The sequence below is a fragment of the Salvelinus namaycush genome, chromosome 30 (genome assembly GCF_016432855.1).
Source record: "Salvelinus namaycush isolate Seneca chromosome 30, SaNama_1.0, whole genome shotgun sequence".
NCBI lineage: Eukaryota > Metazoa > Chordata > Actinopteri > Salmoniformes > Salmonidae > Salvelinus > Salvelinus namaycush.
This window is the reverse complement of record NC_052336.1, coordinates 27,195,618-27,309,287: the sequence shown is the minus strand read 5'-3', so window position 1 is coordinate 27,309,287 and position 113,670 is coordinate 27,195,618. Positions and strand designations below refer to the sequence as shown.

The 113,670-nt window shown below is 42.4% G+C and overlaps 1 protein-coding gene across 5 annotated transcripts; it reads left to right on the top strand.

Annotated features, from left to right (window-relative positions):
• The first annotated feature begins 14,239 nt into the window (after positions 1-14,239).
• LOC120024941 (activating molecule in BECN1-regulated autophagy protein 1-like) lies at positions 14,240-112,935 on the top strand. Of its 5 annotated transcripts, none has more exons than XM_038969316.1 (19): positions 14,240-14,449; positions 15,260-15,457; positions 15,574-15,632; positions 15,732-15,915; positions 26,695-26,867; positions 27,039-27,105; positions 27,202-28,673; positions 33,815-33,901; positions 45,468-45,650; positions 50,765-50,845; positions 51,910-52,013; positions 68,781-68,891; positions 78,708-78,896; positions 81,186-81,340; positions 88,250-88,389; positions 97,118-97,228; positions 97,563-97,738; positions 103,927-104,076; positions 106,183-112,935. In XM_038969316.1, the coding sequence occupies exons 2-19, from the start codon at positions 15,326-15,328 to the stop codon at positions 106,809-106,811; spliced, it is 4,203 nt and encodes a 1,400-aa protein (XP_038825244.1). In that variant the 5' UTR covers positions 14,240-14,449; positions 15,260-15,325; the 3' UTR covers positions 106,812-112,935. The 5 variants fall into 5 exon arrangements, with proteins under 5 accessions (XP_038825244.1, XP_038825245.1, XP_038825243.1 ...); XM_038969317.1 differs by having other exon boundaries at positions 27,199-28,673; positions 103,972-104,076; XM_038969315.1 differs by having other exon boundaries at positions 27,199-28,673.
• Positions 112,936-113,670: the final 735 nt, after the last annotated feature.

Here is a 113,670-nt window from a genome sequence, read left to right as displayed (position 1 = left end):
AAACTACCAGGTGTGAAACAGGGAAGAGACTCAGGGGGTATGCTAATTTGGTATAGAGCAGACCAAACCCACTCCATTAAATTAGTTAAAACAGGAACATTTTACATCTGGCTAGAAATTAATAAGGAAATAATCTCAACAGAGAAAAATGCCCTCGTGTGCTACCTATATCCCCCCAGTAGAATCCCCATCCTTTAACGATGACAGCTTCTCCATCCTAGAGGGGGAGATCAACATTTTTCAGGCCCCAGGACCTGTACTAGTCTGTGGCGACCTGAATGCCAGAACTGGACAAGAACCTGACACCCTCAGCACACAGGGGGGACAAACACCTACCTGTAGGTGACAGCATTCCTTCCCCCATATGCCCCCCTAGACACAACTATGACAACATAACCAACAAAAACGGGTCACAACTCCTGCAGCTCTGTCGGACGCTGGGTATGTACATAGTCAATGGTAGGCTTCGAGGGGACTCCTATGGTAGGTACACCTATAGCTCATCTCTTAGCAGTAGTACTGTCAACTACTTTATCACTGACCTCAACCCAGAGTCTCTTAGAGCATTCACAGTCAGTCCACTGAAACCCCTATCAGATCACAGCAAAATCACACTCTACTTGAACAGAGCTTTGCTCAATCAAGAGGCATCAAAGCCAAAGGAACTGAATAATATTAAGAAATGCTATAGATGGAAGGAAGGTAGTGTGGAAATCTACCAAAAAACAATTAGGCAGCAACAAATTCAATCCCTTCTAGACATTTTCCTGGACAAAATGTAATAGTGAAAGTGTAAACTTGGCAGTAGAAAACCTAAACAGTATATTTGACCTTTCAGCTTCCCTATCAAATCTAAAAATGCAAGCAGACAGCCTAAGAAAATTAACAACAATGACAAATGGTTTGATGAAGAATGCAAAAATCTAAGAAAGAAACTGAGAAACTTATCCAACCAAAAACATAGAGACCCAGAAAACCTGAGCCTACGCCGTCACTACGGTGAATCACTAAAACAATACAGAAATACACTATGGAAAAAGAAGGAACAGCACGTCAGAAATCAGCTCAATGAAACTGAAGAATCCATAGAATCTAACCACCTCCGGGAAAATTTAAAACTCTAAACAAACAACAACATGAAGAGTTATCTATCCAAAGCGGAGATGTATTGATAAACCACTTCTCCAATCTTTTTTGCTCTATAACAAAGAACAAAGAACAAACAGCAAAAACATATACATGATCAAATACAAATTTTAGAATCCACTATTAAAGACTTCCAGAACCCACTGGATTCTCCAATTACATTGAGTGAACTACAGGACAAAATACAAACTCTCCAACCCAAAAACGCCTGTGGGGTTGATGTTATCCTCAATTAAATGGTAAAATATACAGACCACAAATTCCAATTGGCTAAACTTAAACTCCACAAAATCATCCTCAGCTCTGGCATATTCCCCAATATTTGGAGCCAAGGACTGGTTACCCCAATCCACAAAGCGGAGACAAATTTGACCCCAATAACTACCGTGGGATATGCGTCTCCAGAAACCTTGGGGAAATCCTCTGCATTATCATTAACAGCAGACTCGTACATTTCCTCAGCGAAAACAATGCACTGAGCAAATGTGAAATGGGCTTTTTACCAATTACCATACGACCGACCTCTTATTCACCCTGCACACCATAATTGACAAACAAACAAACCAAAACAAAGGCAAAGTCTTCTCATGCTTTGTTGATTTAAAAAAAGCTTTCGACTCAATTTGGCACGAGGGCCTACTATACAAATTGATGGAAAGTGGTGTTGGGGGAAAAATATACGAAAGAAAAGCCATGTACACAAACAACAAGTGTGCGGTTAAAATTTGCAAAAAACAGACACATTTCTTTCCACAGGGCCGGGGGGTGAGACAGGGATGCAGTTTAAGCCCCACCCTCTCCAACATATATATCAACGAATTGGCGAGGACGCTAGAATGGTCTGCAGCACCAGGCCTCACCCTACTAGAATCTGAAGTCGAATGTCTACTGTTTGCTGATGATCTGGTGCTTTTCTCCCCAACCAAGGAGGGCCTACAGCAGCACCTAGATCTTCTGCACAGATTCTGCCAGACCTGGGCCCTGACAGTAAATCTCAGTAAGACAAAAGTAATGGTATTCCAAAAAAGGTCCAGTTGCCAGGACCACAAATACGAATTCAATCTAGACACCGTTGCCATAGAGCACACAAAAACTATACATACCTCGGCCTAAACATCAGTGCCACAGGTAACTTCCACAAAGATGTGAACGAGAGACAAGGCAAGAAGGGCCTTCTATGCCATCAAAAGGAACGTAAAATTTGACATACCAATTAGGATCTGGCAAAAAATACTTGAATCAGTTATAGAACCCATTGCGATCTGGGGTCCGCTCACCAACCAAGAATTCACAAAATGGGACAAACACCAAATTGAAATTCTGCATGCAAAATTCAGCAAAAATATCCTCTGTGTACACCGTAAAACACCAAATAATGCATGCAGAGCAGAATTAGGCTGATACCCGCTAATTATCAAAATCTAGAAAAGAGCTGTTAAATTCTACAACCACCTAAAAGGAAGCGATTCCCAAAACATCCATGACAAAGCCATCTCCTACAGAGAAATGAACCTGGAGAAGAGCCCCCTAAGCAAGCTGGTCCTGGGGCTCTGTTCACAAACACAAACAGACCCCACAGAGCCCCAGGACAGCAATACAATTAGACCCCAAAAATATAATTACTTGACACATTGGAAAGAATTTACAAAAAAACAGCAAACTAGAATGCTATTTGGCCCTTAACAGAGACTACACAATGGCAGAATACCTGACCACTGTGACTGACCCAAAATTAAGGAAATCTTTGACCCCGAAGGCAGACCGAAGGCAGACCTGGCTCTCAAGAGAAGACATGCTATGTGCACACGGCCCACAAAATGAGGTGGAAACTGAGCTGCAATTCCTAACCTCCTGCCAAATGTATAACCATATTAGAGACACATATTTCCCTGAGATTACACAGACCCACAAAGAATTTGAAAACAAATACACTTTTGATGAACTCCCATATCTATTGGGTGAAATACAACAGTGTTCCATCACAGCAGGAAGATTTGGGACCTGTTGCCACAAAAAAGGGCAACCAGTGAAGAACAAACACCATTGTAAATACAATCTAAATTTATGTTTTTTTATTTTCCCTTTTGCACTTAAACAATTTTCACATCATTACAACACTGTATGTAGACATAATATGACAATTGAAAGGTCTTTATTCGTAATTTTTTTATTGTTTATTTCACTTTTGTTTATTATCTAGTTCACTTGCTTTGGCAATGTAAACATATGTTTCCCATGCCAATAAAGCCTGTTAAATTGAAAGTTGAAATTGAAAGACAGAGAGAGAGAGTGAGACAGTGAGAGAGAGAGAAAGAAAGAGAGAGAGAGAGCACGCTAGAGGGAGAAATACATTGATAGAGATATTTATCTGTTTAATTACTTTACCTTTCATACTTCAACTACTTGCACATTGTTACAACACTGTGCACAGCCAATTATACAATACCTGAAATATCTATAGTCTTTTAACACTTTTGTGAGCGTAATGTTTACTGTGATTTTTTATTGTTTTTTTCCCTTGTTTAATTGTGTTTTGTTTCTTGTTTATTTCATTTGCTTTGGCAATGTAAACATTGTTTCCCATGCCAATAAAGCCCTTTGAATTAAATTGAATTGAAAGAGAGCCCCAGCACTCCGACTGACTCTGACAGTTGAACTTGACTATATGTTAAGATGGCGCCGAAGAGGATGGCTGACGTTTTACATGCCCGTAACCAATTGTGCTATTTAGTAAAAAAAATGTGCGTTGGTTGTAACTTATTTTGTAACTTATTTAGTACATAATGTTTCTGCTACCGTCTCTTATGGCCGAAAATAACTTCTGGACATCGGAACTGGGATTACTCACCACGGACTGGAAGAAGCATTTACCTTTAACGAGTCTGACGAGAAAGATATACCGCTCTCCCGGGAACAGGCCCAGATCCCCATCATTTGCGTGAAGAAAAGACGGAGGAAAAGAGGATGCAAAGCGGGCTGCCTTTTGAGAATCCGTAGGCGAGCGAGTAAACTCCCACTACCATCAATTCTACTTGCTAACATGCAATCATTGGAAAAATAAAATTGATGACCTACGATTACGATTATCCTACCATCGGGACATTAAGAACTGTAATATCTTATGTTTCACCGATAATATAGAGCTGGAGGGTTTTTCAATGCACCGGCAGGACAGAGAAGCTACGTCTGGTAAGACGAGGGGTGCGGGTGTGTGTCTTTTTGTCAATAACAGCTGGTGAGCGATGTCTAATATTAAAGAAGTCTCGAGGTATTGCTCGCCTGAGGTAGAATACCTTATGATAAGCTGTAAACCACACTATCTACCAAGAGAGTTCTCATCTATATTATTCGTAGCCGTCTATTTACCACCGTAGACCGATGCTGGCACTAAGACCGCACTCAACCAACTCTATAAGGCCATAAGCAAACAAGAAAATGTTCACCCAGAAGCGGCGCTCCTAGTGGCCAGGGACTTTAATGTGGGCAAACTTAAATCAGTTTTGCCAGCAAATTTTTACCAGCATGTCACATGTGCAACCAGAGGGGGAAAAAAATCTCGACCACCTTTACTCCACACGCAGAGACGCATAAAAAGCTCTACCCTGCCCTCCATTTGGCAAATCTGACCATAATTCTATCCTCCTGATTCCTGCTTACAAGCAAAAACTAAAGCAGGAAGTACCAGTGACCCGCTCAATATGGAAGTGATCAGATGACGTGGATAATATGCTACAGGACTGTTTTGCTAGCACAGACTGGAATATGTTCCGGGATTCATCCAATGGCATTGAGGAGTATACCACTTCAGTCATCGGCTTCATCAATAAGCGCATCGACGACGTCTCCCCACAGTGACCGTACATACATATCCCAACCAGAAGCCATGGATTACAGGAAACATCCGCATCGAGCTAAAGGCTAGAGCTGCCGCTTTCAAGGAGCGGGACACTAATCCAGACGCCTATAAGAAATCTCGTTATGCCCTCAGACAAACCATCAAACAAGCAAAGCGTCAATGGCTCACATCAACAGCATCCTTCCAGATACCCTAGACCCACTCCAATTTGCATACCGCCCCAACAGAGCAACAGATGACACAATCTCAATCGCACTCCACACTGCCCTTTCCCATCTGGACAAAAGGAACACCTATGTGAGAATGCTGTTCATTGACTACAGCTCAGCATTCAACACTATAGTGCCCACAAAGCTCATCACTAAGCTAAGTACCCTGGGTCTAAACACCTCCCTCTGCAACTGGATCCTGGACTTCCTGACGGGCTGCCCCCCCACATGTCTGCCACTCTGATCCTCAATACTGGGGCCCCTCAGAGGTGTGTACTTAGTCCCCTCCTGTACTCCCTTTTCACCCACGACTGCGTGGCCAAACAAGACTCCAACACCATCATTAAGTTTGCTGACGACACAACAGTGGTAGGCCTGATCACCGACAACGATGAGACAGCCTATAGGGAGGTGGTCAGAGAACTGGCAGTGTGGTGCCAGGACAACAACCTCTCCCCCAATGTGAGCAAGACAAAGGAGCTGATCATGGACTACAGGAAAAAGTGGTCCGAACAGGCCCCCATTAACATCTAGGGCTGTAGTGGAGCGGGTCGAGAGTTTCAAGTTCCTTGGTGTCCACATCACCAACGATCTATCATGGTCCAAACACACGAAGACAGTCGTGAAGAGGGCACAACAAAACCTTTTCCCCCTCAGGAGACTGAAAAGATTTGGCATGGGTCCCCAGATCCTCATAAAGTTCTACAGCTGCACCATCGAGAGCATCCTGACCGGTTGCATCACTGCCTGGTATGGCAACTGCTCGGCATCTGACCGTAAGGCACTACATAGCGTAGTGCGTACGGCCCAGTACATCACTGGGGCCAAGCTTCCTGCAATCCAGGACCTATATAATAGGCAGTGTCAGAGGAAAGCCCATAAAATTGTCAGAGACTCCAGTCACCCAAGTCATAGACTGTTTTCTCTGCTCTGCTACCGCACGGCATGCGGTACCGGAGCGCAAAGTCTAGGACAAAAAGGCTCCTTAACAGCTTCAACCCCCAACCCCCATAAGACTTCTGAACAATTAATCAAATGGCCACCGGACTATTACATTGACCCTGGGGCGCCGTATGGTGTGTGTGTGGGGGGGATACATTTTTTTCAATTTTAAATGATTAATCTATCATCATTAATAGAATATTTTATTTACAATGTACTAATAAAACTAACGGTTTCTTTTTCTTTTCTTGTTTTTGGCAAAAAGTAAACATCCAGAGAACCTCAGTTGGCATAATTGCAGGGGGTCCGTGGGAATATTCTGCAGAATTCGGTGCTGTTTAATTTTTTCAGTGGTGCACGCAGTTAATTTAAGTCAACAAAATGTTAGTAACTAAAATGTTCGTTATGATGTTATTACAAATGGTATTATATTTTAGGATATATTATCATATGTGTCATGTACACTCTAGAGCCAGGACCCTCTTCCAGTGATAGTTTTGTTAGGGAGGAGTATGGAAGGGGAGGAAGAGGTGAAAGGCAGTGCCGGCAGTACCAACGCAGATGATGAGGATGGAGCAAATGAGAGAAGGTGCACAGAAAGATACAGACAAAGTGAGGATGTTGAAAAACAATCTGATCAGTGACTTTGCTAGCAAGAAGGCTCGGCGCTGGGCTCTTGGTGAGTAAGGCTGAGCAAGGGCCAGTGATAACTGTTAAATGGCATGGCTATGGATATTGGATCAGTACACACATGATGCCTACAGGCTGAGAACAAGACTGAGAAGAGACTGAGAACAAGATATATCTCAAAGTAATGGTTGGATTGCCATAAAATTTGTTGTGCACAATCAAGACCCCAAGTGTAAGAAACCTGTTGATTTGATGACCACTTGACCTTTCCTCTAGCGCCACCATCAGGCCTTTTCATTTTCATTTTGTTTTCCATTTCCACTTTTACAGCTGCTTATTTTCTAGTTGGTATGTATACTTAGTTCCAAAAATCTGCTGCTGATTGTATTATTTTGATTGTTATATCGTTCTATACATTTTAAATTTATTTTTTAATTTCACCTTTATTTAATGAGAACAAGTTCTCATTTACAACTGCGACCTGGCCAAAATAAAGCAAAGCAGTGCGACACAAACAACGACACAGAGTTACACATGGAAAAAACAAACATACAGTCAATAATACAATAGAGAAAGTCTATATACAGTGTGTGCAAATGAGGCAGGATAAGGGGGGTGAGGCAATAAATAGGCCATAGTGGCGTAATTATTACAGTATGGCAAATTAAACACTGGGGTGATAGATGTGCAGAAGATGAGTGTGCAAGTAGCGGTACTGGGGTGCAAAGGAGCAAAATAAATAAAATAAATAACAATATGGTGATGAGGTAGTTGGATGGGCTATATACAGATTGGCTATGTACAGGTGCAGTGATCTGTGAGCTGCTCTGACAACTGGTGCTTAAAGTTAGTGAGGGAGATATGAGTCTCCAGCTTCAGTGATTTTTGCAGTTCGTTCCAGTCATTGGCAGCAGAGAACTGGAAGGAAAGGCGGCCGAAGGAGGAATTGGCTTTGGGGGTGACCAGTGAAATATACCTACTGGAGCACGTGCTGCGGGTGGGTGCTGCTATAGTGACCAGTGAGCTGAGATTAGGCAGGGCATTACCTAGCAACGACTTATAGATGAAATGGAGCCAGTGGGTTTGGCGACGAATATGAAGCGAGTGCCAGCCAACGAGAGCATACAGGTCGCAGTGGTGGGTAGTATATGGGGCTTTGGTGACAAAACGGATGGCACTGTGATAGACTGCATCCAATTTGCTGAGTAGAGTGTTGGAGGCTATTTTGTAAATGACATCGCCGAAGTCAAGGATAGGTAGGATAGTCAGTTTTACAAGGGTATGTTTAGCAGCATGAGTGAAGGATGCTTTGTTGCGAAATAGGAAGCCGATTCTAGATTTAATTTTGGATTGGAGATGCTTAATGTGATTCTGGAAGGAGAGTTTACAGGCTAACAAGACACCTATGTATTTGTAGTTGACCACATATTCTAAGTCAGAACCGTCCACAGTAGTGATGCTAGTCGGGTGGGCGGGTGTGGGCGGCGATCTGTTGAAGAACATGCATTTAGTTTTGCTTGCATTTAAGAGCAGTTGGAGGCCACGGAAGGAGAGTTGTATGGCATTGAAGCTCGTCTGGAGGTTAGTTAACACAGTGTCCAAAGAAGGGCCAGAAGTATACAGAATGGTGTCGTCTGCGTAGAGGTGGATCAGAGAATCACCAGCAGCAGAAGCGACATCATTGACGTATACAGAGAAAAGAGTCGGCCGAGGATTGAACCCTGTGGCACCCCCATAGAGACTGCCAGAGTTCCGGACAACAGGCCCTCCAATTTGACACACTGAACTCTGTCAGAGAAGTATTGGTGAACCAGTCGAGGCAGTCATTTGAGAAACCAAGGCTGTTGAGTCTGTGATTAGAATGTGGTGATTGACAGAGTCGAAAGCCTTGGCCAGGTCGATGAATACAGCTGCACAGTATTGTCTCTTATCGATGGCGGTTATGATGTCGTTTCGGACCTTGAGCGTGGCTGAGGTGCACCCATGACCAGCTCGGAAACCAGATTGCATAGCGGAGAAGGTACGGTGGGATTCGAAATGGTCGGTGATCTGTTTGTTAACTTGGCTTTCGAAGACCTTAGAAAGGCAGGGTAGGATAGATATAGGTCTGTAGCAGTTTGGGTCTAGAGTGTCTCCCCCTTTGAAGAGGGGGATGACCGTGGCAGCTTTCCAATCTTTGGGGATCTCAGAAGATACGAAAGAGAGGTTGAACAAGCTAGTAATAGGGGTTGCAACAATTTCGGCGGATAATTTTAGGAAGAGAGGGTCCAGATTGTCTAGCCCTGCTGATTTGTAAGGGTCCAGATTTTGCAGCTCTTTCAGAACATTGGCTATCTGAATTTGGGTGAAGGAGAAATGGGGGAGGCTTGGGCAAGTTGCAGTGAGGGGTGCAGGGCTGTTGACCGGGGTAGGGGTAGCCAGGTGGAAAGCGTAGCCAGCCGTAAAAAAATGCTTATTGAAATTCTAAATGATCGCGGATTTATCGGTGGTGACACTGTTTCCTAGCCTCAGTGCAGTGGGCAGCTGGGAGGAGGTGCTTTTATTCTCCATGGACTTTACAGTGTCCCAGAACTTTTTGGAGTTAGTGCTACAGGATGCAAATTTCTGTTTGAAAAAGCTAGCCTTTGCTTTCCTAATTGCCTGTGTATATTGGTTCCTAACTTCCCTGAAAAGTTGCATATCACAGGGGCTATTCGATGCTAATGCAGTACGCCACCGGATGTTTTTGTGCTGGTCAAGGGCAGTCAGGTCTGGAGTGAACCAAGGGCTATATCTGTTCCTGGTTCTACATTTTTTGAATGGGGCATGCGTATTTAAGATGGTGAGGAAAGCACTTTTAAAGAATAACCAGGCATCCTCTACTGACGGAATGAGGTCAATATCATTCCAGGATACCCGGGCCAGGTCGATTAGAAAGGCCTGCTCGTTGAAGTGTTTCAGGGAGCGTTTGACAGTGATGAGGGGTGGTCGCTTGACCGCAGAACCATTACGGACGCAGGCAATGAGGCAGTGATCGCTGAGATCCTGGTTGAAGACAGCAGAGGTGTATTTGGAGGGCAGGTTGGTTAGGATGATATCTATGAGGGTGCCGGTGTTTACGGATTTGGGGTTGTACCTGGTGGGTTCATAGATAATTTGTGTGAGATTGAGAGCATCAAGCTTAGATTGTAGGATGGCCGGGGTGTTAAAAGCATGTCCCAGTTTAGGTCACCTAACAGCACAAGCTCTGAAGATAGATGGGGGGGCAATCAATTCGCATATGGTGTCCAGAGCACAGCTGGGGGCAGAAGGTGGTCTATAGCAAGCGGCAATGGTAAGAGACTTGTTTCTGAAGAGGTGGATTTTTAAAAGTGGAAGCCCGAATTGTTTGGGCACAGACCTGGATAGTAAGACAGAACTCTGCAGGCTATCCCTGCAGTAGATTGCAACTCCGCCCCCTTTGGCAGTTCTATCTTGTCGGAAAATTTTATAGTTAGGGATGGACATTTCAGGGATATGTTCAGAACAGAGAGTAAAAGGAGCAGATTTCTGGGCACGGTAGAATAGATTCAAGGCATAATGTACAGACAAAGGTATGGTAGGATGTGAATACAGTGGGGGTAAACCTGTGCATAGAGCGACGATGAAATAAATATTGTCTCTAGAAATATAATTTAAACCAGGTGATGTCACCGCATGTGTGGGAGGTGGAACTAAAGTGTTAAGGCTTATTGAGCAGGGCTAGAGGCTCTACAGTGAAATAAGGCAATAATTACTAACCAAAACAGCAATGGACAAGGTATATTGACGTTAGGGAGAGGCATGCCAAGTGATCATAGGAGTCCACTGAGTGGCTTCAGGCAGCTAGCTGGCCGGGGCTAGCTAGCTAGCTAGCAGAAGGGCCTTTGAGGGAGGTTGCGACGGAAGAAAGTCTGTTGTGGCACCCTCGTGATGTGACGTCGGAAGATGGATCAGCAGGGGTCCGTGTGGTAAATCAGGCCAATTGGCAAAATAGGTATAGTGGCCGAAGAATTTGTCCAATGGGCCTCTTAACCTAACAGTCCGATGTGCTCTAGACAGCTAGAGGGCCGCAGCTAGCAGGCTAGCAGATGGGCCTGGCAAGGCTAGCTCCAGGCTAATTGGTTCTTGCTTCGGGACAGAGACGTTAGCCAGGAGTGGCCACTCGGATAGCAGCTAGCTAGCTGCGATGATCCAGGTGAGGATTTTTTTTTTTTAAAGAAAGGTTCAGAGCTTGCGGTAGGAATCTGGAGATATGGGGAAAATAAGTCAGATTTGCTCTGGTTTGAGTCGCGCTGTGCAAACTGGCGAGAGTTGTCCGGGGTAAAGGTAGCTGATGGTCGCTAGCAGTGGCTAGCTGACTACTAGCTAGTAGCTAGTTAGCTGGCTAGCTTCTGTTGGGGGGTTCCGGTTCAGAGGCCGGATCAGCAGGGCTCCGTGTGGTAAACCAGGCCAATTGGCAAAATAGGTATAGTGGCCAAAGAATTTGTCAGATGGGCCTCTTAAGCTAACAGTCCGATGTGCTCTAGACAGCTAGCGGGCCGCGGCTAGCAGGCTAACGGGTGGGCATTCAGGGGGCGTCGCGACGGAGGAGTCAGTTGAAAACCCCCCTCGGGTGGAATTACATTGGTAGTCCAGTCGTGATGGGTCAGCGGGGGTCCAGGTATTGTAGCCCAAGGAGGGGCTGATGGGCCTCTTCGGCTTGCCGGGAGATGGGCCTAACAATGGCTAACTGACTACTAGCTAGTAGCCAGTTGTATGGCTAGCTTTTGATGGGGGTTCCGGTTCTTAAGTATAAAAAAATAGCAGATCCGTACTGAAAGAGATTTGCGTCAGTTCAAATCTGGCATCAGGACAAAATGTGATTCAGAGTCACCGAATATACTTTAAGTATTTTAATTAAACTCATGCGATAAATGGTAAATGCAATTTTCGTATATACGGGTTCGCTGTATCACCGCGCAAGGTAAAACAGAGAACTGTGGAATGTGCTCAAACAACAGTTTTTATACTATGACAGCTTTAGTTCCAACTCGTCCGTTGGCCTATCATAGTAGAGGCTGAGCGCGGTTTAAACTTTGCTCAGCCTATGCTGGCACTCAGACTTGTCCAAGTCCCTTGGTGCTCTCCTCTGTCCGCATCTGGTTGTTGGGTAGATTAGATCCGTCTTGTGTCTCCCCTTTGATTCTACACTCAAACAGTTCCTAATATGGTATTGTCCAGTGCCCTACCCTCCCTGGTTGGCTTAGAGATATGCATCCCTCCCCTCTCCAGATTGACCACAGCTTTTATAGCCTGTCACTCTATGAGGATCAGTCTTTACACACATACACATCTGTATTGTTTGTGTGTGTGTGTAACAAAACAATATTCATCTTCAAACAATATGGTAGCGGGCTATAGTGCATAAACATAAATCCTAACAGTACCACATTGGGTGAGGCGGGTTGCAGGAGAGTATATTGAGTCTGTAGATGGAAAGTGATATTAAAATATATTCGAAAAAAACAAGGAAAAACGAGGGAAAACTATATTTACACGGGACAAGACAAAACACACGTCCGACTGCTACGCCATCTTGTTAGTGTATTTTAATTGAAGAGGTTAATGTATATTTAAGTTATATTTATTTTAAGTTATTCATTAATGTTAAGAGAATTTTCCATTCAAGAATTTTACCATTAAAATTACATTTAGACTGTAAAAGATGGCCTTTAGCACATTTCTTATAGAGGGTATCAGTCTTGCATCAAATAGTGAATTCCACTGTACGCAGAATGTTGCATGCATGTCTGCACAGTGTTATATTTTCACAGCTCACTGTCAGTAAATATCGTACAGTAAATATTGGACTACAAGAGAGTTGCAAGCCTGCAAAGGTAGAGTTATTTAAAGCTTTGAATGGGTCGATTGGGTTCTGGAGGTGTGTGGTTACAGCAATTGCGCAGGGTTGGTGTGGCCTGTTGTGGTGGGGCCCAAAATCCCTGGCGGCGCCCCTGCATTGACCCACCCCCCTCCATTTGTTTTGTACACTGCTGCTACTTGCTGTTTATTATCTATGCATAGTCACTTCATGTACAAATGACCTCTAACCTGTACCCCAGCATACTGACTCGGTACCGGTACCCCCTGTATATAGCCTCATTATTGTTATGTTATTGTGTTACTTTTTATTATTTTTTACTTTAGTTTATTTGGTAAATATTTTCTTTACTCTTCTTGAACTGCACTGCTGGTTAAGGGCTTGTAAGTAAGCATTTCACAGTAAGGTCTACACTTGTTGTATTCGGGGGCATGTGACAAATAAAGTTTGATTTGAGATGAGTAAGACTTTCAGGCCTACCAGAGTTACTCCTATAATCTTACAATACATTGCTTATCTTTATACAAAATATTATGATCGAAAATGAACTAATTAGCCTCCTGTACATCTGTATAGCAGACACAGTAGCCATCTGACATTAAAACAATGCATGTCAGTGTTGTAGGATGCCACCGGCATATTTCTATCTGTCTGGGGTTAGGCCTAAGCTTCTCTTCCTTTATATAGGCAATATTTATTTTTATTAAAATGTTAATATTATTCAGTAGACACCTAAGCCTTAGGCCTATGCATGCAATGCCCTGATACGTGTAGTGCTCAAATCTCGTGACAGCTGAATGGTGAGGCAGACAATAATTGTTTTAGGAAAGTAGCCTTAAACACTTTAACAAATAGGCAATAAAGTTTTGCATATGCTACACATCGAAACACAAGGAATAGTGTTTTGTCATTTGTTATAGGCTGTTTTTAAAGACACGTAATTGTGGCTCATTTGGCCAATTCAAATCTTCCCTTTCATGTTGTCAGGTGCTTAAATTTCCTAAAGAAAACTCTGAAATGGCATAGTGTTTTATGAAATTTTACAATATTCGAATTAAAATCGCCAATTGGATGGAAACCTAGCAAGTGCGCCAGTCCAGCGTCACTTTGATAATGCCTGCATATAATGGTTCACCAGCAGACCCGAACATCTAAAGAATAAGCTACCAGCCAAACAAGCTTGTAAGAATTGTACGTAAACTCCTGGAGGTTGAACATTTTTTCGTCTCTATCTATATAATTGTATATGTATTTATGTTAAAAATAGGGACCAGAATGGAAATAAGTCCGACTTTATTGTGCAATCCAGGTCACTTTTACAAATCTTTGTGTACTGTTTGGATTGAGGACCAAGATCCTATGGCCCAGACCCAGTTTGGAAAACGCTACGTTGTATAATAATGAACTTATATGTTTACATGTTTTCTGTAAAACATTTAGAAATGGCGATGAATGTAGATGAACAATACATTGCTTACTTTAAAGCAAAAGTAACCCTTTGTAAGCTAGCTATTTATTGCACTGAAAAAAGATCCCTGTTTGACGCCCACCCAGGTTCCTGTGTTCAACTAGTAATGCCTGATGTGCTGTGGAAGATCTGGCCAGTTGGCTAATGTTTCGGAGAACATGGGCTAATAGCTAGCCTAGCTACACTGCTAGTTTGCTAACCACAGTCGGTCAACACAATATAAAAACATCGGAGAAAATAAAACATAAATATACGAGACAGTTTCAGGCGCTAGTAAAAGTCTAATATATGTAACTAGTTAAGTCGTCAATAACATCCAACCGTAGCAGTGGGAAAAGGTAGGGACGTGGTCGAGTATATCGCTAACGTTAGCTAGTTTGGCCAAATGCCTTGTTTGGGTTGGTTGTCAACGCTTGAGTTGGACAAAAGCTGGCTTGTTAGCTTACTCGTTTATTGGGTGATGGGTAGCTACAGATTGTAACGGTTGTCAACGCTAGGTATTACTTGAGTTGGACAAACGCTGGCATTTTAGCTGGTTAGTTTATTGGGAGACGGATAGCTACGGATTGTAACACAATATAATGTGATTTAACCAAATATTACTGGTAGTTACAGGCCTGGCTGTACAAAACGTCGTCAGAGAGTTTTTAACTAACAACTTTAACCTGTTATTGGCGTTACTATCTTGGTCCTCCACCATTATAATGAACCACATTTGTTGGGTTAAATCACATTATCTGGTTTTACAATCTGGAGCTAGGAGACGGGTAGTTAACTCGATTTTTAAGTTTCATGACAGCCTGTTTTCGTTGTTTCTCTGTGTTTCCGTTTTTCTGCCAGAACCCACACCACCAGTTGTTTGGTCATTAACGTTATGTTGTAATTCTGTAAAACGAACAGATTTTAATTATTCATGCCACCAATGGCAGCATTGTCATCAGCTCCTCATGGCTGTTAACAAACGACAACTGCATTGATTAGGTAACTAATAATTAAAAACAATGTTTAGCTAGTTAGCTACAAACATGGTTCTGTCATCAATAGTTGGATTTCATCATGCTATGGTAAGGTAAAGGTGTAGACTACAAGCTAGACTCCCCTTTAGACTACAAGCTCTCCACACACACTTTCATATGGCCTTTGCTTAGACCCTTTGGTGACTGAGACCAACAAACACCAGTGTGAAGGAGAGGGAGGAAGGCCTGATCTTTGAGATGACTGTCTACCCAAAGAATTCCGTGCGGATCTTATTTGCCCGGGAGCGTGGGACCCGCGGCCTTGGCTCCCAGCGCCTCCTGCAGCAGCTTGTTGAGGAGAAGACCCGGAGGATGAAATGGCAGAGTCAGGTAAGGAGCATCCTTGGTGAGGAATGGATGGCAATCATGGAAATCGTGCAATGTATCAAGTTTAACTGAGATGAGTGGTGACTTTTTATGTGCTCTTTTTGTTTTATTTTCCACAGAAAGTGGAGTTGCCGGACAGCCCTCGTTCTACCTTCCTGTTGGCTTTTAGCCCGGACAGGTCAGAATGACATCCTATAAAAAATGTGTTTAGAGGAGATAGAAAGACACCAAGACTGGAAGATTGTATGGTAACTGTTAATGTTTTCCTTTCATATAGGACCTTAATGGCCTCCACTCATGTCAACCACAACATTTATATCACAGTGATTAAGACAGGGAAGTGTGTTCACTCTCTGGTTGGCCATCGCCGCACTCCTTGGTGTCTGACCTTTCACCCTACCATCCCTGGTTTGGTGGCTTCGGGATGTCTGGATGGAGAGGTTCGCATCTGGGACCTGCATGTGAGTGGCTGTCATCTTCTCATGCAAAGGAACCCCAGGGACTACATGTGCTAACATAGACTTAATTAGATGATGACTCCGTCCTCTCCTCCGTGACCTGGAAACCGAAGTGGTTGAGGACGGTGTCAGTTAATTAGTAGGTGAACGGAGGACTTATGCTCACTTCCTTGATGCACATGAGTATTCCATTCAGTGGCTAGCGCTGAAGTGTTTTAAAATCCGCCACACCCCCTTTGAATCAGCTGTTTTCTCGAAGGAGAAAAGCATGCACACATTTAATAAGAATGCAGCACTTATTTCATCTATAAAATCTTGCACAACTAGCTATATATGTTTTTTTTATCACTTTACACATTTATTTTGGGATTCCACCCTGTAAATGTAATTTGCCTTATGGAGCGGAGTCTCATTTCATACAAGCTAATTTGTTTCCTCGCCTCTGCTCCTCGATTACCTTTGACATTTTTCAAAAGCAGGACAGAGGAGAGTTGAGCAAAACCAATTGAGATTCTCCCTTTTTATCTGTCCCATTATGGCATCTGTAAGAGCACAGGCAGCGCCGTTGAGGCCATCTCCATTTTGAAGTAGTCAATTATCTTATTTTTTTGTGTTTGAAAAATGCATACAGCTTATATTGGTGTTTTACCGCCACCTGCAGTGCAGGAGTCCTGAACCAAATCTTGTCAATAATTTATTGTGGCCACAAGATGGTAGTGATACAGCTTAAAGCCATTTACAAACCAGGTAACCCAATTTGAAGAAGAAGCCAATGCTCTGATCATTGGCTGATCCCTCTCAACCATATGAATCCCCACCCGGTTGACTACTTTTAAATGGTGAAAGCCCTTTATAGCGTACCACAGTATGAGTCAAAATACCCATAAAACCTAAGGTCAAACAGGGAAATGGTTCCAATAGTTTTTTCACCATTTCATTTTTCCTATAGGGGATTTTAGAAACACTTACAATAAGGGATGTGTTTCGTGTAGGCTTACCCTGGTGTGACATTTTGATAACCGTGTAAATCTCTCTAGGACAAAGTGACTTATCAATATATTCCCCTGTATTTATCCCCCAAAATGTAATGCTAATTAGCTGCTAATGTGGCTATTATACAGAACCACAAATGCCATGATGATCTGATCTAGACTGCTGAATCGAGGCAAAGGTAAGAATCTCTGGAGTAGCTATCTAATGTTAGCAAAATGTTAAATCTAGACTTGGTTTCCTCTATCGTAATCGCTCCTCGTTCACCCCAGCTGCCAAACTAACCCTGATTCAGATGACCATCCTACCCATGCTAGATTACGGAGACATAATTTATAGATTGGCAGGTAAGGGTGCTCTCGAGCGGCTTGATGTTCTTTACCATTCGGCCATCAGATTTGCCACCAATGCTCCTTGTAGGACACGTCACTGCACTCTATACTCATCTGTAAACTGGTCATCTCTGTATACCCGTCGCAAGACCCACTGATTGATGCTAGGGATGCACCGATATGACATTTTTGGCCATACCGATATCCAATATGTTCCTTGCCCAAAAGAACGACACCAATATTTTACATTTTAGCTGCCTTTTAAACATTCTAGTACATTAAATAGTTACACACACACACATATGGACACAGCGGTCTAAGGCACTACATTTCAGTGCAAGAGGTGTCACTACAGTCCCTGGTTCGAATCCAGGCTGTATCACATCCGGCCGTGATTGGAAGTCCCATAGGGCAGCGCACAATTGGCCCAGCGTCGTCCAGGTTGGGCCAGGGTAGGCTGTCATTGTAAATAAGAATTTGTTCTTAACTGACTTGCATGGTTAAATAAAGGTTACACACACACCACACCACACCACACCGACCAAAAAGTTATTTTGTTGTCATTTACGTATGTCCCCATTACCAGCAAAGCATAATCAAAACCTATTTCTTTCACTTACTTGCTGTGCAGTTTCGTTTTTAATTTGTTCAGCAGTTTCATTCTCAACAAGGATTTCATCATACATGTCAAGCAGTGAAGTTTCAGCTCTGTCTGTCCGTGGCGCCTCTTACTCTGTGTGCACTGTCACTGTGTCCGTTTCCATCTTGTCCAGCTGTGTATGTAAAATTTCACGTAAACCCTGTTTCTTGTCTGCATCGAAGTAGTGGTCCTTGTACCTAGCATCGGGCATGGTAGCGACACAGTAAAGAGGCTCAGAGAGAATTCCACAGAATCGCTTGTTCACAGTCTCGAGTACTTTTGCAAGTTTTAACCCCACGCTCTAATCGGTAGTTTTGTTGAGCAGGCATTTCAATGCCATGACAGAGGGTATTATGTCAGCTGCAGACACAGTTGATTAGCTTATTTCTCGAGTCAGTTGTTCCAATGAGGGAGTGTGTTCATGTTTCCAAGTTTCAAACATGTTCTCAAATGCCCATGAAATGGCAGCAGCACATTCTTGAGCATGCAATACGGCTTTCCTCAGCACAGTAGGTCAATGAGGATTTCGTACTATCAGACTCAGCATGCTCATGGGGCTGACACCGCTGGTCCAAATGTCAGTCTTGACGCCTATAGCAAGTAGCATAATGAATTCCATTATCTTGGCATTAATGGATTTCGCCTTTGAGTTGTGTCTCTCTAGTTGATGCTTATTTATAAAACCCTCTTAGGCCTCACTCCCCCCTGAGATATCTACTGCAGCCCTCATCCTCCACATACAACACCCATTCTGCCAGTCACATTCTGTTAAAGGTCCCCAAAGCACACACATCCCTGGGTTGCTCCTCTTTTCAGTTCATTGCAGCTAGCGACTGGAACGAGCTGCAACAAACATTCAAACTGGACAGTTTTATCTCAATCTCTTCATTCAAAGACTCAATCATGGACACTCTTACTGACAGTTGGGGCTGCTTTGCGTGATGTATTGTTGTTTCTACCTTCTTGCCCTTTGTGCTGTTGTCTGTGCCAAATAATGTTTGTACCATGTTTTGTGCTGCTACCATATTGTTGTTGTGTTGCTACCATGCTGTGTTGCTGCCTTGCTATGTTGTTGTCTTAGGTCTCTCTTTATGTAGTGTTCTCTTGTCGTGATTTGTGTGTTATCCTATATTTATAAAAATAAATCCCAGCCCCCGTCCCCGCAGGAGACCTTTTGGTAGGCCGTCATTGTAAATAATAATTTGTTCTTAACTGACTTGCCTAGATAAATAAAGGTTAAATAAAACTTGTAGTAATGAATAAATTGGCAACATTTCTTTAAATTGACAATTCTGAGAACTGTATTGTGCAAGTTTTAAGTTGTCATAATACCTGTTAGCAAAGGTGTCAGCTAGAGATAATGTGCAGGAGCTTGCAGGGATTTGTTGTTTTGCACGATGTCTACAGTGCCTTGCAAAAGTATTCATCCCCCTTGGCAGTTTTCCTATATGGTTGCATTACAACCTGTAATTGAAATAGATTTTTATTTGGATTTCATGTAATGGACATTCACAAAATGGTCCAAATTGGTGAAGCGAAGAAGAAAAATTACTTGTTTCAAAAAATTCCATAAAATATAAAACGGAAAAGTGGTGCGTGCATATATATTCACCCCCTTTGCTATGAAGCCCCTAAATAAGATCTGGTGCAACCAATTACCTTCAGAAGTCACATAATTAGTTAGATTGCACACAGGTGGACTTTATTTAAGTGTCACATTATTTCAGTGTAAACACCTGTTCTGAAAGGCCCCAGAGTCTGCAACACCACTAAGCAAGGGACACCACCAAGCAAGCGGCACCATGAAGACCAAGGAGCTCTCCAAACAGGTCAGGGACAAAGTTGTGGAGAAGTACAGATCAGGGTTGGGTTATAAAAAAATATCAGAAACTTTGAACATCCCACGGAGCACCATTAAATCCATTATTAAAAAATTTAAAGAATATGGCACCACAACAAACCTGCCAAGAGAGGGCTGCCCACCAAAACTCACGGACCAGGCAAGGAGGGCATTAATCAGAGAGGCAACAAAGAGACCAAAGATAACCCTGAAGGAGCTGCGAAGCTCCACAGTGGAGATTGGAGTATCTGTCCATAAGACCACTTTAAGCCGTACACTCCACAGAGCTGGGCTTTATGGAATAGTGGGCAGAAAAAAGCCATTGCTTAAAGAAAAAAATAAGCAAACACGTTTGGTGTTCGCCAAAAGGCATGTGGGAGACTCCACAAACATATAGAAGGTACTTTGGTTAGATGAGACTAAAATGTAGCTTTTTGTCCATCGAGGAAAACGCTATGTCTGGTGCAAACCCATCACCCCGAGAACACCATCCCCACAGTGAAGCATGGTGGTGGCAGCATCATGCTGTAGGGATGTTTTTCATCGGCAGGGACTGGGAAACTAGTCAGAATTGAAAGAATGATAGGTTGCGCTAAATACAGGGAAATTCTTGAGAGAAACCTGTTTCAGTCTTCCAGAGATTTGAGCCTGAGACAGAGGTTCACCTTCCAGCAGGACAATACTGCTAAAGCAACACTCAAGTGGTTTAAGGGGAAACATTTACATGTATTGGACTGGCTCAGACCTCAATCCAATTGAGAATCTGTGGTATGACTTAAAGATTGCTGTACACCAGCGGAACCCATCCAACTTGAAGGAGCTGGAGCAGTTTTGCCTTGAAGAATGGGCAAAAATCCCAGTGGCTAGATGTGCCAAGCTTATAGAGACATACCCAAGAGACGTGCAGCTGTAATTGCTGCAAAAGGTGGCTCTACAAAGTATTGACTTGGGGGGGTGAATAGTTATGCATGCTCAAGTTTTCAGTTTTTTTGTCTTGTTTGTTTCAGAAGAAAAAATATTTTGCATCTTCAAAGTGGCGGGCATGTTGTGTAAATCAAATGATACAACCCCCCCCAAAAATAAATCCATTTTAGTTCCAGGTTGTAAAAATAGGAAAAATGCCAAGGGGGTGAATACTTTCGCAAGCCACTGTACTTTGATACAAATGAGCATTTTCGAATCTGAGCGTAAATGGAGCAGAATATATTGGTAAATATTACCTTAACCATGTAAATCTTTCTCGGACATCAAAACATCACACTAGTGTAAACCTACTCGAAACTTAGCCCTTTTAAGTGTTTCTAAAATCCCCTATGAGAAAAATGAATGGTGGAAAAACTATACGAACCATTTCCCTGTATGACCAACACTGTCCCAAAACCCCCGCCTGGTGCATCTTGATGTACACTCAATCTCCAGAATTCAGCCCGTGCCCTTGGTTATCTCTGCTTTCACCTGAGGATATACATAATGCAACACATTTCCTGACAACATAAACTCTCCTCTTATGGCAAGATCACTAATTTGTGACATTTGAATAACAGCCTCCCCTGTACTCCCATCGGTCTCCCAGTTACCAATCCATGTGGCACGAGTCCTCATTAACTGATATCCCAACAATGCTAACCCCTGCTTCTACTAACATGGCCCATGCCTATAACCTTCAATTAATCTGTCAAGTGTTCGCCGGCTGTTAGAAATTGGGAAAAAGATTAATGAGTTGGGACGAATATCCAACCTAACAAATCTCTGAGTCACAGGTTTCTTGAACGTTTACCATAGTGTCTGAAATGCCACCACTATCTCTTCTACTCTCACCATGATCTGGGTATGTGTAATGTTCAATTAAATCCCCATATTGTGTACAGTTAGCTCATAGGAGAGGGAGGACAGCTATCTCCTGTAACAATATACAGTCTCTGGGAATGATACACTATCATGATCAAATGTTCATTTTGTTTGATAAAGTTCATATTTATGTCCAAATACCTCCTTTTTGTTTGCGCGTTTAGTCCAGTAATCCAAAATGCAGAAGGCGCGGGCACTAAGTCCAGACGAAAAGTCAAAAAACGTTCCATTACAGTTCGTAGAAACATGTCAAACGATGTATATAATCAATCTTTAGGATGTTTTTATCATAAATCTTAAATAATATTCCAACCGGGCAATTCCTTTGTCTTTAGAAATGAAAAGGAACGGAGCTCGCGCTCCGTGCTGAACTAAAGGCTTTCAACCAGACCACTGGTTCAAACTGCTCTTATGAGCTCCCCCTTCACAGTAGAAGCCTGAAACAACGAGACTGTTGACATCTAGTGGAAGCCTTAGGAAGTGCAATCTTACCCCATAGACACAGTATATTGGATAGGCAATCACTTGAAAAACTACAAACCTCAGATTTCCCACTTCCTGGTTGGATTTTTCTCAGGTTTACCGCCTGCCATATGAGTTCTGTTATACTCACAGACATCATTCAAACAGTTTTAGAAACGTCAGAGTGTTTTCTATCCAAATCTACTAATAATATGCATATCCTAGCCTCTGGGCCTGAGTAGCAGGCAGTTTACTCTGGGCACGCTTTTCACCCGGACGTGAAAATACTGCCCCCTACACCAGTGAGGTTAACCAGTTTGCAAATTTTTTTCCCATATTCGAGCCAAATTGGTAGAATGCTGGTGCGATTCTTTCAGCGTCTCCATGGCTTTATTAAAATCCTCTAGCTCCACATTACAGGGAGAATCGGGTCCGTTTGTCGCCATATCAATAATTATTATTCCCTAACCTCTCCTGACGGTGTTCAGTGTGTTTTGGATTTCTTCACTCCTGTCTATAATACACACCTTCTATTAACTATTTTCCAAGGTAGCGCTACACACTTCCCCGGATAATAATGAATTGGTCACGGCACTTAATACCTTGTATTAGAACGATACTATAGCGTCTGCGAATGTATTACTGGAGAATACGGATGACTTAATGGCTTTTTCCCGTATTGCCTCCAATATCCCTATTATTTATAACAGACATCACCAAAATTATTCACACTTGTCTTCCTATTTCCACATAATCTGCCATGGTTCACCACCCCAACAGGGCATAAAACTAACCTCTTTTTCACACACACACACTCACACCCGGCGCTCTCACGGCCACTGCGACTGGGCTTCCACCCTCTCATTACAGGTTTAGCAGGGAACCAACCCCACCAAGAATTTACCCCCTAGGACTTACCCTTTGCAGGTTCCAGCCTGCGCGGGCTTACCTTCCGGGACTCACCCTATTCTTATAGTAGTCAAATGAACAATCCCAACCAGAATTTATCCCCTAGGACTTACCCTTCAGGTACTAGCCTGCTGGAGTTTACCTTCTGGGACTTACCCTATACTGTATAGTACTAGCAGGAACCAACCTACTAGGAATTTACATTTACTTTATAGTACTAGCAGGAACCAACCTACTAGGGATTTACCATTTACTTTATAGTACTAGCAGGAACCAACCTACTAGGAATTTACCATTTACTTTATAGTATTAGCAGGAACCAACCTACTAGGAATTTACCATTTACTTTATAGTACTAGCAGGAACCAACCTACTAGGAATTTACATTTACTTTATAGTACTAGCAGGAACCAACCTACTAGGAGTTTACCATTTACTTTATAGTACTAGCAGGAACCAACCTACTAGGAATTTACCATTTAATTTATAGTACTAGCAGGAACCAACCTACTAGGAATTTACATTTACTTTATAGTACTAGCAGGAACCAACCTACTAGGAATTTACATTTACTTTATAGTACTAGCAGGAACCAACCTACTAGGAATTTACATTTACTTTATAGTACTAGCAGGAACCAACCTACTAGGAATTTACATTTACTTTATAGTACTAGCAGGAACCAACCTACTAGGAATTTACATTTACTTTATAGTACTAGCAGGAACCAACCTACTAGGAATTTACATTTACTTTATAGTACTAGCAGGAACCAACCTACTAGGAGTTTACCATTTACTTTATAGTACTAGCAGGAACCAACCTACTAGGAATTTACCATTTAATTTATAGTACTAGCAGGAACCAACCTACTAGGAATTTACATTTACTTTATAGTACTAGCAGGAACCAACCTACTAGGAATTTACATTTACTTTATAGTACTAGCAGGAACCAACCTACTAGGAATTTACATTTACTTTATAGTACTAGCAGGAACCAACCTACTAGGAATTTACATTTACTTTATAGTACTAGCAGGAACCAACCTACTAGGAATTTACATTTACTTTATAGTACTAGCAGGAACCAACCTACTAGGAATTTACATTTACTTTATAGTACTAGCAGGAACCAACCTACTAGGAATTTACATTTACTTTATAGTACTAGCAGGAACCAACCTACTAGGGATTTACCATTTACTTTATAGTACTAGCAGGAACCAACCTACTAGGGATTTACCATAACCCTACAGGTACCAGCCTGTACGAGTTGACCTTCCGGGACTTACCATCTACCATAAAGCTACGACCAGTCGTTACACAATGGGCCTACCGAATTAAACTCAGGCTCTCCCGGTCCATATCCTATAATGTTCAGGCTACGATTCTCATCTCCCCGAGATGTCAAAATGAGTGGAAACAGGTATAGGAAGTTGCCTACCTTGTTTGTTGACAGCTCTGCTCTACTGATCTGGGCTCTTTGGTTTGGCTACAAATCGTGGTGAACTTTGCTTGCAGCGCCATCTGTTAGGTTCAAATTTTTCAGAGTAAATAACTCACGGACACTAGAGAAGTTGAACCAAGTTTAATTCTTCCCAAAGGGTCGACACAGCTGTATTGAGACAAAGACATGTTTCCACCACTACCAGTATATACAGTCGTGGCCAAAAGTTTTGAGAATTACACCGATATTAATTTTCACAAAGTCTGCTGCCTCAGTTTGTATGATGGCAATTTGCATATACTCCAGAATGTTATGAACAGTGATCAGATGAATTGCAATTAATTACAAAGTCCCTCTTTTCCATGTAAATGAACTGAATCCCCCAAAAAACATTTCCACTGCATTTCAGCCCTACCGCAAGGACCAGCTGACATCATGTCAGTGATTCTCTCGTTAACACAGGTGTGAGTGTTGACGAGGACAAGGCTGGAGATCACTCTGTCATGCTGATTGAGTTAGAATAACAGACTGGAAGCTTCAAAAGGAGGGTGGTGTTTGGAATCATTGTTCTTCCTCTGTCAAACATGGTTACCTGCAAGGAAACACGTGCTGTCATCATTGCTTTGCACAAAAAGGGCTTCACAGGCAAGGATATTACTGCCAGTAAGATTGCACCTAAATCAACCATTTATCGGATCATCAAGAACTTCAAGGAGAGCGGTTCAATTGTTGTGAAGAAGGCTTCAGGGCGCCCAAGAAAGTCCAGCAAGCGCCAGGACCATCTCCTAAAGTTGATTCAGCTGCGGGATCGAGGCACCACCAGTACAGAGCTTGCTCAGGAATGGCAGCAGGCAGGTGTGAATGCATCTGCACGCACAGTGAGGCGAAGACTTTTGGAGGATGACCTGGTGTCAAGAAGGGCAGCAAAGAAGCCAATTCTCTCGAGGAAAAACATCAGGGACAGGCTGATATTCTGCAAAAGGTACAGGGATTGGACTGCTGAGGACTGGTGTAAAGTCATTTTCTCTGATGAATCCCCTTTCCGATTGTTTGGGGCATCCGGAGAAAAGCTTGTCCGGAGAAAACAAGGTGAGTGCTACCATCAGTCCTGTGTCATGCCAACAGTAAAGCATCCTGAGACCATTCATGTGTGGGGTTGCTTCTCAGCCAAGGGAGTGGGCTCACTCACAATTTTGCCTAAGAACACAGCCATGAATAAAGAATGGTACCAACACATCCTCCGAGAGCAACTTCTCCCAACCATCCAGGAACAGTTTAGTGACGAACAATGGCTTTTCCAGCATTATGGAGCACCTTGCCATAAGGCAAAAGTGATAACTAAGTGGCTCGGGGAACAAAACATTGATATTTTGGGTCCATGGCCAGGAAACTCCCCAGACCTTAATCCCATTGAGAACTTGTGGTCAATCCTCAAGAGGCGGGTGGACAAACAAAACCCCACAAATTCTGACAAACTCCAAGCATTGATTATGCAAGAATGGGCTGCCATCAGTCAGGATGAGGCCCAGAAGTTAATTGACAGCATGCCAGGGCGTATTGCAGAGGTCTTGAAAAAGAAGGGTCAACACTGCAAATATTGACTCTTTGCATCAACTTCATGTAATTGTCAATAAAAGCCTTTGACACTTATGAAATGCTTGTAATTATACTTCAGTTTTCCATAGTAACATCAGACAAAAATATCTAAAGACACTGAAGCAGCAAACTTTGTGGAAATTAATATTTGTGTCATTCTCAAAACTTTTGGCCACGACTGTATACTCCACTTTAGGCACGCCTCCTCTCCAATCCTGACCTGTTATGGTTTGATAGGAAGAGGATAATAGGATAATAAACCATAATTTCTCCCTTCAGGGGATCTGACCTGACCTCAACCCCTCCTTCGACTAATCCACAGATGTCCATCCGCTTCCCCTATAAAAATCCTGTGACCTCCTCCCATGCACCCAACACATTCCAAAGCCATCTGTCTTTCTACAGAGAACCATTAACCTCTGACATAAAAACCAGTCTCTTCCACTCCTTTATAAACTATGCTTATGAGTATAACAATGTTCAAAGTTTACCCCGAATCCAACATATTCAACTAGAGATCTCTAACTATCTTTGTGTGGGGCGCTGGTGTAGGTGACCATGTCCTCTCTTGCATCATCACAAGTTTGACTTTTTACCAATCGATTTCCTTGAACTCTCTTAAAAGTAGTTGGATGATATGACATTCTGGGTTTTTGTGCATAATATTGACACTAATCTTCTTCTTTTGAACATTGTGTGGCCCATCTGATGCCCAGGGTGGCAGTGAGAGCTGGTTCACTGAGAGCAATGTGGCCATTGCCTCCCTGGCCTTTCACCCTACTGCCCAGCTCCTTCTCATAGCAACAAACAATGAGGTTCACTTCTGGGACTGGAGTAGGAGGGAGCCATTTGCCCTGGTCAAGACTGCCAGCGAGACCGAGAGAGTCAGGTCTGACGAAAAGCTCCACCTTCCTCATCTCCCTGTCATTTCCACTGTGTTTGATTAGTTGACATGTTGAAACTTTGCTGAAATTTCTGAATTTGAAAACCGAGTCAGATATTCTCAAACTGTATTTAAAGCAAAATGGAGATGATGACACATGTGAATGCTCTGTTGCAGACTGGTGAGGTTTGACCCACTGGGTCATTACCTGTTGACCGCTATAGTGAATCCCTCTAACCAACAGGTGAGACTCTGTCTAATACTTTACGTTATATACTTTACATTAGGTCAGTTACGTCATATCAAGAACATTGTGTTCCCGTTGTGTGCTTTTCAGCAGAGTGATGATGACTCTGAGGTCCCCATGGATAGCATGGAGATGCCCCACTTTCGCCATCGATCCTTCCTTCAGTCCCAACCGGTCCGGCGTACCCCCATTCTCCACAACTTCCTGCACATCCTGTCATCGAGGAACTCAGGCTCACAGTCTGAGGAGCAGCAGCATCCTGCACCCGCTGTCAATAGTGCTGCTGACTATCCTAGTCTTCCCTCAGGACGTTATTCCGCCCTGCGGAATCGCTCCCGACCCCCCTACCAGGGTTGTGTGCAACACCTTGGTATGGTTTGCTTCTGCAGTCGGTGCTCTGCCACCCAAGCCCCTTCACCATCTGGAGAGGACCCCTCTGACCCTGAGAGCCTGGAGACCCAATCCTATGCCTCCACCTTCTCCTCTGCTCGCACTGAGCCCCGGCAGCCCTCTGAGCCTCGCTCCTCACACCGTCCCTCTGCCTTCAGCAGTGTGTACGGCGGTGCTAGAGGACACTCTTTGCGCACTCCATCTTCAGGCCACCAGCAGCCAGGCCGGGAGGGTTCTGGGCGACTGGCGGGGGCAGACTGGATGGGTAGCATGCTCAACATGCGGCCTGAGCGTAGTGGGGGTGTTGGGGTATCTCCACCCAGGACTAGTGCATCGTCTGTCAGCCTGCTGTCTGTGCTGAGGCAGCAAGAGTGCTCCTATCAGTCGCCTGTCTACACCTCTGCCACAGAGGGAGGAAGCTTTCCCCCAGCTGTTATGAGCCCCCACACCAGTGGAAACAGCTCTGTAGATGGACCCAGCACTAGTAGTGGACACCACTCTCTTGGGGAGGGAGGGAGCAACAGCCCCACCTCTATCCGTAACGTGCTGCAGTGCAACTTGAATCGCTACTTCATGGAGTATGATCGCATGCAGGAAATGGAGCAGTCAGGTGGCGCTGGTAGAGAGAGCAGCCAAGAGCAACAGACACGGGAGATGCTCAATAATAACATAGACTCTGAGTGGCCTGTCACACCTCATTATCATCCCCCCCACAGCAGTGATGGTAGTTCTGGTCCCTTCCGCAGCCATATGAATCGCTGCAGGGTCTGTCACAACCTGTTCACGTTTAACCAAGGTACGCAGCGCTGGGAGCGCACCGGCCAGACCCCATCACAAGAGGAGGGGAGCACCTCATTGCAGCCCCCAAGCCCCAACCCTGCCTTTCACAACATGAGGCAGACTGTGCTACAGGATCCCCAGTCCTCTGACAGGAGACAGTTAGCACAGCCACAGCCCAGTGCTGATGAACCTGGAGGGGACACAGCCTTCCCTCACCGGGGAACCCCCAGCCCGCAGAGAGAACAGGCAGTGGGGTCGGTGTATAATCAGGAGACAGTCCAGTGGGAGAGGGTTTACAGACAGTCTGCCAGTCCAAGTCCAGCGGTGAATGTACCACAAGAGGCCTTAAACCAAGAAATGCCTGACGAAAGCCCTGATGACGATTACCTGAGAAGGTGAGAGAATCGGGTGTTAGGGTCTTGTTTATCTATATTTTGTGCAATTTGTTAAATGAAAAACATAATCGATGCATAGCTTTTTCCAATATACTGGAAGTAGCATGATGGCTGAACTCTGACTTTGAGGCAGTTATAGATGGAGGTGAGATGCAACATTCGACACGTCTTATAAGCTGCCAAGTCCGCCCTACCACAACACCTACACATAACCCCAAGTCACCCCATGCTTGTGACATTAGTGCAATCATACAGGCAAACTTTGCATATCTTGCTTTTTGTGCTTCATTCGAAGTTGATAAAAGGCATTTTCCAAACTTGTGCAGTCATTAGGGCTATGTTTTGGTAAGGATCTCTGACAAAGGGGCGGCAGGCAGCCTAGTGGTTAGAGCGTTGGGCCAGTAACCGGAAGGTTGCTGGATCGAATCCCCGAGCTGACAAGGTAAAAATCTGTCGTTCTGCCCCTGAGCAAGGCAGTTAACCCACTGTTCCCTGGGCGCAGAAGACGTGGATGTCGATTAAGGCAATCTCTGATTCAGAGGGGTTGGGTTAAATGCGGAAGACACATTTCAGTTGAATACATTCAGTTGGACAACGGACTAAGTATCCCCCCTTTCCTATCCCAATTAAAGTATACATTTCATTCGGTTTTGAGACGATGTTCTGCCTCCATGGCTTCCCCTTCTTGCTCATTAGCTGCTTGGCAGATGTGTCTTCTGGAGGGTTTTGTAATGCCTTCCTTGGCAGTTTGCTTTGCCTCGACTGTAGTGGGCCTTACTTGGCCTGACTGTCTGTCAACTGCCCCACTGGCTATAGTCAGTGGAATGATTTGACCTTCCTGACCTTGTCTTCACGACCAATCCAGTCGAAAGAAAATACATGCGGGTATTGATGTATGAAAAAAGCCATTTTTCTGTCCAGTGTCTGTGTTCTTTTGCCCGTCGTTCTTTTTATTGGTCAGTCTGAGATATGGCTTTTTCTTTGCAACTCTGCCTAGAAGGCCAGTATCTCGGAGTCACCTCTTCACTGTTGACGTTGAGACTGGTGTTTTGCGGGTACTATTTAATGAAGCTGCCAGTTGAGGACTTATGTATGTTTCTCAAACTAGACACTCTAATGTACTTGTCCTCTTGCTCAGTTGTGCACCGGGGCCTCCCACTCCTCTTTTTACTCTGGTTAGAGCAAGTGTGCGCTGTTCTGTGAAGGGAGTAGTACACAGCGTTGTACGAGATCTTCAGTTTCTTAGCAATTTCTCACATGGAATAGCCTTCATTTCTCAGAACAAGAATAGACTGACGAGTTTCAGATGAAAGTTCTTTGTTTCTGGCCATTTTGAGCCTGTAATCGAACCCACAAATGCTGATGCTCCAGATACTCAACTAGTCTAAAGAAGGACAGTTTTATTGCTTATTTAATCAAAACAACGGTTTTCAGCTGTGCTAACATAATTGCAAGGGTTTTCTAAAGATCAATTAGCCTTTTAAAATGATAAACTTGGATTAGCTAACACAACATGCCATTGGAGCACAGGAGTGATGGTTGCTGAAAATGTGCCTCTGTACGCCTATGTAGATATTCCATTACAAATCAGCCGTTTCCAGCTACAATTGTCATTTACAACATTAACAATGTCTACACTGTATTTCTGATCAATTTGATGTTATTTTAATGGACAAAAAATAATTTTCTTTCAAAAACAAGGACATTTCTAAGTGACCCCAAACCTTTGAACGGTAGTGTATATATAATTATGTTTGTGGATGAATTTACTTCTGTTGGATGGCTTTTATGAATAGCATTCAAAAAGCCTACAAAAGAGCTTTCTATTGGCTGATTCTAATACTTTCCAAGTGGGGAATTCAGACCTCATCTTTCTACATGTTTCCAAGTCAGAAATTTCAGAGTTGTATTGAATGCAGAATTACCCCCAATCTCATTAATGCTGAGTTCCAAGCAGAGATGCATCGGGTCCCATTTTTAGAGTCTTTGGTATGACTCGGCCAGGGATCGGATTCCCAACCTTCCAATCAAAGGGCGGAGACAAGCTAATTTGTGATGGACCTGTGGAAGATGGGCTGTCTCCATGTTGCTCCTCAGTGTTCCACTTGGTGGCAGTATGGTACTGACTAGATATTTAGAGATGATTGCCAGGACAGCTCTGCCTCTCCTGTGGCAACTACCATTGACAACTTACTAGTTTCTAGAATAGGCATACTTAGACATAAGCTAGCCTATTAGGATTAGTTAGGGAATTAGCATAGGTATTAGCTGTGAATTTTATTCCCACAAAGTAGGAGGATATGATGTGCTCAGCACAACATGTCTTATTGAGCAGTGGCAGCTCAGTATAAAAGTATGGCATCTATTTTACATAGGCTTAGAAGGTAATTTGCCTGACGACTCAAACTGAATTCTTCCGCTGCCCTATCGTTCGCCACATAGTTCAGTCTGAGACTGCCATCAATGAAGTCGTTTGTGCTGACGTCAAAATGATGTGTGTGTTGTACAAAACAAAGTCATCAGCGATTTGATAATCTAAAACCAATCCGTGTATCAAAGACAATGACACATTTTCAAAATGCCACTTTACCCACGTGTGTTCTGGCTCTGGCCCAACCCATCAGTTTCTGGTACCAATCAGATGGTCGAGAATGGATTTTCATTCTACAAATCATCGGGAAGGTACTCAGATCCAGACAGATCCAGGCATAGCATTTGGCTGGAGCAAAGAGTTTGCTTAGTCAGGCAAGAAAGTAATGCCTATTCTCGTGAAAACTGAAATGGAAAAAGTTAAATAACCTAATATTTGCATAACATTTTCCTACAGTCATTGAAAACACACACGGTCATAGTTTTTTCCCCCTCTCTCATTTTCCGTCTTGCATCAATCCCAATCCATCCCCTGTGCCCTGGAAGGCTGCAATTAGCCTCTGTTTCAAGGGCAGGGTTGTGAACTTTAACAATGTGAAGTTACCCTTCCTGCCCAACCTCTCATTATCTAGCCTAATGCTGGGGCTTGTTGCATGGAGAGCTCTCCAGTAGCCTGAGGGTGTTGCTCTACTTTGTCTGACACGAGGCCAAAGCATTGGGTCTAATCTGTAGGCTGTCAAGAAGTGTCTGGAAAGCAAATGTGGTTCTCTGTTTTGTTCACATCTCTTTTAGATTCCAGTCTATCTCATAGACTCACAGCTGCAGGTCACCCTAAATGGAATATGTTCAAGGTTTTATGTGACTATAATAATGATGTTAGAGCTTCAGGCTACTTTGTGTTGTCTAGCCAAGCTGGGCACAATGGCTCAATGGTTCAATGGGTTCTTTCTTTTGTGTGTCCACATTCTGAAGTTACCTCATTTGGGAAAAGCATTGATGTAGCAGATTTAAAAGTGATTTAACAAAATGAATAGGCCTAGGCTTATATTGGGCTGTATTATTTCTTGCAGTAATTGCTTTTTCAAGGAGAGGTGTTGGCTACTGTATTCTAAGACATTTTCTGACTTGTTTTGAGCCCAAATGACTAGAGCAGTTGAGGTATACATTTAAAAAAAGTTCTAATCTAACAATGACATATTTAGGGATTTTTTTGCTTACCTTAAAGCCTCTGAAGTATAAAGGCCATAGTTTTATTAGTTGTCTCACCATCCTCTATAGAAATGGCATTCAAGTCCTGGATCAGTGAAAGACTGGACCAATTTAATTGGTTGTTACACAGGGCTGTGACATTTCACATCACTATAATTTTTTACTTGATGTGCTGTCGATAATGAGCAAATGAACGTCCCTTAGGACTTTAATGATACTTTTTAATTGACCAAAATGATGGTTAAAAAGACTCTGCTCCAAGACGAAGATGTAGATAAATGTGAATCTCAAGGAAGGGAATGCTTTGAGTTATTCCGGTAATTTGGCCATTGTAGTCCTCACAGTAATGAGCACGTTGTTTTGTGACTTTGGGGTAAGGATTAAAGCAGGAGGATGGGAACTGCATGTTCAGTCTCATTAACATGTCAGCCACATTGTGTATTATTCTAAATGGTTTCAATGTTGACAACGTTGGGCTAGCGGGCTGGCCAGTCACTTGAAATAGTCTGCACTGCATATGTGCTGTTTTAAAACAAGTTTTGAATCCAACAATTAAAAATGTATCATTCTAAATCTGAATAAATTATTGCCGCACTTCCATATTTGGATTAATAGACTGTCTATTTTGGAGTTGCTTTTTGTCTTATGGGTCCCAAAAATGTCAAATTCAAGATTTGAAATTGTCACGTGGTGTCTCTCCTTTGCCACACACACGTCCCTGAGCTTCTCTATATTCACCTTTTAACACCATGCTAACTTCAAAATGTTAGTTTTGTCAGGAATCTGACTCTATTTCAAGCGTTTCAGATGAATGGCCTGAAAAACCCTAACCTAAAGCCAATCTTTCTCTGAAACATCCAGTTTCATCCAGAAATAAGAGCTAGACCGCTGAATGCAAGTCGTGAATTGAAATGTAGCCATTTTTCATGGTCTTTGCATCGTCTGGCAACATTCCTAGTGTGGGAATACTGGGTCTTGATAAAGGTTCAGAGCGTCGTCACATGTTTTATTGACATTATCAAGTATAATAGATTGGACTGTAGTGCATTGACTCCCATCCTAAATCTAACCTCCAAATCACCTGTCCCTGGACACAGGTGGTTATTTTTTAAATTTAATTTCGTGTTTTTTATTTTATTTAACCAGGCAAGTCAGTTAAGAACAAATTATTATTTACAATGACGACCTAGGAACAGGTTAACTATTATCAAGAATTAAAAAGAGCTAGGAGACATTCGTATCCATTGGTTGTCACCCAAAAGGAAGCACCTGATATGTAGGGTCTCTATGGTGTGCTTGTGTTAATTGTGGAGGTATCCATTCTCTTAATTATACCTCTGAAAAGTAGCGAGATAGGAGAGAAACATTGTTTGGTTGCATCAGTCACAGAAATGGCTCCTTTTTTTCACTGGAAAGCGGTTTAGACTAGTTGATGATAATGAATATGGAAATGATTTGGGCTGATCATTAAACAACAACATGTACAATAGCTTTGTTGGTGGTGTTTTCCTTAATGGAAATGCACACCTAACCATCCCTTTTGCTCTGTTTCTCTTTCATAGGAGACTTTTGGAGTCATCTCATATGTCGCAGTCTCGGTATGACATATCTGGCTCCCGGGACCATCCCATTTATCCAGATCCTGCCAGGTGAGTCTTGTGGCAAGTGGTCAGGGCTATCGATGATTTACTTGTAATATGTAATTCATAAGAATATATTTTTTTAAACCAGCCAAGCATACTAGATTAGCATGTAGCATTCATTACAAGAACCAACAATAAATACCCACTTCAATAAGTCAAACGCATTGGTTGCTCAAACACAGGGGTGATTTTCCCTCGGGTGGTTTGAGTAAAAATAAGTAAATAAAATAACATGACTAAAACCAAATAGAAACTCTGCAGAAATTATATGGACCTACATTTATACAGTCTCTTCACTCTGTCCTCTGTCTAACAATCACCGAACACATAAGGGAGACAGTGTGTATCGACAATTTCAAAAACAATGGATAGAGCACAATTTATGGCAAATTTTGATGGCAAGGAAGTATGACACATTTTCAGTTCGGCCCTCCGGACCTCGGTGTAGTGCTCGAACAGGTGCAGACAAGCCAGCAAACAAATGGCAAATGTTTCCAATGTAAACATCATTTCACTAGCCTCGTAGAGAACTAGGCTTCCCTAATCCGGAAGCCTGGTGAAGTCTGGCCTAAATTAGCTAAAAGGGGATGGAGACCTGGTCTAAAACCAATCAAATGCTTGGGCGGATCTTAAGACGCAGCACTCCTTCAACAGTCATGTGGGGGAGGGTTCTTGGAATGTAACATGGAACAAAAATGTAGCCGCTGGCAACCAGCGGACCATTCAAACTGTTTCGGCTAATACAAAACTCTTCAGACCTCCAAAGAAGGCATGACAAAGTTTTTTGGAGGAATGGATACGCGAGACTACCATTTCACCAACCTGTGCACACTTGTCTCTGTGTGGTTCTCGGGCGACAGTATGTGATAGCATTGAACATTATATACTGTGAGACGAACTAGAGGGTATCGCCTCAAGCATATGATGCTCACGTTAAGTATTGTCAAAGGTCACTGCACTCAACATCTGCCAGTAGTCCAGCTGTGTGGCATATATTGACTTATTCTAATGCATGCAGTTCTTTGAAATAAATTATCACTGCTATAAATGGAATTGGACATGGTCGTCGTCAAATATAAGGTGCATTCTGAAAATATTCAGACCGCTTGACTTTTTCTACATTTCGTTGCAATGTAGCCTTTGATTTGATCATTGTTTTTTTCCCCTCATCAATCTACACACAATACCCCATAATGACAAAGCAAAAACAGGTTTTTAGACATTTTTGCAAATGTATTAGAACTATAAAACTGAAATATTACATTTGCATAAGTATTCAGACCCTTTACTCAGTACTTTGTTGAAGCACCTTTGGCAGCTGTTACAGCATTGAGTCTTCTTGGGTATGACGCTACAAGCTTGGAACACCTGTATTTGGGGATTTTTTCCCATTCTTCTCTGCAGATCCTCTCAAGCTCTGTTAGGTTGCATAGCTTTTTGCACAGCTTTTTCAGGTCTCTCCAAAGGTGTTCGATCGGGTTCAAGGACATTCAGAGACTTGTCCCGAAGCCACTCATGGGTTACTTGGCTGTGTGCTTAGGGTTGTTGTCCTGTTGAAAGGTGAACCTTCGCTTCAGTCTGAGGTCCTGAGCGCTCTGGAGCAGGTTTTCATCAAGGATCTCTCTGTACTTTGCTCCGTTCATCTTTCCCTCAATCCTGACTAGTCTCCCGGTCCCGTCCGCTGAAAAACATCCCCACAGCATGATGCTGCCACCACCATGCTTCACCGTAGGGATGGTGCCAGGTTTCCTCCAGACGTGACCCTTGGCATTCAGGCCAAAGAATTCAATCTTGGTTTCATCAGACCAGAGAATCTTGTTTCTCATGGTCAGAGTCCTTTAGGGGCCATTTGAAAAACTCCAAGTGAGCTGTCGTGTGCCTTTTACTGAGGAGTGGCTTCCGTCTGGCCACTCTACCATAAAGGCCTGATTGGTGGAGTGCTGCAGAGATGGTTGTCCTTCTGGAAGGTTCTTGAATCTCCTCAGAGGAACTCTGGAGTTCTGTCAGTGACCTTCGGGTTCTTGATCACCTCCCTGACCAAGGCCCTTCTACCCCTACTGCTCAGGTTGGCCGGGCGGCCAGCTCTAAGAAGAGTCTTGGTGGTTCCAAACGTCTTCTATTTAAAAATTATGGAGGCCACTTTGTTCTTGGGGACCTTCACTGCTGCTGACATTTTTTGGTACCCTTCCCCAGATCTGTGCCTCAACACAATCCTGTCTCAGAGCTCTACGGACAATTCCTTCGACCTCATGGCTTGGTTTTTGCTCTGACATGCACTGTCAACTGTGGGACCTTTTATATAGACAGGTGTGCAATCGCCATCACACTGCACACTGCCGTGTCCCTTCTGGACAAGAGGAATACCTATGTAAGAATGCTGTTCATTGACTACAGCTCAGCATTCAACACCATAGTACCCTCCAAGCTCATCATTAAGCTTGAGGCCCTGGGTCTCAACCCTGCCCTCTGCAATTGGGTCCAGAACTTCCTGATGGGCCGCTCCCAAGTGGTGAAGGTAGGAAACAACATCTCCACTTTGCTGATCCTCAACACTGGGGCCCTACAAGGGTGGGTGCTCAGCCCCCTCCTGTACTCCCTGTTCACCCAAGCACACCTCAAACTCAATCATCAAGTTTCCCGATGACACAACAGTAGTAGGCTTGATTACCAACAATGACGAGACAGGCTACAGGGAGGAGGTGAGGGCTCTCGGAGTGTGATGTCAGGAAAATAACCTCTCACTCAACGTCAACAAAACAAAGGAGATGATCGTGGACTTCAGGAAACAGCAGAGGGAGCACCCTCCTATCCACATCGACGGGACAGCAGTAGAGAAGGTGGAAAGTTTTAAGTTCCTCGGAGTACATATCACTGACAAACTGAAATGGTCCACCCACAAAGATCGTGTGGTGAAGAAGGCGCAACACCAGGCCACAAATGTGCATGTGTCAGCATATGGTCTCACAAGGGGTCTGAGGATCTCATCTCGGTACCTAATGGCAGTCAGGCTACCTCTGGCGAGCACATGAAGGGCTGTGCGGCCCCACAAAGAAATGCCACCCCACACCATGACTGACCCACCGCCAAACCGGTCATGCTGGAGGATATTGCAGGCAGCAGAACGTTCTCCACGGCGTCTCCAGACTCTGTCACGTCTGTCACATGTGCTCATGTGCTCAGTGTGAACCTGCTTTCATCAGTGAAGAGCACAGGGCGCCAGTGGAGAATTTGCCAATCTTGGTGTTCTCTGGCAAATGCCAAACGTCCTGCACGGTGTTGGGCTGTAAGCACAACCCCCACCTGTGGACGTCGGGCCCTCATACCACCCTCATGGAGTCTGTTTCTGACCGTTTGAGCAGACACATGCACATTTGTGGCCTGCTGGAGGTCATTTTGCAGGGCTCTGGCAGTGCTCCTCCTTGCACAAAGGCAGAGGTAGCGGTCCTGCTGCTGGGTTGTTGCCCTCCTACGGCCTCCTCCACGTCTCCTGATGTACTGGCCTGTCTCCTGGTAGCGCCTCCATGCTCTGGACACTACGCTGACAGACACAGCAAACCTTCTTGCCACAGCTCGCATTGATGTGCCATCCTGGATGAACTGCACTACCTGAGCCACTTGTGTGGGTTGTAGACTCCGTCTCATGCTACCACTAGAGTGAAAGCACCGCCAGCATTCAAAAGTGACCAAAACATCAGCCAGGAAGCATAGGAACTGAGAAGTGGTCTGTGGTCACCACCTGCAGAGCCATTCCTTTATTGGGGGTGTCTTGCTAATTGCCTATAATTTCCACCTGTTGTCTATTCCATTTGCACAACAGCATGTGAAATTTATTGTCAATCAGTGTTGCTTCCTAAGTGGACAGTTTGATTTCACAGAAGTGTGATTGACTTGGAGTTACATTGTGTTTAAGTGTTCCCTTTATTTTTTTGAGCAGTGTATTTATATTTATATATTCTTATTCCATTCCTTTACTTAGATTTGTGTGTATTAGGTATCTGTTGTGGAATTGTTAGATAGTACTTGTTAGATGTTTTTATTTTTTTGCACTGTCGGAACTAGAAGCACAAGCATTTCGCTACACTCGCAATAACATCTGCTAACCATGTGCATGTGACCAATAAAATGTGATTTGTGTGCCTTTCCAAATCATGTCCAATCAATTGAATTTACCACAGGTGGACTCCAATCAAGTTGTTGTAACATCTCAAGGATGATGAATGGAAACAGGATGCACATGAGCTCAATTTCAAGTCTCATAGGACAGGGTCTGAGTACTTATGTAAATAAGCTATTTCTGTTTTTATTTTGAATAAATTTAACATTTTATTATTATGGGGTATTGTGTGTAAATTTATGAGGATTTAAAATGTTTTTTAATTCATTTTAGAATAAGGCTGTAACGAAACAAAATGTGGAACAAGTCAAAGGGTCTGAATACTTTCCGATTGCACTGTAAATGGAAATAGAACATGGTCTTTTCATGGTAATACATTTTCATACATTGCAGGCATAGACAACATGTTTCCTGGACCTCTGAGTGAAGTGGTGACGTTATCACTATCTGTTTCCTACCTTTCTAACACTGTCTTGCTGAAGAGTGATGAATTGCGCTGAGCCTGGAGATTCTCAATTTAGTTTCTGGGATTGACTGCCAGCAGAGCGCCGAGGTGGTAATCTTGTGAGGTTGAGAGTAAGGCCTAGTCCTCTCAATAAAAACACATCCATCTAGGGACAGAGCTGCTCTGCTTAGGAACCAAGGTGCAATATTGAAAATCAATGTGTGGCCCAGAGCAGGGACATAATGATCAGTACAACCAACTTTTGGGAGAGAGTGGACACTTGACAATTGGCTCCTCACTCTCTGTCGTCATTTTCTTTGACCTGTGATATTGAAGGCTTAACACGCTTTCTAGTGGTGAGGATAGCATCGACACTTCCCTCCCACCTCGTTATTCTCTCCCATTTATTTATTTTAACTTTATTTAGGAAAGGGCGGAGTGCCATTAAAACCAACGCGCATGACAAACACTTACACAACCATAGGAGCATAGAAAATAGAAAATAGAATCATAAAAAAACAACCACATTTCTCAGTGAAGAGTTCCTCAACCAACATTCAGAATTTCCCAAAAGTTAAAAGGCGTGTAGACTGAATGTAAGGATCCGTTAAAGGTTTTCTAATTTTAAAAATCCAAATCTAGTTCCTCTTCCATTTTTAATATCATCAAACATTTAAGAGTAAGAAGTAGCCTAGGCCTATCTGCAAGAGTAACAGTTACATATAGTTCCCACTTGAAAACATTTCCTATATGTTCTGACCATGAACATTTTCTTACATGCTGGCAACCATCCAATACAATGCATTGAGACCGCTGAAAAAACTGAATTGCGCCCGAGGGGATTGCTGCCGTTTTACGGGCTCCTAACCAATTGTGTATTTTCGCTTTGTTTGCAACTTATTTTGTACATAATGTTGCTGCTCCCGGCTCTTATGACCGAAAAGAGCATCTGGATATCAGAATAGCAATTACTCACCTTGAACTGAATGAAGATTTTTCATTTAATGAGTGTGATGCGAAGGATATAATGCTGCTCCCAGATAAGTTCCAAATCCCCTTCATTCGCAATAAGAAAATAAGGAAATACAGGAGGTGGAGATCAGGGTGCCTTGTGAGAATTCGTCGACGAGTGGGTAACCCGCCTCTACCATCCCTTTTATTGGCCAATGTGCGATCACTGGATAATAAACTGCATGAGGTCCGTTCGAGACTATCCTACCAACGGGACATTAAACTGAAATATATTATGTTTCACCGAGTCATGGCTGAAAGATGACATGGATAATATACAGCTGGCTGGGTTTTCCGTGCATCGGCAGGACAGAACAGCTACGTCCGGTAAGACGAGGGGTGGGGGTGTGTGTCTATTTGTCAATAACAGCTGGTGCATGATTATTATTAAGGTAGTCTCGAGGTATTGCTCGCCTGAGGTAGAGTACCCCATGATAAGCTGTAGACCACACTATCTACCAAGAGAATTCTCATCTATATTATTCGTAGCCGTCTATTTACCACCACAAACCGACGCTGGCACTAAGACCGCACTCAACGAGTTGTATAAGGCCATAAGCAAACAAGAAAATACTCATCCATAAGCGACACTCCTAGTGGCCGGGGACTTTATTGCAGGCAAACTTAAATCCTTTTTACCTAATTTCTACCAGCATGTTAAATGTGCAACCAGAGGGAAACAAACTCTAGACACCTTTACTCTACTACACAAAGAGATGCATATAAAGTTCTGCTTCTCCCTCCATTTGGAAGATCTGACCATAATTCTATCCTCCCGATTACTGCTTACAAGCAAAAACTAAAGCAGGGAGTACCAGTGACTCGATCAATACGGAAGTGGTCAGATGAAGCAGATGCTATGCTACAGGACTGTTTTGCTAGCACAGACTGGAATATGTTCCGGGATTCATCAATAAGTGCATCGCTGACATAGTCCCCACAGTGACCGTACGTACATATCCCAACCAGAAGCCATGGATTACAGGCAACATCCACACCAAGCTAAAGGCTAGATCTGCCACTTTCAAGGAGCGGGACACTAAACCGGACACTTATAAGAAATCCCGCTATGCCCTCAGACAAACCATCAAACAGGCAAAGCATCAATACAGGACTAAGATTGAATCAACTACACCGGCTCTGACACTCGTCGGATATGGTAGGGCTTGCAAACTATTAGGGAATACAAAGGGAAACCCAGCCGCGAACTGTCCAGTGACGCGAGCCTACCAGATGGGCTAAATGCCTTTTTATGCTTGCTTCGAGGCAAGCAACACTGAAGCATGCATGAGAGCACCAGCTGTTCCGGACAACTGTGTGATCACGCTCTCCGTAGCCAATATGAGCAAGATCTTTAATCAGATCAACATTCACAAGGCCGAGGGGCCAGACGGATTACCAAGACATGTACTTGCATGCGCGGACCAACTGGCAAGTGTCTTCACTGACATTTTCAACCTCTCCCTGACCGAGTCTGTAATTACCTACATGTTTCAAGCAGACCACCATAGTCCCTGTGCACAAGAAAGCGAAGGTAACCTGCCTAAATGGCTATGGCCCCGTAGCACTCACGTCGGTAGCCATGAAGTGCTTTGAAAGGCTAGTCATGGCTCACATCAACACCATCATCCCGGAAACACTAGACCAACTCCAATTCGCATACCGTTGAAACAGATCCACAGATGACACAATCTCAATCGCACTCCACACTGCTCTTTCCCACCTGGACAAAAGGAACACCTATGTGAGAATGCTGTTCATTGACTACAGCTCAGCATTCAGCACCATAGTGCCCACAATGCTCATCACTAAGCTAAGGACCCTGGGACTAAAGCCTTCCCTGTGCAACTGGATCCTGGAAGGGCCGCCCCCAGGTGGTAAGGGTAGGCAACAACACATCTGCCACGCTGATCCTCAACACGGGGGCCCATCAGGGGTGTGTGCTTAGTCCCCTCCTGTACTCCCTGTTCACCCATGACTGCATGGCCAAGCACGACTCCAACATTAAGTTTGCTGACGACGTAACGGTGGTAGGCATGATCACCGACAATGATGAGACAGCCTATAGGGAGGTGGCAGTGTGGTGTCAGGACAACAACCTTTCCCTCAACGTGAGCAAGGCAAAGGAGCAGATCGTGGACTACAGGAACAGGAGGGCCGAACACGCGCCCATTCTCATCGACGGGGCTGTAGTGGAGCAGGTCGAGAGTTTGAAGTTCCTTGGTGTCCACATCACCAAACACACCAAGAAAGTCGTGAAGAGGGCACGACAACCCCTTTTCCTCCTCAGGAGACAGATTTGGCATGGGTCCCCAGATCACTGCTACTATGCTGCTACTCGCTGTTTATTATCTATGCATAGTCACTTTACCCCTACCTACATGTACAAATTACCTTGACTAACCTGTACCCCCGCACATTGACTTGGTACCGGTACCCCCCATTATTGTTATTTTTTGTACTTTTTTTACTGTAGTTTATTTATTAAATATTTTCTTAACCAACAAAGCAGTTTTAAGAAAATAGAGTGAAGTAATCATTTCACACTAAGATCATTACCTGTTGTATTCGGCGCATGTGACAAAATAAAATTCGATTTGATTTGAGTATCTGAGGTGAAAATGGGTCTTTATATGGCCAGTTCCTAGAAAGCCTTTTCTAGGGAATTTACTCAAATAATTTCCTGTTGAACATTGTGAGAAAGCTAGTGGAACTTTGTAGGTGCCTTGTCATTTGTAATTTGCCTGTATAGCTTGCAGCCAGGAAAGAACTACGTTAAGAGTAGATAGTGTCCATAATCTGATCATCTCTGCTGTTAACCTGTTTCAGAGCTTGACAGTGTCGTTGATAGCGTTCCTTCATGGGCAGACCTCATAGATATCCATGTCCACTGCTGTTCCTTCTCACCTCTGGTGTGCTGGACCCTCCATAGAAAAGAACACGATGCACCCCCCGACCTTCTCTTCCCAGCGCATTCTAAACTCCAGAGTTGAAATTTAGGATTTTGTTTCTAGGATATCCACTGATCAAAAGATGTTGTCCTGTAATGGACCCTGCCTCCTTTTATTTTGGCCATTGTGAGAAGGTTTGACCCGTGTCACGTCAGATTCATAAAGCTTCAGTGGAATTGATGGCAGATGTGGCAAACTCATTAGTAGAGTCAGTTTAGGATCACTTTTAATACTTGCCAGTTGTTGATTTATTTCCCCGTACTTGTTTTAGTTTCCAATCCAGTATTTTGCATTGTAATCCAATTGCTGACCCTCTGGGCATATTGGTTACATGATTGAATGTCCATGCAATAACTTTTTGATTAATGTTACTCAGGATTTTCCAGCTGTTCAAGTAATTGTGCAGGCAGATAAACTCATTTGTGACATGAACAGCTCTGCAGGGATTGCATAGCAGGCTACACTATAACTTCAAAAAAGCATGATCTTAAATCTTAATATCGAAGTCTTGCAAGCTCCTTGAGCCCTTGTAAAACAATCAATGGGAAAGCTAGACCGAGGTGTGCATACAACTTGACTTGTGATAATTGCATCTTGCTTTTGAAAAACCCGAAACCCTAATTTTCTCCTAGTTATGTCATTTGGATGGATTTATCTATTTATGTTTGTGGAGTGTCAACATTGACTGTCCCAGACCTCCTTGTCTGCTGTCAGCAGCACAAACTAACATATTTACTTTACTGATTTAGCTATGTCTCTGCCTTCACCTCTTCTGACTCTTGAGCTTTGTTTACTCAAACCAACACGTTGGTTTCAATCTAAACACTAGTCTGTGGCCCTAGCCCAGTTTAGGCTATTTACAGTATCTAACATCCATTTTCCTCTTAGTGGGTACTCCGACTAGGCTGTAGATATACCATAGATGCTTTCAGATTCTAAAACAATTTCTACACAATGTTCTCAGCTTAGCGAAGCCTGATGAAGACAATTTATAGTTTAGTATTTACACTGAACAAAAATCTAAATGCAATTTCAAAGATTTTACTGAGTTACATTTCATATAAGAAAATCTGTCAATTTAAATACATTCAGTAGGCCCTAATCTATGGATTTCACATGACTGGGAATACATACATGCATCTGTATACCTTAATTTAAAAAAAGGTCCGGGCGTGGATCAGAAAACCAGTCAGTACCTGGTGTGACCACCATTTTGCCTCATGCAGCGCGACACATCTCCTTCGCATAGAGTTGATCAGGCCGCTGATTGTGGCCTGTGGAATGTTGACCCACTCCTCTTCAATGGCTGTGCGAAGTTGCTGGATATTGTCTGGAACTGGAGGACTCTGTCGTACAGGTCGATCCAGAGCATCCCAAACATGCCACGGAAGAACTGGGTCATTTTCAGCTTCCAGGAATTCTGTACAGGTCCTTGCGACATGTGACCGTGCATTATGCTGAAACATGAGGTGATGGCGGCAGATGAATGGCACAACAATGGGCCTCCAGAATCTCATCATGGTATCTCTGTGCATTTTATATTGCCATTGATAAAATGCAATTATGTTTGTTGTCCGTAGCTTATGCCTGCCCATACCATAACCCCACCACCAACATGGGGCACTCTGTTCCCGTTCACAACGATGACATCAGCAAACCGCTCACCCACACAACGCCATGTTGCCATCTGCCGTCTGCCCGGTACAGTTGAAACCGGGTTTCACCCATCGAGCACACTCCAGCGTGGTCATCGAAGGTGAACATTTGCCCACTGAAGTGGGTTACAATGCTGAAGTTCAGTCTGGTCAATGCCCTGGTGAGGACGACGAGCACGCAGATGAGCTTCCCTGAGACGGTTTCTGACATTTTGTGCAGAAATTGTTCGGTTGTGCAAACCCACAGTTTCATCAGCTGTCCGGGTGATGATTCTGCAGGTGAAAGGTCCCTGGCTGGCGTGGTTACATGTGGTCTGCGGTTGTGAGGCCGGTTGGACGTACTGCCAAATTCTTTAAAACACTGTTGGAGGTAGCTTATGGTAGAGAAATTAACGTTAACATTAAATTCTCCGGCAACAGCTCTGGTGGACATTCCTGCAGTCAGCATGCCAATTGCACACTCCCTCAAAACATGAGACGTCTGTGGCATTGAATGCTCACTAACAGGGATGTAAACAAATTTGTGCACAAAATTTGAGAGAAATAAGCTTTTTGTGCGTATGGAAAATGTCTGGGAACTTTTATTTTCAGCTCATGAAACATGGGACCAACATGTTGCATTTATATGTTTTTGTTCTTTGTATATAAAAAAAAAACTGTCAAGAATGCTTTAATTGCAGACATATACACTGAGTGTACAAAACATTAGGAACATATCACAGACTGACCAGGTGAATCACTTGATGTCACTTGTTAAATCCACTTAAATCAGTGTAGATGAAGGGGAGGAGACCGGTTAAATAGGATTCTTTTTAAGCCTTGAGACATGGATTATATACGTGCAATTCAGAGGGTAAATAGGCCATCAGTTTCCCATCCCTGGTCTATAGTCTTCCAATGTGGTGTAACTCACTGGATCTCAGCTTAGTGTTTATTCAGCTCTGTTTACATGGGGAGCACTCTGTGTTCAGTTAGCTTCTGAGCTGCCCTTCCTGTGTAGGTTTAGTGCTGTGGTACCAGAGTGCAGCTCAAGGCTTATCCACTTGGATCAGTCAGTAATTGAACCACATTGTAACTATGGCCCTGAGAGTTGAAGCATGAAAGAGAGGGAAATGTACTTTATTTTTTTTAAAGAAGAAGCCTGCTCCATCTTTACCGTTTGTGGGCTCTGGGGTTTGTCTTGGGTTTGTTCAGGTTTTTCTGGTATTAGCACTGCTTTCTACCTGGTTTGCTCGTTTTTATTTATCACTTCAAAAATAATACATATCTACACAGTACATACAAAAAAAACGTGACTGGGATAGCACAATAAAGTCAGACAGATTTCTATTGTCTATTCCTCCTGGGTTATCTGATCACCATTGCTTTTAGTTGTGTGTCGTTGCTGTGTTCATAGGTTGTCACCTGCTGCATATTACGCCCAGCGGATGATTCAGTACTTATCTCGGCGGGACAGCATTCGCCAACGATCACTGCGCTACCAGAGCCGACTGCGGCCTCTCTCATCCACCTCGGATAGCCCAGGAAGCAACTCCTCCCCCTCCGTTGAGAGCAACGAGGCGGACTTTGAGGAGTTTGAGTGAGTCGTCTTCAACCTACAACATCCAATGCCTTTTTGTATCCCTTGACACTTGTTTATGAAGACATTTACAGAACACATTATGATGAAACATCCTATAATTGTCAAGAGCTTTGGGATTTATTCCACAAGAAGCACTATTAATGGAATTATTTGCATGAAACCATACCATAGCGGAATGCTGTGCTTTTCTGTCCCCAGAGGGGAGGCACCATTGCCAATGGGTGAGAGAAATTAATTCCCTCCATTATGTCTCCACACACCCTCTGTATGATCTGGAACGCATAATGACTGTCTAACAAAGCAGCAGCAGAAAAACCCTCCTACCAAAATAACTTGCATATCGAATGCCTGATGCGTGGCTCTCAAAGGTTGAATTTGTGATGGTGCAGGGAGATGGTGTTGCTTGCAGGACCATGATCCACCAGGGTCAGTGATTTGTAACATTCAATGCTCCCAGGACTTATTTGAGGGCATCAGTCTTCTCGGGCCTCTGCAGACTTTGTACTGTAGCATCTTTGGCTGAATGAGGTCAAAGGAATTCCCCTGGTGCTATTCCTCTCCAGCAATTAAGGACATATTATTTATAATGATAAGAACTGTTTGTCAGAATGATCAACTAAGTTATTCGTCGCTCTATCAACTTTTTTAGAATGCCTTTTATTGTCCTTTGGGTTGGATTCCGAGTTACATGAAACCAGCTGGGACATATTCCTGGAGCATGTAAACGGTCTAATGTTGCTAGTTATAACTGGGTCATTGCATGGTGTGGCGTCAGCTCCACATCAGTGGAGACAGTGTCTGTTCTCTTCAGACAAGATTAGACATGTGCTGCCACCCTCTCGTTCATTATTGAACCTGATGGGATTCAGGGAATTATAACAAGACAACATCCCCTTATCCCCCATTCCAGATTTAGGCTTCTGCTAGCCAATTGTTTTATGATTGGTGTGGATCAGAAAACTTTGTAGCCATAGTGATTGCAATTAACAGTATGGGGTATGGCTCCATGCATCACAGACACAACGCTGTTGTTAGTTGAAGAGAGAGGGGGGGTCTCAGATTTCTGGGGGTATGACGTTTCTCAACTCTCAGTAATGAGCGATTGTCACCGTTTAAAAAAACGAAGTTTGCGGTACAGTAAGTATTTGAGATGCGGAGGCTCGTGCACGTTGGCCATTTTGCTGTCCGTGCTAGTACCGCTGGAAAGTTTTTAGGACATTCAATCTACAGTTAGATTGAGCAATTACACGGCTAACTATGAGAAATATTTACAGTTAGCTATATAGCTAATGTGTTTTGATTTCCACTTGGCGAATTAGCCCCAAATGAATTAGCCTACGTAGGCAAATGGATCTCTAATTGAACGGAAAAAATCGGGAGAAGTCTGGAGCCCTATTGTGACAGTGAAATATAGCAACAGTCTATTTTCCTCAATAAAGCACTGCGGATGGCTTTATAAGATTATCATTTTTTCAATAGCGCTGGTGCGACCAGCACTGTCTGAGCGGGGTCTTTCTGGAGCAGGATGCTACAGGTGATTTTAAAAAATAATTTAAAAAACAATTAATTCTTAACACAATACACACTATTGATAGGTGTTTTGTTTGATTTTCACAAAATCAAATATTTTAACGTGCAGAATAACTGTGGACAGATTTTCACTTTTTCTTTAATAAACTGGTCATGTGCCAGTTGCACAATGAAAAGAGATGGCCTTTATAGCCAGACAAACCCTATGGCGCTTTTGGAATGATGTTAAGAATTCACTCACTGTAATGGAACCAGCAAACAGTGAAAGTAAACCTAGATTACAGTGCTGTGAAAACATACAATAGCAGTCTCAGACTATAGATGAATCCGGATTATGCTCCCCTTGAGAACTGCACAGAACGACAACGCTTGGTATTTTAAAGGGGTGTACTGAGGAAATCATTTTAGAGCTGTAGCCTAATTCTCTTCCAAACCCTCGACCTGTTTCGTAACATGCTGATCCGAGAGAGAGGAGAGAGCAGCGGTGACACTGTGGCCTGTTTCCACGGAAAGCAGCTATCACTAGGCCATTTCTTAGCTCTCCTTTCTTCTCATCTCCTTTCCTAAAGGAATTGTGGATTCATCGAAATGATTTAGTTTTCTTCGCTTGCGAAGAATGAGGCTGGACATTTATTCAACTTACTTATGGGTGCACCTTGTCCACATTTTTTGTTTGTAGTTTGTTTTAGAGATGAAACGGTATGAAAATGTAGTATCACGATTATAGTGATCAAAATTATCACGGGTATCAGTATTATCTCGCGGTATTGTTAAAATGTGCTGGAAATGTTCAGAAAGTACTGATGCACACACTGAAATCATTTCACCAAGTTTTATATTGAAAACCAACAAACAACAAATAAAATGAGCGGCACTATGCATTTTGTTGTGTGCATAAACATTAAAATAATAACATTAACATTAAAGATGACACCATGTGGCCATGAGAGTTAAAAGTTTCCCTAGTGCAGGTTTTAATGAACACAACCTTAAGTAAGCAAATCAAACGTGCATGTAAAAGCAACACAAGTAAAGCAATGTGCATGTAAGAACAATACAACCATATGTAAACACATCCAATGTGCATGTAAGAACAATACAACCATATGTAAACACATCCAATGTGCATGTAAGAACAATACAACCATATGTAAACACATTCAATGTGCATGTAAGAACAATACAACCATATGTAAACACATCCAATGTGCATGTAAGAACAATACAACCATATGTAAACACATCCAATGTGCATGTAAGAACAATACAACCATATGTAAACACATCCAATGTGCATGTAAGAACAATACAACCATATGTAAACACATCCAATGTGCATGTAAGAACAATACAACCATATGTAAACACATTCAATGTGCATGTAAGAACAATACAACCATATGTAAACACATCCAATGTGCATGTAAGAACAATACAACCATATGTAAACAGATCCAATGTGCATGTAAGAACAATACAACCATATGTAAACACATTCAATGTGCATGTAAGAACAATACAACCATATGTAAACACATCCAATGTGCATGTAAGAACAATACAACCATATGTAAACACATCCAATGTGCATGTAAGAACAATACAACCATATGTAAACACATTCAATGTGCATGTAAGAACAATACAACCATATGTAAACACATCCAATGTGCATGTAAGAACAATACAACCATATGTAAACACATCCAATGTGCAGGTGTTGACATTAAAATAACACAAAATATGTAAACAAATCAAATGAACAGCACTGATTGTATGTCCGTTCTCTCCTTCATAAAGAAATCAGGTGCTGCTGGCCTAACATCCTGTATGGATGCATCTTTGTTCATTGAAATGAAATGTAAAATGTAAAAATGTCAGCATATTTACTTTGTCAGGTTTAAGTAGTGATCTGCGTGGGGAGACGATGTGCCCGCTGGCACTGCATGTTCTGCAGACAGGGTGACCATCTTCGATTAAGTTTCCCTCAACACTCTTGCAAAACCCAAAATACGACCACACTTCAGATTTGATCCTCTTAGAAGGCTGAAAAATCTCCCGAGCGCCGTCACTGCCTTCCGCCATGTTTTCACACAAATCAAAACCCACGTTGCATGCTGCGCCCGCGTCAGACTGTTGCTAACTTTGGTTGATGCTTGACAGTATTTACCGTGAGTTTTTCAAACCGCGGTAATCGAGCACAGTTTTAATGACAATAAAAATTTGAAACGTTAATATCAACCGGCGGGAATTTTACCGTGGTTTATCGTGAGACCGGTAACCGTTTCATCCCTAGTCTGTTTGCAAGTTTATGAAGTCCTCCTCGACCAGGTAACTATTACATTTATAACATGGCCCGCAAAATAGGTTTACTTTAGACTTGAGCGTCATACATAGAATTAAGTTATACGGCCAGTCAGCCACAGAGTATCATTACAGTGGGGAGCAAACAACATTTTGCCGTTATTAAAATACAGTTCTGGGTGACTGATGTGAGATGGGGCATCTTCAAAGCCAAAATATGACCTCACCAATTTGGTTCATGAATTATTCCGCCAACCTGACTGCCCGACTTAGAAATTCATTGCTGAGGGTATATGAGTGTTGGCACATTTCATATCAGTTATTGAAATGTATATTTATGAAAGCATGTCTATTTCCGGCCTGCTTTCCGATTAGAGTACTTTCAGAGGCTCTGCGTTCGTCGGGTTTTCTCGCTCTCGCGTCCTTCACATTGTCTCAGTTTTCAAGAAGTGTAAAGCAAATTCTGAATGTGAAACGTCCAGTGGATCACACAGAAGCCGCGTCCTCTCAGCTGATACTCTACTCTGATGGAAATATGATGCATATTTAACTCCTCCTGGGGTCGGCGAATAAATTACAGCAACCAATGTTCCTGTAATGGCACAGTCTTCCTTTGCAAGGTCAGATATTTACATTGGAGTCATTTTAGCAGATGCTCTTATTCAGAGCGACTAACAGGAGCAATTAGGGTTACGTGCCTTGCTCAAGGGCACGTCGACAGATTTTTCACCTAGTCTGCTCAGGGATCTGAACGAGCTACCTTTCGGCTACTGGCCCAACGGTCTTTAACCGCTAGGCTACATGCCGTCCTGATTCTATACAGTGTCTCCTTGGCCTGGAAATATTTAGCCTTTGTTTTTCCTCCTTTGAATGTGTCCAGATTAGATTATACTGTGTTGTGAAAAGGGGCCCACTTACTAGCAGTTTTTCAAACCTGTTAATGGAGAAACATTGGAGCCATAAATAGCCATCTTTATGCATTGCAGCATTTTCAAACTTTTGCGAATCTTCTCTGGAGTTTCTGTTTGGCTGCTTGGTTTTTGAGGCTGCTGGATGATCACAAGCAGTACTGCAACTTTCTCCCTTTGGTCTGGGTCTCAAGCTCAAGCCAATAATAAGTTAGGCTAACATCAAACGTTTAAGTGAGCCTGCACTATATAGTGAGTCCAGCTACTCACAGGTCTCTCAGTTAAGCTCAGTTAAGAGGGTTTTAATTTTTCTTTGTATGTGTTTGTCTGTTATCTCCCTCCCTCTCTATTATCTCCCTCTCTTCACAGGGATAACAGTGATCGCGCCAGACACAGGGCTCCACGCAACGCTCGTATGTCTGCCCCCTCGCTTGGCAGATTTGTTCCCCGGTGGGTGGCCCTGATATGATTTTTTATTTTTTTTTATTTTTTTTAGGGGTGGATCAGCTTAATATTGCGGAAAGAATGTTGCTTCCAATGTAATTGTCTGCATCATTTCCAATCCCCCATATTTTTTGGGGTAAATATATATATCCATACACGTATGCATACATATACACATATATACATACACATACCTGATATGATTAATTGATTGATTGTTTTATTGGGAAAACGGTGCACGGAGTACAACCCAAGGGATAACACGTTAAAGCGATTCCACTGGTTTCCCTGATGGAATACACACAATGCAGAGCAAACAAACAAAAACAGCCATCCCTACAATAAAAAAACAGCTTCACACAGCATACAATAAATACTGTAAATACATAACAACAAGAAAAGAAAAGAAACAGAAAAACAAAAACAAAAACATAAAATAGTCAACCTATTCAAGCTCATCATTTGTCCTCCTGGACTCTGAATACATTATACTTATTGGCTCTTCATATTCCAATGGATGTTTTTTGGCCAATGATATGAGCAGGCAATGACATAACGGGACTCTGTGTCCCGAGGATTAGTATACAGGAAATGTTTTACATATTCTCCAACTTTTGCTAAAGTTTGATTTGAATCGGTCTACCCAAAACCAGGGGTGAGCACTAGCACAATCATACAGCACAATTTTTAAATTATTTCTTTGAACCTTTATTTAACTAGGCAAGTCAGTTAAAAACAAATTCTTATTTTCAATGACGGCCTAGGAACAGTGGGTTAACTGCCTTGTTCAGGGGCAGAACGACAGATTTTTACCTTGTCAGCTCGAGGGATTCGATCTTGCAACCTTTTGGTTACTAGTCCAACTCTCTAAACACTAGGCTACCCTCATCAGTTTGTGCAACAATGTAGAGTCGGGTAAGGCTTTTATAAAAACTTACCTGTGCTTTTTAGTCCCCTATTACGCGACAGAGATGGTCTCCAATTTTCTCATATCTTAATTATGGGGTGAGTAAACTCTGTCAGTTGTTGTGTGATTTCTATATAACGTGATGCTTCTCTCTTTCTTCAAGGAGGTTCCTACTGCCTGAGTATCTGCCATATGCTGGCATCTTCCACCATGAGAGGGGCCAGCCTGGCCTGGCCACCCATTCTTCTGTCAACAGGATCCTAGCAGGTAGGCAGAGTTATCCCTCATGTTTTCATCTTGTGTTTCTGTTTTGGAAACTAGGCTGCTAGCAGAGCTGGCATTCCAGTAATATTTCAGATCACGTTGGTGCTTTAGGATCTGGCTGCCCACACAATGTACCATTTTCGGGATGGATGAGCAGTTCAGCCACTCATGAGTGTTAGTGCAGCAGCACAGGTAAGTGTTTGCGAAGAGGGCCTCTGCGTAATGACTGCCCTGTGCTCTCCACCCACGCTTTTGGAGCAAAATCCACATGCTCCAGTGGTATCGATGTGGACGTTGCAGATAATGAATTCGTCGACGAGAGCGCTTCAGAACCTCTTTTTTTCCCCTGCCCGCCCACACTCTTGCAAACATGCTGGAACGCCCACACCAGCCCCAAAGAGCGAACTTATCAAACTACCCCCCCCCCCCCCCCCCCCCCCCCCATGCTTTTGCATTATGAATGGTTTCTGACTCCTCATACCCAAAGGTAGAACGCATTCACAGGTCATGTCAAACCAAGCCAAATAGTCCCGCTCACCTTTTGCTTTCGTTGGCTGACAATGACCGATAGTCACAGTGAGACATTAGAGGAGAGTGCTGCTGTGGCTGCATGGTGTTGTTTCTCATTGTACTGTATCACCGTCATTGTGTGTGTCTTGCCCACCGCTGAAACCTCCTACGCACACCAAATGTTTTACAATTAGTGTTTCCTTTCAACTTCAATGAAAAATTCTTACATTTGTGTGTGTGTGTGTGTGTGTGTGTGTGTGTGTGTGTGTGTGACGTCTGTGTGTGTGTGTGTGTGTGTGTGTGTGTGTGTGTGTGTGTGTGTGACGTCTGTGTGTGTGTGTGTGTGTGTGTGTGTGTGTGTGTGTGTGTGTGTGACGTCTAGTTAATAAACAGAGAAATTACATCAGGGTTTTATGCCTGTTGAGTCAGAAGAGACGTTCTCCGCCCAGCCCTCCATTTGCTTCCTACGCTGATTGCTGTGCCACCTGCATTGGTGATGGTTTGTCATGTTGCTCTTGAAATGCCACAGCAGCGCACGCAGTGTTTAAGTTGAAATTACCTTTCACAGCCATTCAGCATAGCTCGTTCATAGATGGCCTAGTCTTCTTTTGTTTTTGCTGTGTAAATGTAGTGAAAATTGAGAACTGTCTTTGTCACCAGCAGAGGACAGTAATGACCATATGCTTGTATATGTGTATGAGCCTTTATGTAAGAGATATAAATGCAAATCTTTAATCATTCCAAAAATAAATAATGCTGGTGCACATTTATATAACTGCCAGTTATCTTTTTTCAATGGAAGGGTTTTGTCTTTTAGGGGTTCACTGTTCATTTTTATGATACAAAAAGTGCATTTTAAACATTTAACTTTTAATTGAAACATTTAAACTTGCATAAAGACATGAGGTACAGTGCACACGTCATTCAGAGTTTGAGAGACAATTGAGCAGCTCAACCGGGTTGAGGCTATGTCCCTTCTCATCTTGGTGGCCAATCAGTGTCTGAGCAGAAAGAGAATTTGTAAATGGAGAAGGTGACCTGCGATGACATCTCATTGTCACCCCAAAGGTCAGGAGAGAAGGGAACAGACAGGCTGATATTATCTGCTCAGACTGTAACCCAGAGTGAACCCACTGCAATTACCAATCCCAGTGGAGAAGGACCATGGAGAAGGACAATAATGGAGTGGACAGAGAGGGTTGTTGGTTCAGGCAGCACACAAAATGGAAATGATCTGATAGAACACAGACAATGGTTGTTCAGAATATTTTGGCTATTTTCATTGTACCAGTAAATCATACATCATTAATCCATATTTCTATCTAAGGACATTAACTGAACTTAGTAGTATCTCCTATCTTTGTCCAACTTTCTTTATTTTATTAACACCATATGTTCAATGCCAGCGACTTATATGATATTAACCAAGAGCACACCAAGTAGCAAGTACTGTATTGTATTGCATGATTATAGAGAAGCTACTTTTATTTCTGCTCTATCTCCCTTGTCCCCCTCTGGGGTTTTCTACTTTTGACTGGGCTGGTGGCAGATGTCAGCTTTTCACCCCTCTGTGCATTGACATGTTGGTCAAGGCATCTGTATATCAGTTCACAGATATGCCAGCATCATCGAAATTGCTGGAACTGATGACACCCTTACACAAAGGCCCTCAACCGTACAGCTTTTAATGCATAACACACAGTGCTTCAGATCGGTACTCTTCTATTTCCGTGGCTGCTACTTCAGTGTCTCTGTTTTTCTAGGATCTCTTTCCCTATTGTGTGAAAGTTCTTCCCTTTCGATAAATCCATGGCAAAGTAAGGGTTTCATGTCAAAACAGAATGTATCATAAAGGGAGCAGTTCAGAACCATTGAGGACATACGGTGCATTATCCTTTGTTCACTCTGCTTCTTTTCAATAAAGGGTTATTCCACTTGTGAAGTTGACTAAAAACATTCTGGATTTGTTGTTTCTTTGCCAGGTCCCATTGCTCAGATACTTAGCAATATAATCTTACATTTTGTGATAATGTGAGATTTTGTTTTATGGATGAGTTGGCAACAGGGCCAATGGCATCTAAGTCGAATCCAATTTGATTGGTCACATACACATATTTAGCAGATGTTATTGTGGGTGTAGCGAAATGCGTGTGTTCCTAGCTCCAACAGTGCAGTAATATCAAACAATTCAGAACAATGTCGGAGTGGCATTGACTAAAATACAGTAGAATAGAATACAGTATATACATATGAGATGAGTACAGCCGCATGTAAACATTATTAAAGTGACTGGTGTTCCATTATTAAAGTGACCAGTGATTCTATGTATATAGGACAGCAGCCTCTAAGGTGCAGGGTTGAGTAACCGGGTGGTAGCCGGTTAGTGATCGCTATTTATTGGCTGCTCTTATATTTTAGGGAATTAAAAGTGCAATGTCGTCAGCAATAGGGCAGTGGATTTAGCCCAGAGCTTGTATTCTCATCATTGAGTAATGTACACTACATTAACCAGAGGTCAAACCATTGGCATGTGTATGATGCAATATAGAATGGTTTGTGCTTTAATCCATACTGTTTTAATTCAATATTTAGTATCAGTCTGTAAGTGCGTGTTCAGATGTGAGAGTACCTGGAGGCATGCTGTATCAGTGAGACAGGAAGTCTTAATTAAGGCAGCTAGCTCTAAGACAGTCCGTCGGTCATGTTAGCTCTTTCCCAGAAGTTGAACAGCAAGGGCCCAATGTTCCTTTCCCCCCACTTGGGCTTTGTCTTGAGACTACTGCCAAACAAAAAATATGAGCTTCAGGGAAATCACACGTTCAGCCAAGTGGAGAGAGGATATGCCAGGTGTGTTTTATTATGTGACGCTCCGGGTCTCTGACATACTGTGAAAAGAGGGTCTTGTCACTCTCTTGTCACTTTGCCCTGCTTCAGTCCGCTATAACCTCATTCACCTTCGGTCTGATCAGTCACTTTCTCTCACTCGGTTTGCCTTCTCTTCACCCCCACACTGTGTCTACTTCAACCCCTCTTCTCTCTCCTCCAACCCTCCATTGTTGTCTTTCCTGCTTATCCCTACGCTTTTTTTCTCTTCAGTCACTCCATCCTAAATCCACCTCTCCTCCAAAGTAAATCTCTTGAGCTTAACTCGTATAAGGAGCTACTTCCTTGCTGATGTATAGAAGAAAGCATTTCCCTCCTTTTAAGGTTCACCCTTTGAATAAGTCATATAATTTATTCTCATGTACCTTGGAATTTGCAGCAGCAGCTCCCATGCTGATTACAGGTGGGAGGGTTGAGAACAGCATTATACATGTTAAAGATGTACACGAGCAAGTCCCAAACTGATGTGTGCACAGTGTACGGCTTCCTCATTTCCAACATCTCTTCCTGATCACTGCTTCAATTGTTTTTCTGCTCAAGTTATTTTCTTTAGCTGTGCAATTGAATACCCTATGTCAAGTCAGGGATGGGAAACTGGCGACCTCCCACCCTTTTTGTAGGACCGCGGATGAATTCCTCACCGCCACGGTTGAGAGTTAAAATAGTAGAATACACAATGTGCAATTTCCAAATTTGTTTGTGCATCAGCAGGTTTTCGCATATGTCAGTCGCTGATATTCACTCAATAAGCCCATGTTCAGCTACATCTTTTTTTATTGATTGGGAAGTTAGTCTAGCGGCCAGCTGTCTAAACTTCTAGTAATGATGGTCAAATTACCGACTGGGGTGGCCCCCATAGATTTTGTTGGTCAATCTCACTCAGTTATCATATTCAAAACAAAACAAAATCTTATCTCTGCCTCATGTCAAAATGTGTAGAATTGCTGTATGGATGTTGGTATGTAGACCCGCGAAACACTGCTGCCCCTCATCGGGAGTTCAGATTTTTTGTGGCCCCCCCATCCCAAGTTGCCCATTCCTGTTCAAAGTACACCATCACCCAGTTGGCTCAGGCACTGTCAAACCACAATAAGTCTGTCAGTCTTCTCCATGTATTTTGTATTGGGAAAGTTGTTGAATATGCAATGCCTGCATTTTGTTAGCCCTCCAGAAATCTGTGTGTATAGGCTATCCCCCAAAGCCCAATGGAAAACCCGAGCCGTAGAAGTTTCCTGTTGAAATGTATTAGTGAAGAGTAAACCAAACTGTTAACATTTTCATATAAAATTGAGTTTTTGTGATTTGCATTTTTCAAATGTATTTGCTCTTCAAAATAACAAAGACAAGATGAGTTACTGTAAATGGTTTGAATCAAAGCGTCCCGGCTGGGGATACTGAGTGCATGAGTGGCTGTATTAGAATATCTTAGCGGGTCCTGACTCAGTAATGCAGTAGTCTCTCTTTATAGACGAGAGGGCGACAACCTTTTATCTCCAGTAGGGGAGCTCTCTTGGAGGCATTTGATGCTGTGGTTGATGGACACTCAGACAGAAAAGTCTAGTGGTTTTAGTGCCTGCCAACATCATGCCCGTCATTAATACAGTTGAAGTTGGAAGTTTACATACACTTTGGTTGGAGTCATTAAAACTCATTTTTCAACCACTCCACAAACTATAGTTTTGGAAAATCGGTTGGGACATCTACTTTGTGCATGACACAAGTAATTTTTCCAACGATTGTTTACAGACAGATTATTTCACTTATAATTCACTGTATCACAATTCCAGTGGGTCAGAAGTTTACATACACTAAGTTGACTGTGCCTTTAAACAGCTTGGAAAATTCCAGAAATTATGTCTTGGCTTTAGATGCTTCTGATAGGCTAATTGCTATCATTTGAGTCAATTGGAGGTGTACCTGTGGATGTATTTCAAGGCATACCTTTAAACTCAGCGCCTCTTTGCTTGACATCATGGGAAAATCAAAAGAAATCAGCCAAGACCTCAGAAAACAAATTGTAGACCTCCACAAGTCTGGTTCACCCTTGGGAGCAATTTCTAAATGCCTGAAGTTACCACGTTCATCTGTACGAACAATAGTACGCAAGTATAAACACCATGGTACCACGCAGCCGTCATACCGCTCAGGAAGGAGACGGGTTCTGTCTCCTAGAGATGAACGTACTTTGGTGCGAAAAGTGCAAATCAATCCCAGAACAACAGCAAAGGACCTTGTGAAGATGCTGGAGGAAACAGGTAAAAAAAGTATCTATATCCACAGTAAAACGAGTCCTATATCGACATAACCTGAAAGGCTGCTCAGCGGGGAAGAAGCCACTGCTCCAAAACCACCATAATAAAAGACAGACTACGGTTTGCAACTGAACATGGGGACAAAGATCGTACTTTTTGGAGAAATGTCCTCTGGTCTGATGAAACAAAAATAGAACTGTTTGGCCATAATGACCATCGTTATGTTTGGAGGAAAAAGGGGAAGGCTTGCAAGCCGGAGAACCCCATCCCAACCATGAAGGACGGGGGCGGCAGCATCATGTTGTGGGGGTGCTTTGCTGCAGGAGGGACTGGTGCACTTCACAAAATAGATGGCATCATGAGGCAGGATAAGTATGTGGATATATTGAAGCAACATCTCAAGACATCAGTCAGGAAGTTAAAGCTTGGTCGCAAATGGGTCTTCCAAATGGACAATGACCCCAAGCATACTTCCAAAGTTGTGGCAAAATGGCTTAAGGACAACAAAGTCAAGGTATTGGAATGGCCTTCAGAAAGCCCTGACCTCAATCATGTAGAACATTTGTGGGCAGAACTGAAAAAGCGTGTGCGAGCAAGGAGGCCTACAAACCTGACTCAGTTACATCCGCTCTGTCAGGAGGAATGGGCCAAAATTCACCCAACTTATTCTGGGAAGCTTGTGGAAGGCTACCCGAAACGTTTGACCCAAGTTAAACAATTTAATGGCAATGCTACCAAATACTAATTGAGTGTATGTAAACTTCTGACCCACTGGGAATGTGGTGAAAGAAATAAAAGCTGAAATAAATCATTCTCGCTACTATTATTCTGACATTTCACATTCTTAAAATAACATGGTGATCCTAACTGACCTAAGACAGGGAATTTTTACTAAGATTAAATGTCAGGAATTGGGAAAAACTGAGTTAAAATGTATTTGGCTAAGGTGTATGTAAACTTCCGACTTCAACTGTAGGTGCAACTGTTGAACCCCCTCTTATAAGAGTGGACTGGATTGTCAGGGTGTTGAGCAGAAATCTCCAGTATGGCTGATTGCATCCCAACTCCTGCTATTTTCCTCCTCTCTTTACATTTCCTGTTTGGGTAACTTTCAGCAGATATAGAAAGTATGAAATGCTTACTGCTGCATTCTGCTTGCTCTATGTTGTCTTGTTTCCCATTACAATACCATTGTTATTGAACTCCTGTCAATGCTCTTTGGTTTTTCTGAATTTGTCTGTCGGTTGGTTGTGTACATTGAAGTTATGCTGTGGTTGTCTGATAATGATGTTCTGATTATGATCAGGGAGGGTTATGTAACATTGTGATAACAATGTTAGAATATCTGAATGTTCTTTTCTGTGATCAGACTGCAGATCGGGCTGTTACTAGCTTAAATGCTGACTGGTAACTGACGGCATGCTGCCCGGTTGTCACCACTGAATGCTTGTTATGTGCACTCACCAATGAAAAGGCGAAGTTTCCAGCTGTCAGCATTAAGCTCAATACATTAGGGATTTAGGCAGTTTCCTGCTTTTGGACTCATTTCTCCATTGGCAGACGGGCAACAGATTTTCTGTTGTGCAGTGTGTCATATCCCAGGAAGTGTACCCAGCTGAATTCTATGTGCACAGGGCCTGCATTATTACACTAAACACGTAAAGAAGTTGTACCCTCTAAAAAATAACCCTAAAATGTCTGCGATATTATTAGACTGTATAATTTATTCTCAATGTTTCATCATGATGCAATAAAGCAATACTTTTTAGAGCAGGGGTCTTCAACCTTTTCTTGCCCAGGGACACCCGCCCAGGCAAACCGACGACCAAGGGACCCCCATAATATGTTAGCACAAAACAAATGTTCTCGTCTTTTCTTATCAAGTGAATAGCAAGGAGAAGTAATCAACCATATTCTTTATTTTTGTTTGTTTGTATTTTACCCTCCTTTTTATCCCCAATTTCGATCTTGTCTCATCGCTGCAACTCCCCAACGGGCTTTTGGGAGAAGCGAAGGTGGAGTCATGCGTCCCTTGAAACATGACCCGCCTAACCGCGCTCCTTAACACCTGCCAGCTTAACCCGGAAGCCAGCCGCACCAATGTGTGGGAGGAAACACCGTTCAACTGGCGACCGGAGTCAGCCTGCAGGCACCCGGCTTGCCACAAGGAGTCGCTAGGGTGCGATGAGCCAAGTAAAGCCCCCCGGTCAAACCTTCCCCTAACCTAGACGACGCTGGGCCAATTGTGCACCGTCCCGGGCTGTGCTACAGCCGGTTGTGGCACAGCCCTGGAATGAACCCGGGTCTGTAGTAACGCCTCTAGCACTGTGATGCAGTGCCTTAGACCTCTGCGCCACTCGGGAGGCCAGTAATCAAACATTTTTAGTTCATAGATTTGGTACATTGTTTTTTATTTTGACCTCCCCACATTATAAATGGAGGAGGAAGTGTAAACTCTAACATAGCCTATTAGATAGAAACGTAACTCCAAACACATTTTCACAAATAGCAGCAGTCAAAGCTTACCAGCAGCCAGTGGCACTTGCCGCGACTGGTACTCGCGGGTGCTTTTTCAAAGCCTATGTCAGATTCTCCAGTGAGTGTAATTTGCTCAATATTAGGAGTTGAGAAATAAAGTTGACATCATTAGAAATTATATTCTCTTTTCCACTGTAGGTATGTAATTCAAAATGTGTTTATTCTGTTGTTGCTAGCAATATTCATAAAAACATGTATTATTATATCAATGTTTTATTATTATTTTTATATATACAGTTGAAGTCGGAAGTTTACATACACTGAGGTTGCAGTCACAAACTCGTTTTTCAACCACTCCACAAATTTCTTGTTAACAAACTATAGTTTTGGCTAGTCAGTTAGGACATCTACTTTGTGCATGACACAAGTAATTTTTCCAACAATTGTTTACAGACAGATTATTTCACTTATAATTCACTTCATCACAATTCCAGTGGGTCAGAAGTTTACATACACTAAGTTGACTGTGCCTTTAAACAGCTTAGAACATTTTCTGGAATTATGTCATGGCTTTAGTAGCTTCTGATAGGCTAATTGACATAATTTGAGTCAATTGGAGGTGTACCTGTGGATGTATTTCAAGGACTACCTTCAAACTTATTGCCTCTTTGCGTGACATCATGGGAAAATCTAAAGAAATCAGCCAAGACCTCAGAAACAAATTGTAGACCTCCACAAGTCTGGCTCATCCTTGGAAGCAATTTCCAAACACCTGAAGTTACCACATTTGTCTGTACACACAATAGTACGCAAGTATAAACACCATGGGACCACGCAGCCGTCATACCGCTCAGGAAGGAGACGCGTTCTGTCTCCTAGAGATGCACGTACTTTGGTGCGAAAAGTGCAAATCAATCCCAGAACAACAGCAAAGGACCTTGTGAAGATGCTGGAGGAAACAGGTACAAAAGTATCTATATCCACAGTAAAATGAGTCCTATATCGACATAACCTGAAAGGCCACTCAGCAAGGAAGATGTGACTGCTCCAAAACCGCCATAAAAACGCCAGACTACAGTTTGCAACTGCACATGGGGACAAAGATCGTACTTTTTGGAGAAATGTCCTTTGGTTTGATGAAACAAAAATGGAGCGGTTTGGCCATAATGACCATCGTTATGTTTGGAGGAAAAAGGGGGAGGCTTGCAAGCTGAAGAACCCCATCTCAACCATGAAGCACGGGGGTGGCAGCATCATGTTGTGGGGGTACTTTGTTGCAGGAGGGACTGGTGCACTTCACAAAATGGATGGCATCACGGGGAAGGAAAATGATGTGGATATATTGAAGCAACATCTCAAGACATCAGTCAGGAAGTTAAAGCTTGGTCGCAAATGGGTCTTCCAAATGGACAATGACCCCAAGCATACTTCCAAAGTTGTGGCAAAATGGCTTAAGGACAACAAAGTCAAGGTATTGGAATGGCCATCAGAAAGCCCTGACCTCAATCATGTAGAACATTTGTGGGCAGAACTGAAAAAGTGTGTGCGAGCAAGGAGGCCTACAAACCTGACTCAGTTACATCAGCTCTGTCAGGAGGAATGGGCCAAAATTCACCCAACTTATTGTGGGAAGGTTGTCGAAGGCTACCCGAAATGTTTGAACCAAGTTAAACAATTTAAAGGCAATGCTACCAAATACTATTTGAGCGTATGTAAACTTCTGACCCACTGGGAATGTGATGAAAGAAAAAAAAGCTGACATAAATCATTCTCTCCACTATTATTCTGACATTTCACATTCTTAAAATAAAGTGGTGATCCTAACTGACCTAATACGGGGAATTTTTACTAGGATGAATTGTGAAAAACTGAGTTAAAATGTATTTGGCTAAGGTGTATGTAAACTTCCGACTTCAACTGTATATATTTCTCGAACCCCCTGCAGTACCTATGGGTCTCTGGAACCCCGGTTGAATACCCTTCCTTTAGAGGCTATGGTGTATTGTGTATGTTGTCTAGGCCCAGCTAGGGGGTAGTGTTGACCTGTGGCTGTGGAGCCAGTAATGGTGGCCATTACTTGAAGATCTTTCTCCTCCCTCCTAGGTCTTATGGAGGAGGGACGTTTATGGGGATAATTCAGGATGAGCTGAGTCTAGGGCAGGAACACACCAGTGCTCCATACTGTTATGGGCTCTTTAAAATCTTGCCTGGAAATTCCCAAAGGATATGCATTTGGATTTAGTAATACTTTCTTGAGAGCTGTGTCAGACAGTTGACAGCAGCTTTCTCATCACCAAACGTGAAAAACCCTACCTACTTATTCCATTAAGTGTTTTTTTATGAAGTGAGTACGTGCTAAGAGTCGTCAGAGGCCCGGTGGTTAGAATAGAGTGTGTCTATTATATTAAGTTATTGTTCAGAGATAACGTAACCATACACAATAGCCTTTTGAAAAATTCACTCTACAGAGTCTCCATCTCCTCTGCTCTTGGAAATTAAAAGTGGGTTTAAGGAAGCCATTGGTAATCACTCTGCTGTGCTTTAGGCTCACTTCCACTTTTGAGTAAAGCACACTGGCAGTGTGGTGAGTGGCAGATGATCCATTTTTGCTAGTAGATGAATGGTTTGTTGATTTGCAAAACGCAAGTAATGCTGGCTCAGTCAAAACTTTAAATGTAAGAACGCTCCAGCAGTAGTTGGACACTGGACTCTAAAAGCTACACCTCATCTGCCCAAAAAGTTCTTCCCTGTCCAGTTATTATGACCTCTGCATAATTCATGCATCTTTCTGCTGTTTATGTGTACTTGGACGAGCCTGAAAGCACATCTCTTTGCAGGCCAGTTACAGCGTCTGTGGACTTTCAGAGCGTAAACAATGGGTATAGACCTAATAGTTTGTAATGGAGTTACTCTTTTAGACATGTTCTCAAACACTGACTCAATCATGCACACACTTCATGCAGTACTCTTCAGATCTTAACCACATTGGGCTCGTTTTGACATCGCTTTCTTTCGGATTCTGTCAGTTGTGGTTGAAGTTAGAAGGGATTGACTTTCTACGGGCAAAATGTAAACAGTTTAAACTGTCAGAACACAGACTGATTGTCAGTCCGATTCCATTTCTTTAATGCCCCCTCTTGTTGCATTCCTTGCGTTATTTCGTAGTGTGGCAAATGAGATTAGCATTGCTCTTGTATTAGGGCTGTCATAAATATTCCCCGGTTTTATTTAGAGTTTTTTAATCCAGATTTCAGCCTTAAACATTACGTGAATTATTTTATATTCAACAAATCATCTTGGCCCTTACCACTGCCTTGTATCTTTTCTCCTCTCTAAATGTCATCAGTCGTGCCTCAATGCACTGTTGATGTAGCCACAGCAACCAAATCCGCTGTGATTTCATGTAACTTTGATAAGATGGGTGATTACTCTGCTATTGGGCAGTTGTCACACCTGCAACTCTATAGCTCCACTTTACATGCCTCCGTACTGCTGCAGCACTCCATTATGTTTTCATGTGTTAGTGTACCCGCTGTGATTTACTTTATTTTCCTATGTATTGTAAGAGCTGCATCCCATTTCTCTGCCTTCTGTTGATCAGATGCACTCACACTGGGTAGCTTGAAGCAGCTACTGAACATTTGTAGCTCAGCCACAAACAAAGACCACTAGCTGTATCCTGACATAGAAAGCCATAAGCACCTAGCAAGCAAGCTTGCTGGAGAAATGTAAATTTTATGTACAGAACAAGATGTGCAGTAGAGGTTATCTGGTTGATGGGAGGTCAACCCATGTGGGGACATGAGTGGCCAGGAAGGGGCCATTATTCAGATGTTTCAGACCTCCCTATGTGAACCAAATACCAGCAGTAGCAGCCATTCAACTGGTATAAAAATGGCTGTGGGAAAAAGCAACAAGGGGCTTTCTCTGAGACTTGTGACTCCCCCTCCTTTTTAAAGTGCAAACAACCCCAGCAGAGAAATGTCTAAGTGATGTTGGAAAACGACTGCCCTTATTCTGTCTAGTCCGATCTTAGTCTCCTAATAGAGCGGATTAAAATGTGTGTGTTTTCGAATATGCGTTCATGTAGTAGTTTTTCTCCGAATTTACAGAGACTCCTAGAAGGCCAGTGGTTGCATTTGCATGACGCAATATGACCCCGGGTGCTTGATCCTCATATGGCTGCTCCTCTGTGTATTATAGTGTGACTATAACATGGGTCTTCTCCCGCTGGTGTAAATAAATATACTGTAGCTCTATCAGTCCACTCTCTTTTTATGTATGAGCGCAGTAAGTCCGTGAGTTGTGGTCAATCTCCAAACCCACCATGTGGTGCTATTATGAGCAGATCTCCCATGTGAGAGAATGAGGGTCCTCTCTCTCATCCATGGTGCCATGTGACAGTGGTGTAGTCTGCGTGGCCATGGGGTTAGAACCAGTGGCTCCTCTGACCCCTCCTTGACCAATTTTAAGGGGGAGCTGTGAAAATGTATCTGGTTTTAAATCTGGACTGAGAGACCAGTGGGAAGTAAAATGCAGCCTATGAGTAATATGCATCAAATACTACCACTTACGCTCTCTCCTTTCCTTGTTTGCCAACTCCTTTAATTTTTGTTCCATTGTCCCCATACCCTATAACATGTCCAGGCAAACGTCTTGCTACTCTTCTTCCCACACTGTCCCAAACACTTCCTTTCTATCCAGTTCAACTCTCCAATCCTTCTCACTCTCCAGTTTGATTCCATAGTGTTCCCTAACTTGATCCGATGAGGGTGTGAAAATGGTTGAGGCTTTTCGAATAGCAGCCTGGGGCTTCATCTGCTCTTAGTCATTGACTGGCTAACTATGGTGCTCGTCTAGATTCTGTAGTTTGTTTGCCACGTATGATTCTGACAAGCGTGATTTCCCAAAGATGAATCATCATACAACATTTCTCAACCATGAAATGATTAGAAATGTTTAGCTTATTGAGCGTTGTCTGCTTTCAAATGTGACATTTCTCATGAAACATATACTTTGTATTTCCGGTGTATAGGCCTAGTACTTGTGAAATCAACTCTTTAAAGATCTACTGCCCTTCCACTCTGTTTCAATCAGTCAAGATCAGCCAGTGCACTACAGATGGTATCTTTAGTTATAGCTCCCCTCTTCCTCAGAGAATAGGTGATTCACTCTATTTAATTTCCTGAACCTCTGCCATGAGGTTTTTGGGCATTGCAGGCAATGATGCATGGAAATACTGTAAGACGATGGCTAATTCAATTTTTTTTATACAAAACGAAATGGGGGGAATAGAGCATAAGGGCAGATAACTTCCCAGATTAAACATAATCAAATTTAATGGGTAGGTTTTTCATTTAAAAGTCATTTTCATTGCTGATGGTTTCCCCACATATGCAGCTGACTATGTACTAGGCCTACATTAGTCTAGGCCTCCTCTCCCCCCCTCTGACATGAGTCATGATGGGTCTGTCAGAAATGAATGCAACACTTGTCAAGTGCCCCTCTACATGTAATTTGCTCCAACACTTCAGTGATCTTGGACAAAAAAAAAGGAACTGAAGTTATAAATAATGTTCTCTTAATGACTTAACTAAGAGCAGAGGGCAGACAGCGAACCATATGTAAAGTCGCGGCAGGTAGCCTAGTGGTTAGAGCATTGGACTAGTAACCGAAAGGTTGCAAGTTCGAATCCCCGAGCTGACAAGGTAAAAAAAATCTGTCGTTCTGCCCCTGAACAAGGCAGTTAAACCGTCATTGAAAATAAGAATTTGTTCTTAACTGACTTGCCTAGTTAAATAAAGGGGGGGAAAAAAAGTGAAGTCCATCGTGGTTCTGTATGGCTGCAATGTTGACCACATACCGTAGAGGCAAATTGCAACTGTGTGTAAGTACAAAATGTAACATTTAAGCTAACCGTTCGAAGGTTGCCACATTACAAAGAGGGTCAGCAAACTTGATGTCTTCCTGTAAGAAGGAAAAGTTCAGCCTTGAAAGAGGTTTAGCCCGTTACCATGGTGCAGCAGATAAAAACCTCACACTGCAGTTTCTGTAATTTTTTATACAATTGTGTCATGTAAGCATAGCTAATTATGGCAAACTCGATCAGTTTTTAATCTACTTTGCTTTTTAAACACCTTGAAAGTAGATGAAACACAGCCATTGTCTCTTGTCTTTAGCATAGTTTATTTTGCAGTCAAGTCAGAACAACTTGTTTTTGTCTCACAAGCCTGAGGCCTATCTCCATTTCAAATTAACTGTGAGAAAATAATTGCGGTTGCTGTTTGTAAGTGTCCTAGACTCCCGGAGTAACATACACACATACTGTCACAGACAGACAGAAAATGTGTCAAGTGTATGTAATTACTTGGGGGCATTTACTGTAGCTGATGGGCAGTTACTATTGATGTTTCTGCCTCTGGTGCAGTTACTACAGACATTTACTATGTACTGACTGGTGGAAGTTTGTTCTGACATCAAATCAGAACCAGTCAATTCATTTATGATTTAGGCCTACACCTCATTACTCATTAGGACCTTGCAATTGGCGATATTGTAGTATTAATGCATTTCTTTTCATACATTTTACAGAATTTTAGAGCTGTTTTAGAGCAGTTCTTTGCCTAGTAGGTTTAGACATTCTTATGAATAATATATGTTCTAGATTTCTCTTTTTGGTATAACAGCATACAGACACCAGTATCTACCTTTGATGGTTATTAAATGGTTTAGTGCACTATAGTTTTTCACCAATACCCTTTTGATTTGACATTAGTCCTACACTGACATATGTGCACCTGGTCAGGATTCCATTCTCATTAGCCACGTTAATGGGCATCCTATTAACATAACACTCCGGGAAATCAAAACCGCTGGTTTGTTCATGAGCGAGCGTCAACATAAGAAACGTTTATTTAAAAAAAAAAAAATGGACTCGACCAGAAGCATTTACACCTCTGGTCGACAGTATGTTGTTTAATGAGAAAAAGGAAAAATCCTGGTACTGGACCACTGCGGTTTTCCCTATTGTTGGATGACAGCTCAACAAAGGCTTGACAGAATTCCAAAACTGTAAAATAGAAAACACTTTTTTTCCATAACCTAATATAGGTATTATAGAAATGTGTCGTGGCTTTACTTGCATTAATCTGATGATTGTTATTTATCTAATCAACTAACTATGTTTCATTGTTACCTGATTTAAATGAATCATGTAACAATTAACTCATTAGGAATTTGGGGCACCACGAGAGCGGTTGTTTAAAGAGTTACCATCTCCCGAATATAACTCTAAAGGACTTTACCTATCACATCCATAAAACAGTCAACATATTAATCATAACCTTGTATCATATCATCATTCTGAACAGTCATAGCCTCCTGCATCTGCAAAAACCACAGCCTTACTTATGATTCAGTACTACACAAATTGGTTAAATTATTTATTTACTAGCTAACTACATGATAACACAGCATAAACATACACACTTAATACATTAGAAAAAGGTCCCTAGTGGACTGACACAATATTGCGGCTTGTTATTAAAGAGATCGGGAGGTCGAGAAAGAGATCGGGAGGTCGAGAGAGAGAGGGACAGAGACATAATACTTTGGTACATTTAGAAACTACTCTCACAGTAATCATACTTTGCAGACGAACCTCTACCTGTTTGGAGTCAGAAATCATGAATGTATTTACGTGTAAATGTCTTTGTCCGTCATATAGTCCTGAACAGAACTACAGAGTTGATTCCCCTTCCATTTGCTCCTAAAGCTGCTTATTTGAAGATAGTCTAGCCAGCCGTGTCGATGGTTCTCAAGGTTGATGAGTGTAGTAGAATACGACGCTTTGAAAAGTAGTAGAATGGTCCCACTTAAATTCGCTTTTCTAGAGACTTTACTTAGGACAGCTAATCCGCTGTCATTGTCCGGGAGGGGACGTTATCGTCTCTACCTCGTTTTGAGATTTCAGAGTTCGAATCACTTTGGACGTGAGCTGCAGCTCGACGCCTTTCTGGTCTAAATGTTAATTTATTTACCAATCCTTTTATACACTCTGGTCGAAAGGGACAGTTCCGTCAGGCTGACACGCTCTCTGACCTCACTAGCTGTGGCTACTTGCTGTGCAAAGTTTATAGAAAAAAATTGTCTCTGCTGGCTCCTAAAATCAAATTCATATCTTAACAAAAATACTTTCATCATATTCCATATTTCATACACAATGTAGAGGATGGAGATTTCAAGTTATAGTATTTCTTTTATAACATTTTTTTTATGACAACACAAAATAACAACCCATATGACATTATTATTCTTTAGATCGTCTCTGACCATTCCCCACATTCTATGTTAGAAATATTGTTCCAGTATTCGCTTTAGAATGTATTTGTTTCGGCAGGAAACTGTCTGTGTAGATAAAGGAACATTCCTGTGTGAATTTGGAGAGGAATGTTCTCTCTCCTTGATTTACAACAGGGTGTGAACTGTCAACCCCCCACCAGTTCCCTCCTCCCCCCCTCTGTGGGTGAGAGAGGGTCTGGTTGAAGTCATCCACTACCAAGCTGTCCTGACCTATTTGGATCCTCACAGGACAGTCATGACAAGTGATTTGTGCATTTTTTTTTGTTTCTCTGTTTTCTTCTCCTAGGTGCGGTTATTGGTGACGGTCAGTCAGCTGTGGCCAGTAACATCGCCAACACTACCTACCGCCTCCAGTGGTGGGACTTCACCAAGTACGACCTACCTGAAATCAGCAACTGTGAGTGGACCAACATTGTTGAAGTTGTCGATTGGTTGGGATGGCGATTTGTTGGGGTGGAACAAGAAACTTAGGTCTACTCATAAAGATATGCCCTACCTTTCTTTCCATCTTTCATTCCTATGTGGAGATTGTTTCAGATCCAAGCCCAGCACTGACTGCTATTCTGTAATGCTTTCTCTCTCTGTCCATCTTGCCTGCCACTGGTCTTAATGGTCTGGTTCATTTCACAGTACTAACCCTGCAGGACCATGCTGAGTGCATTCTACTTTTGTCCCATACTTAAGGGTATGGGAGATTCAGTGGCTCTGTTTATCATCAGGCTCACATAGTGTCATGGTCGGGTTATTACTCTGCTTCAGGCCAGGTTATTCCTGACATCAGGTCAAAGACAGAGAGCAGAGGCCCGCTGCTCAGAACACCACCTGTAAATATAAAACCCCACTGAGTTATTCTGCTCTAATGCATTCAGTGCCCAATCAAGCACCTTTTCTGGGTTTCGTTTTCTTTAACATTCTGTGTTTGAGGGTTTTGTTGACAAGCTATTATTTGAAAGGTTGTAATATGTTATGTAACCGTGTCTATTTTAAGTATTTTTTTTGCCGAAGCCAGCGGCAGTTACTGTAGTGTACTCCTAGCGGTTCAGCGCATCATTATACCCATTACCTACAATAGACATTGGGGAAGAACATCATCCTCAAACTAAGCCATTACTTTTATAGAGAATTTCACTTCTAATTCACCTCTGCACGTACCAAAGGTCTGTAACTTTTGAGTGTTTGGTCCCCATGCTAATTGTCCAAACTTGGGCAATGTTAAAAGATTGTTCATTTGGGAGTAATCAAATAAGAATCGAAGAAACAGGAAACTTATACCAGAATATAGGAAGCGGAAGCCTATGGTATTCCCTAGACCGACCAGGGTTCATCAACTACATTTTTTTTCTTGAGCAGATAATCAGTGGGCTTGAACATAATTTGTAGACTGCAAATAAATTGTTGCCTGCAAATTGACCGCAAGAAGCCCAAACATATGATATTTGACTAAATAATAATAATTTCAAACCTTGCTTACACGATCACATATACAGAGCCTTTAGAAAGTATTCATGCCCCTTCACTTATTCCAAATGTCGTCATTACAACTTGAATTCAACATCGATTAAATATTATTTTCAATTATCACCCATCTACACATAATACCCCATAATGACAAAGTGAAAACATGTTTTTAGAAATGTTTGCAAATGTATTGAAAATGAAGTACAGAAATATCTGATTTACATAAGTATTCACACCACTGAGTCAGTACTTTGTAGAGGCACTTTTGGCAGCGATTACAGAGTCTTTCTGGGTAAATCTCTAAGAGCTTTCCACACCTGGATTGTGGAACATTTGCCCATTTTATTCTTTTCAAAATCTTCAAGCTCTGTCAGATTGGTTGTTGATCATTGGTAGACAGCCATTTTCAGTTCTTGCCATAGATTTTCAAGTAGATTTAAGTCAAAACTATAACGAGGCCACTCAGGAACATGTTCTTCTTGGTAAGCAACTCCAGTGTAGATTTGGCCTTGTGTTTTAGGTTATTGTCCTTCTGAAAGGTGAATTCATCTTCTAGTGTCTGGTGGAAAGCAGACTGAAGCAGGTTTTCCTCTAGGATTTTGCCTGTGCTTAACTCCGTTTCTGTTTTATCCTGAAAAACTCCCCAGTCCTTAATGATGTCAAGCATACCCATAACATGATGCAGCCAACACTATGATTGAAAATATGGAGAGTGGTACTCGGTAATGTGTTGTATTGGATTTGCCCCAAACATAACACTTAGTATTCTGGACAAAAAGTTAATTGCTTTGCCACATTTTTTGCAGTATTACTTTAGTGCCTTGTTGCAAACAGGATGCATGTTTTGGAGTATTTGTGTTATTTACATGCTTTCTTCTTTTCACTCTGTCAATTAGGTTAGTATTGTGGAGTAACTACAATGTTGTTGATCCATCCTCAGTTTTCTCCTATCACAGCCATTAAACTCTGTAACTGTTTTAAAGTCACTATTGGCCTAATGGTGAAATCCCTGAGCTTTTTCTTTCCTCTTTGGCAACTGAGTTAGGAAGGACACCTGTATCTTTATAGTGACTGGGTGTATTGATACACCATCCAAAGTGTAATTAATAACTTCACCATGCTCAAAGGGGGATATACATAATAAAATAAATGTAATCTACCAATAGATTGATTGCGAGGAATTGGAAAACCTCACTTGCCTTTGTGGTTGAATCTGTGTTTGTACTTCATTGCTCGACTGAGGGGCCTTACAGATAATTGTATGTGTGGGGTACAGAGATGAGGTAATCATTCAAAAATCATGGTAAAAATTATTATTGTCACAGTGTCCTTGCAAATGTTTACTTCTGAATTTATTTAGGCTTGCCATAACAAAGGGGTTGAATACTTATTGACTCAAGGCAATTCAGCTTTTCATTTTTAATTTGTAAAAATTTCAAAAAACATAATTCCACTTTGATGATATGGGGTTTTATGTGAAGGCCTGTAACACAACAAAATGTGGAAAACGTCAAGGTGTGAACATTTTCTGAAGGCACTGTATCTCTCTCTATTATGTGTGGGAATACTTTGGAACAGATTTCCTAAATTAAAATCACTTGGAGCTGATTTGCTGGTGTTTTTACGGTCTTATGTCCCAAAAAAAAAGGAAAATAAAGTATATTTATTTTTGCTAAAAAACTTGGGGGGCCATATAAAATCACCCGCGAGCCCGCCAGTTGGGGAACCCTGCCCTTATTTTTAGTTTTTTTTACCCAACAATATACCTCAGGTTGGTGAGATGTGACTCACCCACTCCCATCAATGTGATTTTAGAAATGTCCATAGGGGAAGTATGGAGGGAGGGGGGGGGGGGGGGGGGGGGGTATCCATAGGGGGACTAGCAGGGGTGAGGGGGGAGCAGATAGCTGACTAGTGGTGGCTAATCTGCTGCCTGATGGTCTGAGGTAGAAACTATTTGCCAATCTTCCAGTTTTTGCCATGACGTTTCTGCGTTGTCTGAGGGATTGAAGCAGGGAGAGCAGGGCGTGGCTGGGGTCCTTGATGATCTTCTTGGCCTTCCTGTGAAACCTGGTGTTGTAGGTTTCCTGTAGGGCAAGCAGTGTGCACCCAATGGTGTGTTCGGCCGCACATATCACCCTCTGAAGAGCCTTGCGGTCCGCGGCAGTGTAGTTGCCATTCCAGACTGTGATGCAGCCCTACAGTATGCTCTCGATCGTGCTCTTGTAGAACCCTTTGAGGGCCCTCAGGGACAGACCGAATTTCTACACATGCATGGGTTGAAGAGTCGCTGTCGTGCCTTCACCACGGTGTCCGTTTGGTTAGACCATTTCAGCTTGTCTGATATGTGTACGCCGAGAAATGTGAAGTTACTGACCGTCTCCACAGTGGCCCCATTGATGAGGTTTGGGGTGTGTCAAGCATGGGCACAACGTCGTCAGAGTACCTACCTCCTCCCTGTAAGCTGTCATTGTTGTAAATCAGGCCTGTCAGGAAGTCCAGGATCCAGTTGCATAGGGAGGAGTTCAGACCCAGGGCCATGAGCCCTGTAATGAGCTTATGGTATTGACATCTATGGTATTGACATCTAATCTGAAAAGTTTATTTTAATACTGATGTGTTATAGAATTGAAACAGGGATGCCCTGAACTGAAGTCAAGAGTTAAAACGTGTAAAATTAAAACAATATTGAATTAATCTGACCTATGGATTTGTAACAAAAGCTCAACACTTATATTATGGAAAAAAAGACTAGGTAAATCACCGGAATGAATGTAAATAATTTTAACGCAATAATGATAACTTTGCCTCCTGATAAGAACTTCATTTCAGAATGCTAGTACAGCAGATGTTCCCTGTTCCTCCTCTCTGTGAGAGTAAGTTGTGAACTCAATGTGGTGTGTATGGCTCTCCACTAAGCTCCACTGACAGACTGGGCTGTGGGCCCTCTCCGGAATGCTGCTCATATATAATTGATGTGGGTGGTGCCTGTAACAATGAACTGTAACAGCTGTTTGGGAAAGAGGAAGAGATGCGTTAACCGGTGTGTGTGTGTGTGTGTGTGTGTGTGTGTTTGTGTGTGTGGAGCTTCTCAGCAATGATTAAAGCAGAGGGTCTGAAATACAATCACAGTCAATGCATATGGCTCTCCCCATCTTGATCTCGAAGTTCTTGCCAAATGCAGACTGGCTGATATGCTAATTAGAGGTCGACCGATTAATCGGAATGGCCGATTAATTAGGGCCGATTTACAGTTTTCATAACGATCGGTAATCTGTATTTTTGGACACCTTTATTTAACTAGGCAAGTCAGTTAAGAACACATTCTTATTTTCAATGACGGCCTAGGAACGGTGAGTTAACTGCCTTGTTCAGGGGCAGAACGACAGATTTTTACCTTGTCAGCTCGGGGATTCGTTTTTGCAATCTTCCAGTTACTAGTCCAACGCTCTAACCACCTGCCTTACATTGCACTCCACGAGGAGCCTGCGTGGCAGGCTGACTACCTGTTACGTGAGGGCAGCAAGAAGCCAAGGTAAGTTGCTAGCTAGCATTAAACTTATCTTATAAAAAACAATCAATCTTAACATAATCACTAGTTAACTTCACATGGTTGATGATATTACTAGTTTATCTAGCATGTCCTGCATTGCATATAATCGATGTGCCTACTTCGACAAACGGTGATGATTTAACAAGCGCATTTGAGAAAAAAGCACTGTCGTTGCACCAATGTACCTAACCATAAACATCAATGCCTTTCTTTAAAATCAATACACAAGTATATATTTTTAAACCTTCATATTTCAACAAATGTATTTATTGGCTTTTAATTTATTTTATCGGCCAAAAGACGGCATTTACCGGCTGACAGAAACCCTGCCGGGACGATACCAATATCGCAACACTCTATAGTATCTTGGCAAGGAAAAAAACAGCGAATTTAACTTCTTTCGGAAAACAGCCCTAATGTTGTCATTGATTCATTTTCCCAAGCTATTAGGACACAATATTTTACATACAGCAGGCTTTTAAAGGACCAAAGAGTTTGGTCTGCTTCGTGTTTTCATTTTTGCCCTTAAAAAATATTGCAATACTCCTATCGTCACAGACCTAGTTCACATGCTAAGAAGTATTTTCACTCTTGGAGAGTAATTGGTGGTTACAAGCAGATTGCATAAGTGTGGAACCATGCCGATATCGTGAAACATTTTCAAAGGCCCCACTCTCTCTTCTCTTGCTAAATTTAATTGGTTGTTGGAACAGTGCATTCACATCAATAGCACTCGTAGAAAGCTAGCCATACATATTCTTACAAAAAGTGTAAAACCAATGTGTCCTCAGATGTCTTGTAGAGCGGTGGGGGCATGGAGGAAGTGGGATAGTAAACTCCCAAGGAAGGGATTACATTGCCCATCCTCCAATTTAGTTATTTTCCCCCATTAATGACATTTGGGATGGAAGAGGTGGCACGTCTCTTCACTGTTACAGCTTAAGTGCCATATTCTATTCCAGTGCCATTTCTATCACAAAGTTGGTACCAGACATGCTTTTCATGCAGTGTTATAACTTTGTTTTGCCAATCCAACCCGTGTATATACAGTTGAAGTCGGAAGTTTACATACACTTAAGTTGAAGTCATTAACTCGTTTTTCAACCACTACACAAATTTCTTGTTAACAAACTATAGTTTTGGCAAGTCGGTCAGAACATCTACTTTGTGCATGACACAAGTAATTTTTCCAACAATTGTTTACAGACGGATTATTTCACTTATAACTCACTGTATCACAATTCCAGTGGGTCAGAAGTTTACATACACTGAGTTGACTGTGCCTTTAAACAGCTTGGAACATTCCAGAAAATGATGTCATGGCTTTAGAAGCTTCTGATAGGCTAATTGACACAATTTGAGTCAATTGGAGGTATACCTGTGGATGTATTTCAAGGCCTTCCTTCAAACTCAGTGCCTCTTTGCTTGACATCATGGGAAAATCAAAAGAAATCAGCCAAGACCTCAGAAACAAATTGTAGACCTCCACAAGTCTGGTTCATCCTTGGGAGAAATTTCCAAACGCCTGAATGTACCACGTTCATCTGTACAAACAATAGTACGCAAGTATAAACACCATGGGACCACGCAGCCGTCATACCGCTCAGGAAGGAGACGCGTTCTGTCTCCTAGAGATGAACGTACTTTGGTGTGAAAAGTGCAAATCAATCCCAGAACAACAGCAAAGGACCTTGCTGCAGGAAACAGGTACAAAAGTATCTATCCACAGTAAAACGAGTCCTATATCGACAACCTGAAAGGCTGCTCAGCAAGGAAGGAGCCACTGCTCCAAAACCGCCATAAAAAAGCCAGACTACGGTTTGCAACTGCACATGGGGACAAAGATCATACTTTTAGGAGAAATGTCCTCTGGTCTGATGAAACAAAAATGGAACTGTTTGGCCATAATGACCATCGTTATGTTTGGAGGAAAAATGGGGAGGCTTGCAAGCCGAAGAACACCATCCCAACCATGAAGCAAGGGGGTGGCAGCATCATGTTGTGGGGGTGCTTTTGCTGCAGGAGGGACTGGTGCACTTCACAAAATAGATGACAACATGTGGATATATTGAAGCAACATCTCAAGACATCAGTCAGGAAGTTAAAGCTTGTTTGCAAATGGGTCTTCCAAATGGACAATGACTCCAAGCATGCTTCCAAAGTAGTGGCAAAATGGCTTAAGGACAACAAAGTCAAGGAATTGGAGTGGCCATCACAAAGCCCTGACCTCAATCCTATAGAAAATTTGGGAGCAGAACTGAAAAAGCGTGTGTGAGCAAGGAGGCCTACAAACCTGACTCAGTTACCCCAGCTCTGTCAGGAGGAATGGGCCAAAATTCACCCAACTTATTGTGGGAAGCTTGTGGAAGGCTTCCAAAAACGATGACGCAAGTTAAACCATTGAAAGGCAATGCTACCAAATACTAATTGAGAGTATGTAAACTTCTGACCCACTGGGAATGTGATGAAAGAAATAAAAGCTGAAATAAATCATTCTCTCTACTATTATTCTGACATTTCACATTCTTAAAATAAAGTGCTGATCCTAACTGACCTAAAACAGGGAATTATTACTAGGATTAAATGTCAGGAATTGTGAAAAACTGAGTTAAAATGTATTTGGCTAAGGTGTATGTAAACTTCCGACTTCAACTGTATGCCTGCTGGGGGAGTAGAGATCACAAGCCAGCATCCTCAAAAAAACTCAACTGAATGGCCAGGAAGCTCCCATCTTCTCCTCCCAGAACTGTTCTAGATTAGGAAACATAAGGGTGGGGGCACAAAAGTTGCTCTCCTCTCATCCCGATTTAGTCAGAGCTTTGCACCATTACTGGCAGAATATCCCGCCTGTGAGGGGCTGAAGGGGAAAGCTAATTTGTAGTGCGAAAAACTGCCCGATAATGTTTGGAGAGAGGGTGAGGGAGCAAGAGGAAGCTTGCAGAGGGGCATCCTCTGTCCTCAACGAAAATGAGATTTTAAACAAACCTGTCTGGGAGTTGAGTAAGGAGAGTGTTTGAAATGGTATGGCCATATCCTGAACGAGCGATGTCGATTTGATCGATGACAGGATATGGCACAAGAGAGTGTCTTTTTAAAAAACCCAGGTCAGCTATAATATTCACTAAGCCTAGAACAGTTTACCAAACAATGCCACGGTTCCCTCACCAGACAAAGCCATCCGTCCTATGGATGTTTGCCACATCTCATCCCTGTGGCTTAGTAGAGACTGTTCTCTTAAAATGCAAATCACAGTATGTTGGCAGCAATGGCAGGAAGCTGTGCCAATTTTATTGCTGATAGGCTTTGAGGTTTAATTTCGCAGTAAATAAATGTATTAGTTTAGCATTTGAATGTGAAGGCGTTTTCCGTGACAATAAAGTATCCCTTTTCGTTTCGACAATCATCCACTTATCCCACATTCTGTGTACGAGACAAACAAATACATCTTACGCAACACAAATCATTTTGATTATTGTTGCTTAAGATTGTTGTTTGTCAGAAAGGCCAGCCATTAATTTTAATTAGGCTACTTAACAGTAAGGGAAAATGTAATAATGGTTTCTTGCTCCAGTAATATGGTTACTCCACTTACATGAATGTATTTAGCTGTTGTTGATATTGTTGTTGCTAAAACAATGTCATGCTTGGGCAGTCTAAGTCATGGGAATTGTACTGCTTTTTGGCAGTATTTTTTTTGGCAGTTGTTTTTGAAGTGGTTTTTAAATATAGTCTACATGTTCTAATTTATACGGAGCCACAGGAGATAACTGAAATCTAGAACCGTGTAGACACGTGTTATCTGGAGGCTAGTGAACTTTCTCAACATTGTAACTGACAACTGTGCTCAACTCTCTGTTACTCATACATTGCATACAGTGTACCCTATACAAGTTTAGTGTATTTGTTTGTGAAAGCACACGCTGCTGCTTCACTAGGCATGCGTGGCATGCCCACTCTGTCCATTTAGCTGTGCTAGATGGATTGAGCTCATAAAGCTGTCACAGCTTTATAGCTGTCACAGCCTTCAAGGCCCCGGCCCTACATTGTTAATACTTCACTGGTTTACTTAATTATCATGGCCCAGCTTAAATATTCCCCACAAGCAGCTGTGATCACCCCGTGTAGGGGCATACACTATGCACGCTGTCCACCCCTCCCTCACCACATCCCTCACCAGCCATCACAATGGTCCTCACTGGTTCCATGACAGACATTCTTGGGCTAGGTTATTGGAAGGAGAGCTCTGCTCCCTCAACCAAGGTGTAGGCAGGCAATGACCAGCTAGAGGAACTGGAGCATGGTCTGCTAACAGCTAACTGATGATATCCCTCTAGTGCCTGCTGTATGTGACCCATTTGTTCGCTTTGGCACAGCTTGCCATAAGGGTACCCTTTCTTTGTAAAAGAAACACTAACCGTTTTATACTCTTATTTGGGACCCTTAGCTTTTAGGAGAGCTGTTTTTTCTTGTTGATGTTGAATGGCTGATACAATCTAAATTGCATGACATTGCCAATGTGCTTGTGGATAGTTTCCCCTCGGAAAATGGAATGCATTTTATTTAGCCTATTTCCATCAATACATCAGGTTGTCAGTATAGTCATTAACAGTATTACTTCCCTTCTCCTTACAGTATCTTGGAGGGGAGTTATGTGTTAATATAGCCGCCGCTCTCAGCCTTCTTTGAGAAATGACTTAATCATGTTTTGGATTGTTGTCTCCTCTAGGGAGACGGGAAGGGATGATGCCGGGTGTTGGAATGGAACATTAAGATCAATGCCAAAATAAATATTCAATGCCTTTTTCAAGTCTAACTTTCGGTAAATATTTTTGAACAGACTGAAATTAGCATTTGTTTTCTTAGCAATGCTGTCTGGAAGTTTATTGGAAATGGGAACTATTCTTTCTTTTTTAAAGCAATTTACTATGTCAATGCAATATGGACTCGTTTAGGACTTATTTGAGTGTGAATAATATGACCAGTATTGTTAACAAACATTTATCCCCGCTGTCTGAGAGCAACAAAATATGATTGAATGCTAATGTCAACCTTTATTCTCTTTGCATTCTCCCTTCAAACTTCTGAGACATTCACCTGTTTTACAACATGCCCTCTTTGTATAGTCGATGTGCACCAGACATGTACACAGTGGGAGATGTGTGAAACTGAACGCTCACATCTGTCTTGTCTCCTCCACTGCAGCCTCTGTCAACGTGCTGGTGCAGAACTGCAAGATCTACAATGACGCCAGCTGTGACATCTCTGCAGACGGGCAGCTCCTGGCTGTGTTCATACCCAGCAGCCAGCGGGGCTTCCCAGACGAGGGCATCCTGGCCATCTACTCTCTGGCGCCTCACAACCTGGGAGAGATGCTCTACTCCAAGAGATTCGGTGAGTCATTGTCTCTATTAAGCACGTGTGTCAAACTCATTCTACGAAGGGCCGAGTGTCTGCGGGTTTTTTCTCCTCCCTTGTACTTGATTGAAATTGAAAGGAAAGAAAAAACAACCAGTAGACACTAGGCCCTTCATGGAATGAGTTTGACACCCCTGTTCTAAAGTAACACGGTGGCCCAAATGATTGTCTATGAGCCAGGCCCCCAAAGCAGGGGCCGGTGTGTCTGACACGAAGGGGGAGAGAGGAAGAAAGTAGCCTAACCGACTCGCACAAATTAGACAAACTTGTTGCTGTGATAGGTTATCTATCACCTCATCTGGTAGTGTCTGTCTTGACTGCGTCACATCTATTTGAAGAAGCTAGCTAGCTACACTAGCCAGTTAAATTAGCCAGCTAGCTAGCTAGCAAGGATCATTTATGCTATTTTGCTGCGATTTTGCTGCGATCCCCGTCCTTGTCTACAACAACTCCATATTAAACAACAGCCTACCCCTTCTCATTTAGCCAACTTAATTCTGTAATTGTAATTACATTTTGCATTGATTAGAAATCTCCCACTTTACTTTCTACGCATGGAGCCTCTGACTGTAGTGCTGCTTTGATTGACGACAGTAAGTTACACGCTTGAAAAGTGTGTAGCCTATACAGGAAGTTTTTTTTTATGGGGCTCACTCATAAAAACTGTGAAACTTTTGTTTTATAAAAATGTTGAATGTCCTGGTATATATATCCTTGTATGTTGCAATATCAGATATATAATAAAATAATACACCCTCGCAGGTAATCGAAGACTAACGTCCGCTCTGATTTTCGAGTATTCAAATAACCGTGCCAATCCCTAGTAATGGGGCCGCTATGTTTTTGAATTGTAACTTTGGTGATAGAGGCACCAAATTGCACAGACAACTAGAAAAAACTGTGTTTTAAAAAGATTTGTAGATACTGGGCCATCACAGAATTTCCGTATTAACCCCATAGAAGCCTTTTTCCAATATGGCAGCCAAACAACTTAATGGGGTCTTATTGGACAATTTCACATGACCATACATGTATGAAATATAATTGTAGTAAGCCCAAAAATACCCCCCCCCTCCTCCGCCCCCCCGGGCACATGGACTTTAAGGAGTTCTTCGAAATATATATTCTGTGCTGTCATATCAATCTTACAGATTGAATCTTTAAAGTCCCATTTTGAGCTCCCGAGTGGCGTTGTGGTCTAAGGCACTGCATCTCCGTGCTTGAGGCGTCACTACAGACCCTGGTTCGTTTCCAGGCTGTATCACAACCGGCCGTGATTGGGAATCCCATAGGGCGGCGCACAATTGGCCCAGCGTCGTCCGGATTAGGGTTTGGCCGGTGCAGGCCGTCATTGTAAATAAGAATTTGTTCTTAACGGACTTGCCTAGTTAAATAAAGGTCAAAAAAAAAAAAAATGTAAATATATATTTCAGCAGTATTGTGTAAATTGTAATCTATTAATGAAGGCGTATTAAGCAGGAAGATTGAAAAAGACAAATTTAAAGCTTTAATCTAAGCAACAGATTTTTGGTGGTAAGTAGATATGGGAATGTGGGAGGCCTACTTAATTAGTTTAGCCATAAATTCAAAGCAAATTATTTAGAGCAGGTCTGGACCCAAAGTAGCTGTGAACACAGTAATTCACAGTTAATCTACTCTTGCGAGCAGTACAAACACTTACCAATCATAAAGACTAGGCAATAGCTTAATCAAGTACACAAATATACCTTTTAGATTTTTAGCAGGTGCAGGCTGCATTCAACAGGGAGGGACTCTCCATTTTGGATATAATCCAGATTCCTAACTGGATAATATCATCGGTTTCCAAATGGTTGCCTTTAATGAGAGCGGTTGTTTTACCATATGTTTCTCAAGTGGGAACAAACATTCATCTGTCGTCAAAAACCATTAAAACCATTCATTAAGAAATACTTCACTGGTTTGTTAGGAAATTAAACATGACTTGCAGTAGCCTGCTTGTACAGTAACAGGCATCTAAGGCATCAGAGAAGGCAGGACAGTTTAATTTAATGGTTCCTGTTGTCTGTTATTTATAGCTGCTTAGTCAATAGAGACACTCAGAATGCAATCCCAATTATATATAAAGCAATTTACAGTATGGAGTGTTTCAGTCAGAATGTAAATACTGCTTTTAGGCCCTCAAGTAAAACCATGACAAAAGGTGTTCAATATTTGCTTTAAGTTTATATGCCAAACCCATCCATGCTCAACAGAAAGTAGCCTAACCATCTCTTCTTTGTCTAGGTCCTAATGCCATTTCTGTCAGCCTGTCCCCAATGGGCCACTACGTGATGGTGGGCTTGGCCTCTCGTAGGATCCTGCTCCATCACAACACAGACCACATGGTAGCGCAAGTGTTACGCCTGCAGCAGCCCCATGGTGGAGAGACTTCCATGAGGGTGAGTTTGGCCAACGTTAACCCCTTGGAATTTCAGAAACAATAAGGTATTATGCCATTTATTTGCGCTTTCATCAATGCATCTTGATTCAGGTTGATTTGCATTGAACTTGAAAATGCCAGCAAGAACCTAGACCCAAATCATCTGTAAGCATCTTCAGGGTGACAGTAACCAAATGAAACCTCCCAAATCTGGAGGTAAAGAACATTGTAAATGATGAGCTTCTTCTGGCTGGCAAAGAGTATGACTCTTTATAAATAGCTACTTTAACTCCATCATTTGGGGGAGATGAACAATAGATTTCCCCCCCATTATCTCTAACCAACTGAGGAGGAACGTGAGACAGACATTACAATTCAGTACAGCACAGTAGCTGAATAATACCCTCCCAGCTCCAGCCCTCTCACAATGGCCAGCCAGATTAGCAACCCCAAATAATCGAACCAGTGCTGGCAGAGCCTGCATTGACTCTACTTCAACTGGATTCTGAAGGTACCAAATATCTTTATTTCCAACAAGTTGGGGGTAGAAAATGGGCTTACAATCAGAGCATTTTCACATGCCTCCAGGTGCTGGCTCTAGCCTTTTACATTCCAGCAGTGCAAAGTGAGCTAGTGTAATTGAGAAACTTCTGTGGCTAGACCCCAAGTAGAATCATGGTTATGCACATCTCATTTAGTCTTTAATCGACCCCTTGATCTCTCGTGGCCCTTTGGCTGATCACACTACATACAGTGTGTTCCCTTTCCTCTTTCAGAGGAACTTGTCTGCTGTTACAGTCTTGATGTGTTACACACATAACACAGTTACAAACTGTGAAACATGTTTTTTTTTGTTGAGGCAACCATTTTTTTATAATCCAGATGACCATTTAGACAATGTACCACACCGTTTACACAATCGCACAATGTGCCACACTTAAATAGTAATGAAGAGTCTTTGAACGTTTTCTGTGTTTGGAGGCTCAATATGTGACTCTGTTTTGGCTGTACATGTATCAGAATGTAACATGGGTTGTGGTAGGTAGTGTATGAAGGATGAGGGGTAAAGTGTTTATGATGCAGGGCTTGGAACCAGGGATCCATCTGTGACATCCCAGTGACCCAGAACACAGCCCGGTGTCCCATGGTCACACCAGAGTCAGCCCTCAGAGGCCTTGATGAAAGCAGGAAAAATAACACCAGGGTGCCACTTTGATGTTGTCTTTCTGTCTCTGCCTCTTGCTGTTTGTGAGACTGTTCTCCGTCCCTCCCAATTTTTGAAGATGCCATGTAGCCCTGGCAACTAGGCTATATGATAATTGAGATGACATTTTAACTTTGGGGGTGGGGGGGAGCAGCACCAGTAACTATTCTAACTCCAAACTTCTCACATTGCCAGAGGTGAAATTGTTGTGACATAAGTTTTCTAACTGAACAGTTACATGGTCTGAAGAGAGCCATAATTAGCCAAATCTAATTGAACAAATTGTGAATATTGTTTTTTTGTTTTTAAAGCTGCCACACGGCGCATCAAAGCCCATCTCTGATTTGAAGTGAACTAAGAGGTGTTTTTCTCAAAGCGTTTTGTCTCGCGTTAATAACTTGGCTCGGATCATCACATGATTGGCATTTATGTTACTCTTACATAATTTACATGTGGGAGAGGATATTGGAAATTTAATTGAAGCCTATTGGATGATAACTTGTTTTTAACTAGGACAGAAGAATTTATAACGGATTATTTCCGACATAAGATCCACTTATTGTATGGGACACTTTTAAATGTGCCTTTTAGAGGCCATGCAATTCAGTACTCATCTCTAAAACAAAAGCAATTTAGGTCAAGAGTCCATATTAACAAAGGAAATGGAAGGACTAACAGTACAGATAGATAGCAATAAAAACTGTACCCTAGAGGGTCAGAATAAGTTAGAGGAAAAACAAAAAGAAATAGAAGAACTTATTCAAGATCAAGTGTAATATATTATAAAAATAAAGCAAACTGGATGGAATATGGGAAAATGTACCAAGCGGAAGTAAAGTACTTTAAGCATATGTTTTCATTTGTCTCCTCCATCTCCATTAACCAAAGCTAATTGTGTGGATATTTTTTATATTAATAATGTAAAATTAACAGCTGTACAGAAAGACTCATGTGAAGGCCAAATTACAGAGGAGTAACTTCTTGATGCAATTAAAGCCTTTAAGGATGGGGAAACTCCAGGGCTGGATGGCATACCAGTGGAAGTATACACAACTTTTTTGATATACTCAGAGGACCGTTATTAGCATATTTTAACCACTCCTATATACATGGTAGATTATCAGACACGCAACAAGGTCAGATTTCATTATTACTGAAACAGGATCCAAATGGTAAATATAAAGATCCAGTCCATAAAAAACATTGGAAGCCTTTTACAATTCTTGCAAAATGCTTAGCGCATAGAATTTAAAAGGTATTGTCGGATATTATTCATCCTCATTTTTTTTTACATGGACAATACATTGGAGGTAATATAAGACTATTGTTTCAAGAAGTACTTGAAACAATAGAACACAATGAAAAATCTGGGAAACCAGGCCTGGTGTTCATAGCCAACTTTGATAAAGTACAACTGGAGTTTATATGAACTCAACAAAAAAAGAAACATCCCTTTTTCAGGACCCTGTCTTTCAAAGATAATTCGTAAAAATCCAAATAACTTCACAGATCTTCATTGTAAAGGGTTTAAACACTGTTTCCCATACTTGTTAAATGAACCATAAACAATTAATGAACATGCACCTGTGGAACGGTCGTTAGGATACTAACAGCTTATAGACGGTAGGCAATTAAGGTCACAGTTATGAAAACGTAGGACCCTAAAGAGGTCTTTCTACTGACTCTGAAAAACACCAAAAGAAATATGCCCAGGGTCCCTGCTCATCTGCGTGAACGTGCCTTAGGCATGCTGCAAGGAAGCATGAGGATTGCAGATGTGGCCAGGGCAATAAATTGCAATGTCCGTACTGTGAGACGCCTAAGACAGCCCTACAGGGAGACAGGACGGACAGCTGATCGTACTCACAGTGGCGGACCACGTGTAACAACACCTGCACAGGATCGGTACATCTGAACATCACACCTGTGGGACAGGTACAGGATGGCAACAACTGCCCGAGTTACACCAGGAACGCACAATCCCTCCATCAGTGCTCAGACTGTCTGCAATAGGCTGAGAGAGGCTGGACTGAGAGCTTGTAGGCCTGTTGTAAGGCAGGTCCTCAGCAGACATCACCGGCAACAACGTTTCCTATGGGCACAAACCCACCATCGCTGGACCAGACAGGACTGGCAAAAAGTGCTCTTCACTGACGAGTCGCGGTTTTGTCTCACCAGGGGTGATGGTCGGATTCGCGTTTATCATCGAAGGAATGAGCGTTACACCGACGCCTGTACTCTGGAGCGGGATCGATTGGGGGGTGGAGGGTCCGTCATGGTCTGGGGCGGTGTGTCACAGCATCATCGGACTGAGCATGTTGTCATTGCAGGCAATCTCAACGCTGTGCGTTACAGGGAAGACATCCTCCTCCCTCATGTAGTACCCTTCCTGCAGGCTCATCCTGACATGACAATGCCACCAGCCATACTGCTCGTTCTGTGCGTGATTTTCTGCAAGACCGGAATGTCAGTGTTCTGCCATGGCCAGCGAAGAGCCCGGATCTCAATCCCATTAAGCACGTCTGGGACCTGTTGGATCGGAGGGTGAGGGCTAGGACCATTCCCCCCAGAAATGTCCGGGAACTTGCAGGTGCCTTGGTGGAAGAGTGGGGTAACATCTCACAGCAAGAACTGGCAAATCTGGTGCAGTCCATGAGGAGGAGATGCACTGCAGTACTTAATGCAGCCGTTGGCCACAACAGATACTGACTGTTACTTTTGATTTTGACCCCCCCCCCCCCCTTTGTTCAGTGACACATTATTCAATTTCTGTTAGTCACATGTCTGTGGAACATGTTCAGTTTGTCTCAGTTGTTGAATCTTGTTATGTTCTTACAAATATTTACACATGTTAAGTTTGCTGAAAATAAACGCAGTTGACAGTGAGAGGATGTTTATTTTTTTGCTGAGTTTATAAATGCCTGGAATATTTTAATTTTGGAGAATCTTTTATTAAATGGGTTATAATCATGTATAGTAGCCCGTTGTGTGAAATAGTAAATAATGGCTACTTCTCAAAGTTTTAAACTATCTAGAGGAGTAAAACAAGGTTGTCCACTATCGGCATATCTATTTTTTATTGTCATTGAAATGTTAGTTATTAAAATCAGATCCAACAATAATATTAAGGGATTAGAAATCCAGGTCTTAAAAACAAAGGTGTCATAGTACGCTGATGATTCATGTTTTCTTTAAAATCCACAATTTGGATCCCTCTACAGCCTCATAGAGGATCTATATACTTTTTCTATCCTCTCTTGATTAAAACCAAATTATGATAAGTGTACTATATTATGTGTTGGATCACAAATAAATACAACATTTACATTACCGTGTAGTTTACCAATAAAATGGTCTGATGGTGATGTGGACATACTCTGTATTCATATGCAGAAAGAAATAAATGATCTCACTCCAATGAATTTTAATAGAAAGTTAGCAAATATAGATAAGATCTTGCTACCATGGAAAGGAAAATACCTGTCTATTTGTGGAAAAATCACCCTGATTATCTCTTTAGTCATATCCAAGTTGACCTATTTGCTTATGGTCTTGCCTACACCTAGCGACCTGTCTTTTTTTTTTTATCTAGTTCCTCTGTCCAGTGCCTGTGTTCTTTTGCCCATCTTAATCTTTTCTTTTTATTGGCCAGTCTGAGATATGGCTTTTTCTTTGCAACTCTGCCTAGAAGGCCAGCATCCCGGAGTCGCCTCTTCACTGTTGACATTGAGACTGGTGTTTTGCGGGTACTATTTATTGAAGCTGCCAGTTGAGGTGGGAGGTGTCTGTTTCTCAAACTATGAAGGGAGTAGTACACAGCGTTGTACGAGATCTTCAGTTTCTCGTTCAACGCTGTTTTTTTGGTCATTTTTTCAAACATTTTTTCTGTCCATTAAAATAGCATCAAATTGATCAGAAATACAGTGTAGACATTGTTAATGTTGTAAATGACTATTGTTGCTGGAAAAGGATGATTTTTAATGGAATATCTATATAGGCGTACAGAGGCCCATTATCAGCAACCATCACTCCTGTGCTCCAATGGCATGTTGTGTTAGCTAATCCAAGTTTATCATTTTAAAAGGCTAATTGATCATTAGAAAACCCTTTTGCAATTATGTTAGCACAGCTGAAAACTGTTGTTCTGATTAAAGAAGCAATAAAACTGCCCTTCAGACTAGTTGAGAATCTGGAGCATCAGCATTTGTGGGTTCGATTACAAGCTCAAAATGGCCAGAAACAAAGACCTTTCTTCTGAAACTCGTCAGTCTATTCTTGTTCTGAGAAATGAAGGCTTTGCGAGAAGTTGCTAAGAAACTGAAGATCTCGTACAACGATCTTCACAGAACAGCGTAAACTGGCTCTAACCAGAATAGAAAGAGGAGTGGGAGGCCCCGGTGCATAACTGAGCAAGAGGACAAGTACATTAGAGTGTCTAGTTTGAGAAACAGACGCCTCACAAGTCCTCAACTAGAAGCTTCATTAAATAGTACCCGCAAAACACCAGTCTCAACGTCAACAGTGAAGAGGGGACTCCGGGATGCTGGCCTTCTTGGCAGAGTTCCGCTGTCCAGTGTCTGTGTTCTTTTGCCCATCTTAATATTTTATTTTTATTGGCCAGTCTGAGAGATGGCTTTTTCTTTACAACTCTGCCTAGAAGGCCAGCACCCCGGAGTTGCCTCTCCACTGTTGACGTTGAGACTGGTCAAGCTACAATTGTCATTTACAACATTAACAATGTCTACACTGTATGTCTGATCAATTTGATCTGATTTTAATGGACAAAAAATAAGGACATTTCTAAGTGACCCCAAACTTTTGAATGGTAGTGTATGTAACTTGTTGTTTTTTGTTCAAAATTGAAATTATGACTCTTACATATCATAGCAAAAGGGGACCGTGTTAGATGTGTTCTGAATTTGTACGTTGAACATTTTGCATTCCCTGCGAGTACAACTGACACACCGCCCAAGTTATGGCAGCGTAGACAGTCCAACGAGGCTCTCTGCGCTCTTAAGCAGATCCCCAATTATTCTGTCTTCCTCCTACGTTTGGAGATGAATGAAACAGCTTTTTCCCCCTTTCCTTTGTTATTTCTCCCTTTTGTCTGAGTGGTGTAAAATCTATGCAGATGTAGACAGACAGGTATATGTGGTCATTCATCCTCACTTCACAAGGTAAGAGATAGGCAACGCAGAGGCAGGAAGTAGTACCCGTGTCTGTCACCTGATATGGTTGTCATAGCAGCAGGTTTGGCTAGTCATATTGAGAAGTAGCGTGACAAGTCAAGGTGACTGCTCTTAAATGAGCACTCCAACAACGTCTCTCCTGAACTTGATTCAATTGAGGGAACAGCCAACCGCTAAGGAGCGGCTCTCTACTTTCTGACAAGGCAGACTCAACAACACTAATCAGCACTTCAGCAGACAGACTAAAGTTCTAGTATTGTTCTGCTATTCCCACACTAGTAACGGATTATGTCTCAGGTTCTGAATCATCGGGTTAATTGATAACCAATATATTAACATGAAATGAATTAATATGCGATAACATGCTAATCTAATGTGAAAGATAAAGCTCATTAGAAGACGGCGCTAATGCAATAAAATTACTATTTTTTATTTTATTTTTGAAGATGTTGGTGTTGTATCATATTGGAACAATAGTGGTACTCTTTGCTGTGGCTGTAATTGATTTATTTCCATATGTCCCCATTCCCTCCAGAGAATGTTTGATGTGGTGTACCCCATGGCCGCTGATCAGCGGAGACACGTCAGCATCAACTCGGCCCGCTGGCTCCCAGAACCTGGCCTGGGGCTTGCATACGGTACCAACAAGGGAGACCTAGTCATCTGCAGACCTGTGTAAGTCTGCACTACGCACTCTATATACCTCTGTTTCTCTCTTTCTTGCTTTCCCTCTCGCACAGTGCAACCTGCCCCTGGCTTAGAGAACTAAGTTTGTCCTCACTACCTCTTCTCTCACTACCACAGTATGTTTACATCAGGAGTAGCCTGTGGCTAGATTTCTCCCATAGCACATTTCTCTACATGCCATCTATTTGTTTTACATTTGTATGGAAACAGTGAAAAACGAATAGCCAATTAGTGTGTTTTCTATCCCTACTTTAGATAAATATATGTTTCTGCTGCTGAGGACAAGAACCCCCTCGTTTGTGTGGTTACGTAATGGCCCGAGAGTCCCAGTGCTCATGGCTTTAAAGCCTTTGGCATTCGGGAAGGCAGCTCCCACCCACCCACCCACGGCAGGCAGGCAGGGCAGGGAGAGTTGGATCGATGGAGCGCCCACTGACTTATTCAGCCAGCTGTCATCAGCTAAGTCAAGTCAGAGGAGCTTGTTCTCACTCACTCTTCATGAAGTTTCTCAGTTTTGTTTTTCTCCGTTCTGTCTGGCTGTCTGAAATAAATTGTCTGGTGTTAGTGGAAGAATGATTTGTTCTCCCTAGCCCCCCGGGCCTGCTTTGTTACTTTGAAGAACAAAAAAATATAGCTTAGATATCATCCAACATCGGTAAAATGTGCATTATGACCAAATAGTATTTTCTACACATAGAAATGACAAACCTTACTAACAAACCAAAAGTTTACTAACAGCAATAGTTAAGTCTAGACAAATGTTATGTGATTTTGGAGAGGAAATTTGGGGAATTATATCTAAAACATCCCTAAAGACATTGCAATTCATCAACAGCAAAATTGTCTCTAATTTATGTCAGCCGTTTTAATGATCCAACCATAATCTTACACAGAGAATCACTGTACATGCATAGAGACCTACAACCGCATCTATATCGTGAAGCCCTAATTGTGATCTGTAAAATTCAGTAACAGCATTCCGACACACGCATAGCACCACAGGTGCATAATAACCAAACAAACATCACAAGAGGAAGAACACACAGTACTCCCCTTGGACATACTACCTTCACTCACAGGCACACATACTGTACAGTACACCACTGCAGCATAGACTCCACGTCCCTATTGGGGAAAGCCTATTTTTTATTTATTTTATTTAACCTTTATTTAACTAGGCAAGTCAGTTAATAATAACAAATTCTTATTTACAATGACGGCCTACACCGGCCAAACCCAGACCAAGGGCCAATTGTGCGCCGCCCTATGGAACCAGTTGTGACACAGCCTGGATTCGAACCAAGGTGTCTGTAGTGACGCCTCTAGCACTGAGATGCAGTGCCTTAGACCGCTGCGCCACTCGGAGGACCAATTATTATTATCCCTGTGTGTTTACTAATGGTAGAAACAGCTGTTTCAATCAGTGGCTCATCTCCTAGTACACTGTTGAGCAGGGATCATTTCAAGAGGGGAATAAAGACCAGAACCATAGGATGTGTATGTGTTTGTATTCTCTTGTGTTGAGTAAATGACATGATCAAACATGTCTAAGGGGGTTTACAGCAGGAGCTCGTATATGGCCGGACCTCTAATAGCAGCACTACCTCAGTAGCGAGGTAGCATGTTACTGTACATACACCCTCTCTCTAGGATACCTAGTAGAGATGGATCAGCAACGATACACACGTCGTCTTCGCTACTGAGAAAGCTGCATTTTAAGCTGCATTTGAATATCCAGCACTTCATATGCGTTGGCAGTCTGAAGCAGCGTGAGAGAAATGTTTTCTGATTTGCCCACAGGCAGGCTTCTCAGAGGGAGAGGAAGTTTCCTCGCTCTGTACGTTTTCACGAGAACCCTGACATCTTCCTCAATCAATGATTTGTTTTTCTTTTCCTGCAACCCATAATATTTCATTTTCTGCTCGGATGAAAAACTATTTAAGGCTGCTTGTTTTCTCAAAGAAGTGTACTTTTTTTCATTCACATTTCAGTTTTACTGGTGATTTCTCTCCAAGCCAAAACAGCCTATCAATGTCTCACTGCGTTCAGTTTGACATGAAACAGAGCAAACAATGACTGTCAGACGTTTTGGGTGATAGACTGTTTAGGGGATTAGTAATTCAATCAGCCCTTTCTTTGATCATGACCATCCTCTTGATTAATATTTGTTTCAACTACAGTTCACAGGTTTGTACTGATAGCCACCTTTATACCTTGACCAAATGCTAATTGAGTGGAAAAGTGGTTGTTTGCCCCCCTAAGCAGAGATCTGTTGGTCATTGTGTAGTCAAAGTAACCTCTTTAGCAACAGAAGGCACTGGGACCATGGGCACTGGAACCAGTTGGGCAGAGGCCAACCATCCTAGAAAGCCTAATCGAAAACAGCTGTGTTCTAACAGCACCAGCCTGTCAATCTCAGCTGTTGCACAGACGTCTCACCGTCTCTGGCTGTCTGATTTCTCAGCTTATTGGTCACCAAAATATCTCACATTCCGTTGTCTTACATTGTCCTAGTTTTGGGGGATTTGGGTAGCACTTTGTATTTACAGCCCAATTTCGCTGGCAGATGTAGGTGGTTGTTGTGGGATTGATTTTTTTTCAGCCCCATAATTCAATTTTGCATGCCTGGTGTAGCCTTTCTGTTTTATTATATAGAATAATGCAATTAGACTTTAATTTATTTTATCAAGCATGCTGTGCTGTAAGCAGCTTTGTTTCGGAGCAGGGACGTGTTGTTGCTGATGAAACTGAAATGAGATCAGGACAGAGAGAGAGAGTGGCCTTGTTTGGGAAATAGTCTCATAAAATAATAACTTTCCCCCTCTTAGTCCTAATACTGTCGATATGATTTCTTTATCTATCTCCTGAAAGTTTGACCCTACTCCCACCATGTATTCTGTTCTTGGCAGCTTTCACTTGGATTGTATACTTCAACTTCCTTTCAGATTCACAGCTAGTGTGCTGGAGGTCTAAAATGTAAGCTTTTCACAGGCCAAATACTCTAATGGTACAGGAAGTAAGTCCTTGCTAGTTAGTACAGGGTCTACATCAGGTTAAATGCAGACTTTGATTAGTTATCCGGCTGGAACCCGGGGTTTCACATGTACAGGTACCTAAGGAAATCTATCCTCAAATTGATTATCCCACTCCTGCTTCTCACTTTACACAGTGGCTTTCTTACATTTGAAGCAGAAAATGTAGGGGCTTGTAAACCAGATGCACACTCATGATATCCAGCACCTTCTCTCTATAGTACTTAATGTGTATCATCATCATCATCATCATCATCATCACACACTGATATCCCATAAATGCCTCTAACTGTCATGGGGTGGAGCAGTGGCACGGTTCTGTGCCCGCCGGAGTTTGGAACAGCTGGAGGAGAACAGGCCAGTCACCCAGAGACTGCTGGGTAAAGGAGCCCTGAGGAAGAGCTCTCATTATCCCTTTTATGGAGGCATTTTAGGACCGTTGGCAAAACAGTTGAGGCTTCAGCTCTGGCTCGTTGTAAACCCAAACATCTCTGTCCAAACGTTCTCTATTCCAGTTCTTAGTCTTGTTCTAAGTGTGTTAAAGGAGATTCTAGCAAAACTGCACTCACTACAGCTGGACGTCGTACTGTACTTGCTAATGAACCTCATCTGCTACATAATATCCAAGACAATTATGAATAAGCAAACAGTGCCCTTATCCAATTACTGGCTCAGACACAGGTTTGAGTTGGGCCTGTCCAAGCTTATGTCAAAATAACTTATGCATAACATATGCATGTGTCTAATGTTGAATCATTCTGATGCTATTTGCAGAGCTCAATGTTATATCTTAAGATATACCCCCCCCCCCTCGGTTTCATGCAAATGAGAGAAGACATAGATTGTCTTCCTCCTTTGGGGATTTGGGCAGGTCTCTTCGACTGCCTGGTGTGCTTGTTGTAAAGCAGACAATTTGACAGGTTTGAAAGCAGTAGCATGTCAGGGGCTGCCGTTCCAGCGATTTTAAGTGTCATGCACTCAATTTGTCTCTCAGATATATTATTTTTGCCTGAGGGAGTGAATAGAATATCCCCTCTTTCTCCCTCTCTCTCTCATCCATTTTTTTCTTTCAGCACACCAGTCCATCAACTGCACTGTTTACACACCAGAATATGGTATTTGGAAATATACACATACTGTTTATCTACCTCCCGGCATGAGAAAGAAGAACAGTCCATATAAGATATCCACTTTTGTGCTATATCTTCCCAATTTGATGCCTGCCAGCAGTTTTCCTAGATCCATGGTAACTACCCCAAAAAGAGCCATTGCTCAGTTTCTTATCAAGTATTTCATTTCCCTGTATCATACTTATTTTAATTAACGGTTGTAGCGGAAGGGTCGTTAAGTGTACATGATTTATCAGTGTCTCTCACAGGCTCCTGATTCGCTGACTCTGCTGCTTGTCCACTGATACTGGGGATTAATGGAACATGGAAACTTATTTAGCTCGTATCCTTCTAATAAGATGCAGCTGGGGATTAATGGAACATGGAAACTTATTTTGCTCGTTTCCTTCTAATAAGATGCAGTTTATTAATCATTCTAATAAGATGCAGTTTGGGATTAATGGAACATGGAAACTTATTTTGCTCGTTTCCTTCTAATAAGATGCAGTTGGGGATTAATGGACATTTATTTTGCTCGTTTCCTTCTAATAAAATGCAGTTTATTAATCCTTCTAATAAGATGCAGTTTATTAATCCTTCTAATAAAATGCAGCTGGGGTATAATGGAACATGGAAACTTATTTTGCTCGTTTCCTTCTAATAAAATGCAGTTTATTAATCCATCTAAAATGCAGTTTATTAATCCTTCTAATAAGATGGAGTTGGGGATTAATGGAACATGGAAACTTATTTTGCTCGTTTCCAACTAATAAGATGCAGTTTATTAATCCTTCTAATAATATGCAGTTTATTTAATCCTTCTAATAAAATGCAGCGTATTAATCATTCTAATAAGATGCAGCTGGGGATTAATGGAACATGGAAACTTATTTTGCTCGTTTCCAACTAATAAGATGCAGTTTATTAATTATTCGAATAAGATGCCATTTATTAATCCTTCTAATAAGATGCAGTTTATTAATCCTTCTAATAAGATGCAGTTTATTAATCCTTCTAATAAGATGCAGTTGATTAATTATTCTAATAAGATGCAGTTTATTAATCCTTCTAATAAGACATCGTTCTAATAAGACATCAAACAATACACTCACTGGTACAAAATCTTGTCCGCAATATTATCACTTAAGTTAAAGGAAAACACTTGTCGGTCTCATACATTTTGTTTCTGATTCATACAGGGGACTTGTAGTGAAGATGTGATCCTTCTAATAAGATGCAGTTTATTAATCTGTCTAATAAGAAACAGCTGATAGATGCATTTGAATGGTGCGGTCTTCCCAGAAACTAACGGCTTGACTATCTCTAGCTATTCAATGTAACCAGGCTTTATGGAGGGCTTGCATTCTCCCAACACTCAGGCCACAATACTATTTGGGTGTGACTTAAAGACATGCTCTGGAACTATGGCGACTAATAAGTATTTTTTTAACCTCCCATTTAGGGCTGAATGTTGAGTTCATACATGCATAATCTATGAGCAGAATTACTGTCTTAGCTAAAGTAGCTATAAAATCCCAATTTCTTTGAAAGCGACTGTTTTTCTGGAAGCTGTGCTGCGCCCTTTTCCCCTAAATTTCCCCCACGCGGCCCAGCCCCCTAGCAATTAAAGTTATAGCCAATGAGCTTCAGCCCCTTGCCATTTGAGTGGCAGCTAGCAAGATTCACACACAGCAGAGCAAGAGAGAGCAATGACGTGGTGCAGATATCTGCACATATGTGATGCTGTATGCAATTTTCGGGACCACTTTTAGCTCGTCAGCACTACTTTCAGTACTGCATAAAAAGTATACAGAAGAACTGGATAATTTCTTTAATTTGTGTTTATAGTAGTAATAATAATAAAACATTTAATTTTTATAGCACTTTGAATTTACATTTTTATTTTTATTTAACTAGTCACCTACTGTGTCGTCTCATATCTCTACATAGGCAAAATATATATACAATAAAAACATCATACATTTAGAATCAAGGCAGGAAATAGCAGTATTAGGCTAGGTGCTAAAAGGACTTCCCAGGTTAGGACTATAAGAAAGACAGTCAGTAGAAACGTGTTTTAAGGCTCGCTTTAATAGTTCCAATTGCACTGCTCAGATGAGTTTGCAGGCTTGAGAAGGTGGTTGATGGCTGAGAAAGAGGATTCTGAGGTTAGCTTTGTTGTTGTCGATCATGGTGGAGTAGAAGGCTGATCGTGCTGCTTTTAAGGCAGCAGAATAGCTTCTTTGCTTGGTGGTCTTTGTAGGCCAGTAGATGGACAGTGAAGCCGTCCTTCCTCCAGCGCCTCTCAAGCTTACGGCCATGAGTCTTCATTCTGTGCGGTTCATCAGTGTTGGAAGGTTACTTTCGTGTTTTTTCGGGAGCAGCGATGTTCAGGGTATTACCCATAGTGCTGTTATACAGGTTGGCCATGTCGTCGGAGGGCCAGCTCACTGCAGTCAGACTCAAAGGTGGGCTAGATGTGTTCCAGGAAGAGGGATGGGTTAAGTTTCCTTAGGTGGCAGAATTGAAAGGCCCCCTTTGGGCGGTGGAGCGGAATGGAAGTAGTCAGACCATGTCACAGGCTTGTGGTCAGATACACCAAGTTTGAGGACATCCAAGTTAGAGGCAGGGACATCTCCAGTGATAATGTATTGTGTGTCGACGATTGTGGGTGGGGAACATTTACATGTTGCACATGGTTTAGGCAGTCCAGCATGTTAAGGAAGTCAGCAGCCGTAGAGCACTTGGGTGAGTCAACATGGATGTTTAAGTCACCCAAAATTACAATGTTGGAGAGGGTGGAGCGTACAGAGGTTAATAGTTCACAAAACTCAGGAATAAAAAAAACTGTGCTTGTCTGGAGGGGGGGGGGGGGGCTCCACCGCGGCCGCGCGCCTTTTCAATGTGTTTATATCCAGGCGGAGCTGCCGCATCTAGATACTAAAAGTCCCCCTCTTTGTGCCATTTTTCAGTGAGGCAGATCAGGTCAAAATCATTCTCTGAGACAAACTCATACAAAAGAGGAGACTTGTTAAGGCTTGAAGATTGTAGAGTGCACGACGTGTGAAGGCATTGGTGAAAAACGTTCATTACATTTTGGTTGGTTCACTGCTCTCTGTATGGACTGTATTGGCTTGGAGTGGGTGACGTAATTTGCCTGAGGGTCAGCCTGCAGAAATGGCCAGGCTTGTGATCACCTAACTTCGGTACTCTCATCGTTAGTGCATACAATAGACTTTGGTTTGTTAATTAGTCTCCTACCGTCTCGTCGTCCTCACCATGTTTTCCGTAGGAGCCCGAATCGAGAGACTGTTCTTAAGGTCCTTACTCAGGGTTGTTTTAATCTGTTCAAAACTTCTGAGGAATCCTCCTGTGTAGTAAATGAAGTTGGCTGCCATTTCAGAGTAATTTCATCCAGCCTTTGGTCCAGGAGATGAGGATGTAGAAAGATCTAGCTCGGCTGGTATTTGAATCCAAACAATTTGCTAGTTGATTGGAGAGGTTGGCGAAGTAGCCAAATATGTTAACTAATTTAACGTTGATGATTAAAAAGCGAAAAATTCACATGTTCTATACTTGATAAGCTATCAAAAAAACTAAATGTTGATTAAAACAATGCGCTTAAAAAACACTTTTTAATTAAAAAATATATATTTTACATTTATTTAACTAGGAAAGTCAGTTAAGAACAAATTCTTATTTACAATGACTGGGTTAGCTGCCTTGTTCAGGGGCAGAACGACAGATTTTTAACTTGTCAGCTCGGGGATTCAATCTAGCAACCTTTTGGTCACTGGCCCAACGCTCTAACCACTAGGCTACCTGCCGCCTCCACTTAAGAAATAATTATGGATAATTTTGCCGCATTAAAATACCGAGTCTGCCTCTAGGTGAACTCCAGTGCCCATCTGTCTCTGTTTAAAGATTTAATCCAATCCTACTGGACAGGAATGTTTTAAATGTTATTTTATGGTTCAACACCAATGGAACAGACACTTATTGGTCAGATTCTCAGACCAGTCCGGTATTATGAAAGCCATCTCGACTGTTTCACTGCGAGGTAAAATTATGTACGTTTTATTTATACTCTACACGGAAGATAGCTTGGAGTGCTTGCCCTGAATTGATTTTTATCCGATGAAATCAGTTGTGGATGCATCCAGGTCTGACAACCTGCCTCAGTCAACGTTGTGTCATTTTGAGCTATGATGCAATGAAGCGGCACTAAAGATGTTTCATCTTAATGCTGGGGACCATTGTGAGGGATCTGCTTGTTGGTAATGTATGGACTGCTCTTTCTGTCTAGCAAAACATTTGGTTTTATGATGTACAATACATCCTTTTTTTGCTTGAAATACTGTAACTGATTGAAAGCTTTAGCATATCCTGCTGTGTAGGTCTGACATGACAAGTGGAACATTGGAACTGACCATTTTTAGTTCTCTGATTTAACATAGAAATATGACCAAATTATAGAACATTAATGACGACATGATAGTACTGACTCATTGTACAATGTCCCTCTCTCGTTCCTTTTCTTTATCTCTCTCTCTCTCTGTCGTCTCTCCCCTCCAGAGATGCCCAGTCAGACGGAGACGGCCCCGCTGAGCACAGTGAGCCCGTATTTGCTGTCAACAACAATCGAGGCGGTGGTACCGGTGGGAGCCGCGACGGAGAGCGGCCAGGGTGAGATTTGGCAGGGGTTGGCCTTTGAGGATGGTGTGTGTGAGAACAATAGCTAGGTATATGTGGCTTTCAGAGAAGGGGGATGTGCAAGTTGAGTTTTTTTCTTCAATGAGATATGTAAGTCTTCTGTCTAGCAGGAATTCTCTGAACTGTGCTTACACGTCTGTCAAAGTAAAGGGAGCACTAGTTCTTTGTGTTGACATTGGACTCTCCCCTTTTGCTCACAACAGTAAGTTGTTTTTCAACAAAATGCAATGCCAACACTCAAGTGTCATACACACACTTACATCCATATGGCCTTTATCAGCGTTGACCATGTGGCTGTGTTTTGCAGGAGCAGCAGGGCCCCCTTGAGGTCTGAAAGGGACATGGGACTTATGAACGCCATCGGTCTCCAGCCCCGTCACCCTACCCCCGTTGCGACATCACAAGGCACACAGACACTCGTCCCACAGCTTCAGAATGCCGAAACACAGACACACACATTCCGGGCCTCCGAAGCAACAGACAGTACGTCTACCTATATCTATACCCATGTCTCTCTCCCCCAGTCCCTCCAGCATTTACCCTGTCTACTAGATCTACAATGACTTTGGAAAGTATTCAGACCCTTGACTTTTTCCACATTTTGCTACGTTATAGACTTATTCTAAAATTGATTTAAAAATAAATAAATAATAATAATACAAATCCTCAGCAATCTACACACAACACCCCATAATGACAGTAAAAACAGGTTTTTCAAATGTTTTGCTAATTTATAAAAATAAAAAACAAACACCTTATTTACAAAAGTATTCAGACCCTTTGCTATGAGACTCGAAATTTAGTTCAGGTGCTCCCTGTTTCCATTGATTATCCTTGAGATGTTTCTACATCTTGATTGGAGTCCACCTGTGGTAAATTCAATTGATTGGATTTGGAAAGGCACACACCTGTCTGTATAAGGTCCCACAGTTGACAGTGCATGTCAGAGCAAAAACCAAGCCATGAGGTCGAAGGAATTGTCCGTAGAGCTCAGAGACAGGGTTGTGTCGAGGCACAGATCTGTGGAAGGGTACCAAAAACAATCTGCAGCATTGAAGGTCCCCGAGAACACAGTGGCCTCCATTATTCTTAAATGGAAGCAGTTTGGAACCACCAAGACTCTTCCTAGAGCTGGCCACCCGGCCAAACTGAGCAATCAGGAGAGAAGGGCCTTGGTCAGGGAGATGACCAAGATCCCGATGGTCACTCTGACAGAGCTCCCGAGTTCCTCTTTGGAGATGGGAGAACCTTCCAGAAGGACAACCATCTCTGCAGCACTCCACTAATCAGGTCTTAATGGTAGAGTGGCCAGACGGAAGCCACTCCTCAGGAAAAGGCACATGACAGCCCGCTTGGAGTTTGCCAAAAGGCACCTAAAGACTAAGACCATGAGAAACAAAATTCTCTGGTCTGAGGAAAGACCTTTGGCATGAATGCCAAGCGTCACATCTGGAGGAAACCTGGCACCATCCCTACTGTGAAGCATGGTGGTGGCAGCATCATGCTATGTGGATATTTTTCAGCGGCAGGGACAGGGAGACTAGTCAGGATGGAGGCAAAGATGAACGGAGCAAAGTACAGCGAGATCCTTGATGAAAACCTGCTCCAGAGCGCTCAGGAACTCAGACTGGGGTGAAGGTTCACCTTCCAACAGGTCAACTACCCTAAGCACACAGCCAAGACAATGCAGGAGTGGCTTCGGTACAAGTCTCTGAATGTTCTTGAGTGGCCGAGCCAGAGCCCGGACTTGAACCCGATCGGACATCTCTGGAGAGACTTGAAAATAGCTTTGCAGTGACGCTCCCCATCCAACCTGACAGAGCTTGAGAGGATCTGCAGAGAAGAATGGGAGTAACTCCCCAAATACAGATGTGCCAAGCTTGTAGCGTCATACCCAAGAAGACTCGAGGCTGTAATCGCTGCCAAAGGTGCTTCAATAAAGTATTAAGTAAAAGGTCTGAATACTTATGTAAATGTGATATTTCCGTTTTTTATTTTAAATAAATTTGCAAAAAATCTCAACTTGTTTTTGCTTTTTCATTATGGGGTATTGTGTGTAGATTGATGAGGGGGAAAAAAGTTTTAATCCATTTTAGAATAAGGCTGGAATCTAACGAAACGTGGAAAAAGTCAAGGGGTCTGAATACTTTCCGAAGGCACTGTATATCGTTTTCGTAATACTGAGCTGTTCAACTATGTAATGTCTTAACAGGTAAGTCACAATATGCAATATATATATGCAGAGAGCCCAACGCTCCCTTCAAGCATATTGTAAGAACTTTCAATTTGTCATTAATTGAGCGAGTGAACTGTGTAAATCGCCATTCTGGTCTTGTGATTAATCATATCAGTTAGCGACCCTCTTGGATAGTCAGTGATGGTAATGATCACCCCATCACTGAATTCACAACTAGGTTCCATTTGACTGCACAACACTTTCTGTTGTTCTGTTTCAGTGCATTTCTACAACGGCTGGGTTTTTTCATTAATGGGGAATTTGTTCCTCGTTGCTGTCAGGAAATACAACCTGGCAAATTAGTAGCGTCATAATTGAATTCACTTTTTATGGAATCCTTTTCATTTGACGAATTTGGCATTTAAGACTTAACCTAATTGCAATCAGTCTTAACAACCTCCTTGACCTCATTCCATACAGAGCGGAACAAAGACCTCAAAGGCATGCACCAAAGGCTTATACAGTACCTGGCAACAGGAAGCAAATACTTGTTTAGTTAATTAAAGGTACATTTCACAATTTTTCAACTTCCTATTCATCATCTTCAGCACCACCCCAACATCAACATACTGTATGTGAAAACGCTGTGTTTCTATATTTTGTGGTAAAAAAAGATAGAGGAAGATAGTGTCTTTCCAATGACATCATCAACCAATTAGTAGGCAATGCCTACTCATAATTGGTTAAAATCACATGATGCACATCAATGATGTCATTGGAAATACTTATACTTCCTCTCTTTTTTACTACGAAACAGAAAGGTGTCATTTTCACATATGTTGAGGTGGTGCTGGAGATAATCAATGTGAAGTAAAAAAAATAAAAATAAAAAAAAAAAAAGTGAAATTGCCCTTTAAGACAATAACCTCAGAATTGCCCTTGGTTCCAAAGTCAGGTGAAGTGGACCATTACTTGTCTGTTGTCCCAGTGGTAATATAGCAATACCAATTACCCAATATCTCTGCATTAACTGTCTTAGTAACAGATCACATAAATATATGTCGTGATATTGGGTCTCATCCAAAAGACATCTCTCTTGGGGCACTGAAATATAATTTTCATTACTGTATCTTTATGTTTCCCAGTGGCACATCTGGGAACGTGAGCGCTATCAGAGAAAATGAGACCTGCATGGTCCACTTTTGTGTGTCTGGGCCTTCTTAAGGTACTATCTAAAGGTGTTTTAGACTCAATTCCATAAGAGTCAATATCCACAAACAGAGCACCACAGTCCATTTCGGTTCAGCTGGAATGTTGTACACAAGGCATTACGTTGCGAGAGCATTAGCACACCTCCATTTTACTCATTACAAATGAATGATTGAATCAAACACCTGGCGAGAAATCGAAAACAAGCTCTCATGCCAAGCCTTTGCAATCAAGGGCCTTTCACCTTTCGTCCAATCGTATCCGGCACTTAACATTTATCTCTGTTTCTACTCCCCTATTGTTGTTAATGTACCGATGACTGGTATGATGGTTATATAGCATAGCAAGGGGATAGAGATCCACTGTACTGTATGTAGGCGTGTACTAACTGTACCTCACTTGGAACCAGTTCTGACCGTGTCTGTTCATTCTGCCATGTTCCTCGTCATACAGGTTGAGCTATGAGAGGATTCTCTGACAGGAGTCCAGGAGTTCGACGGTAATTAAGGTTGATTGCTTTGACTCCAACCCGCCGCCCTTCAAAAGTTGACTGCTCAGACGCCGCTACTCTCTAGTGGAAATGTGCCTATTTCTTGAAGTGGAGTGTTTTCCTTCCCATAAAAACAACAGACCCGAGTCCCTCTTATATAAGAAACGCTGGAGGTGAAACGCTGTAAAATAATCTTACATGATACCTACTTCCTTGATATATATAATCCAAGGAGTTTTCAGTGGTAGGTGGAGGTATTTGTATGCAAATTGTGTATTTGACAATTTCCCCCCAAAATTATAGAGGTACGAAACACCACTATCAGGATGCCTAATATTATTCATCACAAGGAAAAGGTTTTTAATGATTAAAACCTGCATTTATTCATCATAATATTACTGGTGTGTGCAAATTGACTGTAGGTCAAAATAGTCCCAACGAATGGACAACTTTGCAATTGCGTTTGCCTGTTGCACTGTTGGGCCTGGTGCAAAGGGAAATTATATTTACGTGTCATTCGGATCTGAATCATCCATCCACATACTGTGGGCTGGCTGGTTTGACTAATCAGCATCTCCACGGCTGTGATGCCTTAAGTGACTCTTTAGCAGCTCTCTCCAGTGCATGCCTGATGGAGTGTTGCTGTTGGATAGAGCAGGCATTGGGAACACGCCTCCGCACATCGCATTGAACAGCACACTCCTCGGGCCCAATTCTTGTTCAGCAGGTTGTTTTCAAACATTGCTCGACGTGTTCACTCGAAATGGATTAGCAGCAGTGTTGTGAGAGGATGATCGCATTTTGTGATAATAGAGTCATTACACACCAACCGTATTTATGCCTTGGCAGTCGAGCCTTTGTGCTTCAAAGAATAGCTGGCTCAAAGAACACTCGGCATGACTCTTGCCCAGGGTCTTACTTTCACTTTTGTGTAAGGCCTAATATGTCATTTTAGTTAAGTAGGTCTGATTTATCGTATTCCCGAATGATCCCCAAGAAAGAAACCAACCAGCACTTCTGTTACACCCACCTGGCAAAGTGACTTTAGCCAAGATTCAGTTTGAGTCGAGTCCTCTCCAGCCAGTCAGAGACCCTGTGTTTTGTGCAGAGGAGAGTAGTAAACACAAGGTGACACTTCCCACCTGCTTTCATTAAGGCAGCGACACACTTCGGAGAGCCCTAATAGCCCACCGCACAGGTAAATCAGCCTGCAATCAATTTGTCAGGACAGTGATGAAGCTAAAGCGCCTGAGTTGCATTATTAGGCCAAATGATCATTTATTCCACGGAGAGAGAGAGAGCGGGAGAGTCAGAGAGACTATAGGAAATGCTCAGCGCTGGACCTCTGATGTGCCAATAGAGGCCGTGTGGGTACGGAGGAAACGTTCCCTCAACACCTTCTGTATTTTTGGAGCCACGCTTTGGAGATGACACAGGGCAGAGCAATAAAGCAAACGCTCTCTTACTCCACCAAAGAGGATTTAAATGGCGCCTCCCGCTGTTCGATGGGGATATGGAGGATAGACTGAGGATATTTGACTAATCAACAGTAGCAATAGAGGACACCCAGGACTATTTACTATCTGGGTCGTCAAGAACCCCCTCCAGTTTAATGACTGGAGACTTTCAGTATATTGAAAAGCGTGTAATTACACGGGTTATACCGTCTATGTGTGGGGTGAGGGAGAAATGATCTTTCAAATCTTCAGTTTACTTTTTTACTGAACTATGGTTTAATGGTTTGAATGAGAATCATCTTAGATCTGAAACGTCACCATACCGTTTTTGTACTTTACATTGTTTGTTTCTTTGTGGTTAACCAACCAAGGCTCATCTGTCATCTACTTATTAAGAGGAGGCGTCGTTAAGGTATATGGGTGGAATCCATCACTGAACACATCCTGTCATCCCTTCTAAAGCGAAAACCTAAATGGATTTGTACCTGTCAAGCTATACTGTGGGAAAACTTCCACTCGAAAAAGGTTCTGCAGTTCAGTTAGCAGGTGGACAGGTGACACACAGAGTGCTACTCACGCAGCCTCTGGCCTTGTGGTGTCGAACAGTCAGATAGAATGCGACCCACTGGCAGGTCTTATATCCAATTCCCTGATGCCATGCGAGTTTCAGTATAATCCCCTAGCCTTGTCAGTCTCTGGTTTGATTGGATCTCGAGGTGAAAATAGTCACGGCAACATTCACCTTTGATGTCACAATCAGATATCCACGATTTTGGAGGTATGAGACAACATGTATAGGAGAAACTGTCCCTAGTCCAGTTTTGCATACGAGAGATGTTTTGGCTTCTAAACAAAAAAAAAAAATTTTTACTATCCTCACCCGCTCTCCTCATCGGCAGACGGCAGCCGCCCAATGCAGGCTTTCATCTCTCCACCTCGCAGTTGAAGCAACAAAATACTGCACTAATCCGATTCCTCTCCCCCTCACTGAGACTACACATTTCTTTAGGAAACATGTTTGAGGGATATGGTTAAACACAGCACAGGTTTCTCAGTCAGAGTAAATCTATATTTCTACAAATATATCATTGTACACAGTACATATCCATCTCCTTGACGTATTTCTTTTTTGGAGCAGATCACCTTGAAGAATTCCCTTCAATGAGCTTGTTTTCAGAGGATTTGAATGAGTTTGAATGTTTACCTGGGTAAACGGTTGTAATCTGACTGGATGTAGTTTTCCTCTTACATGATGAACACAAGATTCTGTTGGCGTCACCAAGGCACGCATGTATTCTAAACCGTATAAAATGAAAGGTAAATGTACATTCTCCCCCAGCGAACAAGGTCTCAACATGCTGCGTTTATTTCCTTCCTCCCCGAGTTGGTGGACACATAAGGGACCTTCATCCAGGCAGCAGCACAGACACGACACCGTCTCTGTCAGCCGAGGCCTCCACAGAGGCCAGCACCACCTTGGCTAACCCAGGTAAACCCATCCAGTCCTCCTCCTCACACCTTATTCTGAGTGTAAATAGAATCGTATCTCAATTTGTGGGGTTATTATATGCCACAAAATAGTGTTAAAAGTCAAGACAATCTTTGCCTGAGAGCAAAACAGCTGCCAAATAGGAGACATAATGTAGCTCCAGGTGAGTCAGAGAAAACACACACGAGGTCATCTCAGTTCTTTGTCTATGATCTCAACACCGTTCTACCAGCACATCATTAGCAAGACCAGTCAGTCAACAGGGGTGGTTGGCTGTGATAAATACGTTTGGTCCTTGTCTGAGGCGATTGTCAGTACTCACTGTCTCCTTATCTCTGGGATTGAGGAAACGGAGGGAGGAGGCCTCCCTCTTCCTCCCTCCCTCATATTCTCCCCTTCATTAAACCCGTTAATGGCCTCTCTCTTGTAGGGGCAACAGAACATCATTACGGCTGGGATTATTACAGCCCAGACGTCGACGCTCACACATTTCTTACGCTCTAGTGAATATGATCTATAGACCACAAATTATCTTAATGTGCGTTGTGAATACAGTAGCCATAAACTGTGGATGTGACTGTTGCCAGCAAACATGGTGCGAAAAATAATATTGTACATAGTAAACAGTAGCTCTTTTGAATGTTCTTCCAATTTACAGTAGTAGCCTCATCCATACGAATAATGGCACTGCCAGGGCCACTGTCCTGCTGGCACACCCAGTGTAATTCTGCAGATAACGGTATAATACCATTGTTCATAAACTTTTATGGTTGCTTGGAGCCCAATTCAAATGAAGAACAAAAACTTACAGCCTGTGTTTACTCTTCCAAATTGACACATTTCGTACTCCCAACAATTTAAGCGCCTGACAAAAACAACAATGCAGATGCCTCCTGTTTTCAGTAGAAGGGACAGCCATAAGTACAATATATATTTTTTTTTAAGTACTATGTTCATATCCTGAATGCCTGAAGTTTTGGATGCTAAAGTTGCCGTGTTTCCACCTTATGGTACTGCACTTGTGTGCTTCTGACTGTGGCTTTGTTTTTGACACAAATTTCATTATGAATTTCTTTGCAGAGTCCCAGGAGAGTCCGTGACTGACAGATAACACCCAGTACTCTGATCTGTCAGTCTGGCTTCTCCATGCATCGCTAGAGGCAGCCTACTCACTCTTTCATTTTCATTCTTCGCATCACATTAAGTGCGATTGCAAAACATTTAGGCTGCCGACGTTCGCTCAGTAATCTTCATATACAGTTTTTTTGCCTGTAGAGGAATATATTTTTTTAATTCATGGGTATAAACAGCCAATCACGTTGTGGCAAAGCCAAGTAACCATGTGTGCTTGACAGATAGGCGTAACACTGAGTTGCATCATGTCTCACTCTATTCATACTCCACTGATGTTACAGTACACAGCTGTCTAGTTTCAAAGATTTATTTGGCTGCACTTCCTCCGAGATGTTGCTTAATATATTTTTTAGGCTCGGTAAATAATCTTTGATTTCCTTTCAATAGGGGATTGGGATAAGTTGAACTCTGCACCAACAGCAGCTGCCCGACTAATATGATTACAGTATGTGGTATTACTGTAGGGGCTAGATGCTAGAGCAGACTGGTAACGCTGTTTTAGGAGTGGATTTAGCCAGGCTAGTTGGACACTAAGACATTAGCCAGCCTTGTAATTACCTATATTCTTCCCCTGTCAGGTAACGTGGCCATCATTAGGGCTAACGCTACGGCTAGCGCGGATATCACCGCGCCGTGCCAAATCACAGAGAAGAGGCCCACCTCGATCACGTCATGCCTGCCACTTCCACCTTCCCTCAAGTAGTTTATACTGTCTGGTTACATTTATAGAGGCAGTTTCTCAACCGCCAAGCAGAGGACATGCATCTGTGTAAAAAGTGGAAATTGTTTGTTTTTCATGTGTGTGTTGTAGTTAGGTGCAAACAACATGTTGAGCGAGTAGAACATTGTGAATCAACATGTTTTTGCTTTAGTAATGAAGTGAATCCAACATTGAGGAAATGAATCTAACTGTTTCTACTGTATGTGTTACCAAGCTCTCCCTGTCTTTTCCTCCTCCTCCTCCTCCCCCAGGGGAATCTCAAGACCAGGGCAGTGGGGAGGACGCTGTTTCTCGGCTCCGCGGGCTGATCGCTGAGGGTGGTTTGACGGCCGTGGTCCAGAGGGAGCAGAACACCACCACGGGCAGCTTCGGTAACAGCATCATCGTTAGCCACTGCATCCACCGCGGCTCCCAGACTGGGACAGAGGCTCCGGGTGGAGGCAGAGGCACCCAGGGCAGGGGTCAGGGTGGTGGTGATGGTTGGACGTCCCTCTCTCCGCCCCACCGTGGCACTCTGTCGTTCACAGAGCCCACCTCCCGTATTCTGACCCACCAGAGCATGGTGCAGCTGGGTGAGAGCTCAGCCTTCCTGTTAGAGCCCTCTGGGGCCCATAGCAGGACAGTAGCACCTCTCCCCTCCCAGTACATCACAGTCTCTTCTCATCTCAGCCCTCAGGGGCCCATTGGGGTGGAGGAGGGGGCCGATGGGACCCCTATGGACACAGACGATGCGTTTGAGGGTGTGGGACTTGTCGATGATCTAGATCTACACGTGCCCTCTGCTTCCTCCTCCTCTTCTTCAACCCTGTCGCCTGTTGTCTCCCCTCTCGACAACAACAGCTACAGTGCCAGTTACCATGGAGACCCCTACAGTCGATAGATGGTCATGTGCTTTCCATATCCATCTGATCTCTACCTAGAAGACTCTCCTTCCTCTAGCCTTATTACATTGACTACTGTTTTTCTGGAGGCTTCCAATCCCAACAATGAAATGAGGCACTTAAAACTTCATCCTACTCCTACATTGCATGTGGTGTTTTCTATCCAGTAGTAGGCTGGATGAGACCTATCTTCAACCTAGGATTAGGCTTGGTCTCTTCCTTGGATGTGGTGTTCTTTTGCGTGCCCTGACTTCAGTTTGAGACTTGTGTCATTGCCCAATTGAGTGCAAGAATCCAAAGTTACAGTTTGACCATTCCATCGGAGGGAGGTGGACCTGAATGACTCTTTTACAATCAGGGTTCAGATCGGTGGTTTTCAAATGCCATCTAGGATCAAATTGCAACTTTCTTCAAAACGTGTTAAGACTCTTGATCACTATTAGCAAGAAGCTGATATGCTGAGTAGAAGCACATTTTATTAACCAATCACATTGGTACAATTTGATTGTGAACCTGGATGATTCTGTATCTGTTTTTTTTTTATGTCTATGAATTATATTTTATTGTGTGAGAGAGAGAGAAGATGTTCTATGTCACCCTTTGTAGTTACAAAACGTTTCATTCTTCCGTTATAGTCGTCATGGTTGATTAGTGGTTCGCAAAGATGTAGTTGACCCAAGATAACTTTAAATCTCTTGTACTACATCGGAGAGCAGCATTACATTACAGAGTAGAATTTAGGGTTGCCAATATTTAGGGGAGACCAATTCCAAAATATGCTACTCCAAATATGGGCGATATTCAATATTATCGCTGTGCGCTGTTAATGACAAAATAATTCCAGACTCCTTTCTTTGCTATTTATGATATCATAACCTCCTTCTCATTTAGACCTCTTTTCAGCATATTGATACTGCCTAACTGATAAAACTGCACGGTTTTGATTTGTAAAGTTCAAATAAGAGTATCGTCTAGTGCGTCGCAACAGCTCGACCATGTAGTTGATGACAAATATTGCCGATCCTCGAGTTTGTCATTCGTTAAGCCATACCTAGTAGCGTTACAAGACGTTGCTACCAGAGAGTTGCCAGATAATGCCGTTACTCTTTCCTCCCCAGTGTAATGCCTGTATCTGGTGTACAGTGTGCGGTCGGATGTGTGTGTGATAAAGATGAATCCGTCCGTACCCAGAAAAGAAAACAAACAGCATGACTTATGTATTTCAAAGGTTGATTTAATAATAACAGGGTACAGTACACATGTACTACTGGCATGTAGATCATGAGCCCTAGATCCACAGCCTCGTAACTTCCAAACTTGCTTTGAAACACCTAAATGCTGTGCCAAGTCTTTGAAGTGAGGCATTTTGACAATAGTGCATCTCGTCTACGATTTCAAACTGTCACCCCATGTCTTGTGATGGTCGTCTTTTATACAGTAGGATTCCTTCTCTAGGTCCACTGTGGTATGTTGAGCCCAGTCATCTAAGGCTAAGTGGAATTTGAAAAGGAGATCCATCCAGAAGGCTCTCTTTAAAATGGCCAGTTTGCCTCCCACGAGCCGCCCGGTGCCTTGAGGGTTGTGTTGTTGTGACAGAGGCAGTTGGAGACGCACAGGGGTGATGATGCTGATAGCATTCCGAGTCACCACAGGGGCAAAGCTCTCTAGGTTGAATGGACTTTGTGTGCTTCAAACAGTTTTGTCAGTTCTTAGTCCTTTTTAAAACTGGTTTGGCAATTAGCAGTAATCTGCGACATATAATACATTCAATTTATTGTTTTTCCTATCAAGGTGGTCGGTTTTGACAGTGAAAGAAACTGTGTTGAATTAATGAATTTGGAAGTGCTTACTGCAGCTCCATGGTGAATGGGTTACTTTTTTGATATTTGGATGTGAAAAGTTACGCATTATGAGCAGGTTTTTGTTTCTCAGCCACTGTTGGTCCAGCCAACTTGCACTGCTTATATCTGTCTCTCTCTCTCAAAAGTATATTGTGATTGTATCTGTTGAGTTTATTTATGTTTTAGAAAGATAATGGTTATATAAGAAGATATGCCAACTTAAGTAATAACGTAAGGTTGATCATAATCTTTTTTCATATACATTTACCAGAGTTGCATTAGTCATGTGACCCTGCAGCAGCACTGTCTATCTCTGTTGTTCAGATCACTTCTAGGAGAGCAATGCACCATTTGTCGGTTCATATGCTGATCTGACTACAAACAACTTCAGGAAGATTGTCAAAAAGATAAATATATTTTGTTCATTGTTTATCCGATTGTGAAATTATCTTCCCAGTGTTTTCCTATACTGTATGACTGACCACTCACTTGTATTGTGCCGATCTTCATTTTAATTTGTCCTCAATTAAGGGGTTCCATTATGGCTTGTAATGACTCCTGTACGGTTATGGGAAATACTAAATTACCTCTCATAGCGTCAGACTCTGAGTGAAATTAGATTTGGACAAATATATGCTTGTTATTCAAGCATTAATTTGTTTCATGTTAGCGTATGATCCATGAGGGACAATACCATTTTGATTTTATACAAATATCATCTGTTTACAACTTCTAACCATCGACCCTTGGAAAGAGCAGGAAGACCGGAGTCTCATTTACAGTTCTTGGTTTGGATATCAGAGTGATCTGGGTAGGAGTAGAAAGGGGTGTAATGGGAAAGTGTTTGCGACAGACAAACCAAGAGACCCATCAGGCATCAGAATGGTTCAGGCTAACCCAGATCTGTCAGACTCTGCTCCTGAAAAGACCCCCCTCCCCTTTTGGAAACTGGAGCAGACAGCTGACACAGTTTTCTTTTGTTCCCCCCCTTTTTATTTCTTTTTGAGCACACTCATCTCGTTTTTCATGTTTTTGAACGTGTGGAATTGACCGTTTTCTTTCACCTGATCTCTATTGTATTTGAAGAGGATATGATTGACTGCATTCCAGTGTCCTGTTGATCAGGAGGGTTAATGGAAAGGATGTGTTCTAATCAGAAGGCAGGAGCTTACATTGGCTTCATGGTGACTGTTGGGTGAGATGGAGAGAGAAATGGAAATGGGGCAGGAGAACTGAACAACTGATCCCTGTGGGCTCCAGTCCTGCTGGGCTTGAAGTGGGAGAAAAACTGAGCGAAACAGCAGCGTTGGATTTGGTCACCTTGATGCTCATACAGCATTGCGTTCGATGACCTCGTCTGTTTCAGCTTTCACCTATCTGTGCTCTTTATTACTCGGTTCACCAACATACAATAATCAGCGTGTGTATCAATTCAAAATGCAATCAAGACTATAGTTAAATAGTGAAACTACAGTATATGCAGTAGAAATCTCCACAGCCCAGGATATTTTGCAACTACCCGTGTTTTTATTTTCTGTGCAATGAAGGGCAATATGTACTCACATTACATACTCAACGTATTTAGTTATAACGCTTTACACTGTTCACAGATCATCACAAAATCAGTGTAGTCAAGATGTTACACTGTCATATTTTCCTACAGGTGATATTCACATGTTTGTGCAGCAGAATAAAAATGTCTGTGACCTTCTGGATATGATTGAAATTTGGATCAAATCTGTTTAGGATTTTTTTAGTCTGAAATGTGTTTATAAATTGAGGATAATGAGCTTCCTATACAAATACTTTCAGGGAAATTCTGAAGGTCATGAGTGTATTTGTTCTGTTGTCACTGACTCACCATAGTGTCTTTTTCTCACATTTATCCATATGTGATCTCCTGAGTGTACATGAACTCAACAAGGAAGTGTCTTCAGTGTGCATGTTTTTTGTAGGAGATTGTGATTGGAAGGGTTTTCTATCTACTTTAAAGGATCAAATACAGTATATCACAGTAGTCAATGTGCAACTAAGTGCTGTTAAAACACCAAAGATCCTATAAAATATATGTTGATCATAAACAAATAGAAATGTAAAGCTAAGAAACAATACATTTTCTTTTTTTATTCTCGAGGGTGAAAGACGATATCATACATTTTCCTTCCATCTAGTAAGAAGTGGTCCCCTTACATGGTGAGCTGTTATGACCCGTTTGAAACTTTGTCATCGTCTCCCTCCTTGCTATTTTACAGTATGAGAATTTCAAGAGAATGTATCGTATAATGAATGCATTAATTGATACCATAACGGCAATATATCCTGCCAGCTGTTTATAATCCCTGAACAGTTTGTGTTCAGTCAATTTGAACAAGGCAATGTCATTGGGGGTGGTCGTGTTCACAGTACAGAATACTGTGCACAGGATCTTCAAGACTGACCTCCTGCTCTTGAGAGCTTGGACCTAGTGCTAACGTTAGATGGAACTAATTCTTTCTGCAGATATTTTGCTTCCTCCATTTATTTGTATCATCTTTGTGGAGCTTTGTGGGTTTATTCATGGCAAATGTTTCTGGTAAACAACCCACATCCCCTCCTACAGAAAGACTCACTTTTGGCCAGCAAGGCATTGAGCAAAAATAACGAGAGCAATCAAAATGAAAAAATATTAGGATTGTTTCCCGCTTGGTCGTTTTCATGTCTTCCAGAATCATTTGCTCCTTGAGAATTTGTTTTTTATTTTTATTATCATGAAACTGCATCCTTGTTTGTTTTTTACTTCACCCAAAAGGATAACTATTTCTATTCTGCTGAATTATTCATACTTTCTTGATAACTACTCAGGGGAAGATAGAAAATCAACCGAATCGTTGGATTACTCACAGTCGCTGCTCTGCTGTATCAGATCTGACCAAAAGGTCCCACAATGATCTGACACATGGACACCCTGGGGGGTTGAAGAGGTCGAGCTTTATCTAGTGTTGGCCCACCTGAGGGTGTATGCGTTTACACTAGAGATGAAGATTCAGACCGGTGCAAAGAGGTAGCGGGAAAACAAACAAACAAAGCCGTGCCTCTATATCAACTGGTAGGATTACACAACGGTGTAAATGGATGGAAACTAGACCTGGGAAATTGATGAAAGCATTGCACTTAACTTTATAAATTACCATGGAGAGTGCTGTTGGAAATGACTGAGGATAGGACCTGGCCTAGCCAGTCTGATTCCCCATACAATCCCTCCCTTTGCCACTGAATGTTGCTGAGGTGCAGGAGGCAGAGAACTTACATAACTACAGTATGCTCCTCTGTGAATGGATACTCCCTCTTAAGCACCTACACAGACTAGCCTCTGATCCAGCGCAATCATCAGGATATTGAGTCAGATAGGTAGCGGAACTAATTGGATGCTGAAGCTCAAGTTACATCAGTCTTGTTGCATTAGCCATCTTCCAGACCCAAAACTTTCTCCCGGGAGACCAACTCTGAGTTGCGGTCCATCTGCAATGGCTGCTCAATGTTCTTGACGAGGAGAGGCTTCAGTGAGGGAGTCGATGTGTTTAACTGTATGCCAGGTGCTCTGGGGAAATACTGCCACAAAGTAAGAAGTTTTTAGAAGAGAGAAAGGCCTCCCACTTATTTCCTCGCTCTTTGTTTGCCCCCTTTCTCTGTTGCTCTCCCTCTTCAAGTTGTTCTTCTCCCTCCCTTGCCCTCTTCCTTCCCACCCCCCCACTGTTCCACAGATGCTCTCTTTCCTCCCTCTTATCACCCCACCCATGGTCTCTCCACTCCCATTACAATTTCTGCATGCCCCTCTGCCCCTCTGCCCCCCTGCCATGTCTCCTGTGAATAAGAGGCTGGCACTTCAAAGCAATGCTTTTAATTAATCCAATTTGGTGAGGCAGTTCTAGGAGGGCACCTACCGTTCAGGAGAGAGGGTAGCAGGGTGGATGATGGGTGTCCTCAGAGGTGGTATGGAAAAAAGAAGCCATTACCCATACTCCACCACTCCATAAGTGGGGCCTGGGGACGTTCGGGTGAACTCTTCACTTGGTGTGTCTACAAAGACACCAGGTACTTGCACTACTTTAGTTATCGATGTGTGTCTTATCTTTAATGAGTACAAGCGTATAATCATGCATCACCACAGGCTCAAGTAACGCATGCAACCTGCAAATGGGCAAATAACGAATTAGGCCAACATCCAAATTTCAATGGAAGACTATGGAGACAAAGTGCTTGACTGTCTTTTAGCCACAGATCTCCTCATAATGAATTAACTGTTGCAAAAAAATATCGGCCCCATCCCTTTGTCTCCATAGTCTTCCTATGAAATTTGGATGTTGGCTCCTAAATGCTCCCCTTTTGGTTAAATTGGGGCACATTTTTTAATCATTAGGACTTTTAAATGGGTGTGGAGTTTGTCCTAGGAACAAACAAACACGCACACCAGCTGGCTTTGCTGCAGCTACGTTGTTCCTGGTAGAATAATTAATGCTGTTAAAGCTACCCCACTAAATGTCTACCCTTACTACTACAGGGGAGGTTGAGCACCAGAACTAGTCAGGGATTGTTCCTGATTCATTGTCATTGTCCTCACACAACTAGGAGCAGAACAATATGATCGAGCAAAGCCATCTCATAATGATCCCCTGAATCATTATTATCTTTCCAATGCATGAACTATCACAGAACACTGAGGTTTTGGTGAGATTGATTGTTAATGGTCTGTTGAGAGTAAGGGCCGTTATCTTTCTCTCTCTCTCATATGCATTCAAGCTTATCTTCATTTTTTTAATCTGCTTTGTTAAATTAGTGTAAATCTTCCCTCTAGCTTCAAGTAGTGTGATTTTGATGTAATAGGTGTGCTTTATTGTTGTATGAATTACGGTACATAATAAAAGGACACAAAGCACAAATAATAATAATGTATTACATTTACTACATACAATTTTGTGCTGAAGAAATATAGGTTGTTGTGCAACAACTGGGGTAGTAGAGTATACTATGTACCAGTGGA

Excerpts from the sequence above, each read along its gene's own strand:
- LOC120024941 (XM_038969315.1), top strand. The coding sequence starts at position 15,326 with ATGACTGTCTACCCAAAGAATTCCGTGCGGATCTTATTTGCCCGGGAG. Across the intron at positions 15,916-26,694 it reads TTCGCATCTGGGACCTGCAT|GGTGGCAGTGAGAGCTGGTT; the intron begins GTGAGTGGCTGT and ends TCTGATGCCCAG. Across the intron at positions 52,014-68,780 it reads TGTCAACAGGATCCTAGCAG|GTGCGGTTATTGGTGACGGT; the intron begins GTAGGCAGAGTT and ends TTCTTCTCCTAG.